The 144179-nt window shown below is 40.5% G+C and overlaps 1 protein-coding gene and 3 long non-coding RNA genes across 4 annotated transcripts; 3 read left to right on the top strand and 1 right to left on the bottom strand.

The window, feature by feature from the left end:
• Positions 1-34338: 34338 nt before the first annotated feature.
• wdr11 (WD repeat domain 11) lies at positions 34339-91731 on the top strand. Its single transcript, XM_042433591.1, has 29 exons — positions 34339-34535; positions 35620-35731; positions 36949-37102; positions 37371-37544; positions 38718-38919; positions 44209-44374; positions 47022-47124; positions 47763-47961; positions 48990-49090; positions 51761-51937; positions 61648-61732; positions 65845-65951; positions 68808-68883; positions 70598-70706; positions 71393-71514; positions 72315-72462; positions 75431-75537; positions 75912-76026; positions 77242-77413; positions 77610-77718; positions 79155-79217; positions 79574-79639; positions 82318-82507; positions 85535-85630; positions 86338-86503; positions 86924-87021; positions 87262-87407; positions 87896-87975; positions 89529-91731. Exons 1-29 carry the CDS (start codon positions 34450-34452, stop codon positions 89729-89731), a joined length of 3732 nt encoding a protein of 1243 aa, XP_042289525.1. The 5' UTR covers positions 34339-34449; the 3' UTR covers positions 89732-91731.
• Positions 91732-108366: 16635 nt separating this feature from the next.
• On the bottom strand, positions 108367-111185 carry LOC121911267. The gene is made up of 3 exons (XR_006099806.1): positions 111099-111185; positions 109329-109370; positions 108367-109187 (listed from the first exon to the last, which is right to left on the bottom strand). It is a non-coding gene; the product is annotated as an uncharacterized LOC121911267 (long non-coding RNA).
• On the top strand, positions 109664-116439 carry LOC121911266. Its single transcript, XR_006099805.1, has 3 exons — positions 109664-111262; positions 111821-111959; positions 115294-116439. It is a non-coding gene; the product is annotated as an uncharacterized LOC121911266 (long non-coding RNA).
• A 19568-nt stretch (positions 116440-136007) lies between these two features.
• Positions 136008-136854, top strand: LOC121912183. The gene is made up of 3 exons (XR_006100020.1): positions 136008-136083; positions 136413-136505; positions 136604-136854. It is a non-coding gene; the product is annotated as an uncharacterized LOC121912183 (long non-coding RNA).
• The last annotated feature ends 7325 nt before the right edge of the window (positions 136855-144179 follow it).

Below are 144179 nucleotides of genomic sequence, written 5' to 3'. Positions count from 1 at the left end.
CAAATTGTTTCATTACAACATCAGCTTTTAATAATGAATACTTTTTTCTCCCCTACTTTCTAATTTGGTATCATTTTTTTGAGGAAATGCGACATTTCTGAATAATGAATGGATCTGGATTCTCAAGCAAGTGGCGAATAAAGGAGTCATCAGATTGGCTCATAATTAATGGATCAGCCAGGGGATGTGAGACTCATCTGTTAGAAGTTTCTTCTTGTGGTTTTGTAACTCATACTGGAAAATCTAAGGAGAAAGAAAGGAGAAGTAGGTTTCTGCTGAGCTCACTTCCTCTCCCCAGAGGTCAAAAGTCATAATTAAAATATAAACGTCTTGTGGATTCACATATTTACATCACTAATGGAACATTATTGACAGCTTCTCAATTTTAGCTTTTGGGTAAAGAAGTGTTCAAATGTTCAGAGGCTGATGACACTGCTCAGATCCAAGTCTTAATTCCTGGCGTATGGGTGTGGCCAACACATTTTTGCAGTTTTCCCGACCATCAGCACTGGTGCACTTTGGGCTCAGCCAGGCGCAACGTGGAGGACAGACTGAATACATTATTAGTGGGAGGAATGTATTATGGAGGTGGAGTCGGGGTGGGCTTCAGTGATGAAGAATCACTCCTCTCATTCCCTTTAAACGCAGCAACAGGTGAAACAGGGGAGAGGGGCTGAGTGAGAGGGAGAAATGAGTTCACCTCTATGAAGCCTGTAATTCCAAAATATAGATTCAGGACACTGACACCCCAAATATTAATATACATCAATACAATGCTGAGAATGATGGAATGGAAATAAAACTGATGTGTTCCCATGTCTGCTGCAGCTGCTATCATACCGGTGCTGCCGCTCATTTTTTGCAAACAACAGATTTGCTGGTTACAGAGTATCTGGTGCGCGCAAATTCTATCACTGTTTCGTCGAAATATTTAAATGATGAATGAAGGTATCCACGTGCCCGGCTGTGCGTAAAGTATGCAGGACTGTGTTTAAACCTGTTTTAAAATGTTTTCACGAACATGTTTTATTTGTTCACGGCATAGAGAATGTTGATGTATGTCTGCTCTGTTTAGGAAGGAGCGCGCACGGCACACCTGTCAGACCTCCGGTTGTCAGAGGGTATTATACTGATTGTATGGATACACGTTCATGCGCAGAATTGACTGCTGAAAATATTTTGAGATTTGACTGTAAGTGGCATAGCTGAAAACTCACTGTAATTATCTTCGCGACATGACAGAAGAACTATTTTGATTCTCTAAACTGAGTTCCAACTTTTATTTAATAAAAATGTCCGGACGGATTTGATGGAGCTCAGGACGCATCCTGAGGACAGCCACGTTACTTCAAATTATTTTATTGTTAAACTTGGAATCTGTGATTAACAGCTTTCCTGTCTGATGTTTAGAAAATGTAGAACATTAATTATATCGTAGATCCTGACCGATCCTGTCGGTTAATGAAATTTCCTCTGCCTCTGCTGTCCGTGCGTAAAGTGATGCACGGCCCCTCTCTCAACTCAGAGACTGCAGATGAAACACACGTATCATCCCTGTTGCTCTGTGATGAATACAGCTGTATATCTGAACTCCGGATGATATTATTGAACAGAATTTTTCTTTAAAATAAAATTGTGTTTTGATTCTCATATCAATCTGCAGTAGATGAAAAACGTGTAACATACTGAGAGGGGCAAAACTTAACATAAATTAAATGTGTTTTATAATTTTGGAGACGTCTTGTGCGTGCGCCTCTGCCAACTGAAGCCACGAAAATTGCCCTGCGTCTGCGCGTGCGATAAAGGGATTTCTGAGCAAATTTTATCGCAAACGTAATTTCACAAAAAGTAAACCCCGGGAAATTGCAGAAAGACTGCGTTTGGACCAGCCTTGCGCCTGCGGGAAAGTAGGACCCTTGGTCTGACTTGGACACACTCTGTAAATAAATAAAAAATCTGATCTTCAGAAGGTTTATCTAATTTGCTATTAAGAAAACCATATGTATTGTATACAATATCATCATGGTTGAAAAGTCTCATTTTGTATAATATTTTACATGATAAAAATTCTATATATGTAAGGTAGCATGCACAATAAACCTTCAACTCAGCATGAATCCCAGCCGAAGTGGAAACTGACATTCATAATAGATCAATAGCAATGAGCAGACAGCTGTAGATGTACCTTTCATGCTCCTGTAAATTCCTCAGGGTACTGTGCTATATCGCAGAACTCAGTGATTTCTGTCATGTCTGCCTCATTAATACACAAACCACAATTCTCTCAAAGTGCAACATTCAGTGTAAACCCTCCAGAAAGGGTCTAGGGATTTGATGGCAAAGTGAGTGGCAGCCTTGCTCTCGTCTCTTAAATGCTAAGTACTGATTGCACTCTCGTTTGGCTCACTCAGAGGGAGAAATTGATCCACATCATTCAGAAACATGGCAAAGTCAAATGCTTGAAAAGGACAAACATTCATGGAATGAATGGAGGCTTTTTCACGAGGGAACTCTGTCTATTCGTTATGAGAAGGGGTTTAAGAAACTTTGTGAACTAAACTTTTTCTGGTGCACAGTCAACTTCAACGCACTTTAAGCAACACTGAAAATGATCTTTCTCACACTGTGTATGGATAGACCTTAACATCTGCTGTGTGGTTTGATCGATCGATACACCATCTAAAAATGTCAATTTAAAACATGTAAATGTCAGTCAAGATCAATTTTCATGTCTATCAACTCAAAGTTGTTGTTCTTTTGCTTCATATTGAAAGCTGGTCAGTAAATTGACTGCTTATCCACTCAAAACTCAAAAACCATGGGAGCTAAAGTACAGTTAAAATGCTGGTTTGTTACATCCATTACTGTGGATATTATCAATATGAAATGCCAGTCTGGAAGGTGGTGGTCCAAGCTGTAGCATCATTGAACAGGGTGGTGCATTTCAGTCTAAAAGAATCCAGACACACATGTGTTTATACCTAACAAAATGTCAAGGTAAGATTTGAACAAAAGCTTGTATAATTCCTACTTCAAATTTCCGTCCTTGCAAATCTGGTGTCTCCTTTGACATTGCTATTTGTTGCCTGTATCTGCGTAAGCTATTATCAAAAGAAACACACTTTTATTCTATTATTTAATTCTATTACTTTCACATTGCTTCGTCCTCGTCTGTTTACTCCCACTGCTTCTGTTGTTGATTTTACTCCCACATATTTCCTTCAGAAGGAACACGGAACTTGCATCTGTTTGTCAATGTGAAAAAAAATCTCTATTTGACATCATTACACAGTGAAAGGGAAATTACAACTACTACATGCTTGAATACAGTCACTGCGTATGTAATTATGTTTAATTTCTGAAAATTACTATGTGGCTTTTAACTGAGAGAACTTCAGCCTGATTAAGGCCATGGCTAAGGTGGTGCATCAGAGAGTAGCAAGATTGCCACAGAAGGAACAAAACCAGATGAAGTAGTGCGAGAAAGTGTTTAGATCCATCTTCCCAGCAGACAGATGCAGAGGCAGAGCCCCCTCAGGGAAGAAACATTGATAAAGTTATAAATTAACAAAAGGGCAAATGTTTTATTAATTAAATGCCAAGGGCAACTCCTCTGAGGGTGATGCAATGCTCTGTGACTGGTGTGGCTGTATGTACAAATATGATCGCTGGACTTCATCAGCCTAGCAAGCTTCCAGATCCATTTGCAAATGTTATTCTGATTATTGCAATAAAGACAAAGACTCAGAGAAATAATTTCTGCAACAATTTGACAACGAGAATGGGTGACCAAACGTGAACCAGTGATGGCTCATCACCAAAGGAAAAACTGTGCACAGGCAGAGGCCGGGGACTCTGGCGAGCTCCAAATACTTCCCCTCCAACAACTGCATTGTAACCGAGGTCTGCTGGGTGAGAAGAGGAGCACCTGAAGGCATCCCCTGAGAGGACAGGAAACAGCAGAATTCACTCGGAGGACTTGTCTGGTAAGAGAAACTATTCTATGATTGTGATTCTGCGAAAAAGACCAGGTATGAGAAACAGACTTGTGAATAAAACAAGAGTAAAAGTTACAGTGCAGTGCAAGTCTTCAGCCTTGACTTTAGAAAACTGAGAGTTGCAGCAGACCTGCAGTTTTCTGGGAGTTTGAGAAAGTGAGAGAACAGTTAGCTTGTTGATATCATAGAATATAATTTAAGAATTCATTATGCATTTTATAATTGTGATACAAAGTTATACATAGTTGTGACAGGATCACTATGGGTACCAAAAATGGTAATAAAAGTGTGAAAAAGCTGCTGATGTGAAGGTGAAAAGGTCCACCCATGGCCCGAGTAGAAAAGAGATTGTGAGTCACAGTCTAGCCAAGTAAAAAGTAAAAGTGGAAAAAATAATAATTTTCTTTGCAGCTCTCTTGGTTTGACAGCTGATGTTTGAGTCGCATCATTTATGTGCTTGATAGTTTGTTAAATTTGGTGGTGATTCTGGTGTAGATCCTGCTGGTGTAGGAGCAGACCAGCCACCCCAGCCTGGGGGTGGAGCTGTGGAAAGGATGGGAGAACACACATACATTCCTTATAGGACACACACATGCTGGATGTGTGTTGGTTGTATATCTGTTTTCCCTGTAATTCATGGAACTGTAAGAGAAAAATACATCCACCCCAGTATATAGTGAGTTCTGGTTCAAGATATCTTTAGTTTTATATAAATAACACAATGGATTTAGATTTTTTGAATTTTTTTATGTATGATTTATGTGTAGTTTCTAATAGTGTTTATGATCTATACTCTTTCAATTTCAACATCATTGTGATTTTAATAGCAGGGGATTGCCAAACACAATGGATTTAGTTTTATGATAATTTATTAATGTCAAACCATTTCTTTGAACTTTTCATTTCTCTTTTGATTACTTCCAAAAGTTGTTTCATTTTTTCCCAGAGCAAAATGTGTTGATGTTGGATTGGCAGAAAGAAACAGAATTCAGGCATAAGTGCAGGCAGAATCCATCCATGCTGAATTGGAGTCCCTCCAACCCATTTGGGACACACCACGAGGCTGCAACACCACTTAAAAAAACATCCTCTGCCCACCCAGCGCCTCCAACACCATCTGAACCTCCTGTGGCTGACACTGGAACGGATTGGAGCATAACAGGCAGGCACATGAGAGCAGCTGGACATTGGTTTAGCCCTCCAGCGGTACAGGGAGGACATCCTCACCACTCCAGAAGCGAGACAGGTGGAAACCTGTCTCTTGCACTCATCTTTCCCATGCTTGAGTCATCACCGGAGCCAAATGAGACTGTAGCAGAGTATCTGGTGAGACTGCTTCGAGAGATCCAAGCTGAGATTAAAGCTGCAGCGATGATTGGGCCCTTGCACCTTTGTGCCCCTCAGGGCTTTACACAACCATCATCAAAACAACAAATGAGGGAATATCTTTTTAAAGAAAGGTGTTCATCCCTCCAGTAGAATTTCATAGGCTTGTAGAATAAATGTCAAGGCGCACCGAATTTTAAGGTGGTGGCTTTTAATTTGAAATTTTCTAGGGGGCGCTCGCAAGCCATTTTGCTACGTCCATGCCCAAGACCCATACAATATTAAATTTTTCACCACTTCTGACACATGTGCAAAGTTTCGTAAGTTTTTAAGCACATTTAGCCCTTCCAAAATGCATTTCTTTTGGAAGAATAATAAAAATTCCTTCAAATACAATAGGGCCTTGACTGTGATACAGGAGGGCAGCAGCTGAAAGATATGTTGCACATACTGAAAGAATGTTCAGAGTAAATGAGAAGAAAAAGACCAACAAGAACGAAGACACAGCTGCCAAACTTCAAATGGCACAGTTGATGGTGTTTAAAATTCAAGCCAAGGGTCGTGACGGTGGCAGAAGACAAGGCTACTGGACAAGGCAGAGGTGGAGCCAACAGAAAGACTGGCCGTGAATGCTTCATCTGTGGACATTCTACTTGAGACTGCTGCCAAAAGCAGACTGAAAGAGACTGGGGTTGGAGGACAAGTCGAGATCAGTGATTAAAAGGTGTGATTTGACTCCAGCTCTGAAAAATGAGCAGGAGAGCACTGGTAACAATATAAGCTAGTGATAATACTGTCCAAGAACAGTACATTGTTCCTTTATCAGTCCAAGACAAGGATGGAAAGAGAATCAAATACTCTTTTCTCCTGTCATCATATTGTCCAGTAAACCTAAATGAGAGGAGATCTGGTGTGTAGTTTGGGCATAGTGGTAAATCTGCACAGATAAGGGAGTGACAGGTAGCAATTTCACAGGAAATGACCCTAGAGCAGTGAGAACAGAGATAATGAAGCAAGCACACACACACATATGCAGAAACAGGAAGCACAATACATGAAGCAGACAAACTTACTCTGCACTACACACATTTATGACTCAGCACCACACATCTCTCTAGAAGGAAAAAAAGAGCAAAACAAAGCAGTGGAAAGACCTAGGACCGTGGGTGAGGTGTAGTACTGAAACACAGTAGTGGGAAAACATAGACGGGATTTTGATGTATTACAACCAACATCTTAAATTGCACAGAACAGGTAAGATTTATAAGTAAAAGAGAAGTAAACCTGCAACTAGAAAGTATGGAAGCAAGAGAAACACAGTTATGTTGCAACTAACAATTGATTCTCTGGAGTTAACAGATTTGTACAAAGACCTGCAGGCGGTGAACGCAGCAGTACATGCGTGTGCACCTTATGTTCCAAATCCACACACTATCTTATCCAGGCTCCATCAGATAGTAAGTGGTTTCCTGTTGTTGAGCGACTAGAATGGATTAGCACAGAGGTATTGTGAAAGTCCGGCAATATTTTCTGCAGCATTAAAAGAAAACCTGGAGGGGTTAACCTTACCGGGGGGGGAGCGCTCTCTTGCAATATGTGGATGATTTGATTATTTGTTCATCAACAAAAGAGGCCTGTGAGAATGATACAAAAAAATTTAGTTTAAGCAAATTACAATGTGTACAGCAACTAGTGACCTTCTTGGGGCACGTGATCACAAGTGAAGGTAAGTCCTTATCCCCAAAACATGAAATGAAATATTCCAAAACCCCACATAAAGAAACAAGTAATGTCATTTCTGGGAATGATGTCGTACTGTAGACAGAGGATCCATGGTGGGAAAATCTTCTGAGGGTGACCGAATGCTCTGTGACGGATGTGGCTGTATGTACAAATATGATCGCTGGACTTCATTGAACATCTCTCTCAGCCTAGCAAGCCTCAGGATCCATTTGCAAATGTTGTTCTGATTATTGCAATTAAAACTCCGAAAGGCAACTCGTGCTCTCTGAATTCATCTTTACTAAGTGAAATAATTTCCATGACAACTGCGAATGTTAAAATAACATTTCATGTAAAATTAATAAATGCTCTGTGAGGGTCATGTTATCTTTTCCAAAGACTGTCATGCGAGGCAGGTTTTAGAAGTTGTTTTGTAATGTGTGATGGTGAAATGTTTACAATGTAAACAGTCCTGCTCAGGTTCAGAAATTAAAATCCTAGCATTAGCGCTTCTGCACAAAGCTGGTTTTCCCTGACGAATCGGCAGGCTTCCTCTCACTCTGGAGGAACTTTTATTTTTATCCTCTTCTTTGCTGTTTTTTGGGCGTTATTGATGGCTGAGGTGTAAGGACAGCTACATAAGTGACACAGAGAGAATAAACCCACTCTGCACTGTCAGCACGGTTGAACACTTGTCTGACAATTCTAACCTTTCACCAAATTTTACAAAGTCTTAAAGGTATAACTTTTCAACTCCTCTACCAAGGTTTAATAAAATTGTACAATTCAGGACATTTTCATCATGTAATAAACATTTTAGTGATGTTAGTATCCAGTACAGCAAACTCATCTAAAATAAGAATATTATAATATTGTTAAAATCTGCATGTATATGTTGATTTAATTCCAGGTAAATGTGATCCTTATTCATGGAATGGCTGTAAAATATCTCAAGATGCAAGAAGACACAGGTTCCTCTACTCAGATGTCAGTATACAGTGGGCTGTTGCAGATGAAAACTAACATTAAAACAGTTAAAATCAATGAATATATGCATTGTGGCACAACTGTGATACACTGCTGCAGTGAACCAACATTGTTAGCACCACAGACAGCCCTCTCTGCCACAGCTGGATCCAGGAGGAAAGCTTAAAGACTACCCAAATTATCAGTTCGGCACCAGGCACATCAGGTGTGCTGCATTATGCTAACAGCTCCTGACCCAGTTGTGAGCACTGACTGAGTGGCTGAGCCTGTTGGGACTCAGCAGACATCACTGCTGTGGCTGCTTCAGCTAGCTGCTCACACATACAATGTATTGCAAATATAGAGTGGTTCTTAGGGCTTGAGGTGGAAAACTGGAAATGATTTTTGGCTTTGATTTCATGTAGTCTATCGAAATCCAACACATTGCACAGTTATTGTCCAATGATTTATTGCCCAAATGTTTTGGCTATCTTGGAAAAGGATATGCAGAGAAAACAATTAGAGAACTCAAAGCATAGCAGCATGTAAAAGTACTATATGATGTAGAGAAATAAAAAAGATTTATGAATGAAGCATTTGAGAAGATATGAGCAATTTGTTTAAAACTCAAACTGGTCTGTGTGTATTCTCAAAGTCAATAGAGTGTTTTCATGTAGAACATAACTATGTTCACTTTTGGAGACCAGACTGACCAGAGGAAAATTGATATTATATGTGAAACAGCTTTTTAGGCTTCACTAATTTCCAATACGGGGACTGAGTGTGTGTGTGTGTCTAAGAGAGAGTGAGAGGAATTTAGTGTTTGTGTGCTATGAACATATTGATCCTAATACAGCACAAACTTCTGTCATATTGACCTAAAATAGCATTTTTCTCAGTAGTAGTAATGCAGTAATTCAACTAAAAAAGTGTTGGGATTTACTTTATTTATTTATTTATTTTATTAACCCTTTGTTTGACCGGGTAAGTCCTGTTGAGCTCTGGCCAAGATAGCAGCAATAAACAAACAACATACAAAAAAACAATTTTAAAAAAGCACATAAAACAAAACATACAATAGCAGCTCACAGAGTCACATGCCTTAAAAACCGACAGGATTGAATATGCCTCTAAACCCTTCACTACACTTTTAAATGCCCTAAACAGGATCATAAACATGATTTGTGGTGAAGTTTTACTTTGCATTACTCTGCATTTTTGCAGAGTAAATCATTAAAATATCTGTCAAGTGTTATGACTGAGCAAATTTTCCACCCTATTCTTCTACATGACACTGAGATCCTCAAAACCCAAACACTACATTTCTAATATTTTGCTGAGAAAATAATTGACATTTTTATAACTGTTCATTTGGCCATCACTGACGATTTATTTCAGCAGCTGCATTTCAGACAGACATATCTGCCAATCAGATACCAGCTCCACTGACAGCACAAAATTGTAAATTATGATTCTGAGAGGAGAAAATGATAGTCTGCAGTTGACTCACACACTGGCTGGATGTATATCTGACACTGAGTGATAAACTTTTTTTTCAGAATGGATTGTAAGATGACTCATTTTTATGGACATGATCTCTTCCAGATCAGTTTCTTTGTGGAGGTTAGAAGTTTAGTCGACATCGTGCTCCCCTGAAATATTGACTTATCTTCTATTGGCAGACCTGTGGGATGGAGCTATCACAGAGAAGAGGAGGAGGTTATCTCAGCTCCACCACCCCCCCATCTTAAACACCATGACTGATGACACTTGGCAGGATTTCTCTTTCTGATGACTCAGTTTGTGGTGTGCGTATTCCTTGTGCTTTCATGCAAATATCAATCTCTATAGTAGATTTTCACAATGATGTGATGTGACAGGTATTTTGATGTCTCCTGCAGCGCTTGTATACACAGTATACATGTGCGTTTGTATATCTGGGTACATTAGAGAATAAAAAGATCTGAGGTGAGCAGAAGAAAAGCCCAATGTGGAATAAATAAATATTTAATAATAACCAAGCGCTATACGAAGTAGGTGGATATACCTGACTGGTAATGCTGAAGTGGAATCGGTCCACACAGGCCTATATACATAGTATAGCACTAAACACCTACTGTGACTGTGGAGATATTGCGTGCTAAATTTAAAATTCAAAATCGTCACAGTAGCATAAAAGATCAGAATTGTTCATCTTTTCCATTCAATACAACAGCTGAGACAAAACCTGCAGTCTTCCATATGCACTGTGGGGAAACTGGAACAAAAATTACATTTCCAGTAACAGCTCGAAATGAAAGAATTGGAGATTTTTATGTGCCGCAAGTTTCTGCTGTAAAATAGGTTGATGGGGTAGATGTTAAACTTGTAAAAAAAATAGGTATTACCTGTTGTCATGCAATAACTTACATATTCATGGAACATTTAAAGCCCACCTGAGGTGTTCAAGTGTTAATATATGACCATTACAATGCAAAGTGAAATTACAGATCCCCTAAAAGCTGTGTGGTAAAAGCCCCGAAATCCAATCTGTTCCAGCTGACTGACTCAGGGAACAGTAGAAACCACAGGATTACCTGTCAACCAATTTACAGACACACTGACTGATGGTCTCCATATGTCTGTGCATGTTCACGCACATGCATATATTTGGGTGTGAGTGTGCAGTCATGCATGTTTGTGTGTCTTTCTGTCCACCTGCCAGTTTGCCAGTGAGCCAGAGAGATTGCAAAAAGATGAGAAAATGAAACTGTGAGGAATAACTGGTTTGTCATGAGTAGCACCACCTGCCTCTTAAAAGCATAGAAACATTAATTATTCAACAGGTGCAATAGCTCATTGCAGGTTACAAACCTGGATGTCAGGTTATATCTCTTCTTTACAACATCCTGCCTCTGTGTTTTCCAATGTCACACTGCACTTGTGAGCTACTAAACCTCCAGCGCTGAGATCTGACAAAACAAGATCGTTTTACCTATTATCTGTTCAGGGCTTTTTCTTTTTTATAACCTGAATCACACCTTATGTGATGGATGCTGTCCACTCATACTGCTTGTAGCCACGTAACACAAGGACTGGGTGTTGGATTTACACTGAAAGATGACCTAAAAACTATCAGTCGAGTGTCATGGGTTAATTTGAGAGTGACAGCCAGGGGTGCCACATAGGGGGGGAAAGTCAGGATAATTCCAAGGGCCTGTGACTGACAGGGACCCTAAAAAAATCATTTTTTTTGAGTATTAAAGTATTAACCTCTCATCATTAATATAATATTTTATTTAAAGTGTACTAGTAAAACTAATGGTTACTTTTTACTTTCTTGTTTTTGGCAAAAAAGTAGACATCCAGAGAGCCTCTGTATTGCCCAACCCCCCACCCCTCTATTTACATGAAATGGTAAGGTCATGCCCCCAAACCAGAAGCAAACGGTACACAATTTTTTTTTTCCTAGAATGGCAAGGTCATGACCCACCCTACTGTATAGAGAAGGGTGGGTCATGACTTCGCCATTCTAGGAAAAAAAAATTGGAGAACAGTACTTGCTAGCAGTGAATAGGGAATGTGAAGTTGACGTCACTCCGTGTTGAATTTTGGGTATGTGCCATGTTGTGAGGATCTCACTGCCTTTCTGTTGGTGAGTTGGAGCTATGAGTTACTTTTAACAACATTCCTGCATCAATCAAAACGTATTCGGCAGCCTATACATGTTTACTCTCCTTAATTTGACCACTGCAGCCAAACACGCTTCAAACCGCGCAACTTCTACTTTGAAGGCTAGCTGTGTCTGTTTCCAGCTCTCGACTTTCTGTTTCAATTTTCATTTTACAAGTTGGATGATGGAACCAACTGATGCTTTGGCACGGTGAATTGCATTGCACATCTTAGAGGAATAAAATCAGGAAATACCCTCACAAATGAGATTTTTCATCATACGACGTGAACAACTGCAGATGAATTATACTACATGCACGGATGCTGTGTCAAGTCTGAGATGAAAAGTTATTTTCACCAAGACTTGTATTAAAGCTTTATAACTTTTTAAGGCCACTGGATACAATAAGCTATGGATCGTTGCATACCATACGGCTTTCATAGATAGAATTTCAAATAACTGTGTCCGAAGCTTATACAGTCCCATGGTCAGTGAGGCAATAAAACAAATATTTCTTTATAACTGAAGAACTTTGTGCATGCTCAAAGTAATTGAATTCTAACACATCTTTGAAACTACAATGATTACTGCAACTTCTTACTCAAAAGTCACACTGTCGCTCACATTTTTTCAAAATTCACTCATTGTCAAATAACTGTCACTGTCTCTTCCTCGTGGATTTCTTCAAGGATAAGAAGCTGGTGGAGAATGAAGTCATATTTCGTACTCACCCACAAAGCATGACTATAAAGTGCCCAAAAAGAGATTGATTTTGATTTGTACTGTATTTGAATAAACCAAAAAACTTTTGCTTCCTACAAAGTCTCATCTTGCTAGAGGCACAAAAATTGTCTCAAAAATATCTGTCCCTGTTTCAGCCTGGCAGCTCCTCCACCCCAAGGCTCCCTGAAGCACTCTATCTCTCAGGAAACATCAGACTTCACAGGTAAAGGTAAATGTCACTGACAAATGCACATGTATTACAGATTTCATCTAGAATTTTAATGTTGAATTTAAATTGTCTTTGTATTTTTTGGTGCTGTCACTGTAGATGCGTGCCTTTTAAATCAAAACAGCTAAAGAGAAAAGCAAAGATGGCATCCAACAAAAAATTTAAGATGGACATCACTTTTGAACAGAGATGTGTGGAGTACATCGACTTGACAGACAGGATAAATATTTAAATTGTCTCCCTTCTTTCCTTATTTATTCATTTTGTCTATTTAATTGGCCTCCAGTCCTTTTGCTTGTTACAGTTGATGAACCACAGATGAATCGCAGCCTGTCAAGTTTTGTTTTTTTTTTCCACAGAAGAGCCTGTGGAGGTAAGTTTATTATTTTCTCTCATCTCAGAATTTATTTTCTTCCACTCACGAGGCTATGGTTTCTTCCATTGCTTGTGTATTGGCATGTTTTCAACGTCATTTGGAGGGCAGATACTGTAGGTCTGTGATTTCCACCACCAGATAACTGTTGTTTTGTAGCAATAACTAAACAAACTTAGAGATTTACTTAAAAAACTTAAAGATGTGAGACAGAAATGATGTCTTGGAGAATTTTTCAGCATTGGCAGAGGTGTCCTCTGGGTGTGTTTGTGTATTTGTATGTAGGGGTACACAGATTAAAATCACCTTCTCACTACAAAGGAAAAGCATCCCTTCAACATTATTCAGGTGGCAGGTTGTATCAGGTTTGTTTGTATTGGGCCTCTTTCACACAAAAAATGATATTCATGAAATCTCTAATTGCCTCTTAGTTAATTTTATGCACTCATACACACACACACAGGCGTACAAGCAGTCGGCCAGCCCTCTGAAGTGGAGATGATGTGTGAATCTGGGGCATGCAGTGACTGATGTTCAGCACTGATGGGCATTGGCACTGCCTCTCCACCAAACCCATGAGGCACCCAGCTGAGGAGAGGGGCTACAGCTGGCCTGGATAAGATTCACCATCAAGAACGACCAGAAACCTGGCTTCAAGGGGAATGGGAACACACAAGCCACCCAGGGACGCTTTGAGGATGCTGATGCTGCTGTTGTACACTAATATGTGAAATATTTTGTGAAAAATGAAAGTGCTTTCTGTAGACTGGGCAAGGACATAGTGAAGGGAAACCCAGCAAGATTAAGTGTGAGTGTAAGGTAGAAAGAAACTTCGATGAACGCTCAACTTCAATTTGATTTGTTCTGGACCAAATGGTTCAGCAAAGATTATCTGGTTAGTGCACGGAGGTTTACAGATTTAAAATGTAGCCTGTCCTGTATACTTGCAGGCTGATCTGAGCCAATCTGATATAAATTTAACATTTGAATTCAAGTCCTGTGATGTGTAGCGATCACAGATTTATGCCAAGAATGGAAAAAAGCCAATGAGAGATGGGTTCACAGTGAGGTGAATCTGGCTGTTTTGTTTGACTAAAGACTGTTGTACTATGCAAAGGATTGGAGAAGGGTAATGTGACAGAACACGACTGGATTTACTCAGTTATCATTGTGTAATCATGAAGTGAGGAAAGATTTACCCCTGATTGAAAATGTGTTGTTAAATGTGTGTGATGCAAGTCAGTTTTTAAAATCCTGACTGAGTTTGAAGGTCTAGTGTGGTAATAATAAGGCAGTCCATGCAGCAATTTTGGATGGCACTGTTGTCCACGTTTAGCCCTACAACAGAACCGTCTACAGCCCTCTGTACTGTCTGTATCCCCAGTATTAATGACACCCTGCTCGAACTTCAGTACAAACAGTAATAAGCAGCTGCCAGCATACGTTGAATGGTCTGTTGCAAGTCTTCTCTGGTCTCCCCCTGAATGGTGATAGATTAAGATAATGGGTCAATTCAAGAAGTCCTTCAAATTGGATACCTTCTTTTCAGACTCCACATCTTGTCTGGCTGCTTCTAAGAGATCATGAACAGGGAATAGCCCAGAGCATACAAGGTTTCAAGGCAGCAGATTTAGTTCCTCCCTGGCTGAAAGCACTTACACCAGTGAAATTATCGTCTTTGCTGTTTGGATGGTTTAAATATGTATACTTCTGGGTCACAGTTTGTAATTTTCAGGTGTGAAATGAGTGGACAAATGGGAAAGTGCTGGAATAGAGCTTGCAGACCATGTTCACTGTGTTTTCCTTGAAAGGTTACAAAGTTTCTTTCCATCCATTGGACTGACTTCACTCTCTCTCTCTCTCCCTGGGGGGAATGAAACATGTTGCCGTTGATTCACAAAGTTAGAGGACTTCAGCCACAGCAGGTCAAAATAAAAAAAAATTCTTAACAAGCTATGCCTCCCACACAGTAAGGTCAATTGCATGGAATCTCATGCTCATAACAAGCTATACTTTCTCAATGTATTTGCCTCCAAGACCAGCGATGTACACAAGACTGCGTTTTTCATCTTATAAAAGAGTTTTTCCAGCTTTTTTAGTTAGTTCATGGAGAAAATTGTTATTGTTCCTGATTAATTGTATATTAATCGTAGAGGACAGCATTGTTGCCTTGGTTACTCAGTGGTAATGAGATGCAGTTCCACTCCATCAGTTTTCTTGTTGCTCTGCTATAATGGTATTTCTTGCGCTAGTGTTCAAAAAGAAGACCATTTACACTTTGCGTAACCTTTAAGAAGGTTACTGCAGAGTAATAAGCTATAAGACATCAAACATGCTCTGAATGAATTCCTCTTAATTTGCTCGCCCCAGTCCGTTTCCTATAATGGAAAGGGCTTTGTTAGCTGTAGCAGGCTGTTTGCTTAGCAAAAGGAAGGATGCGCACAGGAAGCGATAGGTTTGTTTATCCACTCATTTCCATTTAAGTCTGCATGCCTCTCATCCATCTGAGGGGCTCTGTGAAGAACGTGTGAAAAATGATGCCTTCAGGCTGGTCAGTGGGGTGCTGGCTGCTGAGAGCACCTATGTTCATTATCATACAAAGCAGAAAACATATTGGCTCTAGACCCACTTTTTTTTTTTTTTACTGCTTACTGTATGAGGCTTCATTAAATATGCATGAGTCATAACATTGATTTACAGATGATCACCTGTCTATGAATCTTTAATGCTTTTTACCATGTCATCTGGCAACTGATAGACCTCTTCTGCTAATCAGTATGAAAAACGTCTCACTTTTTTCAGCACCCTCACTGTTTGTAGCATCTCCTACAAAAATGTGTCCTCAAAGGTACCTGTTTAAGAATGTACCAGATGTTTTCATAGGCTCAGATGTCAAATTACGGTTTGCCTTGTCTCATTTTGTTTGTCTTACTTTGAAATGATGAATGGGTATTGCATTTGCATTTATTTTAAGATTAAATATCCACTAAAGGAGCTCCAACTCCCAAGTTTCATTATCCCTAATTGAAGCCAATTACATTCCAGGCTGTATGGGCGCATGGATATAAAAACATCTTTGAGGCATCCAAGCACCAATAAACAGGGTGGCCTATAGCAAACTCTGCTAATATAGTTTTGCAACAATCAAAATGCAGCTACTCACATTTTCCTGCAGCACAAATGAGTTTAACAGTGGTAAAAAAAAATAACTGAAAGGAATCTGCCTAATTAATGCACTTTGGGTAAGAGGAACCAGAAAAGGCAATATTTTATTGATGCGTGTCTTTAAATACAACTACATAGCACCCTAAAACTTCAAGGTCAATAAAATGAGTTAGGAAATGTATAAAACCTCGGTCTCCCTAGCTGCCACCTTTCCATCCTGCAGTATTAAGTCCCTGATCTAGCTGCCAGTACAGAACCTGCCCAAGTTCACAGCTAAATTCAGCACAGACTCCTCAGCAATATTTCTTGTGAGTTCACACTCATCAGTGTGTATTGCTAATCTTCTTATTCCACTGCCAGTCGGATTACCTGGCTGCTGATATGTTGAATAAACCTCCATGTGTTTTCCCTCTCCTTCTTCCTTTGAGCTCTCTCATCTCGTGAGTGTGTCCAGGCAGAAGATACAGCTAGTAATCATTTAGTTGCAGCACAGCAAAATTGCACCATATCCAGGGATTCCATCTTATATTCGCCATGAATATTATCTGAAAGCATTCTCAGGCATGTGCTGCTTTTTCTCTTGTCTGCTGGAGAAGCTTAGTTTGTTTAACTATTGAGTGAAACATTGCTGCAAAGACTGATAATGCATACGAATTATACACATTCAGCAGGGTTGGATAATTTCCTACATCATACAGTGCTGTAATTGTTCTTTAAATTAAGCATGCATGCATAATTTGGAATAGGATATTTCTGGCGACTGTAACCTTGTAGTGTTAATTACTGGAAAGCCTTCTAGAGTGTTGTGCTAGAAATGCTCTGCTGCTTTGTCTTTTTGTCTGCTTGGTGAGCAACAGTTGCCAGTAGCTGATTGGAGGACAGTGGTCTCACAGTGTGTTGTATACTGTGACATCCAGGCAAGGACATAATTAGCCTTTCCTCAGTATAGCCTCAGTCAGTGACCCTGGGCTGTGTTTTTATTTCTGCCCGTCTTTCATTTTGTGCCCCTTTGTCTCTCACAGAAACACACACACACACACACAGGGAAGTGCTTGCATCTACTTACACACACGCACATAAACATGCTGGCCTTGCTCTTTCATCTCCCTCCGCATATACTATCAGCCCCCAAAACACAGAGATTTGGCATTCAAGTCAGCAACAGCTAAACAAAATGTTTTTTCGTTAATTTTCTCTGTTCTGCTCTAGTTGGTGCAATGGCTAAATTGCTGCTCATTAAAAGAGACGTGGCCACATAGTGTCCCAGGTCCATCCTGCTCCTCTGCGTATGGGAAACAATTCCACTATTAAGAGGAGAAGCATTAAGAGTGGCCATTAGTGAGTGTACAGTGGAGACACATAAAAAGCAAAATAGCACTGCACATTCTGGCAGAGAGAGACAGAGAGTTTCAGGATTGCATTATTATCTCTAGCATCTGGATAATGGCATTACCATTTGCTTTCCACCGTGGGACGCCAGCTGTATTGCAAACACAAAGTCCTGGCAGAAGCTCTCAAACATAAGGACTTCAACATGTGTGATGTCAGAAAAATATGACTTTGTTTTTAGCAGCAATTGGAGCAACACTCCAACTTAATGACACAAAATGTCATCAAATTTGAGGAGCTACTCCCATTGGATACCCAATATGGCAATTTTTTAATCATTATAACCCATGACATCCACATATTAGGCTACTGTTATGTAATGCTCTGACTGCATGACAAAAGAAAGATTCTAGGTAAGACACTGGCTACTGAAAAACTCTGGTGTAGCATTTTCCCACTAAATATTTAGCTTTTTCTCCGTATAATCAGTTAATAACGTGCAGTCTTTTTTGCCAGCCGTAGCGAGGGGAGATCCATGTCTTGTGTGAACTTTAATGACACCTCTCCCACCCACCGAGCAGCAAAAAGGTCAGTGCTGCTTCTGCCATCAACACCAGTTTAACGTGCAACTAAGCCGAGGTCACTGTGGAACCATGCTGCTGCGAAATTCTTTTTTCCTGCTGCAACCTGGTTCTTAATAAGTTCCTAAGTTTACTTTAATAAGCTTTCTGCTGAGATGAAAGACAAAGACATGTTTGCTGATGTATAAAGTACAGGCAGCGTGGGGAAAAAAATTCTGTTTTCTTTTCTCTGGCTTAAAAGATTATCATCAGTCCTGGTGAGCATGCACATTTAAACAGCACTGCTTCATGTTTGTCCGTCTCAATGTTCAGTTTATTCATCTCACCGTGACAGCTATTTAAAATTGCAAACTTTCCTGAATGGCAGCGGCCGTGCAATAAATTATTCATATAGCAATGCTATTTTGCCATATTTTAGGGCACCATAATGGGTACTAACAGTAGGAGTCAGAGGAAAAATAAGGCTTGTTTGTGTTAATTTCTACTGACAATCTCAGCCCACACACTGTCTTAATGTGTTCTCATACAATCACCATCTTTTGGAAAATTACACAAACTTGGTACACACAACACAAATTCATAAGGGACAAACAATCAAATCAAATCGTTCTTATATGTTCATATTTCATTGGAAGTCTACACAGTTTTCTTTAAAGGAAGCTTTATTTATTCCAGTGATATTTTTTTCATATATAAGTTCCGACTGAGCTCGCAGTGTTGACCTCTTGGGGTGTACACAAGACCAAATTTGAATGTGCTTCAGCACCAATATACAGTAAACTGCATAGAGAGTACATCAGCAGCAACACAGTTGAGTTGGGTCATCATGTTTTATTCAACATCACGCTGAAAAGAAAGACGTTGGAATAAAAACATTTTTATCAGGGGATGGAGGGAGTGAAAGGGAAGAGGAGGAGTCAGCAGAAATTCACCTCTTTTTGACAGCACAAAGTTCAAGGTCAGTGTCCTCAAGCTGTACTCCTCTGTTGTCCAATATCATTCTTTAGGGATATACAATGTGTGTTGAATTGCCAGTCCTTTCCTTCTCTACAGGACTGTTGCTCTTTGCCCTAGCTCACTTATTTTGCTTCAACCTCTTGTACATCAGTTTCTCCTCTGACATTTTGAACATTTTCCAGGTCTTAACAAATGTGAGACCACTTAGCTGCCTAGAGGCACTGATTTATAAAAGACTGTATGCATTATCCACATGTAGATTCATTGCACCATCATACAATCCCCCTGTTGACTATACAATGAAATACCACTTACAGTAAACATATAACCTATAGGTATAATTTTGCATCAATATGTCCTGCCTAATTCCTACCTGATTGCAAAGTCAGATGATGAATAGCTGCAGGGCGCAAATTGCTCCTGAATGGCTGTAACTGACATAAGCTGTAATCAAAGTGTTTGCAAGGCTAAATATATTCATCACCCGTTCAGAGAATAACACACAATCTCATTTCCTTCACTTCTAATGAAAACGCAGCTTTGTTAAGTAGAAAAGATGGAATTCAGTGGTATAATACTGTCTGGTTGCCTGCAACACATTTGGGGATTAACACCACTCCTAAAGTTTGGACAAGAATGTATGTTCATACTTGAGACAGTTTTGAGGTTTAAGGTTTGAGGTTGATGTTTAAGCCGAGATCTCCTGCACTACTAAGTTTCTCTCCCCCCTCAGTGCTCCCTGTCTGTGTGGGTCAAGTCTTGGTCCTGTGCCCAGTAGGGACGTGATCAAACTTCGCCTTTGTCTTTTCCACTCTGTTGCACTTTATCTCGCTAACCTCCTCTCTCCTGCCACCCTGGTGTCTCCCTCCCCTCACCTCCCTCCCCATCACCGCCTCGGGATCACTGCAGTGGAACCTGCTCTCATCTCAGTAGTGAGGATGATTGATTACCCATCAGCACCCAGACTCATCTACCCCCTACCATCATCCCTACACTGTCGCTGCTCATTTTTAAAGGCTAGTGTTGGTCTGAGCAGGTCACCAGAGCCAAAAACAAGGGCATGACAGACTTTGATTTCATCCCAGTGTTGTAAAAATCCTCTTATCTTGGTCGTTACTCTAACCAATTACAAGTGTTGGCTCCTCAAGAGTTGAATGCCCTTCCCACTCCAGTTAGAGGATTAAAGTCAGTTCTCATCTTCCATAACAGGCAGTCAAGTCATCTTTTAGTCATGACAGTACCACATAGTCTTTTGTCATTGAAATTTCACCTTTGTAGTGACTCTTAAGAACTCTCTTCAAAAATTCCTCCCTGTTAAATCAAGTATTCTGTTGCTTTTCTTAAAGTAGCTCTTACTTAATTTACTTTTTATGTCTTTTAAACAGTAAAAATATCAGTAGTAAACAAAATTTAGAACAGATTTCCTTTTTCTGCAAGATATCAAGACAAAATAACAACAAACAACGTGCCCGATAAGCAGAACCACCAGAACCAGAACCAGAAAAGTTAACACAGGTTTGACAACTGGTGAGATGGTCCCATTTTGTTTTATGAATGAGAAAATGGCTGATTTGAATGTGAATGTAAAATTTGATGGCTAAATGGAGGATCAAGGCATTATTCTGTGATAATACCCTATCACAGGATGCAGCAAGGCTAAGGGCTACTCCTGCCGACGACCCTGGCCTGGCTTCACCTTGTCCACCCTCCAGGGAGTCTGTGGTTAAGAGTCGCAGAAAGTTCTCTCTTCCCCTCTATGACCCGTTCAGTATCGGCAGTGACGACATCCCACTCACTAACTTCTCTCCTCTGGCTAAGCTTCCCCCAGAGCGTGTCATCTCCCCTATTCCACCTCCTGCTCACAGAGCAGACCACGTCCGGCCTGCCACCAGAAAGCACCCCACGCTGTCCCCTTCATCAGGCCCCCCGAGTGCAAACGTCCCCATTTGTCACCCCTGCAATTGGAACCTGACAACCTGTTCCCCTCGGTGTCAGCTCCAGTGTCTTCTTCTCCTTCACCACAGCCGTCTGTTACTATGTCAGTGCCTCCCCCCATGCAAGCATCAGACCAGGTAATCAATCACTTAGATCACCTGCACTCAGCCCGCTCGATAACAATCGGCCATAAACTGAGATCAACACTTCCAGTTTACAAAGGCAACCCTGAATGAAGAGCTCTGAATGTCTTTTTTGTCTGCATCTGTGGATGCAAAATTTTACTACTGCCACTGGACTTCGTTTTATTCATTCATAGTCATTTTGATTCCTTGTGGACCAAGCAGGATCTGTTTAAATATGATGGGTTGCATTCCAACAGGAAAGGAACAAGACATTTGATTTGTAATTTTATTAACTTTATTGCTTTTAGCCTTAATTGATGATTTCCCCAGCAAGGCCCTGCTGAGCATCCTGCTCTGTACTTCATAACAATGTCCCAGACAATGCAGATCCTGCTGTTACTGGTTTTGTTTCCATCAGTAATTCTCTCATTCCTGGTAGGATCACTGAAAGGCGGCATGCAATACCAAAGTCTTACAGTCCACACAGAAATAATCTCATCACAGTTAAAACCACTTCTTCAATCCCTGCTGTTGAATCAACTCATTTCTGTTTACTCATTGTAAGATCCCTTGCAAATCTTTTTTTTTATCTGCCAGGATTTTAACATGACCAACAATATTGACATTTTTTATCATCACAGCGTCCTGGATTAGTCCTGATGAATGTGTCCCTCTCATTGAGATATCCCCCCCAGAATATTTATTTTTCCACCAGCCAAGAATGACAGGCCGAGGGGGTTGGCCTTGCAGTAATACATAGAAATGATTTAGTTGTTCTCCAGTCTCACTTGGCTGTTTCTCCACCTTTGAGAGTCTTATCTTTATTTTAAAGAATAAATAACTCATTTTATGTTTTTTAATCTACAGACCCCCTAAACTTACTTTTGGTTTTATTCAGGAATTTTCAGACCCTTTATCAGTGATCCAGTATATGAAGCACCCCAGCCATGACAAATGTCACACACTCAACCTTATGCTCTCCCATTGTTTCTGTGTAGATGATGTGGACTTCGTTGATTTTGCCATCTCTGATCACAACACAGTGCTCTTCCAGGTTCCGCTTCTCTCTCCTGACCCCAAACCCACCACACTGATTTTCTCTCACCCCCTAAATTCACTCTCTGTTCCTCGCCTCTGTCAAGCTTTTACTGCCTCAAACACATTTTTTAATACCAGTGAACCACATGGCCTCACTGTAGAGGAGCTTTCAGTGTTTTTAACAGCTCCTGCACAAATATTTTAGATAGCTTCAGTCAGAAATAAAATATGAAACCTTCCTCTCTGCAATGGTTGAATGAAGATTTAAGGATTTAAAGATACAATGGAAACAGGATAAACTCAGTGTCTCCATTGCTTCTCTAAAAGATCTAACATTCACTTATCACTGTACAATCAAAGAAGCAAGGAACACATATTTTTCTGAACTGGTCGCTAAACATGATCATAATCCCAGAATCCTTTTTAAAACTGTAAATTCTGTGATTGGTCAGTTCCTTAGCCAGCTAATTGAATCTTCCTCAGAGAGATGTGCAGAATTTCTCTGTGACTTTTGTAACAAAGTAGTGGAGATTCAGCAGCGCCTCAACACTTAATTCAGAAAGCTCGATGTTGATTCCTCCCCAGCTTCAACATTAACTCACTTCAGTGAAATCTCTCTGTCAACCCTTGAATACACTGTTGCGCTTTCAAAATCTTCCACCTGCCCCTCAGACTGTATTCCCACTTGGTTTTCAGACCGTTGGTCCAGATATTTTAGACATTATTAACTGCTCTCTGTCTACTGGTATTTTTCCCTCCTATTTTGAGCATGCCACTGTACCCCCTCTTAAAGAAGCCTTCTTTAGATCCCTCTGTTTTAAGTAATTTTAGACCCATCTCCAAGCTGCCATTTTTATCAAAGATTTTAGAAAAAATTGTCTCCTCACAACTGATTTCTTTTATGAACAACAATCAAATTCTTGAAGATTTTCAATCTGAGACTGCTCTGGTCAAGGTCACCAATGACTTACTGCTTGCAGCTGACACTGGCGTGTACTCCATTTTAATTTTCCTTGACCTCAGCTCAGCCGTTGACACAGTGGACAATAATGTCTTAATCAGCCGTCTGAAGAACTCTGTTGGCATGAGTGATGTGGCTCTGGATTGGTTCATCTCGAACAGGTCCTTCTCTGTAATGTTTGGAGATGCCTCCACCTCTTGTGCTCCTTTCTTTTGTGGGGTCCCCCAAGGGTCTATTTTGGGTCCCCTCTTATTCTCTATATACATGCTACCCCTGGGGCAAATCATGCTTAGGCATAAGTAGTAAATCTCTTCTTAAGACTCACTTTTATCTTATGGCTTTTTCTTAACTGATGGTATTTGTTATAACTATTTAAATTATTGTATCTTCTTTATATCTTAAGTTTTGGATCTTATTTACTTGTATTATCTGTTTTCATTATAAAGCACTTTGTTTTTATTGTAAAGCACTTGTTTTTGAAAGGTGCTATATCAATAAAGTTATAATTATTTTTATTACAACACAATGGTGGGCAGAAGGAGGAGGCTTGACATTAATCTTGACGCTGTGTTGTAAAGCTTTACTACTGGTTCAGCGATTCACATGGTAAAAGCTGAATTAGAGGGGAAAAGGGAGATTGTAGAGAGTGAGATTGTGTGAAGACACATTTGCAGTATGTGCGAGACAGTTAAAGCAGATATGGTCTAATGACCTTGCAGTTTGTTCTTTCATTTACTTTTTTATTTGTGAATTCGTGAATACAGGCTTGATAGGTAGGTAAGACTCAAGATGAATACCAGGATATTCTTACAAACAATAATTATCTAAATGATGATTCTGGCAAGGCAAGGAGAGGCAAATTTCTTTATACACAATACAAGCTTTACAAGGCAGGCAGTGCTTTAAAAACATTTAAACTTTAAAAGAAACTGAAAAAAAACTTAAAAAATAAGAATTTAATTGCAGCCAGCCATGCAGAGTGTTAGATGTTTGACCCGCACTGTGCAGAATGACGTATATGAGTTTAACACTAGAAGGCTGTCTGCTGAAGGGGGAAATTTCTCTGTGCTCACCTTAAATCTGATTTTAACATGTTTTTTGGTGTCACCAAATAAGTCATCTGTGGTCCAGTGTGCAACTCTGGAGTGCACACCAAAGACTAGGTGCTGGTCATGGCAATGATATATTGAAGAGAAGATGACCACACACTACGCTAAGATGATTTTAAGTTATATTAAATGTCATTTTATATTATATGGCTGAAGAAGTATAGTATCATCAGTATCCGGGCTGATGGAACATTTGGGTCAAAATCATCTTCATTGACTGCCCATACTGCAGTATATTAGCAATGAAGCGCTTCTCCTCTAGATTTGACCTGAACAAAGGAACAGTACTGCTCTGACAGTGGAGAGCCCAAGACAAATGTGTCACATAAACAGCCTAATGTGAAGATTTACCATCATGTAAGGATTTTAAACTGACTAACTCATTTATTGCTTCTGTCTATTTCTAGTAGTTCCTCTTTGCACATACAAAACTTCCTCTCACTCACATACACATACACACACAAACCTGCAGACAATCACACATGCACCCTGGCTTTGGTCAATTAATATTGAGCTGTCATGCATCCTTGCTTTTGGAAAGTAATCTGGCTTAATTGAAACTGGGGTAATTAGCACATAACTCGTCCCTAGTCCAAGATGGAGTGCCTCTAATTCAAACCCATTCACACGCCGGTGAACATGTGGGTGTACACGTGCACATACAAAGATAGACATACAATTAAGAGCTGCACAAGTGAGTTCACTTGTAATTCTTTATGGTATAGGTTGGGTAAATTTACACTAGGAAAGGAGGAGAGTGGAGTGTAGAGAGTGCAGTGTCTTGCTGTGAGTCCCTGAGCTTACTGTGCATTCCTGCCATTTCTTCCTCCCTTAAAGGCATCAACCTTGAGCTTCTTTCACTCTCTGTCTGCTTCTCTTTGACTTTCTCCCTTCCTTGTCACTTTCACCCTCTCCGTTATATTCAATCTCGATTCAATTTCGCTTCAAATCGATATTCTTTATTATTATATAGCCAATGTGATCAATACTTCCAAAGTGTCCGAATGCAATGGGATGTCACTGAGATAAAGAAAACCATTATTTCTCTCTCTTCCTTTCTTTCTGCCTCTTTCTCGTCACTCTGCTTGTCTTTCTATTCCACCGTATTTGACCATGATTAAAGTGTATCCTTGGCAACAGGGTCTATAATGTTTCCATTACCAACAACTGTATGGTTGCTGGGGATGAACTTATTCACTTATTCTCTTTTAAGAGAAACTAACTCCACACAATGTCACTATCCACTGAGTTCAGACCACAGAGCCAAATAACACTGTCAAGAGGTCAGTGTTTATATGTGTGTGTGTGTGTGTGTGTGTGTGTGTGTGTGTGTGTGTGTATGTGTGTGTTATGCCCAAGGCTGTAAATTAATGCATCACAGCTGCACTCTCTGCTTTAGGGAACCAACTATGGATCACAGAAACATATGCTTGTGATTAATAAAAAATAATTTGCATGACTGTACAACATCGTGTTGTATAGGCTGCATCATCACGGTAAGCTGTTAAAATACTTTCAAAGCCGCTCTTGTGGCCTTTATACCAATCCCACGCTACTCTTCCTTAGTGTAACTAATAAGTAGGTTGTGAAGCCTCGTCTGCCCTGCATGGTGAATATAGTCTTACTGTTTTATTGAAACATCACACACCCAAGCTTTAATTCATTTTGTTTATACGCCTCTCAGAAGAGGCTTGTTTTTTTTTCTTTTTAACTGCATTTCATGTCTGACCATCTGCCACCTTGTTATTTATTAGACGTTAATAAAAGAGGTAGGCCATAGCAAGACTGGTAATAAATTATGCTGACAGCCACATCAGCATAAGCATTTGTGTTAATGAGGCATTGAGTGTTTCCAGGAGACCAAAAGCACCATTGATGGTTCTCTCAGGGTCAGGTTTATGTGACATGCTGTTGCACCTGGCACACTAGTGATTAACCCCATGACATTAAATGATGAATGAAAAATGAAGCTGACAAATATTTGTTCAAAGTAAATATAAGTGCAATATGTAGACGTCATTTGTCTGTTTTTCTCGAAACAGATAAAAAAAACAGCACTGTGGTCAGTGTATGTGAATTCATTTTCATCATTCAGCTTCTCATCTCTGTCTTTGCTGAGTGCTTAGTGGTTTATTGACTAACTCCGTCTGATGTTTAAATGGTTTGAGTAGGTAGACAGTGGTCCACAGAGGGCTTAATTATTATTATACATAGCTTAACTGAGCTCCATCCCACACATATCTCAACCCTAACGAAAGAAAATGTATGTACGAGCAAAAAAACATGAAGGCTTCTCAAATTTCTATCGTTCTTTATTCTTACTATACTTATTCACAAACACACATGTGAGCTATACGGTAGATAGAGATAAGTGACAAGTAAAGGAAATACCAACCATTTACCTCAGTAAGGTGTTGGGCCGCCAGAAGTGCCTCAGTGCATCTTGGGGATGAACACCATTCCTCCAAACATGTTCCCTCTTTTTGTGTTTTGATGATGGTGGTGGAGAGCACTGTCTAACACATCAGTCCAAAAATCTTCCATAGATGTTCAATTGGGTTGGTTTTTGGTGACAGGCAGTAACTTATTTGGTAAAAGTAGAGGAGGTTGCAGGAGGAGGCTAGCTTCCCGTAAAAAAGAGGTGAATACGCATTTGTGTAACTCAAAAGTTGTCTTATTTACATGTTGAGTCTTCTTAGCTGGCTTGCTAATGTTAGCCACTGATAAGGCCTTCTTCTCAGCAGACATTTTGACTTGTCTTAGCAAGAAAGGTAGAAGTGTTACTGATGATATGTCCTATTGAATAAAAAAAAAAAAACCCTATTTAGGAATCACTTGGTTTTGTTCAGAGCTGGATAGTATAAACCAGCAGCTTCACTGTAAGGACAGGATTAGTGGTGTGCTGCTCACAGTCACTGGGGCTAAGCTAGTTGTTGATGGTCAGTAAATACCTCTGAACAACAGACTGTCTGCTTTTTCTCATTTTCTCTTTCTCATTGTTTTAAATACACAAGTATAAACATAAATGTGTTAATGCACTATCACACAAAGCTTTCTCACTCTCAACTCCTACTTTGCACTCAGATGAAGCTCAGTCAGACGTTACTGTGCAAATACATGGCCTTCATTCGCACTCAACTGATGAGAATTACCTTGCTGTATGGGTCATTTTGGACTATGCTGTGATGGAAAATATCTATGCATGTGCAATGCAGGAGCATTATCCTCTCTTGATGATGTCCAACAACAATCATTACACATGTAAATTATCAGCTAATGCCAAGCCTGTTTCCCTCTGAGGGTAAAATGGATGTTGAGTATTCTTTGATGTTATTCCCTCCCCTTCTATATGTACACATGGTCACAGCCTTTCATAAGCCTTATTGTTTATGTCATTTATGTCCTCTCTGTCATTCCTGATTCCACTGTATTAATGATAAATAAAATGTGTCCGTAATGTATCATTTTCCCAGTGTGAAGAAATTATGCAGCTTGAGCATAAAATCATGACTCATTTTGCTGTTACAAGCCAGCAATTTAGAGTCATTTTCATACCAGCATAAGTAATAGAGAGAGTGCCAATTACACAGATGACAATGCTTTTACAATACGACTTATTCAGGCAGTCATTAATATTCATATGGCAGATGTTCAATTGCCTGGATGATAAAAATAAATCAGGGTTATCTTGTGGGGATCTCTCCTCTGAAAGTGTGACATCATAACTCATTGTGACATCCAGCGCTGTAACCATCAAGCGAGAATGTTTGAAATATGGGATAGAGCTGTTAACACATTCTGGAGGCATGATTCAAAGGGCTGGTCCATTTATGTGGATCTGACATGCTTCATGAGTACCAGACGGACTAATCTGGTGATGAGAACTTTGAAGGAAAATATATTTTTTCAACTATACCTCAAACTTTTCAAGTGAACTAAGACATGACAAAGTGAAATATTAATTTGCTATGGTTTTAGAGATATCAATGAGAATTGTACGGCCCTGTTGCCTCTGTTTTATCTTTCTCCTTCCCTATGCCCACTGTGCTAGCAGAGGGTCCCTAATTCTCGCACATGATGGAGCTGGATTTGTTGAGTGTCAGTTAAAGGTTTGGAGGACCGATAATGATGATTAGGGGAGCCATACTACAAGCTCCTTGTTTTTTTGGCTCTGAGAGCACATCCTATGATTCTTTTCCTACCTGTGTGATTCTTTCCTTGTGTTTTAACCCACCGTAATTTTGCCATGAATTTTTGTGTTCCCTGTTTTTAATTCCTGCATTTTTATTCTGAAATTGAGTAATATTCTGTAGGTATTTAGCAAGAAATTTGTTACCATCCAGTGAAATAAAATCTCCAAAACTAAGAACATCAGCCTTGTTTTCAACTTGATGTGTAACATATGTAGCCACTGGATTTGTTGGATTTTGAAATTGTTATAGCCACCAAGGACACTTGAGATTTCTCAGCCCTTAAAGTGAACCTATAATTTTGATGGACAGCCAGTGAGAATGAAAGATAGTTAGTGCTAAAACTTAGAAACAGTAACACAAGTAAAACCCATCAAGTCAGTAACTGACAGTGATGTCCATTATAATGTACAGTACAGCAATATCTATCCAAAGTTTGCCAATGCCATTGCTAATGCTAGTGCCACTAAAATTAGCCCGTTTAAGCTAGTGGTCATATCAGACCAAGTAAGCCTGTAGCAGTAAAACCCCTGAATGTACTGAAATAAACACTGTGCATTACTGCATTTGTAACAGCAAGAATAAGTTATTTCTTCTTCCAAACATTGCATGATTAATGAAAAAAGAGTGGAGCACACTGATTGATTTGCAGCCTTTAATAGTGCAAACAGACCAACATTTCGACACTACTGTGTCTTCATCAGACTTAAAGGAGGACAAAGGAAAAATGTAATCACAAAGTCAACCAAAGATAGGTGTGCATTTGTCAATGGATAGAAAGTGGAACAAGAATTCAGCCCTATTGGATAATAGATACAGGGGTGGGGATTGGGGAAGTCCAGGTGCCACACCCATACCTTAAAAACAAGACAGGAAAACAAGAATACACATATCTTTGACTTATTTGAAATCAAGCACAAAAGCACAAAAGTTCTGCAGCAAAGATATCATGAATTAGAGGAAGCATGACAAATTTAGCTCTTCATTGAGGGCAGAGGGTTCAGCTGTGTTGAGAGTATGAATCCAATATGCCTCTCTGAAAAGCAGTGAGTTAACTATACCACCACCTTCAGAGGCCTTTTTGTTTGTCCAATAAACACCAAAAAAACAACAACAAAAAAACAAATTGCATGATCTGCCTTTAAAGTCATTATTATTTAACTGAAACTAAAGCATGGGAATCCCCAAAATTGGCACAACCTTTTATACCTTTGCATTTTATTCCCCGTGTAAGGCACATCAAAATGCCAGAGGGAAAGTGTTTGTGTATATACATATACAATACATGCTGGATATCAATAAAACATACCAGCTTGCGCATAAGCACATCTAAAATACGAGTAACGGAAATAGAGGGGATACTTCACATGACTGATGGCCAGAAGTCAAGCGTACTCAAAGCACTTTAAACCCTAATTGGGTTTTTACGTGCCCCAAAGTGTGATTATCCCTAGACTCCATTTTCATTACAGAACCTTCATTACACTCTGCTGCCCAGGCCAATATAGCTACGGAAAATTTAAGGCTATAGGAAGAAAAACAAGCGAGTGAAATAAAGGACTGATTTATTACCTTTCACTCTGTCAAATAATGCCTGTCCTGTGAGGATAGCCTGGCTAAACACTACCTCTTCAGCACAAAGCAGGACAGAGCTAAGGTAAACCAGCAACTGGTGAAGAAAGCTGCACAGCTAGCAGACCCAGATATTTTTCTCCAGAGATCAAACCAGACTTGAAAGGAACATTGATTATTAGACATTCAGGTGGCCAGAGGAGACTATCCTCCCCAGAAAAAACAACAGCCTCAGTTGTTTCAGCAAATGCCCCAAAACAACTTGTTATTTTCACTCTTTGGTTTTTTGTACACATTAAATAAATGTGTTAATTGGTAACCTTTTGTGATGCTGGTACCTTAGGCAGATTTTGGACAGAGCCAAGACACCTGTTACCTCCTGCTTCCAGTCCTCATGCTTAATTAAGCTTATTCGCTGCTGGCTGTAACCTCATGTTTATACACACATGAAAGTGGTGCTGATATTTCTGTCTCTCGGTAAGAAAGATAATAATGGGTAATAAAGATAAATATGGTAACTATTCCTTTAACCAAGTAATTATTTTATCCCAAACCCACAATCTTTCCATAATCCTAATAGCAATTGTCATTTTTGTTCCTAAACCTAACCAAACATTACTTATGGAGGTGTCGGATATGAAAACAGTTTTGTTTTTGCGACAGTGATTTATAATGTTTTGAAAGGTGCTGACAACTGATGCCGTTCTTCCAAATTCGATGTGTCAGATCAGAACATGTGCTCTGGAGGACGAGTACAAACAATGTATTTGGAAGACTCGCTGGGCCAGAAACACAACTCTAATGGGATGCTCATATTGCTCTGTAGTCTTGCCTTAATGGCATGTCAGGTATTTCTGTAGGATTTTTTTTAGCAGTCTTTCTACCTTCTACTGGTCACAAATCATCCAGTGTAGCAGGAATTTAATGTAAAAGGAACTTTGCACACAACTGTGGAACTATGCAGCATGCAAATAAATGTATGTTTGATGTCAAGTTGTGATAGACTACTCACCATGTCAGAATAAATAGTTAAATGACTATAATCAACTGGAAATCAGACTCAGAGTCTTAATGAGGCAGTGAAAACACAGCTGCAAACTTGTGCCCAAGTGGGCTGCACTGATGAAGGCAGATGGATGTGATCTGTATAACGCTCTGCTATAGAAGCACATCAACAATTTCAAGAGATAGTTTGACAGTAGAAAATAGATAGTAAAAAGTAAAAAGTGACAGAAAACATGATCCAACCAGTGGGTACATGTTTTTAGATCACCGGGTAACCAGGACAACCCAGACCCATCATTCTTAAAGAGACTTTGACATTGTGGGAAATATGTTTAGTGCTGGTCTCATGCATTCAGATGAGGAGATCAACATAAATTTTAATTTCTGGGCATCCGCTGGATACTGTTCCTCTTTCTCTTTTCAAAGAAAGAATAGGCACTCATAAAATATACTCATATAGTGCTGGTTTTCTACATCTCACCATCGTAAATGTGTCAGTGCCATGGGGGAAACATCAAACCTCTTAACTGAGATACATTAGATATTGTTCCCCCTATGGTTAAAAAACAAGGTATGTTCTAACATGCACGAACCTCATACAAAGTAGACTTCTACCTCCTTTAAAAGTGTCGATTTTATTGAAATGACTCTACTTCATTTCATATACCTAAAGTAAAAATGCAAGCTGTGGCTTCAGTAGCATACTTGATGAGAGCTTCCTTTCTCATGAACTGTCTGCAGCAACCACAAGGTCACTGCAGAGACCTTGTGGTTGCTGCAGAGTTTTGATACTTTCAGAAATTCTTGAAAGAAACTGCAAGTTGCTTATGTATTTTAGTCATAACTTGTCAAAATTACATTGCAATCTCATTAATCTTGGTATGGATACCAGCTATACATCTGACTTAAATGTACAGCTGTGTGCTTCAGGGAAGGGTTAGAAATAGGATAATATTTCAATATCAGTTCAGCAGGGTTCCTAAAGGCAGCAAGCCTGAAATAATTATGACGAATGTGACAGGTTCTTGGTGTGTACGTCGAATGTGCAGAAAACTGTGACCATGGGATGATTTTGACAGACAGTCAAACATCCAGGATGTGAAGTGAGATGCAATCTTCCGTCAACTAGCTGACAATTAACATGCAAATCAGATAATAGCTGTGAGGGATTGTTATCAAAATCCAATAACCAAATGACAAAGAAAGCTATGAAACATGTTCACTTAGTCTGTCACATAGGACATGGAGGTGAAAAGGTGTTGTTTTGTTTCACTATTCCTGGAATTGTGTATTGAATTTACTGTGCAATCTATGTAAAGTTTGATATGTCAGATTAAACATTCAAGTTTAATGCTGTGATTGTGCCACATGATGCAGGTTGTCAATGCATTATGTGGTGCAATCCCAATGCAGAGTGCTAATATTTTTTTGACAATCTCCTGAAGAAATAAAATATAAAATTTGGATTATCACCATTGACAGTGCAGAAACTGTTAACCTGAACATTTTCTGATTATAAAAGTATTTGACTTTACAAGATAAAAACATCCCATGTCAGTGTATCTGTGTATCTATAAATGGGAGAAATGTGCTGCATTGTTACAATCTTATCTTGTTCAATATGTCATAGTCAGTGGGGCAAAAAAAGATATATCTTTCTCAAAGGCCAAATCTAGCTTTCATGAGAATCAATCAAATGCTGTCATCTACCAGTTAATGAAAAATCTTCATGGTTACTAAACTGTAAAAGATAAACTGTCTTTCTATGCCCCAATTTATATTTTTTCTGCACTTTCAGTTCCTCATTTTAATGTGTTTTGTTTGACTTTGATATTTTATTTGTGTTGCACTGCATGTGTTGCTTCAATTAACCTTCTCCATTTCTGCCAAAATGTCAAAGTCAGCCATTATCTTGGAACGAAAGGTTCAATGTAGATGTTTTTCTTAAGTGCTCCACATCAAAATTCAGCCTATTTTTTACTGTTAAATGGGGGAGTTACTCCTCTTATCCCTGACATGTGGATATAATATGTAGAAATAAGGACAGAATTCAAAGAAAACTGTCTGCCACAGAAAATTTTAATATATATGATACAGGCTGTGTAGGAAGGTTTTCAAAACAGGTGCCTGACCTTAAACAAAAACCAGAGGGAATAGAGTATGGTATAGTAATACATTGAAAACAAACTGTATTGGATCACAAATCCGTCAAACCTGCATAGGGTCTATCCCTAAGTAATCATCCAGGACAGGTGTTCTTCCTTCAGGGTTGTATTTATATTGATTTACTCACATGCTCAACCAGTGCACTAGTTTGTGTAACTGCATGATGGTTAAATGCCACCAAATAAAAGAGAGAAAGACTTTGAGACTCTGAAATGCCAGCAGTTATTTGAGGTATAGTTTATATTCAAGTTGCACAGCTGTGGTGGCAAAAAACCATTCACTGCCCTCCCTTGTGTATTGCCTTCAAGCCCATCAGACTGGAATCCGATGTTACCACCTTCCTCTGGGACACTGCTCTGAGCAGTATGCTCACCCTGAACAGCAGGGGGTTTCTCAAGAATCTTTAGAGATCTTGTGACCCATAAGATCATCAGTGTCAGATGAAAAATCACAGGGGTTTAAATTATAATGAAGGCTGAGAGGTGGAATAATTTTCCTCATTGGATGTTATTAACATTTAATAAGATACTATACAGTGTTAAATTGCAGGATGAACCCCACAGTTTAAGAAAATAACTAATTTCTGGTGATAGAAAAGGGGGGCTCCTGAGGTTCTAGATTTTAGGTTCAATCAGTGACATTCATTTTCAACTAAAATGTCACTGAGAAAAAGTCTCTGATAAAATACCACATTTCTATAGGTAAGCACTCTCAGTTTGTCTACATGTTTATAATTACACATTTTCACCCCATAAATACCTTATACGGGCAGTAAATTATCACTTCCACAACCTTTTTAAATTAAACATTGATCAAAGATGGAACTATAACAGCTCCCTAAGAATAGATATATAGTCTTAACCCAAATAATGTTTTATATCAGTTTGTGCATACTTGTAAAGTAATTGCTTTCAAAAAGCTATCATAACGTTTTCGTTGATTTTAAAATTGCTGTGTGACACCACCTAACAATAAAAAATATTTTAAAAAGTTTCAAACATATAAAACCATATTGTGATGGGAAAATGTTATTGTTCGATTCAGAGTCAGTGTTGGTACTTTTTACCCGTATTTTCTAACAAAAACATTTTGATTTGTACGAGAATTTGTTAATTTCAATTGCATTTTGCTTCTGCATTGAGAAAAATGAGTAATCAGATGTGGAACCTTTGTTACGCTGGGATTTGTTCCTATACGGCGTTCCATTTAAAATACACTGTTTCACTTCCTGTTAGGATTCACAACAGAGCCGAACCGCAGAAGCTAATTCACTGTAGCAGCATTTGGTCAACAAACGTGAATGTAGCATAAATACTGGCCAACAATAATGATTCCTTACACTGTCAACATCAAACTCGCGGCTCGGACGTTGACTGGCACTCTCAATTTGCAGAATAAAACCGCAGTAGATTGGTGAGTACTGCTGCTTCTGCCGTTAGCATCATTTGATAGCTGCTTGATTTTGATCGATTGACAGATGATGTTCCCGAACTGCTTTTTGAATTGAATGTGTTTCATTATATTGTTGCCTTTTGTTGTTGATTAGAAAGATGTCAGTGTTCATTGATGGCGGTAACGTAGATTTTTCTCAACTAAACACAGGAACATACATCCTGGGTCATGTGATGTGACGTTTTGCTGGGCCTGATGAATTTCTGAAGCCTTGTCTGCATAGAAATCTAATAGAGACTGTGACTGTAGTGTGACTCCAGAAAGCCACATTGCCTGGTCTGTGTTAAAACTCCCTTAAATCTTCCTGAAATGTTAAAACTAACAGAAATATTACAATTTTACACAAGGGTTGCACTATCACCAGGTTTTATTTTACATATATATACAACTGGTAATGGTTCATATGTTTAAATTTAATCACCTTTGACTTAAATTGTCAAATTATTTACTTCATGTAACTAGACAGAATTGTTTGATGATTTTTGTGTTAATGGTGTGGTCTTCACCTGCAGCTACTCTTTATTAGTTCCTGTTATTATTTCTTATCTTGGCTTAGAGTCACACACGATTCATCTGTGAGTTTTGTGAGCCTGCTGCACCAGGACTCATTCATTTAAAGTCTGTTTGCACAAAAATCAACTTCAGCTTACATCATATTTTCAAAATATGGGGTTGATTTAAAATTTTTGTTCAGTCTGGATGTGGTCCAGCTACATATGCATGCAGGCGCTGAATGCACGCTGAAATGTAATGTAGACAGAACTTTCAATTAGCCTCATACTATATTCATAGGGAGGGAATACAAACCAGTACCAGGTCAAATGGCCACGTTCACTGATGTATTCATCTAATAAAATAAATTATTTAGATTCATATTTGCCAATTTACGTAAAATGGACTTGTGCATCCCTTGGCACAATCTCCCACTTACAAACCATCCCTTTTCCTCTGCGTTGGAAATAACATTCAGTTCCCTCACACTTGCCTCATTATTCTTCAACTTTGAACATCCTCTCCCCTCTTCCATTCTCCGCTTTTTATATAGGGGCTGGCAGGGGCTGATAGCTCAGGGATGTCACTCCAGCATTCTTATCATCGATCCAAAGACGTCCCAGACCATCCAGGTGTTGGAGAGGCACAAAGCCAATGTGGTTAAGGTGAGCCAGCCACCTAAGTAGCTTTTCTTTCATCTGTGTAAATGTTTAATACTGTAGGCCTCAAAAAAGAATTTGATGTCTGTCATAAAATACATTTTCTGTGGGAAAAACAAACATAAAGGCTTCAGACAAAATGACTGATAAAGGTTAGATTAAGTTCTTTGTAGAACAGGTTATGTTTAGTCAATGTGTTTCACTGTTCTCTTCTCTCAATTATAAAAAGAATTTATTCATTGAATATTCAGTCCTTGACTGCAAAAACATAAATCTTACCTGTTGTACATTAAGCCAGCATATATTGTAGAAGTGTGTTTTGTAAGCTTTCAGACAGATACCTCACTTTTATCTGTGGTGCGTATTTTAAAATGTCTTTGACATATATTTCAGTTTTTGGCTGATAGTGAATGTGCTTTCTAGGTGAAACACAAACACACACCCACTGGTGAAGTGGTATTATATCACCCTGTATTAATGTTAGTACTGTGTGACCTTGAGCTAAGTTGTTTTTGTCCATCTCTGGCAGATAAATGCAGCTCTGCTTTACTGTGTAGCCAATGTTTGCTTAGGAATTGATGGAGAGTCCTATTGTGAGTGTGTGTGTGTGTATGTGCGTATATATGTTTGTGTGTTTTTCAGAAGGGTAAATAATGGGCAATAACTTGTGCAGTGATTATTGTCTTGGCTCAATCCGAGGCTATCATTCCTCACTACAAAGTACACTTTAATCTTGTAAAGCACCGCAGCCACAGCAGCAGACCATTTCTCACCGCCCAGCCTGACACAAGAAAGCTTGGTGGATAAAAAAAAAAGTAGCCAATGTAAAGGGCATGCCTGTTCAGGAACAAATACACAGACATGATCAACACCATCATAGAGTCATTTGTCTTGTTCCCACAGGGTCTGTAATTTATTTCTTCAGATTTCTGTAACTTTCTCTCCTTAGCCCACATTTACAGTATATGCACAGTAGTAAAATCTTTAATGATGCTAATACATAATAACACATTTGTTTTAAATCACTCTACGGTTAATTGAGAAGTCCTCAGATCTCAGCATCAGTTGTGTGACCAGTGAAGTTCATCATCTTCTATTTCAGGGAGACGTTGTTGCTATCAGCTTTTGTTGTTTACCTTCTTTAGACAAATGGCAAAATATGGAAGTCTTGCAATGTCTCCATAGCGACTGTCAGATAATCAGCGTTTTCTTTGTGTTGGTAGGTGAAATGGTCCAGAGAAAACTACTACCATAACTTGAGCTCGCCCTATTCTCTCCGGCTGGCTTCAGGAGATGCCGCGGGGAAGATCATAGTGTGGGATGTAGTCAGCGGCACTGCCCACTGTGAGATCCAGGAGCACTCCAAACCTATCCAGGGTAAGGGATCTTTCAGAAACCCCCTTCCCTTTTATGGTGGCGTGAATCGATTCTTTGTCTAGTCTTAGTCTGTCATTGTTGCACAGGAAGAGGGCATTATCCCCTTAGCCCTGCCAAGAAGATAATTTACGCTGTTTCTGTTGTCAGCTATTTGTTTTCATTAAGATGCTCTTACCATCACTCTCTGTCTGTCCTACTGGTGCACACTACGCCTCCATCCTCTTCATTCCTACAATCTCCTCTTTGTCTTCCTCTCTGTCTCTCTCAGACTTGGAGTGGTTATGGAACCAGGATGCGTCTCGTGATCTGCTGTTGGCCGTCCACCCTCCCAACTACATTGTTCTATGGAATGGAGACACAGGCACCAAGCTGTGGAAGAAGAGCTACGCTGAGAACATCCTCTCCTTTTCGTTTGACCCCTTTGACCCCTCCAACATGGCATGTAGGTGAACAACATGGCATTCTGTCTAAGCCTCTGACTCAACCTTAGTACACTCACTCTAACATTTTCTCATTTCCTTGCTTACATATATATTCTCTATGCTGTATTCAGTATCTCTTCTCTCTATATCTCTCTATATAAAGCAAGGAATCTCTGTCTGTCTGTCTGTATGTATGTATGTATGTCCTTTGCATATCTCAAGAACCCTTCATCCGATCTACTTCATACCTGGCAGGTAGATTGCTGGGGAATGAAGGAAGTGCAAAGTTGATGTGTTTAGTTCTCAAGAAATATATAAAAAAAAATACCTCATAAACAATGTCGATTTGCTGCTTCTTCTGCCCGTGGAGTCAACTAACGAAAATATGGACAGCGCCACCCTGCCATTGCAACCTACATTGTGGTCGGAGATTGGATTACATCTGCAGCGTTAATGACTTGAAAAGGTTTTAAAAACTTAAGCTCTACTGCTGACTGTGTACTCTGAACGAAACTTGACATGTACGTTCAAGACTTAGTGCCGGATGTCTCAGGCACGTTCAGAAATATATAAAAATACCCCATAAACAACGTTGCTTCTGCTTCTGCACATGGATTCAGTGAGCGGAAATACGAACAGTGCCACTCTGCCGTTGCAACCCACATTGTGGTCAGAGATGGGATTACACCCGTAGTGATGAGAACTACTATAGAGAATGGATTGAAAAAGTCCAGAGAGTTCAAATCTATTCCCGTTCCTCACGTGCAGGAACTTTGTATGTATGCATGTATGCGTGTGAGGCGTTTAGGGAGCTTCAGTAAATTGTAGTGTCTACCAGTAGTCTGCATGAGAGGCGTTTAGGGGACGGGCATTGTCCTCTCTAGGTATTGAGAAATCGGCCTGTTTTGAACGGGCACTGCACTAGTTCGGTAAAGTTCTGCATGATGTCTGCATATTTCTTAAGTAATATAGAAACAATGCGGCACCTCTAGAGGGATGTGTGGCATTCTATTATGCTAACCGTTGAACCGTTGGTAACATCTCATTTTCAATTCTTCACTCGTTTGGAAAAAAGAGGCAATTGACAAAAGAGATTTTTCCAAGTGACACTTGTTAATAGAATACTGGCAGTGTCTTCAGCTGTGACAAGAATATGCAACTTTTTAATGATTTCTTTCTTTTTTTCTCAACAGTGCTGACAAGCGAAGGAATAGTCTTCATCACAGACTTTTCACACTCCAAACCACCAGGCAGTGCTGGCAAAAAGGTCTACATCGCCAGCCCCCATGCAAGCCCCGCTCACACCAAGCCTGCTCCTGCTGCTACCCCGGCCCCTACTGGAGCCAAGAAGGCCCTCAATAAGGTCAAAGTGCTCATCACCAATGAAAAACCCACGTAAGAGCTAAAGTTACTCATTTTTATAACTATACTTGAGGATGTAATATACAGGATGTTTTAAAGGGGTAGACGGTGAAGTGTTCCTCATGCAAACATACCCAGCTGATGTGAGGGTTGAGCCGTTTGACTGCATCACCTCTTTAATAAGTAGTTTACCTAGTCATGCTCTCACATTAAATGTATGCCCTTAAATCCCAAGCAAAATAAATCTTCAGATTAATCAAACAAATGTGTTAACATCTTATGATGTTAATGTAAGTTGGCAGCAAATCAGTAGTGATGAGCTGCCACTGCAATGATTTTTTTTCCATATTTTAAACCATTTTTTAATTCCATCAAACTAATGTCCATAAATTAGTCTCAGACATCTCCCAAGTCCCTACTCTCTGTAATAAGTGCTCCTGTTGGCTACTGAACAGTTTCATCCCAGCAACTGGCATTGCTCAGGGGCAACTCATTGGAGTTTTATTCAAACAGAATTCTAACAGATAATTTTATTAGACAATTTCTTTTAGACTTGGGGCATCTGCAGCAGCAAAGTGAATGTATGTGCCCTTGACCTGTAATGAATCAGCACCTGTCAGTGTGCATTAATCATGTTTTTTCCTCCGCTGCTGGACAACATATTCATGCACTGGACATATCTGCCTTGATTAATTAAAGCTTCCATCTCATAGATATGACTGCAAACCACAAAGTATAAGATGCAGTATTAGGAGCACATTAACATAATAACATGCCATTTTTGACTGTACGCTCAACAGGTTGAGTCAGCTAGTCTGCAGCAGGGGTTTGATGAGGTGCTGTTGTGAGATGCTGATGCTAACTCGGTGCTGTCTGTTTCCAGTTTTGTTTTTCTGTCACTTGTGCTGCTCTTCCTATTTTTCAGTAAGTGAACTGTCATGTTGGAATTGAATTGTGACATTTTCTTTGTTTGGGAGGAGACAAAACGAAGAAACTAAAAGATTTACCAAGCCTGATGTTCTCTGTAAGAAAGTGAAGTGGCAGGCTTAAATATGTGAGATTAATACTGGATTTAATTTCCTCTATTTTTTTCATTTTGTGCAAAACATCCATTGAAGAGTCTGTCCGTTCAGTTCAGAGCACAGTTTGATGTACAGCTCATACTTTCCATCTAGACGTTAGCTTAATTGATTTGACAAAGATTGGCATTGAAACTGTTCTAGATCAGATAAGATCTGGTTATAAATCATTTATCATAGATGATGTTAGAGAGGAAAATATTACCGATGTCTTTTTAATTCTGAGACACACAAGGCTAACCTAATTTTGACGCCATTAAATGACTAACTTGGGAAATGGTATCAGGCATACTTTTAAAAAGTTTCGACAGATCAGGACCAAAGCATTGTTTGATGTGCTGGCAGCTTCCTGCCTGAGCGGTTGTGACTGTCAAACAGGCTTATTTATAGCAGCAGCACCCTGGCCGCTCTGTCCACCCACCCAACCAGCTCTAATAACAAACACTCCATCAATCTTACTTGTCTTTATTCTCTCTCCTGCCTCTCTCGTTGTGTCCATTTCAGTCTTGTGTCTTCTCTTGGTATGTGACACCTTCTCGCCTCACCTTTCATGCTGTGTCTAATTTCTCTTGGAGCTATAGCTATATGACACCAGTCTGCCTGTGTCTCTGTGTCAGTTTTGGGTGTTTATCATATTCAGCTTTACGGTATCTTTCCTCTTTCGCTCTTATTGCCTCCAGTTGATAGATGGGGGATTTAAACAAGACTGCTCTCCTATACTGTTATCAGAAACTCGTTGAATACAGTGCTATATCATGCACATTACTGTCATCAGGCAGCCATTAATCTGGCTGTTAGCCAGCACAGATTTGCTTCCTTTATCAAGATGACAGGAATTGGCTGCACACTAACACGCCAGCATGTCTGTTCATACACTAAATGCACTGTCGAGGAGATTTGCTTGATCACTCAATAAACACAAAGAGAGCACTGTCAGGTTATGAAATAATGGAATCAAATAATACAATCAGAAGTACAATGCATCATATTTCTGAGAGGCAGAGAATACATATCACCTACTTATCTTTTCTTTGTCTCACATGTTGGCACTCAGCCAGGCCTTAAATACTCTAGTACAGGCTCTGAAAATATCTATAGTTAACCTTACAGGTTAGTGAACAATCCTCAGATAGAAAGAAAGGTCAAGAGTTCAACTAGCCAAGGAATAGTATTGACATTGCTATCACGTTGAATTAAAGAACAAGCAACTCTATCGTCTAAAGGTTTGTCAAATCAACACGTTAAAGAGACTTAGAAATCTACGTAAGGGATAATGTACACAATAATGACCAGCTTGCTGTACATTATTCCACTTATTACATGGTTATTTACTAAAGAAATCTATAATCTGACACAAAATATTGATTTAAAAATGATTTTATTGCTTCCGCTACAAAAATAGTCAGTTAGATTCTACAGTTGGAGCTGCGTGCATAGCAACGTAAATATCTATGAAAACTCTGTCCTTGTTCATCTCTATGTTTCCTTCTTGCTGGGGCTTTGCAGTTGACACTCCTGGAAACACAGTTGTTACTAATGTTACAACTGATAACAATATTACTATTATCACAACTGCTTATCGCTTAAGTTAGTATGTAGCGATAGGCAACTAGGAGAGACGCTCACCAGATCTACTGCTGTTGTCTGGATTGGACGACAGGATCTGTAATAGTAGGAGTCCAGTAGCTCCTCAGGCTGCCGTCACATCTGTGCCTGCAGATGGTAATTTTACCGGACCTCTTTCCACTGATTGATATAATTGGACGTTGTCCTTCAGAGTCTATGATCAGAACTGCGTCCATAGCAACAGTCAATTATTCATAGCAGCGGTCTGCTATTCAGAAATAACAGACCTTATAACGGCATAATTGACCAATCAGAATCGAGTATTCAACAAAGTCGTGTAATAAATAACTATAATTTGTCCTAACTCTGGCTCAGACAACGTAAACTAACTGTTCAACAATCAACTGTGTCATTTTACAAGGAACACGTTTGAAATAGACACAGCATGAAGAGTTGTGGAATAACAAACTACCACTGAGCTTTTAGTTCAAGAACACCATTTGTAACATGTATAATATATACAAGAAATACATCAAATGATAACCACTATTGAAATATCTCTCACAGCCCACACACAAACACACATGGAGAAACTTTACATTTATTTTTAATGTTTTTAATTCTCAGAAATTTAGTAGTTACACTTTTAATATCAATGACAGTAATGAGGTTCAATATAAAAGATGACAATATATTATTCACCAGGGCTTATATAATACTTATTAATACTTAAGTTTGCTTCTAATCTAAAGATATGATGTAAAAAACAGAAAATTCAAAATAAAATAATAATTACTTCAACTATAGACATGAGAAACTAGGAGAGTACCTTTTCAAATTTCAAAATGTGCCAAAAAATTCATAAAACCACAAAAGATTAGATCTAAAGTTCAAGAGGGTCATGAATTTTAGAACCTTGTAACTAAATTGAGGAACAAGTTTTATGTTACGGGAACAGTTTTTCATCTGTTTGTGGTGCTTTTGAAATTTCCATGTCCCTGTTGTGGTGAGCCATCTCCAGCTGCTGGTCCTCTGTCAGCCAAGACTGGGGGGGCCTACATTATAAACATAATTATGCACACATTTGGTGCTCATGTGTAGATATAAGCCAAAGTCATGATTCATGCACCCCTGCCTGTCAGTATGAAGTTGTATTAGTTTATTTTGTATTGTCAAGAAGCTACAGCTGAGGTGACTACATAATGGTTTGATCAGTGTATGTGCACACTCATGTACGCATGTGACAATGTATTACCACTTACTACTGACTGCTGTAGTCTTTATGCCTCAGTCTCAGCAAAGAGAGAGAGAGATGTGAGGAGTGTGTGATGCTTTGAGTCTTGGACTGTGGAATATTTTGGGAAGGGCTTGGGCTTATAGAACTTGTCTTCTCTCTTTGTGTTTTTCCTCCTTCTGTCTGAAGATCTGTTGCTTTCTTTTTTGCATCTCAGAGACAGAAGTCTCTTTCACGTTTTTTTTTTCTGATGTTTTACCTTTGGTAGCTCAGACATTTCAGCCCCTATCTCTGCCTCGTCTGACTCCACTGAGCTGGTAACAGTGTGATTTAACTCAGCAACTCCTAAAGGTTCCTCTGCTGACTCAATTTTATCTGTTATGCCTACCATAGATGATAATAATCTCCATTTTGTTATAAAGTTTGTGCATCTATTATTTGATCTCATCATGACCTAGAGAGGAATGAAGCTGGAGGAATGAGCTATGGCTGTGGATCCGGTCGTAGATTCAATGAAAATCATCCCTTTGTTCTTTTCTTGACTTCATTTCTTGACTGAACTGCTAAGCATTTGTGACTGCTGTGTTGTCATTGGGAGAGAACAGGGCTTGGCTGCTGCCATGACTAATAGAAAATCTAACTAGTTTAAAAACGTGTGAAATAAATTTCAGCAATAAACAGACTTAATTTAACATTGTCAGGGTTCATGGAATGAATAATTTTTGTCTGAGCTGCCAATACCTGCTTAATTCAAAAGCCTCCCATCATTAGACCAAATTCACTTTAAAGTTCTCCCTCATTTGCCTTAGACTCAGAGAGACCACAACAGTAATAACTAATTCATTCAGCCCTGCTGTATGGGAAGACATGAATAAAGATCAAGTGGATCTTAAACATGAGAGTTGTTATTAAACTTGTTTTAGGACCCTCTAATTCATCATCACATTGGTGTGAATAATATTTCCATATTTCATATGCATGTGTTGTTACAGCCATGTCTCATTATATCTTTGGTAATGTGTCTGGAGAATAAGACTGGCAATACGTCAGGCGATCTAGACCTCAATTTCGAGTTATTACAATTTCTTTCTGCCTCCTCCAATATGTCATGTGTACAGTATCTTGAGTTCAGGCAAGTTTAATTTAGTTCACTGTAATTTGGAGTAACAGCTGGGAGCAGAAGGAAAACAAGCATGCAAAATCAAGACAGCGGCGGTGAAAGTAGAAAACGCTGAATCCTGGGAACATTCAGGAAGGGGTGAGGGCATAATTATCCCTGAAACGTGAATTCATTTATCAATAAATACTTTATTTGGTTTTAGACTTTTAGCTCACCGTTTTCAGAGAACATGCCAACGTTTTCCAGTTAAGAAAATAATTTGTCAGTGAAATTGATTTTCTTTTCCTGTTTTCCTGTCGTTCCTCTTCTTCGTGGCCCTGTAGTGCAGAGGCGGTGACGTTGAACGACTGTCTGCAGCTGTCCTACCTCCCTTCCAAGAGGAACCACATGCTGCTGCTTTATCCCAGAGAGATCCTCATCCTGGACCTGGAGCTCAGCCAGACGGTGGGTGTGGTGGCCATCGAGCGCTCCGGGGTGCCTTTCATCCAGGTGAGGCGGTCTATATATGTACAGTAAATTCTGTGTAATAAGGATTTTAATAGAGCTCGATGGAATCAAAGTTTGTGGAAACCATATATATAAAAGGAGTTAGCCTAGTTTTGGTGGGCACGGTGCCAGTAGCATGGATTTCAAGGTCAGCTCTCAGATGTTTTTTAATTAATTGGAATGTGATGGAAAGACACTCCTGGTGAGCGTTTGGAAACTACAAGCAAACACAACTTGCTAAATGTTTGCACTGCTGCCTTAGTTGGTCTATGTACGATAAAGGAAAGGATGGCTGTGCCGTCTCGCTCTAACATGCTTCCTACATCACCGTCTTTCCCTCCCCTCGAATGAACTTTTATTGCATTACTTCAAGAGATTTACCAAATCTGTCTTTTTTTTAATGGATGATTCTTCCAAGAAGCCAATTCCCCCTGCCGTGAATGATCAAGTTCTCTACTTTTCTTCCTCCCCCTCCGTGCTCGCGTCATCACGGTCTGACGACTGCACAGCAGGGCCATGCAGTCCTTAGGTACAGCAAAAACCAGCGCACATACATCCTCTGACTTCTTGTACCTTTCAGCTGTCCCATTCAGCAGCATCGGTGACCTTTAGGTTCCAATTCTTTGCTTTTGGAGCCTGGATTTCTAATTGGAAATTGATGAATGCTGTGGGGGTATTAGAAAGAGGATTTGTCACGGCTACAGAGCCAGTAATGGAACAGAAACTGCCTCTTGGTGTCACTCTGTTAACTGTGCTTTCACTCCTAACTTTCTGTGTCTGCCTGTGAAGGAATGACCACTGTAGTGACTTGTCATTACACTGAGTAGATCTTGTGCTTTTCATTGTGGTGGTTCTGCTCAGTTTGAGCCATAATTTTCCCCTTTTTAAATGTGTAACCTTGAAGTTCATGCCTATATGCACATGCATTGACTAGTTTACTGTTCCTCACTTGATCACAGTGGATAATTGACATTCTATGTGTGTGAAATTGTGTTCTGTTCTAAATTTTATCACGCATCCATAAATCATACTTTCTTTTGCTTATCATTGATCCTGATTTAATAAATGTTTCCAAGGTTAAACGCTACAAAAGGTGGAGAACAAGGCTTTGTAGTCAAAGAGTCCTAAAGTCACAGAGCAGGAGTAGAGGGGTATTACTCAGCCACCCAGGCTCTGTGCAGCCAACGCCTCCTTTCTGTAAGTGTTATAAAGTGCTTGTCACACAGCCAATTTGCATGACTGATGACACGGCTTCAGCAAATGTCCAAGCTGGAGTTTAGAAGCCAAGAAGAGATGGGGAGATACAAACAGCTACACAGCTATACTTTGTATTGTCAGATCTGGCACATACACATGCCCACTAGATTGCCATTTCATCAGGTACATCTACAGTAGCTATGAATCTAATGCAGTTCATTACAACTTCTGTCCCTGTGGAGTTAAAATGTTCAGTTTTTGTTGACGTCATCATTAGGGGTTTAGGTATGTTTGAGGCGTGGCCTTTGGGTCACATAGTGTATGAACGTGAGGGGAGTTAAGGGGAGGATGCAGGAGGTGTTGGATCTAGTTTTACAATGATAAGTTGAAAAAGAGCATTTGACAAAATGACAAAGGGTGCTCAAAATTGAAAAATGATAAATGGAAACTACCAGTAATTACAAAAAATGTAGGCTTACTGATGAAATCTCCTGCTTAGCATCTGTTCCTTACTGTGAAATTTGAAAATGACAATAGGCCATGAAAATATGTTGTTCAGTCGGTCAACCACTGTAGTCTAAACTGAAATATCTTAATAACTATCAGATGGATTTGCCATGGAATTTTGTACAGACATTCATAGACCCCACATCCTACTGACTTTAGTGATCCCTTGACTTCCTCATGTGCCACCAGCAGGTTGACATGGATGAAATGGATCTATGCATTGCCATGACGGTCAGGTGGTTGGTCAGTCAACCACTTTAGTCCAGACTGAAATATCTCAACTATCTGATAGATTTCTATTAAATTTGGTACAGATATCCATGGTGCCCTGAGGATTAACTTTAATAACTTTGTCATCCCCTGACTTTCCCTGTAGCATCATCATTGGGTCAACATTTCAATTTCTGTTATGATGAAATACTTGTTAAACTGATGACATTGTGCCAATTACCAAATGTTAGCATTCTAATATGTTAAACTAATATGGTGAACAGGTGAACTTTATATCTGACCTGCTAAATTTCAACATGTTAGTATTGTCATTGTGAGCATGTTAGCATACTGATTTTTAGCATTTAGCTCAAAGCAAAGCTGTGCTGAAGTACAGCCTCACAGAGCCACTGAAGACTCTTGTTTAAATCTTGTTTAAAAGTGAATACTTTTATCATCACGAAGGTGCAGCTGCTACTGTTGTTTTATTCAATCATTCTGTGATGATCAACAAATAGAAGATTACTACTTAAGTTACTTTTTAAATGACAATAAAACAGACTGACATATGGGCTTATTTGATTGAGCTTAGATTTTGTGTACAGTTGTGTGTGTACTAAGTTTTGATAGAACTACACATGCAAAAGTGCCAGCCTGTCTCCCAAAGACAGCTGGCAAACCTGATCATGAACACACACATCATCATCTAACTGTGTCCCCGACTCTCTGTGTTTAGGTGATCCCCTGTGCTCAGAGGGATGCCCTGTACTGTCTCCATGAGAACGGGTGTATCACCCTTCGAGTGTGTCGCTCCACTACCGCTCCTGAAGAGGTAGCAGGTATGAAACCCCTTCAAGCACACTTGTGCACACATACAGTGTATGTTAATAGTACTGTACTCACTCACAAACCATTCTCATTCTCGTGTCGTCTTCCAGGCATCATCTATTCAGCCACACTGCACTGCAGTCAGAGGCTATAGCCTTTCTCTATGCTCCAGTGGGCATTTAGCCTCTTACTGTCTCATTTATCTTTGGCTTAGTGTTATAGTCTATTGTCTTGCCAAATCTCTCTCTCTCCCTGTTACTTACTCTTCTTGCTATCTCTTCCACACTATTCTCTGTCTACCCATCTCTCTCTCTCTCTCTCTCTGCCAGTTCTTTGAGTCTCTCACATACTCATTTATTCTCTTATTTCCTGTCCTCCTTTCTTATCTCCTTAAATCCTTCCCTCTATTTCTACCCTCCTACTCTACTTTCCTCTCACAATTACTCAAAATTCGTCTTCACTTGTCTGGCCACCGCTCTTTCATCCACTCTTATCTACTCCTTTCTTTATTAACATTTACTAAATGTCTTATCCCACATTTGTGTCTCCCTCCATTCACATCGCTCTCCCACCGTCTCAGACGATCTCTGTCGACCTTTCTACTGCACTTATCTCCTTCTATTTTCTCTCTCCCCTCTCTCTCTCCCAGATCCCGAACAGAGTAGCCAGGAGCTTGTGTATGACCTTCGCTCTCAGTGCGATGCTATCCGAGTCACTAAGACAGTCCGGCCATATCGCATGGTTATCTGCCCTGTCAACGAGAACAATGCTGCGCTCACAGTCAGCGACGGCAGAGTCATGTTGTGGGAGCTCAAAGCCCACACCGGCAGGGCTCCTGCCAATCCTAGGTATACACACATACAGAAAGCTTTGCAGGTGGTGGCCTAAAGGGGGAAGGTAACAGTTAAAAGTCTGAACACTTTGTGAGGTGCCTTAAATAAACTGACTTTAAACTACGTAATCCTCTGACCTAAATTTAGTCTTCTTAGTGACTGTCACAGGTAGGGTGTGCAGTGACTTTAACTATCGTTGATGAGCCCTGCTTTCCTTTGATGGAGCACTCCCTTGCTGCTGTTGAGGAGACAGTTTTGTATTTCTCTCTTAAGTTGGCTTCCTGTGTGAGGCAGAGAGAGGTTTGTCAGCTAGTGAGAAACACCGGAATTTAATTCAGGCAAACAAGACAAATCCGCAACCTTGCATTAAAGAGAGAGATTGCATGTTCTTGACTTTTGTAGCACTGCTTTGTGATGTATTGCCGTATTATAATCTCGTCTAGTTTGAATTAATCTGCTTGAAGTACTTAGGTTTTCTATTTCAGGGACTATTCAGATGCAAGCACTTGGCTTTCACGCTTCACTAAATTGATATTCTTCCCTGCGATTGTCTGATGCTCAATGTGTCTATCTGAAAGCCAAAACAAATCCTAAAAAGAAGTTAGGTTAGACATGAATTAGATTTCTGTTAAAACTCTCTTAGTGAGATGTGTTGTCACAGTGTGCTGAGCACATAGAGATAAATTAAGACGAGTTATTTAGGTTGAGACACTTCACTGCGCTGCACCTGTTCGATTTACAGATTAAAGCCTGGTTGTAACAAGTTGTATCACAGTTTGCAGCCCACATAAAAACATTTTTTTTTCTAGAAGTCCTCTCTTTTTTTAATTGAGCAGCATCCAATCAATATGAGGAATCATTACTCATTTCATCATGTACAAGTGCTGCTGTCTCCCTCTGGGTCAGTAAATTTTTAAAGAGCGGATCACATTCATCATTCTCACAAGCATTTATCACTCCCTATTCACTTGGTTCTAATAATGAATGTGCACCATGCTTTCCAAATGTATTTGATTAATATTCTCTCTCTTCCTCTGTGTCAGTTCGGGGCTGTCGCCACTCTACTCCCCTGTGTCATTTTGTGGAGCTCTGCTGGGTCCAAACCAGAAAAGGATTCAGGATCTCTCTCTCAACAGCATGATCGGTATGACTGTACACATCAGCACCTACAAGCACCAGATATGTTGCCGTGTACAGCGTCAGTACAGCGAAGTTTGGTGTTTCAGAGTCAGCATGTCACATATATTTTTTGTTGCAATAAAAGCTTTCTCTCCATAGGACAACTTTCAGTTTCGAAAACAAAAAAAACAAAGAAAAGTGAGAACTCAAAAGAATGAAGGAGATGGAGCTGTAGGTGTGTGTGTGTGCATCAGGCCCTCTCATATATTTTATTATACCTGTGTGAGTTGTATGGGCCTCAGGGCAGCACTTCACTTTCTGCTTTCATGTGTGACTGCTGGTTTCTCCTCTATGCACTACACAGGCCGGCATTATTCCCCAGACTGACTGGCTCTGCACAAAGAGTCTCATGGGTGCTTGGCCCTTCCTTTCTTTCACTTTTGACTCTTTACCATCATATCCTCCTGCTTAAGATGCGTTTCCCCCTCTGTAGTCTTCTCCACTCGCCCCCTCCCTCTCTCTCTCTCATCTCTGTTGATTTAGAACAGAGCTGCCTATCAAAAGACGAATGTGGGTATGAAATAGTAATAAGATGCAGAATTTTTTTTTTCCTTTGTCAGTTGTATTCAGTGATAGTCAAACTGCCTGCCAGCTGAGGGCCTTGGGGAGGTAGAGCAGTAGTGGTGATGCTGGCATGAGAGGGGAGGATTTTGTTGTCTCTCCTCTCTCACACACACTCACACATGCACGGATTTGAGCCAGCAACTGCCTGGAGCTCTGACTGACAGTTGCTAACTAAAGCTCTTGTTATGAAGAAATGTCACTGGCCTGCAGGTTGCTAAAATTCTACACTGATACAGCTAGTTTGTTGCTAAAATTTGATGCTAAAGTTGTTGGAGACTGACACAAGAAGGGCATCAGATGGACAGAAAGACAAACAAATCGTTGCTTTAGGCATTAGCTGCCACCTGCAAAACCATATTTGCATCCTTTTCATATTTTGATTTGCTATGCATGGCAATCTGTTGTATCTGTGGTGTATTGATCCACTGGTTTGTTTGTTGTCCTCATTTCATTTTATTATATCTACTAGTTGCAATGCTGCTCATTTAGACATTAAATTTCTAGTGTAAAGAAGGCTATTATGATGCATGAAATGAAAACCAAATGGATTTTTCAACCAGTGCCAAATATAACTTCAAGGTTGTTGCACCTTCAGAGGATGTCCTCTAGCTCTGCAGCACATACACAAAAGGAGATGATTGCCCGTTTAAAACATATAAAATATAGTCATTAACTGTCTGACTGTGAGGAGCATGGCCATCAAAATCCATGCATCAGTAAAGTAGGGTGTGTTTAGGCCCTTGAAGATATTAAAGGGCCCGGGGCTTACATTTATGGTGAAAACTGGTGTTAAATTCTGTGACTGTGTGGGATTAGAAATTCGATGAAATCAGCAAATTAGGTTTAACTAGATGAAGCCTATAGATACTCCTGTGTAAAACATGGGTCAGTGGCTTAATTGTCTTAACTCCCCACTATATCCTTGAGATCATTAAATCGGGACAACTTGAGGCCAGAGCTTAATGAAACAAACAGTATTTGTTCTTTTTTGCTGGCTCCAGCTGCAGTCAAATTGTGCTTTTCTTAGTTAGCCAAAGAACATCTTTGACTTATATCAGTAAGGACAGGTTCACACTTTTATTCGTAAGAGTGCTAATGAGCTCTATTACAAATACCTATCTAGAAATGTGGGAAAAAAGGTAAAGAGAGATAACTGCACACATCTTCTCTCCATGCTAAAAGAGATTAGGTTTATTCCAACATGCTTTGGCTTATGGCTTCATCAGGGTACAAATGACATTGTGTCACAGGACTAAGTAGGATGAGTCATACCTGCACAAAATTAGGACACTGTCTCATGTATTACTGTATACAGCCTCATCTGAAAGGAGCTACTTTGGGATGCTGTTCAATAGTTGATACTGTCGCTGTATGTTTGTTAGGTATGTGCAGTAGGTGGGCTTGTTACAAGCTCCAAACACTATACTTTGTGTCTTGAGCTTTCTTCCAGTTGCTTGTGTTTGATTATGTCTGATATTGTTTATTACTTTTGTTCATGTTGTCAATGAAGAGAGGCTGTCTAAATCCTGCCCATATTTTCTTGCCCCTTTACACATATATTATACAAAGAAGTTCAAAAAGTTATAGGGAACCAAAGAAGGAAAGTTGTGATGCAGTTATTTTGCTGCCAAACATGTCATCTAAATTGGATCTGCTTGACTAATTTTAATGTACGCCTATAATCATATTGGGCACAGTGAGATCAACATATATGCAGTATGAAAGGACTCGTATAAGGGGCAAAAAAACCTAATCAGTAAAGCCTAATTGTGGCTTCAATTACAGTGATTGTTTCTATGTCATTTAGTAAACAGGCGTCAACTTGTAATATTGATTTATGGCGGACTGCACACTCTAGGAGAAAACAGTCTTCACTCTTTTCTTCAAATTACAGGAAAAGTAAATAAATAACATAGAAATAGAAAAAGGGATATTTAATGGACATTTAATGTTCTTGTAGCATTGCTGAACATTTACTGTTTACTGTATTTTTTAATTTAAAAATTCCTCCATTGATATGTAAGTTTTGTGAATGCCCCCTTAAACCTTTCTTTGTTGTTTTTATCTCTAGGTCAGACCTTGATAGCTGGTGAGGTTCCTCCTCCATCGTCCAACCAGCAAGAAGTCCAGTTGAAGTTCTTGCTCACTGGCCTACTGTCTGGTCTGCCGCTGCCACCATTTGCCATCCGCATGTGTCCACCTCTTACCACCAAAAACATCAACCATTACCAACCCCTGCTGGCTGTTGGTACGTAATAATGCAAAATACAATCACATGCACACACATACGCATGTGCATGTATGCACACACACACACACAAACAATACAAAGCTCACTTAACAGCAAGGCACTACTACTGGCACTACATGTTTCAAGTTCTGTTCTGTGTAAAGAACGGTGATGAATCCCAAAGAGAAAGTACTGTGGCCTGAAGTGTATATAGTAGTATATGGAACACTTATGTAGCATATGTATTATGGTATAGATCAGAGCTTCTCAAAGTCCAGACCAACCACCAACCAATTTTTTGGGGGTGTTTTGTTCAAATATCTTTCTCCGGAATCGCTAACTACACTTTTAAAAGGCCCATCACAGTCACATAATCACATCAAACAAGTGGTGCTACACACAGGCCCATTCAGTTTACTTACTTACGAACAGTAGTTAAATTTAGTTTTTGTCTTTTCACAAAAACCTAGAGCTGATTTGTACACTTTGTCCATTGCTAAGTTTATTTTTTTCATCACAATTGCTGTTTTAGGAATCCAGTTGCATCAATGCAGCAGTTCATAGATAAAACCAAATATAAACAGACTGTGATGAATAGTCCTAGCAACACACCAAACCATACATAATCAATAGGCGAACTCTGGTCCGGATCTGGACCGAGCAACAATTTAATCCGGACCGGGACAAAAATTGAACTTCAACCTGACCCACACTGTTTTTGAATGACACATTGCTATCACATCACCTCACCTGTCATCATTCAGCCATCCACTACCTGCCACAGTTAGCAAGGTTGTTGTGGAATGTAGGAGCTCCTATTGATAAAGTAAAATGGCTTTTTCACAACTAACTGATACAAAAAAGAAAGGTTGACAGTGAAAAGCATGAGGGATGACTGGACTGAGGGATATGCGTTCATTTTGCCTGAGGGAAGTTGGAGACCATTTTGCTTGGTATGCAGTGAAACAGTGGCAACATAATGAAGAGTGGGAACACAAAACGCCACTACAGGACCAAACATGCCTGTTTTAGACAAACATATCCTAAAGTGCAGAGGTAAGAACCACAAAACTGAACCAGTTGAAGTCGTGATATCAAGGCTCCAGCAGAATAATTATAAAATCAAACATTTTCAACAATGAATGCACTGAAGAACTCATTAATGAACACTTACACCAGTGTCTCTACCTGGCCATTGTACCTTTTTATGCTCAGGTTTAAGGACTTTGCGCTGAAAGATCATCGTATAATGCAGTTACAAAGTTACAAAGTTTTGCTCAGCGTGCAGTTTAAGTGCATGGAGTGCTTCATGATATTGGTGTGTTTATTTTTAAAATGGTTTTTGAATTGGATTCATCCGCGGTTACCATGGAAACCACCAATGCATCTATCAAACCTCCCTGACTCTGACCTACATGAAGACACCCATTTCCTTGCAGAGGTTAATTAAACTTCATTCACACGTAAACGGTAAGAAAAATACTTCTTCTTTTAGCTGTTTGTCACTTGTAGTTGATGTTCTACAGTTTAGAGGAGTTTATCATCAAGAAAACCTATCAAGACAAGTAAAACTTTGTTTGGCCTCTAGAGCTTTACTGGCAGATAGAGAACTCAGGAAGCAACCACTTAGTTTACTTGGAGTTTGGTTATCAGTGTTATCCTGTAAAACTTATTTTGGTATTGGTATTTGGAGTCGATCGTAAGTTAAAATTTTTTTGTCAATCTAATGTTTTCAAAGTCAAAAATGAACCTTCATGCTCAAAATAAAAATATATGTTTATGTATGAAAAATTTGTAGCACCTTCAAGCAATCAACAGTGTAAACAGGAAGTCAGTATCATTCCTTTTTAAATGTAGATATTACTTTGTTTTAATAGAGAAATATCTGTATTTCATGAATAATGGTCATCGTGTAGTTTATAGTTACAGTACAGTACAACAGTTACAACTGGCAGTTAGGTGTAAATACAAATAACTGCATGAGAGCAAGTTTGTGCGCTGCAACCTGTTTTCTAATTTAGTTATATGTAAATCTTCACTTAAAAACTTATATTGTGATATTGTTTCTTCACAAGGAATAGCAAAGATTAATCTCTTTAAAAATAATAAGAAAATGGGGCAAATTCCATATATTTTTTTTTTCAGAAAAGCTGTAAATTCATACAGTCAACATGTATCAGTCAAAAATATTTATACACATAATAATTTAAAACATAGGTCTGGTTTATAGTTTAACCACCATTCTGAATTTGTACTCAAGGTATAGTTCACCACCAAACACTACCAGCTACTACCTACTATAAGGAAGAACACACTTTAAAACATAGAGGAGGATTTTGAACACAGTGATTATGTCCAAAATTATGGGGGACACAATTATTGTGTCTTGATAATTGGGCGTCATCTTCCTGTGCCAGAGCCAGAAAGTCAGAAAAATCGCTGTTAAAATGGCAACAACTTTGGATGAGATTGATGGAGCTGCACAGGTTGTTGTAAAGAAATGTACAGAAATCACAGCTCTTAAATTGGCATGGATAAATCAGTTACTGCTGATTGGTTAGGGCAAAATAAAACCCCTCCTTCTAACATTAACACAACACTAGTCTGAATAATGAACTGATATGAAAAGGGCAGTTCATTGTGATTCGTGGGCAACCACATTATAAGAGGCATTTTTAGGTTGTAGAAAAAGGTAGTCACAATAAAATAAACCTCTCTCCATTATTCAGGTCTGCAATGTCAATTTTTTACTTTTATAAGGACTCCTCTTCCTGTATTATCAGGGAACTCCACCATTTAATATCCCCTGAACTCTTGTGTCTCTCTCTTCTTTTGTCCGCCTGTTTTTGCTTCACAGAAAGAGACTTGCAAAAGTCTAGCTAGACCTCATGATGAGGGTCAAGGGAGTTTCAATGGAGGACAGGTAGATCAACATCAGCCTTCCCATACTATAGAGAAACCACATGACTGTAACCAGTGTGGTAAGATGTTCAGTGAACCAAGATATTTAAGGCGACATAAGAGAATTCACACTGGAGAAAAGCCTTACTTCTGTGACCAGTGTGGCACAAGTTTTCGTCAATCAGCGCATTTGAAGACTCATCAACGTATTCACACCAGAGAAAAGCTTTACCTCTGTGACCAGTGTGGCACTAGTTTTCATCAGTTAATGCATTTGAAAGCTCATCAGCATATTCACACCACAGAAAAGCTTTACCCATGTGATCAATGTGGGAAGATGTTCTGTCTCAGCAAACTTGAAGGTTCATCAGCACAACCACAGTGAAGAAAAGCGTCATCAGTGCAGTAATACAGTTTAGAACATCTATTTAAACTGTATGACAACTGGCTGTAAAAAGATTATATGTGGTTTGCAAAAGTGTCATGAAATTGTCTCAATTATATTCATATACATGCAAGTTAAGCTGTCAAATTGTATTGTTTACTTCCACTATCAAAGCTACAGCAGCAAACACACACACTTGCACACACACTCATGATCACAAAGCTCACTGAAGCAAGGCACTACCTTAATACAGCAATGCGTGAGCATGCTTAAATTGAAGGATTCTACAACAGTGTGCTGCCTTGTTAATTTTATCAACATGCTAAAGCCTAGTAATTGCAGTGTGTGTGTATATAAAAAGCCTAAAGGTGCTTCCAGACAGCGAGCAGTTTCCCATTGTGGCAGCATCGGTGTTCTGTGCTTTGAATCAGTCTTAACAGGGTGCATTGCCACCGTCGCAGTTCCTAGATCTAAGATCCTATCAGCCTATACATGCAACAAATAGGTATTATAAAAATGATTGGTTTACAATAAAGGTTGAACTTGTATAAATTATTAATCATTATTACAGCACTTGATTAATGTACTGGCTTATTTTACCTTTCTGATAATAGCAAAATATATATTTAACATTTGAATAGTGGAAGCATAAAATAATTATTTTGTATGAAGTATCCATCCCAGTAATTTGCACAGGGATGTTACTGGTGGTGTGTGTGTGGCCTGAGCTGGTTTGAGTGATATCTCAGTCATGGTTTTGGAGTGTCTGTTTTAAACACTGTAGTTTTGAAAATATAAACTGTCTCAGTGCTCGTCATTCACCTTACCATCTCTGTAACTACCACAGATTTGGCCGTTGAGAAGAAGAAGCTTGTCTGGTTTGAAATTTTGAAAGTTGCTGCCCAGTGATGAGAGCACAAAACATCCAGTGAGTGAGGAGTGCTTTGAAAGGGCACAGGGCTGAACGATTATGCAGCTGCAGCTACACATTTTAATCGCTTGCACGTCTAAGCCCTTTATCAAAGTGCGCCTGTGGTTTGCTTCTGAAAAATAAGACATAATAAGCACTGGAAATGGATAGCAGCAGAGCAAGACCTCAAACATCAGTCTGTCACAAAGCAGGAAATGAACAGCCATTGATGTGAAGGCAAGCACTAAGTCAAGCAGGTCTTTACCTCAGAACAGCAACACAGTAATTAGATATTCATTCATATGCTCAGCCTAAAGGACATGTCAAAGTGAATGAATATCCAGGTCAGCAATTCCCAGTATTACACAAGGTAGGATTTTATTTACTCTTTAATTTAAATATTGTCTTCATTATGTGCTTTGTAGTCCAATTAATATAAACTATTTAGGTTGCCGCAAAATATTCCTGAAATTACAAAGTGATCCTAAACCTCCAAAACCTGTCGACTCTTTTATTAAACCTCTTGACATCTTGCAAATTCTCAACTATTTGCTTTAAAAAGCTATGATTTATGAAGTGAAGTGCACACATCAGCATGTCTGAATATAGAAATAATCGCTGTGAATTTGACTTTTTGAGGCATTAAGTGAATAAGTAGCAGTCCATCGAATCTGTGTCGTCTCAGTAAATGATGCAAAAGGCGTAGATGTGATCTGAAATATCAACCTCTGTTATTACTCCCCTGAGAGCTACTAGGCGTGAGAGAGAGAGAGAGATGGACAGTGAAAGTTTGGGTTTATTTGTTTTAGATCAGCATAGCAGTTCCCTTATCCCCCCCCCCCCATTAATGATGCATAGAGTTGTAAAAGTCCCAATTTGAACAGGAAATTAAGGCCTGAATTGTGTATGTAATGTGTCTATCTGGTGCTCTATGTGTGTAAACGTGTGCGCACACACACTGCCTGTGCACCAAATTCGATTTAAGGCCCAGAAGTACTCTCTAGGCTGTTCTGTCCCCAAAGTAGCAAACCTTCAGTTTAGTTGTCAAGCTGAAAAATAGGCTATGCTCAATCCCCTGACATATCCCACATAAATTAATCACACCTCAGAGATACATTGCCTTCCTCAGACCCACAGACAAGCAGATGAATAATACCACCTTAAACCTACACATCTTACAACCGTTTTCTCAGGGTCTCTTTGTCTCTCTGATATGTGCATCACGTCCACAATGGTGGAACACAGAGATCTCTTAAGTGCATTGCACATTATTACTTAATGACTGCAATAGTTCTAAATAGCCTAAAGGTTTGACAACTGCTGTTCTCCATCTGTTATTTACAGGTTTGTTGAAGGTGAAAGGGCATCTTTACCTGGAAAAACAACAACAACAACAACCACCACCATTCTCTCAAAGCCATTTCAAAAACACTTTTCAGTCAGAGACCTGTCATTTTTTTTCTTCCAATCACTGTGTGAGTTCTGGAGCGGGTGCAGTAGAGCCCTTCACACTGCAGATGGTCTGAGGTTGACTTGGCACAGCTGGTTCCCAGTGGTGTTCTGAATCTAAAACTAGAACAGGGCGATTGAGTTTTCTATGCACATCATTTTCTCTAGTCCCCATAGTCATCTTGCGGAGTCAAGTAGTTAACAGTCTCTAGTTGCATTATTGAAATGTGTCTTTTGTTCCACTTCCTGTGAGGTAGCTTCTGAATAGTAAGTTTGGGGGACTTGATGATTACATTGAAGATTATGATGGAGGGCATGATCTCTGCTGAAAGATGGAGGCGGTGTCCAGGGGATTCAGAAACTGCAGTATGTTTAATTAAAATGGTATCTTGAGGCTAGTATATATAATTTATCGACAATTTATTCCATTAGCACACTTGAGGGATGATGCTTATTATTATTGCAAAAAGGTATAATTTAGAATAATTCAAAAGTGCCATATTTAAAGTCTCTGAATCAGCTACTTGGCCTGACTGTCATGCTTCATGAATTCAGTTGATTCCTGGATTACAGTTGCAATTGTCACTTCCTCAGTAATGACGTCGAGGTTGGTATTGTGTCAAGTATTCTGGTGGGCGTTTGCATCTGTTGCCTCTCCTGTCTATCAAGAATACACCTGATCAGTAAATCCAGAGCGATTCATGGATGAGTGCTTGGTAGCTACAGCTCACTCTCTTTCTTGGCCTCTGTTCCAGTCTGCATTTGGTTTCTCCCTAATGTGTAGCAGAGTTAAAAGGAGGACTCATTGATTGACTCAGTGATGCGAGTCCTGCAGTCAGAGGAACAGCCAAGGGAAACCAAGTTTTTCCACCTTCTACTAGGTGCAAATAAAGTAAGAGATGAGCACACTGCTGATGGTGTGAAAGCACTGATGGTTGAAATTGCCATCCACAGTTTCATTACAGTTCGACAGAAGTCAGGGATTCCCGTCTCTATTTTTTCCTGTCTGTCAGTCTTTCTTCCTCCTTGCCTCCAAAGCGAAAGTTACAGAAGCTGTGCAGCCAACCTAGCTACCCAGAAGCACCGTTGTTTGGTTGCCTGTCTAAAAAGCTCTAATCTGTGTGAGGCCTGACAGCTCCTTTACAGATAGGTACAAGGCCCAGAGGCTTCCTTTTCGGTGACATGTACACAAACACTGACAAACTGACATCCATTCCTAATCATCTGATTGTGGCACGCCTAATTTATTTATCCGTGCTTGCCTGACAGCTATACTTTGCTGCTTTGTTTGGATCAGCAAAATGAAACTGCATTACAACTTCAATAAAGTAGCAGAGGAAAGACATAAATTTGTCAACTGCAAAATGTGGGAAAGAAATGCCTACATACTAATATGAAGGCAGCTACTGAGGCATGAACCTCAAAAAGCAAAACAATTATCAGATGGACTGACTCTCATTCTCAGCTCCAGTGGTCTGTCAAAGGGAATATCAGTTATGTTTGCAGTTCACTAAATAATCTATTAAAGCCTCCAGTTTAGAATACACATTATCTCCTGCTATCTCACACTTATTCATAGAGTTGGGTTCAACTGAGGGTAGATCAGCTCTGTCATCAGCTTGGATGATTGTTGAAACACATTAGATTTTGCATTGGTTCTTGTGATTTTGAGAAGGATTTCCTTTACGTTTACTAAGTAATTTATTTTTATGGGGAAATCAATCGCAAAGGTCCAGTAAGGATGCACTACATGATGATATTTCAGTACAAAAACTCCAGAACTATGTACATGAACAGCATTTCTGTATGAATGGGAGACATGACGCCTTTGTTGTGCAATCAAGTCCTTAAACTTGGGCACAAAAGGTGCTATAGCCAGATGGAGACCCTGGTATAAGTGCTACCATATGAGTTTTTCACTGTATTTGTTGAAAATGTCGTTGATCTTACAAATATTCTGATGGTGGCTTGATTTGATGACATCAACTGGTACAGTTTTGTGGTTCTTACCTCAATGTTCTGGGGTAGTTAAATAAATGGTATAAAATGGGCATGTTTGGTGTCGTAGTGGCGTTTTATGTCCCTACTCTTAATTATGGCCACTGTTTTATTGCAAATCAAGCACAATGATCTCGTGTTTCCCTCGGGCAAAATAAACAAATATTTCTCAGTCCACTTATAGGTGCACAGTTTTCACTCTGAGCCTTTCTTTTTTAGTATCAGCTCATTTTGAACAAGCCATTTTACTTTTTAACCAGAGCACCAACATATGGCAGCAACCTTGCTAACTGCAGCGACTAGTGGGTGGCTGAATGAAGACAGGTAAGGTGACGTGATTGCGATGTGTCACTCATAAGTGGTCTGGACCAGCCATGAATTTTTTGAGCAGCTTGCACAATGCTACACAGACCATAAATTACATCTTTTGATTGGTCTATTTGCTGACTGACCTGACAACTAATTTGCGCATTCCATATTGTGGGTTAAGAGGCCATGTTTTATTTTTTGTCAAATTTGAAGTATCTGTCCCACAATCAAAGTGAATCTATTCAACCACACTCACCTCACTCTACATATTGGGCTGCATCATATTGGTCATTTTAATCAACGTAAACAAACGGTGGCAGTGGGGCAACTCAGGGAAACCACAGGAACAGGAGTATCTGTGTTTATCTCCCCCCGTCCACTTCCTGTTTGCCAGACTTCCAGCTGAAACATCCCACAGTTACTCACTACATGCCATCTATCAGCTACACAGCGAGCAGGAGGGGATGGCGCGCAGACACACACACACACACAGACACACACACACGGATGCCTGTGCGGCACTGCCTATCACCACCTCCAGATGTTGTGTCAGCATGTGGTCGTCTCGCTGAAGCCCAGTGCAGATTGAACAGTCCTTTGCAGAGGGACTTGGCACCTCAGCCCAGCTCCATCACATTTGGGATAATTATAGAACTAAATGTGCTACTGCACATTAAAATAGAAATAAATCCCCAGAACCTTTTGATTTGCTTTCACATCTACTGCAGAGTTTTTGCCATGCTCCTGATTTGAGTAATTATTATAATTGCAATGTCTTTCAGCTTCCTTGCTTAGGTTATAACCTCAATTGTTTTGTCTTTTTACAACTACTTGTTTTCCCCACTAATGGAAAGTTAGCCCATGGCATTTTATAAAACCATGAAAAAGCTGTTGCAATAATTAGAAAAATGTATAGTAAATGGAATGTCAGCTTTTTATGGTTCAAAGCTGAAACAATAAATAAAAGCTTTTATTACTTATTTTTCTAAACGGAAAAATAAAGGTGACACATAAAATAATCATCTAATGAATAAAAAGGGTCTCCCATGGCTAAGAGTAGAGGAGCTAAAATGTGACATCACTTGTTAAAATGAAACCAGAAGCTACACAATCAAGATTGGTAAAATGAATAAGAGAGTCACTGCTCCCTCTGGAAAGGCTACACTTGAGTACGGCACAGTGAAGAAGATTTTTCTTCACTGTGAATTTGAATGAAGCCATTGCTAAAACAAAAACCATCAACTCTCCCTGCATGTGAAAAAGTTGCAAGTAGATATAAGGTGAATTTAAAGTTTTTATAGTTTGAAACTTTCCCTGGATATGTAAGCATAAAAAGGAAACTTAAAAGTAGATTTTGGTTTGCTTTTCACTGTTACAGTATGAACACTCATGAAAAAAAGTTTTTTGACACTTTGTCAAACCTGCTCAGAGTTTCTGATCAGAGTGTCAAATGTCACCTGCAGTATTTAATCAGGTGGAGTTTAGGGAGGGATTGAGCTGTTGTGCTATTTTCTCAGTAGCAGATGAAACAGTGCAATATTTGCAGGCTGTGAGCTGAGTGACACAAGGTATGATGTGCTGCCTCTATCCACACCTACTGCAGTGACAGGGAATACACAGCAGTGTCACACTGACACACTGTGTCTCTGATCCTGCCAGGGGGTAGGTGCTGCTAAGATAACTGTATGGCTTGTGACCTCTTGTTTTTCCATGTCAGTCTGTCTCATATTTTTCTTTTCTTATGCCCTCCTCTCTGCCTCTGTCTCTTCTCCTCAGGAACCAGTAATGGGTCTGTGCTGGTCTATAATCTCACTAGTGGTCTTCTCCACAAAGAACTCAGTGTCCATTCTTGTGAAGTCAGGTAAGATTTTTACTTGTTTGTAGTCTAGTGTGTACAAAATTACACACACACCTTAGTGAACATGTGTATGCACTCACAGTACGCTTCAGATGAAAAATCTGTAAAATAGCAGGTCAGATGAACCCCAGTGGCTAGTCAGTCAGCTCGAGGTGGATTGATTTTCTGCTGATTGTCTTCAGGCTCATTAGAGTTTGCAGAGGCAATCGGCAATCACATAATTAGAGTGCTTCAGCTGAGTATGGTACTCTTGACTCAAAGAAATAAAGATGACAACCACAAGAGCAAAATAGAAAGAATTCACACAGGCACTGAGATAGTGGTGAAAAATACAATATACATGATCTAGATTTTTTGGTAAACATATCGTATAATTCACTGTACAAAGCAAATGAACCTAAAAAAAAATTAGTCATATTTTAGTCCAAATGCTAAGAAGGTAGTAGCATTGCTATTATATACAAATGAAATCATGAAGGCCACAAATAAAACTGCTTGATGTTGCTAAGTGATAACATGGTTACCTATGATACACAGCAGTGAAGGTAACAGAAAAATCCTTTAGGGCTGCAACTAATTATTTTCATTACTGATTAATCTGCCAATTACTTTCTCAATTAATTAATCAGTTGTTTGGTCTATTAAAATTCAGAAAGCAGTGAAAAATGTCCATTCCATTATTCCAGAGTCCAAGATGACATCTTCAAATGTCTTATTTTGTCCAACCAACTGTTCAAAACCCAATAATATTCCATTTACAATACGTATATAAAACAGACGAAAGTAGCAAATCCTCTCAAAGGAGAAGCTGAAACCAGAGAATTGTCATTTTTGCTTAGAAAATGACGATTATTCGATTAGTCAAAATTTAATCACAACTATTTTGATAATCGAATAATCGACTTATTGTTGTAGCTCTAGCATCCTTGCACCATATACTAAATGTTTGAACCAGAGCACATTTAAGAACCTAAACAGTCTGGAGTAGCTGATAAAAATACTGCAGAACTGCTTCGGTACGTTTATTCCAACAAGTAACTGAATGTTGAGGGCTGTTTTCCTGAAGTGCGGATGAATGCAGAGGGAGCTTAGATGCACTTGAGAAATGGGACCAGCTTAGTGTACCGTGCAAATGAATTCATCACAACAACCTAATAAACTGAATTACAAGGCCTGCATTTTACTGTGCGTGTGCGTGTATGCGTGTGTCCAAGGGTGTGTGTGATACAAGATGTGTTAAATTAGTGATATGTAATGTTACACTTCTACCCATCGTTGCAAATACAATATGTGTAGTGTTGTATTTGTTTAGTTAATTTAACAGTAACAAAATATACTATTCATCTGAACTAAAAACACCTGTTGCTGAGCTCAACAGAACGTCTAGATCTTGTTTACACCTTTCTCACAGTGGACATTTTGACTTGTGAGTAATGTTACTTATAAGATTAATGGAGGGCTCTGGTATTCTGTGTGCTGCCTCACTAGCACCTGAGCAGAACACAGCCATTATTAATGTTATTCGTTACACCTGTGTGTTTCCTGCCAGGACAAGTCAAAATGTCTGCTGTAAAAAAAAGATCTATTGATTTCTGGGTCCAATGCATGCTTCCTATAAACACCTTTTGGATTGTCACAATAAATGACTTTGAATGTTCCTTTTACCTTTTCAGTACTACACTATTCCCTCAAGTCCAAGAAGCTTATTAATGAACCTGTCAATCACACGTCAAAGGGGACATTCAAGGAAGAGCAGCATTTCATATGAGGAAGCTTTACCCCTCTGTTTAGACCCAACCAGGAAATACAAAAGAAAACAGGAATAATTGGAAAACAGTTGTTGATGACATTTCAAGGAATCGATGACAAGACCATCAACACAATTATTGGCTTTAGTCATAAATCAATGAGCTTGAATCTGTTCTGATACAGGTTTATTCTGTCAGAAATATAAATTGTAGAGATTATGAAGCTTTTGGTTACCCTCTGTGCTCTAAATGTAATCCATTCCTATAAATTCCTTCTGTTTAATACCTGTTGTAATGCGTAGTATGAAAACCTCAGTGCCATGACCTTCTGCTTAAACACACTGTTCTAAGTTGACTATTAATTTTTAAAGGGCGGGTCCATTATTTTTGGGGGGAAGTTTTTTTTTTTTTTTTGAGGTTTTTACATGATTCCATAGCTTCCCAGTAGTGTTACATATGTATTCAAATCTGAAAATTTTAGTCAAAGTACGTATGTTTTAGCGTCAAAATCAGTGCACTAACCCATGTCACTGTTTTTTTTGCTAATGGCTGAGTGGGTGTTTCCATTTGAACAACCTGGAAAAAAAATCCAGATGGAGTTGTCCTTTAAATATTCGTCTCTCTTGTTAACCTTGATGTTGACTGGAAACTGTGATTGTGATTGTGAGAAGAATCTTTATTCTCCAGGATCATGAAAAATAATTTTTCAGAAGACTTACCACAGGAATAATTGAGGAATCTATGGTGGACAAAACATAACATTTTCTGCACTCTCCTGTCTATACTCTATGTGTGCTAACAGTTAATTTAATCTGCTTTTTGTCTTCCATAATTTTGGATCAATTTGGTTTTCAGAACTTAACGATTGGACACACGTTACTAATAACACTTGTTGTCGTACTGAACATCGCATATCAAGTTGTATATTCATGTAAAAAAAACACTTTTCAGCATGTTGTATTATCATAAATGTTCACGCTATTTACTCTAATTAGGACAAAATGTGTTCTTTCAAGATAAATTGTAGCGATGTGCTTGACTCAAGCTTTGCATTGTTTCAGTGCAGCCGTGTTATACATTAAACCCTTTTGTCCTGCTGGGCTTCAGCACAATGGTTGGTTAATTATGAAACAGGACACACTGAAAAGGGATAAAGTCGGAGTGCCTCAACACCTTCTGAGTGCCCCACAATGCAACAGCCAAACACCAACAAAGAGCAGGCTGTACTTCATTAGTTAGTATTCTCTAATGAGCAGCAAAACTATTTCAATAGGATTAATTAAGCACGAGATTGAATCAATTAATGCTGTTAAGAGATTGATTGGGAGCAAACACCATCCGTTCAAGCATAGCAAGGCTTTCTTTAATGAGAGAAGTTGGTATCCACAAATGAAAACTCCAGCAAACTTTAATGAGCCACGCAACACAAGCAGAAGTTGCTTGAAATCTTTGCAGCTTCCTCTCTACATGTATGTTTAGATGTGTGTGTGTGTGTGTGTGTGTGTATTAATGTTAGGGATTAGTGTTTAGGCAATGTCAGGTTTTCTGGTGTCAGTTTTATCACTCAACAGCTGCCTTCTTCATCTGCGTGTCATACCTCACTCACACTACTCTAACTTGTGCTGACACACCGCATATAATATTCAACACATGCAAGCACTTACTGTACACACTGTTTAGTTGCTTAATATTGCACAGTGCTTTCATGTATTTCACACATGACCGAAAGTAGAGCACAAAACATTTTAAAAGCAAACGTCACAAAATCACACAGTCATAAACGAACCCACTTAATCAGACATAAACATCAAAGTAGTGCTGTCAGACCGTAGCTTTCTCTTAAAAACCTCTCCATTAGATTCTCTCTCTTTCTCTGTAGTTTCATATAGAGCACTGCTGTTATTTCCAGCGCTGTGACGTACAGCATAAAGTTCAAAGAAGAATTTTTTTTTCTGTGGTGGGGAGAGCAGAGGTGCTTAATGGAAATGAGCCCAGCAGCCATGGCCCCAGCACAACCATGCCAAAAGAGGCCTGACTACTTAGCATCCCATTTACATTTAGTGGGGAAATTGACTAATTAATCATGTGGCTATTTACCATCTCATTACGGTGGAGTTTGTGCTCCCTGAGCTCAGCCCACACCTCAAAAATATTCATATCTTACACTTGCTGGCTTGATTTGCCGTGCATTTTTTTTTTTTACAGCCTCGTAATGGATTTTATTGAAGTTTTAGGTTTACCATTTACCTTTCTGCTTGTCAGACTGTAGTGGAGGACCATTTCGACAGCTGCACTGCAAGCGTTAGATAGCGATATTCCTCATTTAACTGAAGTGTGTTTGTGTGTGTGTGTGTGTTTATTCCACAGGGGTATTGAATGGGTGAGTCTTACCAGTTTCCTGTCTTTTGCCACTTCTGCTCCCAACAACATGGGCCTAGTGCGAAACGAGCTGCAGCATGTCGACCTGCCAACTGGTGAGAGGCTTACACACACGCGCTCACACACACACACACACACACACAGTACGTTATCACTTGTACCTGAGGGTACCAACCAGCACTTTTATATTGGCTTTTGTTCTTGAGATTTCTGTTGCTCAGCCTTAACAACAGAGAAAATAGTCCCCTCAGTCTCTCTCACTCTCTGCTTTTCTGTTTTTTTATCTGTCTTTCTATTTCTATGTGCTTCTCCAAGAGGCTCTTTTTGTTCTCCTCCAGGGAATGCTCACAATCTCCAAATTAAGGTCCAATCTAATCAGTGTTAGGGTACGACCAAAGGGATGCCTAGCTTTGAAAATGAGATCCTATCATGAGTCTTTGCAGAGGAACTTATATCCCTGCCTGAACCCATGGAAGACGAGCCTATAGAATTACTGCACCACTAGTGGCCATTGTGTGTTCTCTCTTGTCCAGAGGGTGAAAAATACAGTGCTGCATTTTCTTTGCCAAAGACTGAACAGAGTTGGAATGTAACCTGAGGATGGAGTAGTGAACAGTCAGAAAGAGATAGTTTTAGCGGAAAAGAATATACAATATAAATTATGGATGACCAATTTTATTATTTTCACAAATCTTCCGAATCTGTGTTTGTCGTGTGTGTCTGCTTTTTACACTTTACCCCCATAGTGTGTTGTTAAGTTAGCAGAGGCACACTAAAAAGATATGGTTGCTATAATGGTTCGGTCACAGAGCCTTTAACTCCAATTCTTACAGAGCAATGGCCAGGGTAAGTCACTACTTTTAGGACTTTCTCTTAAGCACCAGAGTTGTTAACAGTTAACAGTCCATGGGATTAGCTTTGGTTACAGACCTGCACACTTTCTAACACACATACATTTAATTGTTTTTTCTTTCAAGTTCAAGAGACTGAGGTCTGAGATTTAAACCTATAGCAGCTCATCTCACTTAGAATATATTTGGCATACTTTTTTGTTGTAGGTTTCTTTTTTCCATATTATATAGTATTACTTAAATTTATGTATATTCTGACTGTTATGCACCACAACACCAAGGTATATTCCTTGTATGTGCAAACCTACTTGGCAATAAACCTGGTTCTGATTCTGGATCTCAGTGTCGGGCCTCACAGCTCTGATGTGTGTGTGTGTTGGCTTCGGTCACAACATTTTGGGAAATACTTATTTACTGTCTTACCAAGAGTTAGATGAAGGATCAATATCAATTTCATCTGTGTGTGTTCAGTACAAAGACACAAAAAGGTCTGGGACGTGTTTAATCTAGCATAGCACCAAGATGACAAGGGAAGCAGCTCGCTAAGCTCCATCAAAACTGAAAAAAATAAGCATTTCAGCAACTCCCAAGATGTCTTATTTACAGGTTACAAGCTGTATATTTATCACATGTTGAAATATGAAAAAAACATTGTGGATTTACATGCATGTGATGATTTGGGAGGGTTTTTTTACAAATGGAATCTCATTCTGACCTTTTTATAGTGGTTTAGCTCATACTTGAACATCTTGGACCAGATTCACTAAGGCTGCAGGCAAATCTTCACATTTTTGTTTGTGTTACTTGAGCTTATGTGCTTTCATCCTGTTTATTCAAAGAAAGTGAGCAGATTTTTGCATAAACGAGTCCTCAAATAGAACAGCACAAAAGTAAATTCTACACTTAAAGATTCTCTACTTCACCTGTAAGACTAATCCACTAAGGCAGGCACCTTGTGCCCTTTACAGATGGAGCCTTTTCTGATAAGATTTGAGAATCCAGGCTGGAAAACCATTTCCCTTGCTTGCCTTACTCAATTGTGGTGATACCTGGGTTCTGCAGCAATTATAGAAGCTGTTCTGAAAGGACACATTCCTTATCTCTGAAATGATTTTCTTGTGTACTGCAGTATTTGTGAAGACGTGGTGTTGAGAAGCGGTAATGAACCCAGTCTCAGTTTGCATCGCCTCACTTACTGTATAAATATTTATTATGTATACAAATAATAATTCCAAATTATTTATACATTCATGATCATGACAGGTATCATCAGTTCAGCACTATGAGGCATCTTTCTGATTATCATCCACAGCACATGCTCCTCCCTTTGCATACAGCAAATGTAAAAAAAAAATCCTCTACTGTATGTTCCTGTGTTGCTAATTTTGCTGCACCATGACCTCTATTCAGGATCTTGAGCTGTATTTGTGCGTGTTTTTGTGAATGATTAGACATGCAGGCTGATGATCTGTAGAGTTAGATACCACAATTGACACTCTGTAATCAAGACATGCGACCCCTCCCACTGTGTCTGACTGAGGAAACAAAAGAGGAGAAGGTGAAGAGGGCTTCATTAGCTTCTAGTGCACCACAGGCCTCCAAAACTTTCTCTACACCATATGCTTAGCCATTTTATCCCCTCTGGTAAAGTCCCACCACCATTTCCACACAACCGTTGGAGGTCACACGCCACCTAACCCCAAAGCACCACAGGCTGCTCTGTCACTTGAACATTTTAAACAGGCCACCTTCCTAAGTGTCATCCACAAAATCAGATCAGGGTCTCCTTATGCAAATGCGATATGATTCACCTGAAGGGCATTTTTGTTTTGTTTAAAGGGGCACCTTGATGCCCTGCATGTCTACTCCAGTGGGTGGACAGTTGTGAAAGAAAAGCAGGGATTAGTGCAGACGGTCAGAATAAGTTGTCGGCAGTTTGCTCTCTCCACTCTGAGATTAGAGAAGAGAAGAAACTAGGCCGCCCTAGCAGTAAAGTGAAATGTAGGAATAAGGAAAGACACCGTCTCTTGCTTTCCATCATCACCTCTCTCCCTCGCATTCTCACTCTCTCCCCCTGTCTGTGTCTGTTGTGTTTTCCAGGCAGATGCTTTGCATTCAGAGGCGAACGAGGAAACGATGAGCCACCCATAGAGATGATTAAAGTGTCTCATCTCAAGTGAGTTGCCTGCTCTCCCCACCACCACCACCAAAACCAACTTCCAACGACATCGCACAGTCTCTAATGCACACATATATATGCACAAACTGTACATTTATATATACACTATTTACACCAACACACATCCTTTCACATTATCTGCTCAGAGCCATCTGCCTCTGTCTCCAAATGTTTAATTTCATTTTTTTTTTTTCCTTTGCTTGCTTTTTTCCTGAGGTGTTTTTAATACCCAGACTTAAATCCCAGGAAAAGTCTACTTAAAGACCTGAAAGGCACAAATTAATTCTGTTGTTTGTTTAGTATTGTCTCCAAAAATCTTACATATTCATGTTGTGCAGTGTTTTGGAACAGCAGTTTTCTGTTCAAACGTTTATCATTGCTTGATCTTTTAACATGACTTTCATATTCAGAGAAATAAAAGAGCATACATTTACAGTCAACATGCATATTACGAGAAATGAAAATATACACACTGTTATCAGACAGCAACTCATTTGCCTGTTTGTACACTCAACCGCCAATTATATGATAGTAAATTCTGTTTGCTTTCCAAGGTCAACATTTTTTTATGAATTGACAATGCTAAGCCAGTCCAAGCCTTATGTTTACATTAAGAAAAGGTGGATAATGTATGATACTGAAAGCTGCCACCTCAGATTTTTCCACCTACATGAGGTGACTTCTATCACTAGTACTTTGCTGCATTGCCAACAGCAACAAGTGTTCCCTCCTCCAGAGGGAGAAGAGTGGGCTGCTGTGAAAACAATGAATGCAAGGGTCAGTGGCCATGAAAATACCATCATGTCAGCTCTTTACAGAACGTTTAATGGGGATATCGTTAAATTGATCGTGGTATAAGGACACCAAACAAAAGGTGTGCAGCATTAACACCTAGGTAGACTTGTAAGAATGTACATTTTTATTAAAGTAAAATGTATGATGCACAACTGAGGTGCCACACTCCACACATCATATCACAGGGTAAATGGAAGTGGAAAGCTGTGTAATTACTGGACAGTCTTTCTGTTCCGGCTGTCTTTGTATTTCACCCAGGCAAGTTGCCAAAGATCACAATCTTATAATAACCAAGGCCTGGAGGTTGTAGTTACAATGAGAAAAAGGCTAGCATGCTATCATACACCGAAACTCAGTGACGAGCTGCCCAATACTACAGTGTTCTTGCACTGCTTGATACAGTGTTACTCCTGTAGAGCAGCTGAAGGTTAGATATTTGCTCTCTCAGTTGGGAGAGCAGCCTGTTAGTTTGTCAGATTTTTTGGCCAAATTCTTTTCCCAGGTTAGTTGACTGGCCAACTGCAGCTCACGAATATGAATACAGAATTCAAATGTGCAAAGCTTGTTCATGCTGCTAGTTTGTTTCTTGCTGTAAACAGCTATGGGTGGTTTTGAAAAGTCATCCTTGTTGCATTTAGTTTCTTTAGGGATGGTTAAAACATTGTTAATCTAAAACCTTATCGTAACATACACACAAAATAACCATCTTTGTGAAACACTTCAATTGACAATTAAAATTCATGCTGGTATTCTGACACTGTGCTAACTAGGTGGCTGACTTACCATCAACTGTTGAGACATCTAGGCTACATGGTAACCAGAGTGTGAGACCCACTTTGAATTCAAGAAGCCTTCTTGTGCATGCTTTGAGATTGAGCGTCTGTGTCTGTCTGTCTTTGTCCATGTCCGTCCTCAGACAGTACCTGGTGGTGGTGTTCAGAGACAAACCCCTGGAGCTGTGGGACATCAGGACGGGGACACTTCTCCGAGAGATGGCTAAGAACTTCCCCACCGTTACCGCTCTGGTACCTAGAAATGAACTCGCCTATAAAAACTTTTGGTCTATTTTAAGATGTTTCCCCTCGGGTGTTCAGATATTCTCATGTACGTTCACAGCTGCATATCTGAACACCTGCAGTTAACAAAACACACTGTCAGTGCTGGAGTAACATCTGTTGTTGACTTTTCCCTGTGGTAAATAGTCTCTTATACTTTGTGACCCTTTCCCTCGTCTTTTGTTTGTGTGGGCCATTTTAAAGATTAGTCTGAAAAATTTTGCCCAAGCTCAGCAAAGAACAGTGGCTTCATTAGGCCAGAGAAATGCTCATAAAAAAAAGAGTTATGTTGGACAAACTTTACTGTGGGGCTGTAAAATCTTCCACAGTGCAAATAAAACCGCCAGTAACCTTAATAATGCATGCCGGCCTCCCCCAGCCCCATATTGCTGTCTCATTTCCATATTGATTACAACCCCAAGACTCAGACTGCAGCCACACTACTCCAGCAGTAAGACAGGAAGGTCGGGGGAAAATAGCTCTCATGTGTGTTTTAGTATCATTTATGTGAGCAAGTCACTTCCTCTTCTTCCTGTCTCTGTCTGTCTGCTTTATGCACTGTAATGGTTTCCTGTTACGTCAGCAAATGTGTTTGTGTCTGGGTCTTTGTCTGGGTTTGTCACTGTAACTACTTCTGTTTGTGTGTGTGTAAACAGGAGTGGTCCCCGTCACACAACCTGAAGAGTCTGAAGAAGAAGCAGATGGCGGCGAGGGAGGCCATCGCGCGGCAGACGGTGTCAGACGCCGAGCAAAGTAGCGTTGAATCCTCAGTCATCAGGTCAACACTATAATCCTTCAGAAATTTGTTCCTGAAAGCCTTTAATCAGGATTTTTTTAAAAAAAACCCTCTTTTAGATAGGTGAGGAGATCCCTAAGGCAGGGTTAGACAAGTTTTCCAGACTGACACCAATGACTAAAATCCTCTCACACCAGCCGATATTGTTTTTCTTTCATTTCGAATTAAGAGGATTACAATAAAATGCTCAGTGAAACTAGCCATGGTCAGGGAAGAAATTTTATCTGACATGCTGGTGTGCCCACAGTGTTATTTTGCAGGCAAATAGAGATCCTGTGTATTAGCAAAACAATATAATATTTGAAACCAGTTTTAACGCACATTTTGAAGCCACACCCCATGAGTCGGTGGCTCAAAGCAGTGGCTTGTTTGTTCAGAAAATACACTGTGATTGACAGCAATGGAACACACAAAAAATTGAGACTTACTGTATTTTTAAATTCTGTTATTAGTATATTTTGTAATTCAACAGTGAATCATTCCTGTGTCAAAACAATTTCTTGATTTCTTGACCCGAATTCTTTCAAAAGTCAATAATCAAGTCAAAACGTTTTCCTCCATATTTGAACTCATGAAAAATAAAATATTCTCCATCCACAAACACACATTGGCAGTGTGTGACAGTGGTAATGCCCCGCCACTGTCAGCAGCGTGCAAACTTAATTATGTCCAAGTCCAAGCCAAAATATTTCACACTGGAACAAATGCAAAAAAAAAAAAAAACCCTGACATGTTGTGAATATCTGAGAAAATTGTGTGTTTGTTTGATTTCTCCGCCACAGTCTCCTGCAGGACGCAGAGAGCAAGTCAGAGACGAGTCAGGCTATCTCAGCCAGGGAGCATTTTGTATTCACTGACACAGACGGGCAGGTCTACCACATCACTGTGGAAGGCAACACAGTCAAAGACGGAGCACGAATCCCTCCTGATGTGAGTCCAGAGACCACGGTTCTCTCTTTTCCCTTCATATCCTTCTGAACTATACTTCAAGGTCATGGAAGCAGACCTACACACAAAGCTATTCCAACCTTCATCATATCTCTCTCTCTCTCATATTAATTCAATATTTTGTTAATCCTCTATGTACACAGAGATCTAAATCTGTCTTTTCTTCTTTTCCGTTTACCCTGCAGTGATGTAGTGATATCTCCCATCACTGCTGCCACCTCTGACTTTCCTCTTTTCTCCCTCTATAAATATATCTATCTATCTAGCAAAAAAATGTATCGATACATTCTCTCAGTATCGATCCTGTCACTGTACTTCACCTGAACGCACCACACACCCATCCATCATTGTTTTTTTTAGATAAAAAACCGACTAGTCCCCATTTTTCATTTGTTCTTTCTCATCTTCTTTTGTTCTCGCTCTGGTATCTTCTCTCACCAAGTTAGATGTTTTATGCAGTGTGTACTATTCTTTCTCCATGTCAAAGAGAATGGAAAGATTATAGCGAAGTGTTTCACATCAGCTGCTTCCTTGTTTTTGTAATCAAACATCTGCATTCTGTCAACATTTTACATCCTTTCGGAGCTCAAAAGAAACACCACTTTCTGGTTATAAACCAGTGTCTGCGTTATTTTTTCCTCTATAAAGTTAAAGCTGTCATTCTTGCTCTATAACCAGTGTCCCTCAGGATTTTTTTGTTGTTTTGTTTTTACTGTGTGGGGGACATAGTTGTTGGATCCTCAACAAAACACAGCCAACCTAAATTGCTACACCGCATGCAATCAAGGTGAAGGTTTTCAAATAAATTCTACAGCTTATGTTTTTCTCCAAATTGAAACCTTTTTTTTTTTTTTTTTCTCCAGAGAACAAACAGCCAACCGAGTGTGGGTGATTTTGAGTGTGTCATCAGTGTGTCATCAGTTTGTCCCAGATAGTGTTTTTGCACGTGTTCTCTCCAGTGGTTGAGAGCGTGACTCAGTCTCAGGGTAGGAGAGACCGTTTCTGTATTTACCTGTAAAACATTTAACAGTAACCTAGCTGTTAATTCGCTTTGACAGAAAAATGGCCGGGACGGCAAACAGAAATAAGCTATTACAGGAGAAAGAGTTCCTTTTCACCTGGATGACTATAAGATGCAGGGGTAATATGGCAGCACTGGATGCTTTGATTACAAGTCAGTTTGTCACCAGTAAGAAAGAACCCCTTGGTAGTTAATTAAAGAAAAGTGTTACGTTGCCCAAGCATTCATTTCCCTCCCTGAGCACCATAAAATTGAAGCTATTATAAGTCTTTATAAGACTTTGACTTCAGGAACTTTTTTGGTTTTTTCATTATCACGTCGTGACTTGTACAGTAATTGTGTCTAGCTGAGTCATGATAAAGAGTAGGCACTGGTGGTGCCTTCTGTTGTTTTGTTGTTGATGCCCACTACTTCTGTCAATGAAAAACAGGACACTTTCATACCTTAACACGCATATTTATCTATCCTTATTCCACGCTTTATTTTGAGATGCTTCAGCATCGTGTGGCATAATATTGATCGGTACAGTATTTGTAAAGGAAAGCCTCTATAGCATATGAAATTCTGAAGTCCATTTCCGAGCAGCAGATTGGATTGTTTGGCAGTGTTTCGCTCGCTCCATACAGAGAGACACTAGAGCTTTACCTGGGGATTTAAAGCCTTATCTTCATGACGGCTGCAAATTCATTGCTCAAAGATTTGCATACCCCAAAGGTTTCACAGTCCTTTCAGGATGATAGAAGATGTTCATATCTCTGTCAGGAAACCAACGGAAACTCTCCTAAAAAGTTTTATCCTATCATCCATTGCATACACACTGAAGGTGAGCTGACACTTTATGTCTTCACATCAGCACTCTTGTCTGGTGGCGCAGCCTTACTTACACCCAGCGGTGTCATGCTTGTTTATCACTCGGCTGCCACAGATATTTTCGATTCATTGTCCTGTTTTCCTTTACACTCAAACATGAAATGCCTGAGAGTATGAGGTTTTATAGTAGAAGGAAAAGGTGTATTTAATGCTGTTGGGATCGCACTTTTTTAACTCCCTGTTGAGTTGCTACATTGAAGATGTGACTTGTGAACCTCACAGCATCATTTTTCTTGAAGTCTGTCCTTTAATTATATGGAGGATGATCATGGACTTCTGATGAATTTTTAAACGTTCACACAGGTGGTCTCATTACTTAGAGGGTACAACTACAATGATTCACTGATGAGGGTAGAGGACTGTAGGGCTTCCCCCTCAAAGTCGATGAGTTGAATCATCTGTTGGAGAACCTCAGTCGACTGAGATTCTTCATGTTGAGCAGTTGTTTTTTTTTTGTCAGTCAAATCTTCAATTGCAAGTGTTTAATTTATTCATTTATTCATTTATACTTAAGATTTATTTATTTTATGTTTAAAGAAAAATTGTTTTCATCTAAAAATAATTCCAATCTTAAATAATTTTGTTTGTTAATTTATTCTTGTTTCGATGTATTTATTAGTTTTTATGTTTATTTTTAAATGCTCAGATACGGTCCCATGACTCTGTTGCATTTGACTATGTTAATGTGGTCGAAATCATCACTGAAGCTCATGCCAGTGGATTTTCTGATACAGACTATCTGCCAGATAGTCTTTAGGAAAAAAAAGGAACGAATAGTCGAATCTTCATATTGAACAGCCAAATTCAATTCAATTGATGCAATTGTGAGTCGGGCACAGCCCTAGAGGACAGTAATTCTTACAATTTGTGTATGTAAATAGTAGAAAATAACCCAAACAGGCAGGTTGCCTAAAATAAAGACATGCTGTGAAAACTGTTAAATAGATGTTAAGTTTTACTTCAATAGCAGTTTTCAAATACATCACTTCACATGAGGACAAATGTACAGCTCTCACTTCTTCTTTTTCTTCTCACTGCCTCTCATTAAATATGTTGCAGGGTAGTATGGGTAGTATCGCCTGCATCGCCTGGAAAGGTGACACCCTGGTGCTTGGAGACGTGGATGGCAATCTCAACTTCTGGGACCTCAAAGCTCGTTTGTCCAGGTAATGGCTTAGCTTTAAGATTTTATGCAAGTTTTTAGACCCTGTAGCTACAGTATTGTATACTACATTACTGCTGACCATTCTTCAAAACACTTTACACCTGCATGGGAACACAGAAGATGATAAACAGACTGTATTACCTTGTAATAATAAAGTAACTTCAACAAAAATAAACCTGGCTAGAATGTTCATAGACTAATTAGCTAGTTTCTTACTGTACAAAAAGAATGAAAAAATGTACCTTAAGGAGAAAAAATAATCAGAAATCTTAAAATATACAGTAAAGTTTACATCAGATAATGGCTGGTACTGATATAAAACAAGTGCGCAGTGTCATAAATGATCTAAGATGTACTTGTTGTTGATGTTTTCAGGGGAATACCAACACACCGTGGCTGGGTGAAGAAAATTCGCTTTGCACCAGGGAAGGGCAACCAGAAGCTTCTGGTCATGTACACAGATGGAGCAGAAGTCTGGGACACCAAAGAAGTGAGGCTCCACACATTATGAATTCCCAGCATGCGTCACCTGATGGCACTGCATAACTCAAATAAAATGAAAGAATCTGCTACGGTCTGCAGGGTTCATAGCGGTGGTTTACGGTTTAACAGATTTACTGTGGCAGAAATAATGTGTTCCTGTAGCACTCTAATCACTAAAGCACCACAATATTGTGGTGGGGTATATTTTCCTAATGTCCTCTCTCAAACTAACGCTGTAGTATATTCACTGTAATAGTCCTGTTGTGTTAAAGAATCATTACAGTGTGCTGTACAAACACACATACACGAGCCCTAAAAGCTTTCCGCTGACATATATAAGCTCAACCATAGCAGGATGGATGATCCTGATTCGTCTAAGCGGCGTGCATCCACGCTTCTTCTCTAACTTTGTTTACAGAAGTTGCCGTCGTGCAGAAAGTCTTCTCTCTGCACAGTCTTCATTACACCTCGTCTATGAATCCTTCCAGCTATTTCCTGACCCTGTTCATCATTCGATCTAATGTCATTGACTGGATTTTATTTGTTTGTTATCTGTATCCACGCCAGCATATTTGTTAGGTAACCCAGCGGCAATGAGTGTAGAGAATTGAAGAGAGGATGAATGTGGACACGGATAAATACTCCGGTGTATTGAACAGTGTAGGGTGGAAGGAGGTGGTCCCACTGGAGCTCTATTGTCTGGGTGGAGGGATGGGTTTTCTTTAGGGGAGCTGCGATAAGACACAGTTTTCAGTCCCCGGTCGTAAAAGCCAGACAACAGATGGATCAAGCTGCAGAGGGAAACAAGCAACAGCTATTGAGCGGGAAAGAGAGGGAGGAGCAGGAGAGAATGAAGGGGGAGAGGACGTGCAGGAGAAATCTCTAAAATGCTTCAACGCTCTGCTGACAGCTGGGTTGCACTAACTCTCATACAGCCCCATAAAAAGCCAGAGAGTGGTTTTTAGAACACCTCCTGAAAAGGCTGTTTGTCCACTGAGTCTTCCCTTCTGCGTCCTGCTGTACTCAACATAAATTAGTTTAGCGTGCTGTGTGGGCCATCCTCTGCTTTCAATCCAGCAGGCTGTTATTGAATCCAATCATCCCATGTTGTGTCTTCTTTGTGCAGAATACTGGTTCATTTCTCACCACATCCTCCTAGAGTTGTCGAAGATGCTTTTAAAGAAACTTTTAGGTGACAGTTTGAATTGAACTACCTCGGCAGGTCCAAATGGTCAGCAGCATGCGGATTGGTCGCAACGTGAACTACCGCATCCTAGACATCGACTGGTGCACATCAGACAAAGTCGTGCTAGCCTCAGATGACGGCTGTATCCGCGTGCTGGAGATGGCCATGAAGTCTGCAAGCTACCGTATGGATGAACAAGATCTGACCGGTGAGCCAGGGATGGAGGGATGAGTGTCATGTTTGTTTTTTTAATTCTACGTAGGGAGCTAGACATTGAAATGAAGGTGTAGTGCATAACAAGGTTCTGCTTTTTAAATGATTATTCAGTTACATAATGACACATGATGTAACTCTTCTCATGGTCTAATACTTTGCTCTGTTTGGTTTGTGGGGAATATGTCCAGATTCAGTGTGGTGTCCTTACCTGCTGATGCCCCGAGCTTCCCTCACCCTCAAAGCTTTCCTCTTGCTGCAGCCCTGGTCAGGAACCTTCACCATGGACATCACTCAAGTGTAAGTCTCACCGCTGAATAACTGACCCCAAAATATGTTCACTTGAGTCCCTTGAGTGTAACAGTAAGACAAACACATTCATTCAATTCAGAGTTTCTCTTTCACTTGACCTGCATGTGTTTGGAGTGTGGCATCCGGGAGGAGTAAAAACATGTTATCAGCTTTATTTTTCATTTTCTTCTACTATGTGTGCACAAAGACATACTGTGAGAGAATATAGAAGAATAAAACAGCATGGTATGAATAGATGCTCATATTTTTTGTGCTATGAGTGCCCTGAGCCAGTCTGAAAGATCAGTATCGGGGCTGACCAATGCATTTTATAATGAATTCTTTCAGCTGCGTAAATCTCAATCCAATTCCAAACTGTTGTTTATTTCTAGCTCATTGCAGTTTGGTACACCAGCAGTAAAAAATTACCCATTATGCTCCATTGAAACACTGGCAGAATTCCCTAAAGCAAAGCATTGAGAGTGAACAGAATTGAAGTGAACAGAGCAGCACATTGATAGTAGCTAGTAGTTTCAATTATTGATATCCACATAGCCTGCACCAGCGATTGAGCAGAGCTGCTTCAGGTTAAACTGTAGTTGAACCTGTGGACTGTACATTGTTGAACCTGGAGCTATAGACATGCAGTCTATCTTCAATTAAACCTTCCTGCCAGAGCTGTTACAGACTGACCTTTCATCACAAATGTCACATAATGTCACATTAAACACTACAAATTCAGCTATGAAACATATCTAAAATTGTTTAGCTTCATCATAATTTCATAAGAAAAATTTCAAAACTGTTCCACTTTGCATTTGAAGCTTGTTTTAGTTCAGTTTTAAGTTACAAACTTATAATTAGTTGGGAGCAGGAATGGTCAAATAGTTTAAGCTAACCGTGTAGCGATATATGAAATACAAGTTAAATTGTTAATGGATCTAGAACAACTAATTGTTCTTTGGAATCAGGATGGATAAATTATTGCCAAACCACCCAAGCATTCAGTTTAACTTAATAAAAGAAAAAGCGCAATTTGCTAGTTTAAGCAACACCCCCATGTAAACAAGTCAACATGGGAGTCAACAGAGGCCATCCTGAGAGAGAGGGATTCTGTTTTTGTTTTTCAGACTGCTACATCTGTGTTTAACTATAGCCTGGTATAATTATGCCCTATTTAACTGAGCCCTAATTGCAGCACTGCTTTCTTCCATTAAACACACACAGCTGCCTTATCATAAGTCAGGCAGCGATATGAGCAGCACTCACAGGGTACTACCTGACCTCAGCATAAATGTTAAAATAGAGTTATCTATTATTGCATGACACCACAGATCGACTTCTCTTAACAAGCAGGTTCTCAGCTTCTCATTTAATATCAGGTCAGGTTTTATTTCAGGGAGACGTGGTGAGCCGTTTGACAGAGTTTGATCCCTCTGTTTCAGAGACTACAATGAGAAAGTTGAGATAAAAGGCCTGATCCAGGAGCAGCTCAACTCCTTGTCTAAGTGAGTTATTACGCTATTTCTCTTTAAAGTCAATGATTACATGCTGTAGCTCAACCTACAATATTTAATATTAATGTTATGATGCAAGCACCAACAATCAGATTTTGATGCATGTGAGTGTATGTGTGTTCGCTAGTATATCTGTCCCAAGTGTCAGTTTGTGTTTATGTACTTTTGTCTTGCAGTCAGAGACTCAAGGGTCCTTTGTATTTAGACAGCAGGCCCAAAGAGCATGTAGTCTGTGGGTTGACAGATAAGAGGAATCTTCAGTAACAGCCACACTGGGCCTGCTGTGTTTGAGAAATGGAATTGGCTCTTACTGCGTTTTTATTGTCTGTCTCTGATTGGCTCCCCAGTGATATGAAGAGTGTGCTACAGGACCCAGAGCTCAGCCTGCTGCAGCGCTGCCTCCTGGTGTCACGGTGAGTTACAACTCAGCATGGAGTTACAGTAAGACTGTTTGCTGTCTGCACAGACCTAACTGTTGTCTTGAGGGTTTGCTGGTACCTCAGCACCATTATTTTAACATTCACACAGTGCAGCTGTGTCAAAGACTCACGAAAGACGAAGTTACTGAGTTCTAACAAAAGTTAGGGGAAAAAAGCTGCTATGCTAGAGGTGGGCTGGAACCACAGACACTACAGAGTAATGTACTATTAATGAAGAAACTCAGAAGGCATCGTAAACTTCTCTTTGACTTGGACTTAATATATTTGCTTCCAGTAATGTCTTCCTGTCTGTTCTTATGAATATTTTGTTCAGGCAATGGAGTGGGTCTATTTGTTACAATGAACTAAAGCCAATCTGTGTTGGAAGTTGAGCATATTCTTAGCCTTGTTGTTCACTGATTGATCAGGTCATCATTAAACTGAGCAAGACATCATTAGATGGAGGAGGACTATTCTCTCTGCAAGAGTCTGTGTCTTAATGGTACACTTATAGGATAGATTCACAATTTTTCAAATCTGTCCTCAAACAACAGTTGGATGCTCAAATGAGCAATGACACATGTTTTTCTTGCTGTAATCATTCCTTCTGTTAATACTGACCATTAAGAGATCCCTTCATGATTGACTTACAATGTAAGTGATGGGGGCCAAAATCCACAGCCCTTCTTATGTGCAAAAATGTATTTAAAAGTTTATCTGATGCTAATATGAAGCTTCAGATGTCCAAATTAGTCAAATCAAGTAGATATTTTTCAAAGTTAAAGTCTTTTTAGTGCCAAAGTCCCTCTTTTTGTTGTGATCCTCCCACTGCAGCTGAACAGGGAAACACTGTCCGTCGGGACACAAAGAGGGAATTTTATACTAAGATACTGTAACTGTGGCAGATATCCACTTTTATCCACTATTTGACTCAGACTGCTGAAGCTTCGTATTAACTTCAGATAAACTTTTAAATGCATTTTTGCTCAAAATGAGGATTGTGGATTTTGGCACCCATCACTTGTATGAACAGGAGGAATGATAACAGTCAGCAAAACCTGCTTCAATGTTCACATAGGCAACTAACCTTTAAAATTCCTCATTAAATTTTTTACAACTGTTATTTGGTAAATATTAATGTAGAAAAATAGATTTAATTTTGAATATGTAATGTATTTAGAGTGAAAGATAAGCATGATGGATATAAGATTATGAGTCCAAAGTGCAGTACAATAATCTTATTTTTAAAATTGTCTGCCAGAACAATAGGGTTTATTTTTGGTGTAACTGTACAGCTGTGTATTCTCTATCTCCGCAAAAAAGCATGACATGAGAGTCGATGTCAGCAACTCTGATCTTGTCTGTGCTCCGGCTCTCATTTCCCTTGAGTATCTGACAAATCTAGAACAGCCAGTATGAGCAGAAATGCAATATTGCCTGTGTGTTTGCATCTTGTTATTAAAGCTATGATTTACCTGGAAAGTCTAAAGGAGCCTATTTGCACCACCGTGAATACTGAGACTGTGCTCACACAGAGAGCTCGTGATTATGCAACGTCTCTCTGCATCCGGCCATCCAAGTTTTCACGCTATTGTTAATGTGGTAAGGTAACCTAGCAACAGCTGTGTGCCTGTGCAGATATGTTAAAAGGAGGGTGAAGGAAGTAAAAGACAGAAGAAAAGGCAGAAGGATGTGATGAGGGGGTGGAGGAGAGCTTGCTGAGACAGCGAGGTGTGGGCTGGGAGATACAGGAACTATGGTCATTAGTGAGCAAACTACTAGGAGAAGGGAGCATGTCGATGATGACCTGCTGCTGTCTGCTGACGCTAAGGACTGCGCAATATTATTGTTGTTAGTTCTCACATTCTGCTAGAGCGCCTAGAGCACTGGGTATGGATCTCAGGCACCGCGCTCAAATGGTTTGCCTCTTTCCTAGAAAGAGAACCTTTTCAGTTTCTTTTAGTGGATCGTTGTCTGCCTCTTGTATGGTGTACCACAAGGAACGCTGCTTAGCTGTATTTTATTTTCATTATATATTACTCTTAAGCCTCATTGTGAAAAAGTGTCCTGTCCCTTTTATGCTGACAACACACAGTTGTACCTCCCTTTAAGTCCTGGTGTACCCAGCATGCTGAATCACCTGTTCGACTGCCTAAATGACATCAAACAATGGATGGCTAGCAACTTCTTAAAACTAAAGGAGAACAAGACTGATGTTATTGAAAATATAATTTGCAACCTACGGTCACTCGCCAGTTATATCAAACCTTATGCTAAAAACAGGCATTTTATTTGACCCTCATCATAAATTTAATAAACAAATAAATGCTGTTGTTAAGTCGTCTTTTTACCATCTTAGAGATTTAAGCAAACAATCAAGAACAGTCGTTTGAGGTGTAAAGGTGCTTTTTCCGTGGCCAGGCCCAAATTGTGGAATAACCTCCCTCTCCATGTTCGATCAACTCCCACCACTCAATGTTTTAAATCAAGGCTAAAGACCCATATGTGTTTTTGTCATTGTCTGTGTGTCATTAGTAACTGCTCTTTACATTTTATTTTTCTCTATGTAAAGCACTTTGGTCAACCGCTGGTTGTTTTTAAACTGTGCTGTATAAATAAACTGATTTAACTTGACTTGATTCAGACTGATGCAATGTTGTGGCAAACCGCAGGCTGTTTGGGGACGAGTCGGACCTTCACTTCTGGACAGTAGCGTCCCACTACCTCCAGTCCTTCGCCCAGGCTCGCCAACTCAGCGTGTCCACAGCAGAAGGTCAGGCTCAAAATGAAGGAACCCAGCAGTCACTTCACAACCATCTGGACATCTGCCATGACGTCCTGTGTGAGAGCTCTTACTTCCAGGTCAGTGAAATGAGGGAAGCAGAGAAAGTATTGGCATGTATTTTGTTGAATTTTCTCTCCTTAATAAACAGTAACAACACAGACAAGCACATGATCCCAGCAGTAAACGTTTTAAAAAATCCCCTTAGGAGTCTTGCAGACAGTTAGTATATTCAAGTCCAGCCATGCATCAGCCTGTCCCTTGTCATCCACAGTGTCAACAACATCGCCCCGGTCACACAGTACATTCCAATATTAATGTAATGTCATTGCGTATCTCCTCTGATGTCTCACTAAGCCCCGGTCTCTAAGGAAGCATTTCACAGTCTTAAGCTTTTGAGGTCAAATTTATCTTTCCAACATTTCCTCACAATGAATCTAGCTCACATAGGTTTAATTAAATAAAAATCCCTCTCTTGTTTGTGCCGTGTTGTTGCTCATATCAATACATCTCGCTGATGACGTGAAGCTTAAGCAGCGTACGAGGCCCTTGTAAACAATACCCTGAAAAAAAACTTTAATTATCAACCCAGTTTGCAGAAGAGTGTTAGAAAAGTTTCTTCAAAAGATGCACATTAATTGGTCATCCTCTGCTGTGTCTGCCAGTATCACTCTGTTGGTTGGCATGGCAGCCACGCATCCCATTGAACAGAGACTCTGCGTTGTGTTGCCAAAGGGAATGTGAAGATTTAAATTTTTTAGGTTTAGATTATTGTTTTGTCATTGTAATGTACCACACATTCTTTTTTTGTGTGCTGACTGAATTTCCATGCAGCTGTGGGCTTTACATAAAAAGAATAAAGGAAAAAAAGTATGGGTAGTAATTAAAAAGTTTGCCCACTATGAGAGTGAAGAAAGGCATTATCTGGTACTTGGTAGGTCTGGTCTTTTCCCCCCCACAAGGCTGCACCAGAATACCAAAAGAAGTAGAGGAGAGAACATGTACCCTTTTTTGATAAAAGAAGATTTTCTAGTGAAGAAAAATGTCAAGTAGCTTTTAGCTAGCATTGAAGTTCGAAGAAGCAGAATGTAAATGGACTGTCTAATTTCAGTCAGTAGTGGTCTTATTGAAAAGTTTCAAATGAGCCTGTATTTTTTTTTTTTTCTTCTTTGAGTGTTTTTCATAGGTTTTTTATGGATTATGCTCCATTCTGTTTTTGTGAAAGTTCTACACCCCGTTAATGAGGGGCCACGCAGTGATCACAGAGTTAGGAGTTTTTCAAAGAGCTATCCCGACAGTATGCAGCCACATGTGACTCCTGTTGTCATAAAGCAGCTTCGGTGGCAGCAGCCTGACTGTAATTACTAATATCCAAGACTCCAATACAGAGCACACTGCTCTGAAGTTACTAAACTCATTTTGTATCTCTGCAAGGATTTATACCCACGGCTCTGACTCAGAAGAACTCATCATCATAACGTACAAAAAAAAAATCAAGCTTTTGTATTCAATATAGATATATTATGTAGTAATGTAAGTGTGCACACACACACAGACACTCATACTATGCTATTATCTCTCACCTTATTGTTTCTTGTTCTCTCTCGAGTCCTCTTATAAAACTGATGAGCTCTTACACTTTGAAATATCTGTTGCTGTGTTCATGATTCATACCTATCATTTGCTCACTGGAAAAAAAATCTGAGCCCCATCAGAGAACAAGTAATCAGACAGTTGGGAGAAAGCCAATGAAAGTCCCAGTGAAATGAAAAATTAATTTTCCTAGTTTTAATCCTGTGTCCCTGTGTTAATTGTTCATATATCTCTTGTTATATGCCAAATATATGTCAAAAAGTCAATATTATAGTATTTTTACATTAAAATCCCTGTCTTTTCTCTTCCTGTAAAAAGGTTTCAACTGTTTTATGACTCATCCCTCAATCGGGCATTTATAAAAGTTAATACAATCAAATGTGACTTTGGGCGAGTAGCTAGCCACACCGGTCATATAAAACAAGAGTTACAAATGTAACTAAGGTTCTATGAATCTGGATGACCGCCAGAGACTGTATGTAATACCTGGATATGCATTGCATGCATGTGCAGGAGTTCAAGACTAGGGATGGTAATGGTTAACCGTTAATCAGTTAACCGCCAAGAATATTTTTCACTGGTTACGCATGTCGGTCTATAGGTTAACTTGCATACTAGGGTTTGTTAGGAATTAGTTCAGTCGGTGCCAAATTTCAGTACCTTGTGGGTCTAAGAGTGAGCACAGCCCTGAAATAAGTGTGGGTGGGGCATGGGGGTCTGTGCATTAATGTTAACAGAGCTTGGTGCACGAACAATGCCATTATTGAGAAGCACTACTCTGCTAACCTTGAATATCTCAATTAAGTGTAGACCTTTCTATCTGCCCAGAGAGTTTAGATCTACTGTCGTGACTGCACATACATCCCCCCAGATGCTAATGCTAAGCCATTAGCAAACAACAGACTGCACACTCAGCGGATGCCAAGGTGCTCTAGGTCTTGTATATTGTTAGGGGAGGGGTCATGCTAGTCACCCATTTCAGGCCAGACCAAAAATCCTGAACACAGAAATGGTGAAAACAGTTTAACACTCTAACTCTTCAGTTCATTTTAACTAACACTCCACAATTCAGTACTACATAGTTCAGTCTTTTCACATTATCAGCAGTTTTTTTCTAACAAGTATAATGTGTTTGAACAGAAATCTCTCATTTTCCTTTACACAGACTTTTATCTATATGTACCAAGCATACACTGCATCTCACTTAATCTCTTTCTCTCCCACACTCATGTACAAGGATTTTATATATATATATACATATATATACATACACACACACACACACGCACACACATATATCTATCTATCTATCTATCTATCTATCTATCTATCTATCTATCTATCTATCTCTATATATATATATATATATATATATATATATATATATATATATACACACACACACATACATATATGTTTGTGTGTGTGTGTGTGTATAATATACATATATGTTTATATAAAATTGTATTTTGTGTTTCTTTAACTTATCACTACTTCACCTTACTGCTCAACAGAAGTTCCAGTTGGATCGAGTTCACCTGCAGGAGGTGAAGCGCTCCAGTTATGAACACACTAAGAAATGTGCTGACCAGCTCCTCCTGCTGGGTCAGGTAAGTACTACACTACCCATACTGCCCACACAATCATGGCTTTAAGGAGGGAGGCTGCAGATACATGTTGCATTCATATCATAAAGGAGTGACATTACATAAAGGTTCCTGCTCAAATGTTCAGTTTTCTCATAGTAAATATTTGTGATTAAGTGTTAATATCAGATAGACAAAATGTGTTTTGTTTTTAGCTGTCACATCCTTCTGATAGTTTAAAAGATATGCAATCTCTCTCCCTCAGGTGGTCTCTGTCAGACCATCTACTATCACACAAACACCTTCACACCCTTTAGCGGTGCACACATGCATATTGTCATAATGGTAAATAGGACCTATCCGTGCTGTTAAACCTAATGAAGCAAGATGGATGATAAGTGCTCCCTCTGTCCACTCTAACATCTCAGCCTGTGGGCATTGGAGTCACCTCTCTTCCCTCTCAATGTCACCACTCTCCCTCTAATCACAGGCTGCAGTGTGCAGGCTGTGTTGAAGGTGCAGTCTTTCAGTAAGCAGACAGGCAGAGGCCAGCCTGCACTGACCCCAGCATTGACTCGAGCCTTAATCTTCACCAGATGAAAAAGCATGATAATAAACATAATTTCCCCTTGCAATTCTGTCTTCTGTTCCTTCCTGCCTGAGATGCTAATGCCTTGTTTCTCTCTGTTACCTCAGTCATTACATTCTCATCTCTTTGTTCTTGCTCTCAGACGGACCGGGCAGTGCAGTTACTATTGGAGACTAGTGCAGACAATTCCAGCTACTACTGTGATTCACTCAAGGCCTGCTTAGTGACCACCATCACCTCCTCGGGCCCGTCCCAGTCTACCATCAAGCTAGTGGCCACCAATATGATCGCCAACGGCAAGCTAGCGGGTAGATTTTTATAGCCTTTAGCAACTTTTCTACTTTTATTTTAATGAGTACAAGCAGCAGTTAATGTGTGTGTCTGTAGCCTTGAAAGAATCTTAGAATATCTTTAAATCAGCAAAACTCTAGGCATTTCAAATGCACTAGATGTCTTTTGAATATATATTTTATCATAGTTGTCCTTAAAAAAAGGTTACAGTGATTTCTGTTAAACATTATTTATTATGCCTTTTTTTTCACAATCATTTAAAATTCTAAATGTGGATTTCTTTCACATATTGCATTATAAATGTGGCTACTGCCAGCAGATTTGCAGTGTATAAAGAAATCATCACACTGGTGTCACACTGGCAGAGTCGGATAGTGATGGGCCATCATTTCTCTATCTCGCTTACACAACTCTACTCCCCTTTCTGCATCTATCAGAGGGAGTACAGCTGTTGTGTTTGATTGACAAGGCGGCGGATGCCTGCCGCTACTTGCAGACCTACGGGGAGTGGAACCGTGCCGCCTGGCTGGCTAAGGTAACTCAGCATGACAGCGTCCATCAACAGGAAACATCAGATACTGTGTCATGTTTGGATAGTGTGTGAGTGGTGGGTGAATAAGTGGCTGTTCGGTGTGCTATGCTTCAATTCTCATATTTTCTGTAAATACAATTAAAAATAACAACAAAGCATTTATGACACTTACTGCCACAAAGCAGCATCCATTAAAGCAATTGGAGTTTCATTGCCTTGAATGTGGCTGTGTTTTTTTTCCAGGTGCGTCTGAACCCAGCAGAGAGCTCAGACGTGCTGAAGCGATGGGCAGAACATCTGTGCTCCCCACAGGTCAACCAGAAGTCCAAAGCCATCCTGGTGCTGCTTTCTCTGGGCTGCTTTTACAAAGTAGGAGAGATGCTCCACAGGTAAGAAGTAGCTGTTATTGAAGACCGGTGCTCTTATGAGCTTAATGTGTATTTGTTGACATTAGAAATTGAGTGATACGGTCTTGAAAGTTATTGAATTTTAAAATTAAAAACACAATCCTTATAACTTACTTTGCCCGAGATAAATTCCACCCTGACAAATATATACATGCAAATACCAAGTTTCAGTCTTTCAAATTCTATCTTTACAGTACCATTTTTTTTTTCTGTTGACTTCCTCTTCCTTTCCTCTCCTCTTCTTTCATCCACAATCATAACCACATGGGGCTTTCTCCATGGTCTGACCCTGTATCTTTTACCTCCATATTGACCTGCTGTTGGTCTACCTGTTCTCCCCCTTGACAGCTCAGCTTCTGAAATGCCTTTATCAGCAAGAGCTCTCAGAGAGAATTAGACAGGCATCAGGACGACGGGGTTGATGTATGCATTACATGTGTCTTTTTCTTCCTCCCTCATCTCCTGAGCAGTATGAGGCACTTTGATCGCGCCGCCCTCTTCATTGAAGCCTGTCTGAAGTATGGGTTGATGGAGGCCAATGACTCTTCCAATATCCTTTTTGAAAATTCATTACTGTACGCTGAGGGCCATTGATAACCAGAGATGTAGCTCCACTGCTAACTCTGTCTGTCTCTGCTATAGATGTGCACTCAACAGCATAGAGCTTTTTCATAATGAAGTTCAATTTAGTTCCTCCACAGAGCACATCGAGCTACGTCTCACATGTTCCCAATTGCCAATATCACACTCTCGTCACAGAGCTCGGTTAAGCTGCAGACTCATGACGGGACTTTTAAAATCTAGACTTTGAATCATTTTGTATCACACTTCTGTGAACCAGATCTCAGTTTGAGTTTGACCCATTTATAATAAATCCAACTTTGATTTTAATTTTTTTTTAAACAAAGGTATGTAATATTTTATTTTGTAATAACTTAATTCTTAACTTTGTCCATCCTCTACAATGTAGATATTAGTTCACAGTTTAACCAGTTTGTATTTTGTTTCTATTTCTAAATATGTTAAGTTTATACATAAAGGAAAAACATGGTGTCACACTGTTAATGTTACATAATTGAAATGATATTGTTGGTAGATATTAACTTTAGAGTGAACTATAGTCTTTTTTATCAGCCACATTTCTTAATGCTAATATCCTATAGTTTTATATTAGCAATGAATAATACACAAAAACAGAACAGAAAAAACAAAAATACCTAATACATTCAAAATGGGAGATACCCTAAAACAATATTTTATCTAGAATGTATAATTAATGTTCCTACACTGAACTAGAAGACCTCTCTTTTGGCTTGTTCATTTGTAAAAATTGGTTTGTAGCCACTGAAGTGAGTTATGATTTTTGGGGACCAGACCAGGAGCAGTTTGCGCCAGGCTCTCTTGTAAGAGAGAATTGTTAGGGTGTGATTTATGAACAACAGTATTTCAGCAGAAATATTGTTTTTTGGTTTTTTTTGGAGATAATATCTGCTTTTGTTCCATTTTTGTTGTAGAAGTACTTTTTAGAAATATAGGCTGGTGACACATTAATGGAAAAACCAAATGAAGATCCCTATTTTCCTGACAGTGGGCTCAAGCAAAAATGCAAGCTCAGTCTCCAGGAACAAGCACTAGTGTTGACCAACTAATGTTTGCCGTTTTGGTTACCATCAGCAGTAGTGCAAACAATGTGCAGGCTGAATACACTCAGTTTCCTTAAGTTAAAGCTAATGTAGCCTTATATAATTCACATAAACTGCTCGGTGACCCCTTGTAGCCTCTAAGGAAGCATCTGCATTCATTATGTTCCTTTTACTTTAAGTTGTCACCTGTTTGCATGTGGACATTTTGATGGAAATCATGTTGTTAAAAGCACTACTTGCAGACCTCCAATCAACTTCAGTGGATCAAAACTGGTTAGTTTTGAAACAAACCTTTTTGGGATGTAAATCTTGACAACATTCATCTAGTGATGCTCTGCTTTGGTAGTTAAAGAGTGTGAAATGAAATAGAAGAATATTTTGGAGAGATAGCTTTCATTGGCATACTGTGTGTTTTATCTCCCGTGAAATATCATGAGTTCTCCTTGACCTGTGTTTTCACATAAGCTTATTGAAGCTGCATTTTTGGACTATGCACGGCTGCTCCGCACGCTGGGACTGCGGGAGGGAGCTGCTCTGTGGGCATCGCGTGCTGGCAGCGCTGGGGAGCAGCTGATGGAGGAGCTGTTCCAGGGAGAGGGAGGTGTGGCAGAAGCCATTCTTGGCGAAGAGGAAGTTGAGCTGGGCCAAGAGAGCACGGAGTGACCCTCGAGGTTGGGAGGTTCGGGGGAGAACGGATGACATGCTCTTCGTTCAAATCAAGAGTTGGGCATTCAATTTAACTTCAGTAACTTTACTATAGTGTAGGGAATCCAGGAGGAATCATGATCATCAAGACATGAGAGATGAGGAGCATCCTCCATGTGAAGTTGTCAGTCTGTCACTGGAGTATGCCCGTGTCTGTGGCTGTAATGAGTTTGACATTTCCTAATGTTTGGTATGACCAGTATGTGTTTGTGTGCATTTATGTATGCATGTAACAGCCCCAAAAGAAACACATGTTTATCCTCATTCCCCCAACAAGGGAAGTAATATACATCGTCATCCACCTTGATATAAATCTGTGTTTTTTCGTTAGTTAATGAATTTAACTCATTTGATTTTTTTTAATGGTTGCTTGTTAAGCTTTATTTCACGTGCCTGTATTAACTTCAAAGTACTGTTGTAGCTTTACAGGTTTAGATTTAATTTGCCTTTTTTGCGGAATGTGGCACATTGAAAATATCCCCAAATATCCCTACTTCATTTTGAGAATGCACTGGCATCGTAGAAGGCTTCACTTACCAGCAGCCTACTCCATGACTGAATTCCAAAATTTTGCACTTTTGATTTAACCAAAAACACCACTTTATTTGAATGATAATTTATGTGACCTTCCATGTTACTGAGACACAATATTTCTCTAGACAGACTCATAACAGACCGGATGTTTTTGTCCTCAGCAGGTGGTGCTGTATAAGTGAGTGACCAAAGCCTGCTTCAGCACAAGCCTCTGCAGCTGCAACTGTGGGATGGCAGTAAGATTTGTTAGCTAGGCCACCATGCACTTATTAGTTACTTATTGGTATACTGCCTCCCTGAACACAGAGGGGGGAGGCTGACCGCTGCCATCTTAGTGATCCCATTTAATTAGCTTGTGTAGAGTTTGGTGCAGTTAAATAGATGTGTTTTTCATTGATTCATTCCACTCATCCAAATGGAATTTTTAATTTTCTACTTTTATGAAGACTTGACAGGATATTTGCTCCGTGTATTTCCTTGATGTTTGTATAATGAGGCTGTTCTCTGGCGTGTGTATTAACAAGAAGAGCTGTCAAAATGTGTTGTAACTCATTTTAATCAGACCTCTGATGGATCATTTACGCACAAATAATAATCCCTGCTGCTCCCGCTGTTGCTCGTCAAAATTGCAAACCTGACACGCAGTTTGGGAAATGGTTTGTACTCGGCGCCATGGCTCCTCCGCCTTGCTGTTGCCTCATTTTCACTTATTAAATGTCTACTGATCATCAAAATCATCTGTATGACAATGCAAAGACTTTGTATGCGCGGTGGTTGTTTGTTTAATTGCCTTGTAATGTGTTTTAGTTGTCCTGAAACGAGACAGTAACTCCATCCGCGGGACCTTTAGTGTGTTATTGTGTTTCATAAACACGTCAGTGCTGTTTCTCTTCTGTGTAACAGTGAACCCCAGGCAGTGTCACTATGGCAACCCAGGCCTATTTTAGGGGACAACATATTGTTCCTTTATATCCATTTCACATAGTCCCACTAACATACTGTATCTCATCCAGAGCTAGCATAGATTCACACAACTCAACGGATAATCAGCTGTAGTTTCCCTGATGCTGTGTGTCCTCCTCCAATCACATCATGCAGTATTGTGAAGCAACATGTATTGTACTGCCTCCTTATGATTAGGCATTAGTTTGATTAACACTCGCTGCTTTCTTTATACTTAGATGAACTTTACAAATAACGCTCTGTTCAAAATTCAGGCATGTAGCCAAGAGAGAAGACATGCCTTAAACGGTGTATTTTCATTGTAATCAATCATTGTAATGGTGTCAAAGTTCAGCCTTTTTTTCCATTGTTCTCTGTTCATGGTTTACACAGTGATCCTAATGCTTTAAGCTATATATATATTACAAGAGAAAAAAAAAAAGATTTATGTACATATAGATGGCAATAAAAAATCAATATTATTATCATTTATATTTTACGTGTGTTTCATGTGTGGAGAATGTTGACACAAGAGGGCACTCTTACCTCTCTAAAGGAGACAGCAGGCTCAGTGGCTGTGTTTTTGCTTTTTAATGGCAGGCACTCTGTTTGAAAAGACCTGTTATATCAAGTGCCCTTTGCAATTATCCTCTTTTATTTCAAGCCAGGTAGATAGAATTTGAATGTTGGTTCATTTATCAAACTGTCTTAAAAGTGAATCCGTTCCTGCATGCACTGCTTCCGCAATTAATTACTTCTTTTCTGCTCAGAAGGAGGGCTAACAGCTGGCTTCAGCTCGCTGCCCAGGTCTAACCGTCTCGCTCTTTTCTTCGCCTCAGATTTATTCATTGACGTGTATTCTGTTTCTTCTCTCTCTCTCTATCTTGCAAAAAACCAGAGCACAAAGAGAAGAAAACCAGTCTGAAACAGAAGGCCACACAAATGACTTGATTGTGCTCCTTTAATGGCTTAATGAATAACTGCCGGGGAGCTGATCCAGCCGTTACAGCCAGGTCATCAGTATGCAGGGCCTTACGGGACTTCTTTTCTGTTCCACTGCTTATACATTACGCTACCACCCAGCTAGCCAAATGGCTCTGATAACAACTCCCATCCAACCATTCTTCCTTGTCAGTTCCACCTTCCACCATACATGTGCTTCAAACCCCTTTTTCTGTCCATCTCTGCTTTTCCTCCGCCTAAAGAAAACAGGCAGAGAAAGGAAACGCCGTGCCAACTCATGTTCTTGCTGCACCCCACCTCCACTAATTTCCTGGAAGGCTTGTTTCCATCTGCTGCTTGGCTTTCACCTCTTCAGTACCCCTCCTGAAATAAGATTTAAAGCGGTGTCAGAAGCCCAAGATTGAGTGTGTTTGGATCCAGAGCTGTGAGGAGCAATTTAACAGATGGAAATCACTGGCCCTCACTGTTTCACACTGCATACAACGAGAATTAACAGCAAATCAATCGCATACAGTAGTCTGACTGTCACGCATTCTCAATCATCTGTATAAGCAGCCATCGAACCGGGCCCTCTATGAGCAGCAGGCGGAGGCAGGGCCAACACTTCCCCAGTCTGTGTGGTAAAGAACGTGAAGAACAGCAGGTCATCCAGTTCCCATGAGCATGTTCTCATCCAGTGCTGACAGATAGCTCTATCCAGGATGGGCAGGTCTAAGCTTGCTCGAACAACTTACTGAAAGCCCACTGTCTCTTCCTCTGTGTGACATGTTTTCCCGTTTGTTTTTCCCCTCCTCGCTGAGGGTTACCGCTGAGTTCATTCCTCATTTTCTCTGTAATTATCCCACCTTCCATTGGACCATTCTTTATGCAGTTCACACCCCAGGTAGTGGAATTATTTTGGGTTGAGCGGCTGCGCATTTATGAGGATAATTATTTGTCTAGGTATGTTGATTTCTGTTTCATTTTTTTGTCCTTTTGACCTACAGAATATCATCACATTTACATCTGAATTCACCTGCATCATATTTGATAGGTTTTTTTTAAAAATTCTTTTTAACGTCTTCATATCACTGTAATGGTGACACTCTTCTCACCTTCCTCCACACTGTTATCACTCCGCCGAGAACCTGATCTACACATGTAAAGGTCATATCCGTTTCTCTCACACAGTCACTCTCACCTCTACATCACCTCCCCTCGCCCATATCTGGGGGTATCGCCAGGCATGGAAGGAACCCACAGGCCTGATCTCATCTGATACCTGCAGCCAGCCACTCCTTACACTGGTTAGAACTGATTTCCTTCCGTCCTTTCAGCTTCTGCTATTGGTTGAGCTCTCTGTTCCCCCTGATGTTTGTACATTCTGGTTGGTTGCAGAGTGCTGCCGGGGCCCTTGCTGGGGGCTCCAGGTGATGTTTATGTTGAAGGTATTCAGGCCCCCAGCTTTATCTGATTCCATTTAGATGAATGTCACAGTGTTCAGCAGACCATGGCCTCACCTCACCACAACACTACACTCCTCCCCCATTTAAGAAAGCCATGAGCAAGAGAGAGTTAAGGGGGGACGAGTGCTAGACGGGGGGCAGCATAGGGGAACAACAGGATCTGTGGAACATTACCACTTGATGACAAACTCTTATCAGCTCCCGGTAATGACTTGTGGACAGGATAATCTTTTTAAAAAGCTCTTGCTATCTCTAAAACAGCTCTTTTGTGGCTTCCACGTGTGCATGTTGCGGTCAAGGCTGTTATTTACAAAAGCAAAGACAAAATCAATGAGTGCATTGTGTCAGGAGCGTGGAGCGGCCTCTGTCGACCACTGCAGTGTGGTCTGCAAATCCTGGGCAGGCTTTTACACAATGCTAAGCTCCTAATTCCCAGAGAATGATCACTGTTTTGTGTGTGAGAGAGAGACAAACAATTAGCTAACAAGGTTAAGACTCTCGCAGACAATGGAATGTGCTGACTTCATTGGATTGACACACCTATTGCACCAGGGGAAATTTCCAAAATGGGAGTATAGGAGGTTTATCTGATGAAATTAATGCCATGTATAATAGAAAATCCTCACTGCTCTGTCTACAAGCCAGACAGGCACGGCTGAAAGATCCCCGCCGCGACTGCTGTCGACAAAGCTAAAACCACATCCAGACCCTCTGGTGACTACATATGTGTTTATGTGTAAATAATAAATAGATGCCGCAGACAGATCCGATTAAGGACTGTGAAGTGAATTAATAGCAACTACATAATAAGGTGGCGAGAGATGAAGAGAGAAGAGGCCTAATGAACACTTAACCAAACATTACACCTATTAGGGAGGAGAAAAAGTTAAGCCAGGCCTGTTGTGTGCAGACACGACGCCAAGGACCTAGAAATCCAAGCTATGCCTCTGGTTGACCCCAAAATGTGTGTGTGTGTGTGTGTGTGTGTGTTTTAATGGCTAGCCATGAGCTAATAGAGATGCCACAGATGCCCCTGCTACAGTAAGGCCCTCCCCAGGCTAATTGCCACTGTCCTTTGGGAGATTAGCACAGGGGAAGGCAGGGATGATTATGAAGGAAATGGCCTCTTATAAGCTGCTGTACACTCAGCCAGCCGGGCCCAGGACTGCAGAGACGGGGGTATTCCCTTTCATCGGCGGACAGTGGGAGCCAGGAGAGGATGTAAAGGATACCTGTGTTGCAGCTGACCCATTTCCTGTATTGCTGGTTGTGTATATGTGCATGCATGCATGTTTTCTGGAGTTGTATATGATCCTGTGTACCCACGAATATGAGCTGGGTGTATGAACATACACAGCTATCCCAGTTTAACTGCCCTGGCCTCTTTCCTGTGAGTGCAGAGAGACTATCCTGCTGTGCTCGGATCTCTCGTGGAGCGGCGTGTTTTTGTTTCTAGTCAAGCAGAGTATGTGAGTTTCCTCTCTGTGTAGTCCAACCGGACACACTGGGCCTGTGTGTGAGAGCGGGGCCATAGGGGACACTGGAGGCTCAGGAGTGGTGGGCTGTTTTGCTGCGGCCCGTGCAGGCCTTCACTCCTGGGGATAAGCACGTGCTACACTGCCAAGAGAGAAGCAGGTCCAGGCCCGGGCCTTTCTCCTGTGGTTTTCAAAGGAAAACATCCGCCATGCAGTTAGAATCACAGTAGAGTCATATCTACAGTATGAAACTATAAGCTTTGTCTTATGTCTCCGTTCAGTTCAGACAACTTCCCTGTACCAGCTGTATACAATACCATGCCTTGATAGAGTATGTTCTCACCGGATGAATAACAACATTAAAGTCGAGCTCCGGTCAAAAATTTGTTTTTCTGGCTTTTCTTCTTGTTTCTTCACTTGGATGTCTGAGCTTCACTGTGCAGAATGACTTTTTTTACATTCATCTGCTGAAGGAGGAAAGTTTCTCTGTTCTCACCTTAAATCTGAGTTAAAGGTGTGTACGTATTAGCATGATTTGTGACGTCACAACTAATTTGGAGCCAATCGAGGGCCAGTATGCAACTTACACAAGTGTGATGTTTAAACTTGAAGCCTCCAGTGCACATACACTGAGAATAGACTTTACAGTGAAGTAGGAGACATCTTGTGTCCAGCAGTTAAACTTTTGAAATGAACAATATTCATAGATTCTGGATTTTTCAATGAGGGAGACAGAGTACATGTCAATTTAAAGATTTTTTGCAAGGTAACTGAACATTTTTTTATGGAAAAAACACACCAGTCACAATTTACTATTCTAAGCAGAGGATTTTATATGTCCTAAAACATGTCTGGAGAGGATCTATTAGTACTTAGAAAAGCTACTGTGCATGCTAAAATCATTTGATTTTTGAGAGTTGGATTGATGGGTATCGCTGTCCCACAATGCAACACACCACAATAATAGAGGGGCTACTTACAACTGGAAAAAAGTGAAAAAAATGTGTATGGTTATGTTACAGCGCATGTGCAAATGAACATATCAATGATCAATCATTTTTTTTTGAAGTTTTCCAAAGTTGCCCTTTGATTGATGTCATTGAGGGCACACCTTGTGTCTTCTCTATTAGCCAAAAAATGTAATGTTCATTCATATTTTATACACAAACTAAGAAAATAGTGCACTGTCAAAATTAGTTCATACAGTATTGTATACTGTACTTTACTATTAGCGAGGGACTGATGTCTATTATGATTCCACTAGGGGGCGGCAGAGACCTGGGGAAAAGGTGTGAAATGTGTGACATTGAGTTGCTTCCTTCTGCAGCACATCTCTTAATTTAGTTTGCTGAATTAAGATTCTCCAGACCAGTTTCCATATGTGTCATTAGAAATTAGAAAATAGTTTGTATTGTAGATGTGAGCAATTAAGATAATGAAAATTATTGATTTAATGATTCTATTCAGATTACTTACCAGCAGTTTACAGCATCATTCTTTTTAATAAAATGCTTTATGCTTTCCAGTAAACTATTTTAATTTATCTCATTGACTCATTCCGTCAAGTCAGGTCAACATGTGATTATATTTTCCCAGGACACTAACTAGGCTGCACAATCTTTGTTTGAATCCCATTGAAAAGAATCACATTCCAGTGTGTCTGCGGTGTGTTAGTGGGTCATGCAGTGAGAGAGCCAACCAGAAGTTGCAGGTCCATTTCATAACAGCTTGCTGTGTTTGTGCATGGCGGCGCCATGTTCCCCGTATCACCGAGACAATCTGACACCAGCACTACTGCATGTTGCCTAATCTGGGAATCAGTGTAGCAGCTATTCCTTATAGACACGGCTCACAGAGCTCTCTGCGCAGGGAAGCCTTCTCTCAGGTATTCCAAGTTAACACTTATAAATATTTGGAGGTCACCGCTCGCTGACACTCTTGCTTGATCTCTTTGAGTGGACTGTGATGGACTTTGATTTGATGCAGCACAGCTGTGAGAAATGCTGGCACACTGGAAAGGCATTACATCAGACTAGACACAAGTCTAATAGACAGAGAAGCAAGAGAGGCAGGAGGAAAGGATTGAAAGGTTAAAGTGATGAGGAGAAAGAGTGAAGAGAAAAGCGGAATGACAGAAGAGAAGAAATGGAAGGAAGGGTTGATGAGGGAGGGGCGGGTGCTGACAGTGTTTTGTTGGAGTTATGTAGATGTAATCCCTTCTGATGGGCAGGTCAAGCTGCCTGCTAAACGCTGAGGTACTGGCCAGCCATGAGTGTGCACATGCAGGCGCACATCACACACACAAGTATGTGCAAGAGGCATGCTGCGTGTGTTTGTGCAGGTCTGTGTGCATGTGTGTCCGTTGAGCCCCTTGTTGCAATCTGGCAAGGCTCATGAAAGGGGGAACAAAGAGTAGATTTTCTTTTTCTTTAAGCGACGAGGGCCGGCCTGCAGAGGAAAGAGAGATGGATCTTCTCCAAATGCCACCGTGGGCGCACTAATGCCTGCTTTGTTCGCCGTGCTAATTCTATTATGGTAATGGAGGATGAATCCCAGCTTTCTTCCCCTTCTTGCTCCATCCCAGTTCCAAGTCTCCTGGCCCCTCACCCCCACCGGAGAGCTTCCGGCACAAGAACACAACAGTTAAATGGCCCCTAGAGGCCCCCACGAGATTAGATGCAAAGTCCTGACTGCTGTATAGACGTACTGAGTGGTGAAATAGCTCATTTTTTTCATCTTTCACTGATATTCATCTACGTCTTAAGCAGTTTAAATTTATCAAGACAGCTTTGTGAGTTCTCATTCTTTGCATTTATCAATAGGTCATTGTTTGCAAATCAGCAGCAGATGAGATAATGATAAAATAATGATGTTCTGCCTCAGTAAGGTAAACAATAAGGGGAAAATAGCATGCAAGATTTGAAAAGATTTGGAAATTATCCATGACACTAGTTGGCCATTGTGTCATCCTCTGGGACTTTCTCTGCCTTGCCATGCCGGGAGGAGGGTGTGGGTGGCTGTCAGGCCAGACCCTTAGGCCACGCAATGACTCGGTACATATCCAGTAATGTTCACTCCACTGGGACTGGCCTCTCTCTCCTTTGGGCAACACTCCATCGCTTTACCCAGCGGCCCCTGGAGAGCCTCTAATCCCTCCACCCTGGAACAACTCCAACTTGCAGTCCTTTAAAATGTCTTGGTTTGTGCATTATGAGATGCTATGAATTACACTTATGGAGATATGTAAGGAAAACATGGCAACTGGCAAACATGGCAGTGATAAATCTAAAATAATGAAACAGGGCTCTAAGTGGAACCAGGAGGGCTTCACTGACCCAAAATCAGGGTAACTTGATAGGCCTGCAGTGCTGCTAGAGGCAGGACTGCTAGTAAAGCCCAGCTGGGCTTACGGGTACCTAACCTCAGCGCAATGTGGAGCTCATTGGAGCCCTGGGAGATCTGCGGCAGGTCACATTCCTGGCCTTCAGAGCGACCCTGGGAGAGATGGAGCTACAGTGGTAGCACTGCGTGTTAGACAAGGTGTTACTGAAAGTGAAAATCTTGGTGTGGCTCTTGCTAGCCAAACTATCTCTTTATTTTTATTCTTCAGACTTCCATGAAGAGTTATAGTCCTATTAAGAATGTGATTGATGGCAAGTAGAGGTACAGCTAACTAATGACAGGCTGTTTAGCTTTGAACTCTGAGAAGTTATTACTCCAGACGGGATGAATAAATTGCTTAACCAAGACAAATGTCTTGCTGTCTTCATGCTCAGAATCCTCATTCTGCTGTCTGTTCATTCATTAACATACAGGAAAGCTAGATAAAGAGGTATTTTTTCCACGTGTACAGATGGTGTGTGATAACTCAAGACTGCCCCGTTGTAATTCTTTGCTTTGAGTGTATTCTGAGCTCAGAGTGTATGAGGGGCCTCACTACTGTGCAGCCATAAAGGGCAGCCTTTGCACATGAGCGATGGAGCCCTGAGCCCAGACTGAGGCGTTGTTGCTTTTTCACTCTGAAAGTGATATAAATTCCCAGCCGGTAATATAACATGTTTGGGTTGGTCGGTGTGTGAGAGGGAAAGAGGGCATGTGCGTAGTGTGTGTCAGAGAGAAAGGGTAGCGCAGGGCAGTGAATGAATAGCTCTGTCACAGAGAGGCTAGCTAATAAACTAGGTAGTTGAGGGAAGGGGGTAAAAAGAATGTATCTCATCTTTCGCCCCCTCCGTGAGTTGTCATCGAGGGTGAATTAGTTTTATGCCGAGGCGAATGCAACCAATAAAGCTCCATCCACTGGTCAGACCCTTCCCACCGTAGCCCCCCCTGCCTGCCGGTGGAAATTGCATTGGCCATGGTTTAGGAGACGCATGCGGGTCAAGTTTCAAACCTTTTGAAGTTTTCATCGTCAATAAATTGCAAGATCAAGCAGATTAGTTAAGTGTATTTTGGCTTCTTTTCACAGCCTGGCGACCTCTGTGTGTGTGTGTGCGTGTGTGTGTGTGTGTGAGAGTGTGTGAGAACACGAAGAGGTGGTTGTTCTTGGACTTCACTTTTGCTTTTCCAGAGTACAGCCCTGACCTCTATGTGTTGAGCGATTTGACCAAAAAAAGCAGATTATTCAGAAATGAGTTTTTAAACACTGAATTGTTGTTCTTTTCATCTTTTTCCCAACAGAACACAAAATCCTGTCAATTTACCCGTTAGTGAAGTTGTATTTCACTTTTTCACTGAGGTCGCTAGAATTCCATTACTCGCTATTTGTCTTATTTTACGCTCCAGAGACAAGTCTTGCATCAGAATCTGTATGAAAAAATATTTTATCTTGAAATGCTTTAATCCCAACATTTGTCACAGAGAGTTTGAGAGATGTAACTGTCATCAGATGGATGAGTGTGCGTTAAAGCTACTGTTAAAGTCTACTAATACCATATTGAACAAGCACTATACATCACTATAAAAGGGCCTCTCCGAGAACATCATCGCACGGTACTCACTTGACTGATATCAATGTTCGACCCTTTCTCAGTCCAACACTTTGACAGACGCGTTTGCAGAGAAACAGCCCGTTCTCCATCAGGCTAACAGCTCTGCTTTATTCAAACCATCGTAACAGCTCAGTCCCTCCGGTCTGACTTCTTTCCCAGGCCTTTCTCTGGAGGAGGGGAAGAAAAGGGAGGTGTTTGGACTGATAACCCCTCTCCATCACCCTGACACTGGGAGCAGAGCTGTGTCGAAGCAGGGCCCCTGGATAGGGCAGCGGCCCATCGGAGTGGTTCCCCCCGCCCCGGCTAGGAGTTAAGAAGAGCAAAGCGGAGGAGGGAGGTGAAGTGAGGAAGAGATAGAGAGGAGGGGCAGCGAAAGGAGGGCAACAGGCACCAGGGGGGAGAGTGATAAACAGTCAGAGTGAATGATGGAGGTCTAGCTGAAAGGTGGAGTTATCTGTTTGGTCATATGTTTGACAGACTCTTTCTTTCTCTCACAATCACTCACTGTGTCAGGTGATATCAGTTCTGCTGTGGCGCCAACTTGTTATCAGGCTCATGGAGGCCAATAGGTTTGTGCAGATTTGAGTTATCATAAATGTACATTACAACATACCCACTGTATGACTCCTCTGAGCTCCACAGATAAGGTTGAGCTATATACTGACGTCTTTTTAATGTATTTGATCAGCATTTCACTCACATTTGAACTCAGCGTTGATAGATATGACATACAGTGCAAACATAGGAATGGATGCCTTCACGTATGAGGGAATTTGGGTCACTTAGTTATAGATACACACATGCAAATACTCTTATATATGGGGGGGGGGGGTGCTAACAGGGAAAAGGCAGACTCCCGTTGAGCCCGCCGCTGCATAAATAAACATCGGTCCAGATTCGTAAACGTGGGGAGAAACACCATCTGTCACCATCCTGCATCAACCCCATCAGAGAAGGAGGTAAGAGAGGAAGGGAAAGGAGGAAGGATGGAGGGAAGTGTGAGCCTTAATGGAACCCAGGCAGTCACATGATAGATAACAAATTTCACAATGGGGAATGAGGGAATACCATAATGCGAAGCAGCCATGAGGGGGCCGGTGTGCGGTATGCAGCTGCACTGGCCACCGCAGCCACAGCATTACACACACACCCAGCCACTGCTGCCTGCTCTGACTCTGCAGCATCAGGAACTATACCTAATGTAACAATGTGTTGCAGGCTTTTACTCTTTAACCCAGCATGTTGAAGCAAGGTACACCCTACAGTATCAACTCTACCTGCCAATTAATTTTACTGTATGCTTCTGTAACTACTTGCTTAAAGCCATAGTAACACAGTGTATTGGTAACATATCTGTAGCAACCTCAAAAGTGGCACATCCTTTACTGCCATATGCTGTTCTCAGCACAATTCATGCTGGGACAGGTGAGCCCAGTCATCATGGTGCAACATAATTGTGGGAATGCTGGGTTTACATAAGGGATTGAGCAAGGCTTCTGTACAGGAGATGCTCTTGTTGAAATGGGCTGTTGTGATTTCACACTTTTCCTGGTGATGCCAATAATATCATGTCTTGCAGATGTCTTTCTGTTTTCCTCTTAAGCCTTATTCATCATATATATGTGTGTGTATATATATATATATATATATATATATAACATACTTTGTAAATGTTTATTTGTTCTTACAACAGATGTTGGAGGTTTTTTCCATTGCAGTGAAAGATGAGTCTTCTCAATGCATCATTTCAAACATTTCAAATTTACAGTGTGCTCAAACCAACGAGAGACCTGTATTTTTCTCCAGTTATGGAAAAAAAAACATCATCCCCCCCATCTTGGAAACCAGCTCTCAAAAATGCATGTCTAATATGTTTCCATGTAAATTTTGACAAATGAACAGAGACGTGAGGGTTTAAAGAGTCTTAGGATCTATACACTACACAGCTGGTTGGGCTTGTTTGCAGATGTAGCATGCAGGCTGCACTCCTTGGCCTCCTCTCTTTTTCGTGTGGTGCACGACTGAAAAGTCACAAGAGGAGTGGGAATGGATTAAGCTCCTTTTCAAATTAAACAAGTCATATTTTTTTTCTTTTTCAATCAGTGTGTGCGTCTCATTGTGAATGTACAGGCTATTAATCAAAGCTAACATAAACAAGTTGTGACGGGGGGCTGTAATGGTTTCCGTGACTGCTGTCAGTGGGTTCTGAGAACCAGATAAACAGAAGATCAGCAGGGGAACCAGACTAACACCATAGCCAAAGATGTGACCACTTCTCCATGGGTGCAGAAGAACCAACTATTTGGACACTCTTGTTGGTGCTTTGTGCCATGTGAAATCCCCATCATGTCAAGGCAGTGCTGACACACAAAGATTGATGTATTTTTACACTCATACACCACCCCCACAACCTCCCTTAAATGTTTTGTTAGAGGTAAACTAGTCAGCATGTGTGCTTTTGAAATCCACACCAGTGAGAAAAGCCACACCAAAAGCATGGTGAAAGATCACAATGAAACAAAAAACGCATGCAAAGTCTAAATAAAGAAAAAAATATATAAATTTATTTTATTAAAGTCATGATTTTTTCCCTCAATTTGTTTCTTTTGTCTGGATTCGTCAGTTGTCAGCTTCAAAGCCTTGGCATCCCAGCAAACCACTTGGAGAACAAAAGAGTCTGCATGTTGTCATTTTGCAGCTGAACTTGCTGCCCAGCTCTCGTGTTTGACGAGATATTATTCTATTTGAGGGCCTGTGCAGTGTATATTTTCTCTTTGGGTTCGAACTTTGCTGTTCTTTCTGGATCTCAAGCCCTTCATCAGCTCTATGCTTCTGTTTGCTTTGCCCTGGCTCGCTCCAGTTGCTCATGTCATGGGCCAGTGATGCTCTTACATGGGACACACACACACACACACACACACCCACACACACCTATCCTCTTCTTAACTCCTCTCTTGATTCTCAAGAGTGTGTTTGTTATCACTGACTAACTTCCCAAACAGAAGGATATGCTCCTCCCTGAAAAATCAGTCTGTAAAAGAAGAACATGGAGGTCTGAACTTATGCATTTCATAGGTTGTTATTCTAAATTGTCGGTTCAGTGTGAACATTGTGGAGGTATAGTATCAAAATTTTAAGACCTCACTTGTGAATGTGCAACACCACCCCCTATATTATTTCCAAATGTGTTTCAGCAAGCATATGCATATATGTCCTCTCAAATGTGTGCATCTATTATATGTCCATGTTCATACGTGGAGGTCTTTACTTCTTTGTTCATGTCTGTGTATCTGCTGCGGTCTGTCTGTCATAGTTTGGGAATCGGGGTTCAGCACATGCTTTTAATCAGGCGATCTCTGACTTTGCCAGACGACTGTACACTGCTCCCCCTCCTCTCTTTACTCCTCAGTCCTCCTTCCCTCCCCTTCTCTATTAAAAAACATTTTCTCTCACTGTTCAAGGGAAAAAAGCTCTCTGGCTCCACGCAGTGGTAGAGAGGTAGCCTGCCTCATACAAGCCATAGAACCTATCTTCATATGCACTGGTGGAATGTAACTAAGTACATTTACTTAAAGGCACACTATGCAGGATTTGTCGGTTGGTGTTTGTAAACACAGCAATCAAAGTTGGCCCTTCCTCCCCGGCTCAACGACACCAGAGTGAGCTGAGAGCGAGAGAGAGAGAAAGAGAGAGAGCAGCAGTGGTTGAGCAAGCTAGAAAGTGAATGTAGAGAGTGAGCAGGGATAGCAAGAACGAAGCCGTGAATCAGATAAATAAAACTAAAATTATTTTCGGATTGTTTCATGGCAGTTATGTTCTAAAGCTCAAGTAAACACACCCACACCTTCATGCAACCCTGCGGGAAGGTGCTGCATTGCTGGATTTTGTGTCAATGCAGCTGAAGTACACACTTATCCTGTCCACTGTGGCCTCTCTGCTCTGCGTGTGTGTGTGTGTGTGTGTGTGTGTGTGTGTGTGTGTGTGTGTAGTTCAGTCCTGACCTTGGTCAAACAGACATAGACAGCAAAGGAGCAGCACTCTGCTCGCAGCAGAGGAGAGACACAGAGAAGCAGAGGAAACACTGAAGCACACCCACTGTGCAAAGGTTGATGCCCAGAAATGTCCCAAACACATCAAAATAATAAGAAAATAAGAAAACAAAGGCAGAGGGCAGGGTTTCTGAACACTGCCACACGCTTTTACTGGGTCATAAGTGATGATAGAGAGGGATTATTTTTGTGTCTATACATTGTTTTTTTTAGGAAAATCCGACATATTATGCCTTTAAGGTACTTTTACTTTACTTGAATATTTCTATTTTATGCTACTTTATACTTTACAAGTACTATTGTACTTTTTCCTCTGCTACGTTTACTCAACAAGTGAAGTTAATAGTTATTTTTCAGATTACGATTTTAAATGAAAAAACATATAAGTTTATAAAATACAATGCATTGTTTAAGATTAAACCAGTGGTTCCCAAACTTTTCGGCTTTTTGGCCTTTACAAAGAACCATTACTAGTTGGCAGCTCTTGTCAATTTTCAGAGGTCCATGTCCAAATTTGTGTCCAGATTTTTTTTTCTTTCCTGCCCTATTAATCATCTTACAGCCCCTCAGATTTACAGTATCTTTAGAGGGGGGCCAACCCCGGTTGGGAACCACTGGACTAAACTACCTAACTGTTTATAAAGTATAATTTAGAATGCAGCTCCACCTCCACCAGCTACATTAGCAAAATGCTACTTATGCAATGATGCATTAGTATTAACAATCTACTAATGTGATATGTCATTCACAGGGGCCATTTCTCAGGAGAATGGGTATTTTTATTTTTTATACTTTAAGTACTTTTACCTTAGTGGGATTTTAAATGCAGGATTTTTACTTAGAGTGTTTTTTAAATTTTGGTATTAATACTTTCACTAAAATAAATGATCTAAGTACTTCTCCCACCACTGCTCATATTCATACGTAATGGATGTCTTGTTATGTATTGTCTGTGCATTTCTTTCTTTCTTTCTTGTGTCTTTCTCTTTATTTATTTATTTACATAACTAATTGTAGTTATGCATGCGGGCTTGTTAATGTTTTTCATCTTGGAAAACATTTCAAGAGGGTGAAGAGTTTAAGCCATTTACTGTAGACAAAAGTAATGGAAAATCATCTTTTACTGCAACAAGTGTGCAGAGTAAAATGTAATTAGTATTTATGTAAATTATCCATTTGTAATAAAGCATGCTTTTCTTTTATATTACAAATTTCACCTGTAACCCATTTGGCTCTTTCTACAATATTAACTTTATCATTTTTTTGTCTTCACTTTAATTCTTACATTTGCTTTACACTTGATGAATTTCTCTTTTTTTAATCTCCTGCCATGCACTTTCAGCCTGTCTCACCTCCTTGCCCTGTTTTTCACCGTCTATTGCTGTGTCTTTCAGGTGAGAATAAGTGACAGTTGGAGTGACAGGCTCATTAGGGCTTCATTACATGGCTGCTTGGACAGGAGGAGGAGAGAGGCCCAGTAGATGAGCTATAAAGCAGGACTGGCTGGCTGGGCGACCCCAGCAGCCCCAGAGCCTCGGAGCTTCTCCACAAAGGTTCACTAAAGGCCCCTGAAGGGGAAGAGCACACCTGGGACAGGTGAGGTTTGCCGTGGAGAAGGGCACTGGGTGCACATTTACCGAGAAAGCGGGGGTGGATTCCTCACATTCAGCCCAGGAGGTAACCCCAAGGCACTGCACTACGCACACAATACACTGACATGCACATACATATCCACACATACACACACAGACTGTCTGCCAAGGGTATTACAAGTTTAGACTTTTCAACAGGTCTACTCAACTAAAAGAAAACAGATCAAACAGTGAAATTACTTTTCCAAGCCTGAATAATGAGAATTAAGACAAGACACAAGTCGTGACAAGAACTTTTCACATTAGATATTTCAGGCTGCTCCTCCTTGAACTGTACCACACCTCCGAATCCTGAGAATTGACAAGGCTTGAAAAGCCAGACCCAGTTGTTCTGCAGTTGGATTTGGGTTTAATGCCTGCCAACAAATGTCAGTCAGAGGTTTGTTTTCTCGGGGAGCAACTGAGTAACATATCTCGAGCTGCGGTGATTAAGGCATTCAAGAACCATTAAGTAGTTAAATTAAGTGTCTAAATGGAAACCAGGTTGCTCCTCGATTTTTAAGGATTTGAGTGAGGGATCGGGTAACAGATCTAAGATGAAAAAAGACCTTGGTCAAATAATGTTTACACATAATTCATAATGTTTAGAGTACTTTTGCAGACTCTAATGCAGCAACATAATTAAAACAGAGTCATGTAGGACACTTGGACCTGATGTTAAAATATTTTCCAGTGACTGGGGTACGTATGCAATTTAAATGCATGTAACAAACTGAAACTGGCTAAGCTGTAAATACTTCAACCACCTTGCAAAATACTGATAGTGATGGTGTTTTGTGTCAAAATACAGGGAATTTTCTATGAGCAGGTTTCAGCACCTGTCCCAGGCTCCTTGTACTTCCTTAATGGTGATAAATGAACCCGGTTGAGTCATAGAACTCTGTGCCAGTGAAATATATCTTAATGAAGGAAATGTGGCTTCACTGGGACTTACAGCTGCCACAAGTATGCAAGAGTACACTGTTAAATGTACTGTGAGTCTGAATGAGTGGAAGTGTTTGGAATGGGAGAGGGTAGTGAGAGTGACGTTAGATTTGTGTTAACGTTGAATCACATATTTGTGTATATAAATCTTCTTTGACTGTGCTTTTCCTCTGCACTTTTTATCTTCTCAAAGAGGTTTAGACCAAATCTATGACATCACCCAGTGGAATGTAAACAGAGTAAACATGTCACAAATGAAAAACATTTATTTTGTGAATGTGATATCTAAGCCATGTAAAGTTGGTCTGCTAAGTTATACTGTCACAACATGCAGGCAATGAGAATTAATCTGGTGCAGGTTTCTCACTTTAATACAGTTAAACCACCATCACTGCCATAAAAACCTGTACAGCCTGTTAATAATGTGTTTCCTGCAGGCTCTAAATTACATAAACATTTGTTTACAGAAACAGGAAAGACGCTGACACTAGCTAACTACTAACAATTAAATATAGCAGATAAGGATAGTGCACATCCACTGTAATAATGTGAGAAACAAAGTAAATATTTAATATTTGAAATCAGTGCTTACCAGTGAAGTGGTTTTAAAGGAAACATTGGGCAATGCTGCTCCATTTGTTGAGTAATGTTAGCTTGCATTAGCAATTTTTAGCTAGGATAAAAGAGTACAGTTCTTCAGGTTAGAGCATTAGCAACACTACTGGCAGCCCCTGGTCGGATAGAAAGTTGTGAAAACCTAGATAACCCTGTTTCTGTTTGTTGTTAGAGCAGTTACAGTGAAAGTCATTTTACACAGCTTTGTCCGACTTCCTCCACAGGCATGCCCAGCGTGAGAGGGGTCTATCAGCTGTCAATCACTTGCTAGGTGGCCTATGGACACTAAGTCCACCCCTATGTCAGAACAGGCTAAGCAGTGAGAATGAAAAGATTAAAAGGAAAAAAAACTAAGATCTGAGAGCAAAGGTGGAAAACTACAGCAGCGTTTTGCTTCCATCAGGACAAAAAATTAGCTCAGTTTCTCAATATAACAAGAAAACTTTCTCATTATAATGAGAAAGTTAACTCTATATAACAAGGTAGTATCTCGTAACAAGAGCGTTTTCTCATTATAACAAGATCATTTTTCTCATTATAACATGAAAAACAACTTGTTTTGTGCAAGTTATGCAGCACATTGCTGCTCTTTATGTGCTGAAGAGTTCATGGGGAAATTATGATATTAACTGCAGCTGGACCTCATGTTACGGAAAATGACAGACAGGTAGAAACAGGTTTTATTGTAATATTCCAGGGGATAATGACTGTGTGCTCACTACATTTCACTCACTGTTAATGAGAAGCTGCTAAAGGACTGACAAAAGCACAGCCAAGCACTGTTTTAACTGCTTTTCACTTTCTCATTGTTTGGGGAAAATCCATGTAATTTACGTGCTGGTGCGCATGCATGTTACCATGGTTACACATATACGCCATGACAGTTCATGTCCAGAAGGTGGATTTAATAGTAGTTTAGATACATTTCAAGCATTTGTTTCACACCAGCCTAACCTAGATGGGTTGCTCATGTTTGTCACAATAAAAGCACCTACTCTTATAAGAAAACTTTAGAACTTATGGATTTATTTTATGGTATAAATTTTCCTGCTTACAGTTTTGGGTTCATATTCATGGTTTAGATATTTCATTACATCGTATTTGTCTTTATTTATGTGTTTTTATGTTTGCATTCCAGTGAGTTCAGTTTGACTCCATACACAGCTCCTACGTTGTACCCCATGACTTAGATTGCTGTCACATTTTCAACTACTCATAGAGAAATTCCATAAAAAGTGAATGAGGTTGTGGAATTTGGATCTAAACAAGAGGGTGGATTTCTCCAAAGAATTAACTGTGATTTGACTCAGACAGCAGGCCAAATTCATAGAGGAAATATGAACATACACAAAGCCTAAACCTCCACTTAGAATCCCCCTCTCTGTGCCCTTAACCACTGCTTCTCATTTTATGTTGCCAGTGAATACTTAACCACCCTGCATTGGTCTTTTCTTTATCCCCCTTCCTTTCGCTGGAGCGGTTTCCCATCCCTATGCTCAGATGTGACCTTTCACCCCTGGCGGCATGTTGACTCTCGATGGCAGACATGCTGGTGTCTAATGCTCACCGCTCCACAGATCGGTTAAGTTACGGTCAGTTCCGACAGTCACTGTGGCTGAAGAAAAGAGAAGCTGGATGGAGATGGAGGATGGATGCTAATATTGCCTTGGCTGAATATAAACTATTATTGACTTCACTTTTTCCCTGTCCTTCCTCTGTTTGGGAGACTGGCGGACGCCTCATCTCTTCCTGCTCTCTTCTCCTGCTCTTTATTCTCCTGCTCTTTATTTTTCTCTTTACATGGAATGGCTTTGGTCAGCCTGTGCACTGCCAGATGCGTAAAGGGAAAGAAGAAAAAAGGATTGGACAGCTCAAATGCATTGGTTTTTGTATTTATATATTTCATAATGTTTTTCTGTATATCACCTAGTATGGTTGGTTCATAAATTCCTTACAGTGGTGACTCACCCAGTTCCTCACTGTGAACAACTGTGTCACTACTTCCCACGACTGAAAACACAGAAAAAACAAAATTAAAGACAGATTGCAAAATAGAAACATATCAGGTGAATCAAGCTGACATTCAAAACCCCATGGCAGCCGCACCACTGGATATCATTGCGCTATTTGGTGAAATGATAATTATGATAATTGTTCCGTGAACTGTAGCAGTGTGGGGTTGTAATAGTCGCTCTTTCCACAACAGGAACTACTGGGTTCTCTTCACCGGCATGCCAAAACCACAGAGCTTACACAGCCCTGAGGATGACAAGACAGGGAGGATGGAGGAAAGGGGTAAATGAAACAAAGAATGAGGCACACTATAGGGTCCTATAAAGACTTTCATATGTACCGTGCCCTGCATGTTTGATTTTCAGTGACTGCGGCACGGCTTGGCTGCCTCTCAAGGCGATCCAAGAATAATTTCCATGAGTAGAGGAATGGATCTGTGACTCTACAGATCATAGCACTCTGTTAGTCATATGTATTTCATTGATTCTGACTTTTCTTCCCTGTCATTTGAGTGTTTCAGTGAAAGGTGTAATGGCATGGCTGCAACTGACCTAGATATAAAACTTTGAGTACTCAGTGTTGTACCATTTTTGTTGAAATCTCTAATATGACCATTGAAAATACCCTGAAATGATTTATTTTATTGAAACTTAGCTTTTATACCATATACTTTAGACTCTATATTAGTCTTGCCATTATTGCTAATGCTATCTGTATTTGTTTTAATTTAATTTCTTGAGAAAATAATGTTTGATTCCTAAGAAAAATAGTTTTTCTTTTCTTTGTGATGAGCAGACATTTTTTACCATGATGACTGTCATACGGTGGTCCAAGTTATAAATCTTTGTATTTTACGCCCTGTCAATGGGACTTAATTAGTGCTTATTAAAGGCAGGTGTGCTGCTGAGGTCAACCAGCTCAGTCGCATTGGTTTAAATATACAGCGTGTTAGCATCAGTTAAACCAAACTGCTACAGATGGATACATAGACTGGTGAAAATTCATGTTTATTTCCCATAAAATAAAAAGCAGTAAACTTTTATCATTCACTTATCACTCACACCCACTTTATCATTCTCTCTAATTTCAAGGTATTTACAATGAAAATATAATGAGCTATAAAGAAATAGTTCAACATTTTGGGAAATATGCTTATGTGGTTTCTTTGTGAGAGTTAGCTGAGAAGATTGATACCAATCTTATGTTTGTGTTAAGTTTGAAGCTAGAGCCAGGAAGCAATTAGCTTAGCATAGCATGAAGACTGGAAGCAGGGGGAAACCGCTAGCTTGGCTCTCTCAAAAGTTTAAAAAAAAAAAACACCCTCACTGCATCAACAAGACTCCAGGAGGTCACTGGCTTTAGTACATCAAGAAACAGTTACAGCATGTAACCCTGACGCCATAAATTGTCATTTTAACATTTCTGTTTGTGCAGATTAAAAAAACAAAGTACAACATCTGAGTTTGAAAGGTAGGCAAATTTATGAACTTTGAACAGAGACAGGCTAACTGTTTCTCCCTGCGTCTAGTCTTTATGGTTAGCTAGGCTAATCGCTTCTGAGACGAAAGACTCCTATAAAAAGCTCCTTTTTAAGAGTTGTTGCACGTTGAAAATGATATGACACAAATGTTCTGAAAACAACCAGCATCACGCAGGATTTCCTGTCTGTTGACTTGAAAGATTTGCTCTGCTGTGCATGTTATCACATAGACATACAATACTTACAGACATTATTAGGAGTTAGATGTAGTTCTGTCTCCTTTCTCTCTAAATCCCCTCTTCATATCAAGTGTCTTTGCTGTCTCTGGCTTGTGTCTTGTTTTTTCTGAGCTCTCCGTTAGCACTCGGAGCTGTCAAGGAATGATGCTGCACAGTGCTGCCAGGCAGAGGTGAGGCGCAGGGTGACACACTGAGAAGTGAGATGAATCTTCTTCATCAAAACCACAGTGATATATATGCTGCTACATCTCCATCCTGTGTATAGGCACTGTCCTTTTTCCATTGTTGTATTCTCCTGCTTAGATCTTACTGACACTTTATCTTGTATACCCTATAACATTTTTTTGAGCATCATCCTTTATATTCATTTTTGTTTTCCTTTTCCACAGTTTACTCTGTTTCACACTATACATGCAGAACTAGTAAATCTTTGTGTTTTGGGTTAGCCAACTAGTATATTGGATGCATCAGGTAACAGAATAGAGCGAGTTCCAAAGGCTATTTGACAAAAATAATTAATAACTTGATTACTTTAAACATGTCAACTTGGCAGTCCAAGCAGAATATTTTCTGCTCGATACTGGTCTGTTTCACACATTCCCACCTTCATACATAAACTCACAATCACAGTGAGCAGGCATGATGCTAGCGTCACACACTTGCACAGTCTGAGCTCTCAGGCATGAAAAGATCGATTCTATCTTCTATGTCTAATTCTGGGTTTTCAGACGGGATATGTGCGTGGACTATATGCGTATGTTGCCAGGTTTGTGTCAAGATTTCCAGTGCTCCCGCTGTGTTAATGGCTAGGCTGTGAATCGTCACCACGGCAATGGTCAAATGGGGCCAGGCTGATGACGTACACCGGTAAGTCCATCCAAGGGAAATAGCAAATGTGTGTGCGTGTATTCTGAGGTGTGTTCAAAGTCCTTGCTCCCCTGCCTTCTTTCTGGGCCCTACGAAGTAGGCAGCAGTGTGAACAAAGGGTCAATGCCAGGCTTTCTTCATCCATACTGGAGGGCTTTGGCACCTCACAGCTCTTGTAGACTCCAGCACCTGCCTTCTCTCAATCTCACTGGGACAGCGTCATTTAGCCAGACTGATCTTCTCCAGGCCAATAGGGAAACTTAATTTAATCATTCTGCAACTGGTGCTGTGTGGGTAGAACACAGATTTCACAGACGGCATAATGTCGTCGAGACAGGGTGGCCTGTTGGACAATTTTGTGACTGGGAGGTTGCAAGTTCACTCCAAGCAAGAGCCAGAATCCCTTTTTTCCCTCTGAGCCTGACACTGAACTGAAACCAGCCATCCATGAAAAAGTGCAAACCACTCAGCAAGAACTTTGTTTTTGTGAAAACAGTTTTACTTAATTGCTGTGACAAGATTTGCGCTGTCGCAACAGCCACTGCTCCACCTTCTTGTTCCTTTCTGCAAACACATCCATATGTGGGAATTGACGTCCCGTGATGTTTGCTTAAATCTTTATTCCCTCAGTGCCCCGGCTGGCTCGGCCCAGTCCAGGAACTGCAGCAGCCGTGCAGCGGGGCCTCACTGCTGGAGGGCAGGAACTCACTGAACAGGAGGGAGCGCTCCTAATTGGCCTGAATGGCTGCAATCTGAGCCAATAAGAGATAAGTGCTGGATTGCTCTCCAGATCGGCAGCGATAGCATTGTGCTGTGTGACCGGGCCACGATTGCGCTGTTGACCAAACAGAGAACAGGTGTGCAAGCTCTCTCCAGCTCAGGTGGCCTTCCCAGCAACCCCGAACAAGCTCTGCCGTGGCGGGCCTCACACACCCTGAGCAAACACACTGAACGCTCGGATTGCTGTGCACTGTATGCTTTTATACTTTGAGGAAAAAATCCATCTCTGTGTGACAAGCTTGTTCCTGTGTTATAGCTGGATAATCTACAGTATGGAGGAATGTATTCATAAATGTTGGAACAAAGGCACTCTTAACCTACTTCCTTCATGGCTAATCAAGCAGCATTGACTTTAGTGATAGGGGGCTGGTTAGACGGATGTTGGCGGTTTGAACGGCGTGCAATGCAAGCTATTAATACTTCATTTTTTATGAATCACAAAGTGGCAGCAAGTGAATAGTATTTTCGTCTTTCCTGCAACTGCTTTGAATATTAATTACAAATCCTTTCAACTTGCCTCTGAAGCGACCATTTCTATATTTCACAAACAATAGATACTGTAAATGTTTGGCTCAGATGGCCAATCTTTGTTTTGATTAGGACCCATAAGTGTATAAATATGCCTATAACCTTCTTGGCAAGCAAACTCTTGACATTTATGGCTTCCAGATGGCAAACGACCAATGGAAGAATTCACATTTAGTATTGTAAACAAAAGAGGAGAAATAGGAAAAAGAATAAGCAGTAATATCAAAACAAACAATTCTTTACCAGTTTCCCTTTTAGGCTTTATTTTTCTGTTTGCTTAAGCACATAACATCTTCTCTGTAATTCATTGTGTTTGGTATTAGTCATTTTAATGCTGTGTGTATTTATGATTAATTTCTAGAAAAGAAATAGATGTTGCTCATAAAATGTGTGCAAATAGCACACAGAGATAAACTGTTAACCAGCTGTTAAACACACTGTGTTGTGTATGCATGTTAGTTCACTGAAATACTCAAGTGTTTGCCTGTGCTGTTTACATCTGAATTTGACTGAGTGAGTGTAACTTTTTCAATGAGAGAGGAAGGGGGTCTTTAAGAGGGGAATCACATCCTGTGCCAGAGCCCTGAACTCTGTTTCCAAAGCCAGCAGAAGTGATGGGTGTGCTGGGATAATGAGGGGGGTCAGTATCAGAGGGTGAAAGCATTTGGGGATAAGCCATGGCTAATGACGAGGAAGTCCGAGGCGGCTTTGATCTACACAGGTCCTTTGGCACATCGAGGGAAAGCTGTGTGCTATACAAGGAGACCCCTAATCTTCTTAGGGATATGCTTAACATTCCTCTACTTTTGGGGACCAAGAAGAGTACTCCATCTCTCCGTCTGTCCTCTTTATGGGTGCAATTCAAAACAGTCTGCAAGTCTGCATCCTATTTTGCTGTTGGTTTTTCGGGAAACCAGAGCATATATGAGGGGAAAGACAAAGCTGTGGGTTGGTGGGTTGGCTGCTCGATGGAAGGAAGGCCTCTTCTGGTCACACTGTGGGATGGTCTCTGCTAAGCTGGAACAGGTTTTTGGTGGGTTTTGGGAAGATTTCCGCATCAACCACTGGCATCGTGTAGCTGAAGCTAATCCTGCAGAGGAAATTTTGATTTCATTTTGGATGTAGAAGTTGTTCCCAAAGTGGCATCATCATCACTTCAAAATGATTGATTTCTCCCCATGTCTACTGGGATTATTTTCTAGAAAACCATTCTTGTTTTCTTTCTACTGCGGTTGGAAGGTATTTATAGATGTGATGTTTGAAATTATATATTATATATATAAAGTCTGAATTGGCCTAAGAATGACATTAAGCACTATTCTCTGAGGCGTTTTGAGAAAGGACAGAGCTGGAAATTACAGTGGCTATGCCAGCCTGCTGCCTCCCTGCGTGCCAGTCAAGGAGAAAAGCCCAAAAAGCAGCAACGAGGATGGAAAGTATGGAACAGTCCTTTCCATGCCTTTGTGAAAACTGAAAAAAGGGCAAATTCACTCCTTTTTTCCCATCCAGACCACATTAGACAGATTAGAAAATTTACTCTATAAAGATATTTAGTAATTGAACTTGAAAAGATAAAAATAACTTTTCTACCTTGGTTTTTCAATGAGAAAGAGGAGCTCTACATGACGAAATGGAGAAACATGGTGTGAATTTCTAGCAGCAAGATTAGTGAAATCACTCTTTTTTGTGTTTTCACAAATAGAATAAAGGTTTCACAAATCTGAAACTGTGATTTAACGACTCTCTAGAGTCTCCTTTGGTAATCTAGACCAGAAGTCCAAGAGTACTGGTTTTTTATCTGGATCTGGTCTAATGTGGTCTGGATGGAAAAATATCAGTGAAATCAACCTTTTTTCTGTTTTCATAAGCAAAATAAAGGTTACACAAATCTGAAAGTGGGTTTAAAAAGGGTTAAGGCTTTTGCTACAATGTCTAACACTTTTGTCTAAGTGTAAATGGTAAAAAAAAAAAGGACAATCAGCTGCTAAATATTAATAATTATTTATGTTTCCCTTTGTTCTCTCAGGAAACTGCTTCATCTTCAAATCTTCGAATCTTCAACTGTCCAGCCTCTGGACTAGTGGACTGAGCCCTCAAGGATTTCAGTCATAGTACTGTGACATGTTCACCATCATCACATCAAGTCTGTGCGGGCGCTGGGTCGCAAGGGGATAAAATGTGCTCAGAGACGGACTTAAGACCTCCACTGTTTCCATGGAGATAAAATGAAATTCCTGACCATGTAACTCATTTCAAAGTGTTTTTCTGAACAGCTCCTAATGGTTTTGAAATATGCTGGTCTGCGGCTTTACTCTCACCAAACTTGGTCAGAATGCTCAGAGAGATTTTCCCTTTACATGAACTGCTACACTGCTATTAAATCCTCACTGAGGATCTTCACATTGTAGACTGACAAAAAACAACCATTACCCCACTTAGTTTAGCAGATTATAATAAACAAATCCAAGTCATTAAGCCTATTATTTTGTGTGGACATTATAGGTTATCTCACTTCAGTTCATTTATACAACAAAAGTGAAAAAAGCAAATATCATCAAAAGTAAATCTTTTACACATCCTATTATCATTAATATTATAATGATAATTATTGTTTTTTTATTATTGATAATAATAATTAGTATTTCATTTTACATCTTCACTTTAAACCCTATTGCTGCAGGATTATGGGTAATTTTCTAAGCAAAGTCTGGTGAAGTCTGCACCCCAAGCAGACTCTCTGGAAGTCTACAGAAAATCCACTTGAGGATTCTTGTGGGCTTGATGAACTGTGGGTTTGGACAGCCCTCAGCACTCACAGACTTCTCAGGAACGCACCCGCAAAGTCCGCAAGTCTGCAAGTGCGGTTAAGTCCGGACATTTGGATTCAGCCTCAATTTGACGAGCAAGTGTTGAGCAGTTGTGGGCACGTAGGGAGGGTCGTCACGGCTCTGTGCTCGCAGGACCGCATTTGTGCATGTAGAGCAGAAATGCTCCCTCATGAGGATGCATGGTTTTCCACTCGCGGATATTGTTCTGAAACTAATTAAAGCCATAGTTTTCCATCAACACTTGTTCCTTGTTGTTTTCTTGGTTTTCTTACAATAACGCTTTTATTCTTACAAACAGATTGGTTTTGTGCAATACTTCCATGCATAATAAGAGATGGACCAGAGAGCCCTGCTAGTCAATCAGATCCTTGGTGTGGGGATAGTGATGGACCCAGAGACCCCTCAGTCTTGCTTACTGCTAGGCCAACAGAGTATTAGCCAGCCGAGGCCTGCGTGTCTGCAGGGGCTTAGACCTGCCTTCGTTCCCCGTTCTGCAGCCAAAGCCGACACCCCTCCAGGGCATGAGGAGAGAGGAATGCACTCCGACCCTCCACCCTCCTCTCTTCTTTCCCTCCAGAGGAGCAGGGATGGAGGCCCCTTTATGGAAACCAACCAAGACCCCAGGCATCAGATCCCTCTGTTTTTCATCCTTCTCTTTACCTCCTCACCCTTTGCTCTTTTTTCTCCCCTTTGTGCGAGGGTTGTTTGCAGTGGTAGAGTACACAGTGCGGTGTAGCCGCAGCCTTCCAGAGGGCCACGGCGAGCTTGGACGGGGCCCCTGATAAGGGCTGCGCTCGGCTGCTATGAGGGCCATGAGAGCACAAACATTACGCCACTGAGTAAACGGATCCTGGGGCCCACTGCTGAGCGCCTTTGTTATTGCGGCTCACATGCAGCCGGGTCAGAGCAGATAGAGAATGCAGCTCATATGGCTGGCTTATCACAAAATCCAATCCCGGACCTTGTGGTACAGCCTATTCTTGGAACTGGGAGCATGTTAACTCACTGGTTGTTTTTCCTTGCTTTTTTTGAGGGGTGGGGGTGTGGGGGTCTTTCAGGGATTTCAGTCAAATCTATTTATAAGTGCAGTTATGAAAGAGCATTTTAGGATAGTGTCTGTTCCAGATGGCTATCTGTGCTGTTTGTTTGACTGTGATAAACAAGATCAATCCTTTATGTTGGATATTTGCCTGCGATATTAATGTTTAATTAAAAAGGAAATGGCTCTCCTCAAATCTCTGTTAATCTCACCGAAACTAATGTTATCTTGCATGGCTGTGGGAAAAAACACATCTCTGCCTCTGCTCAGATCAGCTAATCTGTAGATGCCCTTGACTTGGGCAGGATTTTCTCTTTTAAAAGCATATGAAGTGATAGTTAACTTAACTCTCAGTCAGTTTAAATAATATTTACAGATTACATTTCCTGACACATATTCACTAATTCATTGGAGATTCCAGCCTCATCTGGTGACAGAATAAAATCTGTATACGTGTCTATTTTATGTGTTTACTGCTTCCTCTGTGTCCGTCTCTGGCCCTCATCTCAGCATCTTCCTTCCGAGTTCCTGGAGGTGCAGGATGGAGGAGAAAAGAGGAGGCAGGGTGAGTTATAGCGGGAAACAGAGACTTAAGCAGTTGTCTAAACACTGTCAGCAGTGTTCCTGGGCTTTGGAGAAAGATCTCCCCCTGTTGCTGTGTGTTCTGTCTGAGGTGACACACTGGAGGCTCTGGTTCCTGTCCTGGACTCAGATTCTGGCTCTTCACCATCCCTCCTGACGTACCACAGGCAGTGAGACAGTTTCTAATATGAATTTAACAAATGAGCGGCTCATTTGGGAAAGTAAATATGTTCCTTCATTTTCAGTTTTTCATCACGGTGTTATGGTTTGGTACACACACAACTTAGTTTCCTGCTGATTGGACAAGCACATGATTGCCCAAGCAACACATCTTGTAGACTACTCGGGAATTCATGAGGCATGTTATTTTTCTTCCAAATGATGACTTTGCTGGAATTTGCCTTTAAGGACACAGGGCCAGCGACCCGAGTCACAGGCTCTGTATGCACATGCCAAACACCAGCCAGTCCTCACAAGAAAAACGACAGTGTAGATGTAAAATTCAGCCGACAAAAACGACCTATAGTTACGTTTACGCCATCTAGCGATGGTAGTAATTATGACTCGGGGAAGTGACGCAGTTCAGATGACGTTAATATGAGGAGGCAGGTTGGGTGGATGGCTAGATAGTTAGATGGCAAAAAGTGGACTTAGCTGCAGGAGAATGCATTTCACTTCCCATTTCCAACCACAAGTGTCATGTTTCCAACCCAGACGGGACATTTTTTAAAAAAATGATGTCGTGTTGCCATGATGACGAAAGTTGTGTAACCTTAAGGAAGTAAAAACCACGTTTCAAGTGATCATTTTAACCCAAACCATGATTTTTCCCTAACCCTAACCAAGTGGTGTTTGTGCCTAAACCTAACCAGACCTTAACCACAGCGTTGTCACACCATAAAACATAATTATTTTTTAACAGTGATTTGTAATGGTTTCGGAAAGCAGTATATTCAGATCCTATGGGTCGTTCTGGAGTGCAAGTACAATCATGTGGTCGTTTAATTATATAGATGTGTTGCAAACACGTAACACCAGTTTCTTTCCTGCTCCAACATTTTACTGGAAATTAAGGTCACTCTGCTGTTCCGAGCTTCTCTCCGTTCTCTTTCACGATCCATAACTCGGCATCTGAATCCAGACTGTGCGGACAGAACGGTCTCACCTTGGTAAACCCAGGGCACTTAATGAAAACTGATGACAGACCAGTCATTAGAGCTACACACAGCAGCCATTTATACTCTTAATCTGTCATACACAGGTGACCTTGGGATCTGTGTGTTTGTGTGTACATGCAGGATTGTGCCCTTTCAGGTGGGTTTGCATGTTAGAGCTATATATGTATAAATGTGAATATGTGCATTTATATTTTTCTGTTAAAGAAAACAATCTCAACCTTCATTTCACTTTGAAAGACACGGAGGAGGGAACCTTATTCACGATGGTGACTTGTTACAAAATAAAAATCCATCCTTCCCTGGTCATGGTGTGTTGCATGTCTGGGCCCATTTTGTTTTTTTATACCACGTTGTTCTTATTCCTATGGATGACTGTCATCTAGTTAAAATCTTTTGAAAGCAGATAAAACTTCAGGGGACTTATTAAAATATTTTTATATTTTTTTATTAACATATGGATCGTATGACTACTTGTATGTAAAAGGCATCACTGAACCAGAGAATTAGTTCCCTACTCTGCAGTTTCCCTTAGCTCTATGGAGCTTTATGGCATCTTTCAGCTCGTTGTTTTCATTTTCAGCTCTACTGTTTTGGTTCAGTCTCACAGCTCTCATAGTGTCGTTTTCAGCCACAGGCAGCTGTTTTCAGCAAAAAAAGCAAGCCACAAGCCCTCTGAACTTTATCAGCCCAGCACTAAATGGCTGAAACACAAAGTTAGCAACTAGCTTGTGAATATAGCAGAATATCAAGAAGCTAATGAGACAATATTTCCCTCAGACGTTAGCAGAGACCAAAACAGAGCTAAAAGGAGAGTGAATATTTGACTTACACTCACCAGGTGGCCAGATATATAACTCCAAATGAATGCTAATGTTGCTTCATATCTGGTGAATGTGTAAATAAGCAATTCTTTGCTAGCATATGCACCATATCAACTTTATAAAGTGATAATATGTCATTGCTGTTGTTACAGCTTGCTTCCACTGTCGCCGTGGCCATAAAATCTGCTAATACAGATATAAAGGTGATGTATCATGCACATTTCCAAGTCTATATTTATATTCTGGGGCTCTACTGGAATAAATTTGCATTATTTACAGTTAAAAAAAAGCCTCCTTATTTATCTTACATTGGCCCTTTATACCTCTCAGTTCAGCCTCTGTTTCAAACAGGCTGTTTTAGCTCCTGTCTCTTTAAGGCCCCCCTCCCAGTGAACCCAGTCTTCTGACTGGTTAACTGGAAGTTGCGTCTTGGCAGACGTTTGGCAGTTCCGGAGACTACATAATAAACAGTTGTAATAGGATTTCACTTCTTCACTTTTTCTCATTCTTTACTCGAAATGGAAACTTCTACACCCATACATGTTCAAGCCCGAATCCGATCTAAAATATTTCCATTGTCGACATTGTCCACCCATTTGTGGGCTTGCATGAACAATCTAACGCCATCACAAGGAGGAAGTACAGGTAACATTGCAAACACAGCGTTCAGAGCAGATTGAAGCCTGGGCCTTTGACTCGCAGGGAGCATTTTACATGCATTCACCTTAAGTTTTTTGACCATGTTTAACAAAGACATCTGACATCATAACAGTATGCAAATAACAGAAAATTACAAAAAGCACAATAGATCTCCTTTAAAGAAGTATTTTTTGAAACTCATGTTTTTGCACAAATGCTACCCAACCACAGTAGCCTAAACAGAGTGCAAGACAACCTCATGTTTTGATTTAAAATAGTTTCTTTCAACTGGGAAAGCTCACCCTCTTACTGCTGCCATGGTATTGCTATCACTACTGCTCTCTCTGCGTACACTTTCTGAAATCAGCTTATTCAGACACATTCTGGGTTTGTCAAAGGTCTTCTTGGAAATGTTGGAGGCAGCAACTGTGTATGCAGCAGCGTGAAGGAAAATTGGAACACTTGAAAAGAAAATTGCCACACTGTCGTATTGCGCTGAGCAAGAGATTGATTACTTACAACACTTCAAGAGAGTCCATGAAGATGGAATTTTCCTTTTAGCTGTGCGTCTCTATGCATGTCTGTGTACATATTCATACATCCAGGAATATAGAAGATGAAAGCCTTCGTGTCTCAACAAGCATATATGAGCAAAAGAAAGGATGTATATCAAGACAATCATTGAATCCAGTTGAGCATCCGGGGGGCTTGAGCAACTTCTGCCTTGTGAAAAATGACTTTTAAGTTAGAACAGTTTTATTTGTCATAAATAACACTCAAACAAGACATTTACATTGGGAAGAAATCCAATATACTTTCACTTGTAGTCTGTCGAAATTGCCTCAACACAGTTTGCAGTGTCAACATGATACAAATTGAGTCAACTAGATACACTTGTTATTGTTTCCTGGTTAGAACAGAGCTGGAGACGAGCCAGTGGTCTTTACAGCCCGCACCAACATTTGCAAAACAATGTCTCAGTGATCTCTTGTTTTTGTCACAGGCTCCTTCAGGCTCATTAAAGTGATTAATGGATATCTGAAAAGCTAATGGAAATGCAGTCGGATCCAAGCATAGCATTGGATTTCCACAGCTTTTTAATTTCTCATCACTCATTAAGAGAAAGTCATTCAAGTCTCTTGCTGAGATATTAGCCTGTGTCTAATGGCTGTGACTCTCCGAGAGGGAGAGCAAGTTATGAGTTTAATGAGTCTTTTATCCCTCTCATCAAAGAACCACATCTGCTTTTATCCAGAGAAAACATTTTTCTATAATTTCACTTTTTAAGGATTTTTATAAAAAATTCCTAACACTTGATCTGAGATGTTTGCATCAATGCATCTGCATGGCTTTATTTCTGGGAACTGGGTGGCTGGGCTCGCATTGTGCTCTCTCATGTCTCATACCAGAAAAAGTATTACTAACCTTATCTCCTCCCCCCTTGTTGCTCTTCCTAATGGGGAATTTCATTTATAGTACTGGTGAAGTGATCCGTTTTGTCTGAGCATAAATTGCAGATAATTGTGCCATTTGGACGCCGGACAGCGGGGTCGCTAGACGAGCAGTCAGGCTGGGTGAAAGTGGATGCCTGGGAGTTCACGGTTGGCTGAAGCTAAACGCACGGATACACGTGTGTGTATGTGTGGCCGTGTGTTTTGACTTGGTGTGTACTGTGTGTGTGTGTGTGTGTGAGAGAGAGAGAGAGAGAGAGAGTGAGCGCTCCTCCCAGTGTTTGTTCTTCTATTCACAGTGGGTTTTAAAACAGGCCAGCGCTGGCTGAGGAGTATACTTTTTAACTGTACGTAATTGTCCTCTACAATAACAGTCACCATGTTTGCTCTGGCAGCATTCAGCCTACAGGCTGTGTGAGAGGGGCTCAAGTCCAGTGCTGAGGGGCCCATGTTTTATTTTCATACGGTATCTCACTTCACCACGGTCTGCCAAGATCTATGAGGGCAGTGGGAGTGCATGGAGATATCTGCGAGGCGTTGCTGTATCGAAACACTTTCCCACTCTGACATCCAACTTTTTCTCTCACAAATCATCAAGAATGTCACAAAGCAAATTCAGTTCTCTCTTGTTTCAACCTCTCTCTCTTTGACAGCGGCTGGCACATATGCCAGCACTTACAGGGTGAGCCGGTGCTGTGTTGTTCCGCCCGAGGTGAGGTGACATCCCAGCACAAGCTCAGTCAGGTGCAGTTGTTGGAGGGGGTTAAGTGGTGCCCCAAGCCAGCACACAGAAGCTTAAGCTTTGGATTGACAGCTCTTTAAAGCACGGGCCCTGGAGCTGGTCCAGGTGTGAGAGAGAGGCTGAGCTTCAGCACACAGAGCCTGATTAGGAGCCTCTTCTTTAAGGAGCCCAGTCAGGCTCATGACTTATGATTTATGACATAGGTGTCTGTGGAAAGACAGGTTGATTTATCAGCTTACAGTGATAGCTCTCTGTGCTCTGGGAATGCATTTGCCAAGTTTCTATAGATGAGATTAATAGCAATAAAGAGAGTTATAAGAACTATCTTAAACATTATTTAAAGGTCTGGTGATATTGTGTATTTTTTTTAAACCAACAAAGAATTTATCCTATGAAAAAGTACTATCTGTGTACCCAAAGCCTGATGTACAGTACGTATGAAGCTTATTCCTCTGTGCCATAAAGCTCCATTGGTGTCCAAGAACTATTAAAACCACATCAGTCAGGCACACTGTTGCACTGGGTGACATGTTCCTTCATTAAAATGAACATGGGCACTGATTTGTTTTAAGTCGATCCCAAATACATTGTACTGCTGCCATAAATACTCAATGGAACACCAAATGTGTATTAATCCGCTGAAAATAGTCCTCAACAAATGCACTATTTAATCCTGTCTGAGAAACATTTGCTAAAAACCACAGTGCCCAGCCATTTTAGGAAATTATTTTCATTTTATTTTTAATCACAAGCCAAGATCTTTGTCTTACAAAAAAACCCACTCATGATGTAGTAAATTGGAATTTTGTTTTTTTGCCCTGTTTGCGTCTATAGTCAAAGTTGATTGTCTCCAAACTGAGAGCCAAAACCATCCCTCTTCCAGAATATGTCTGAATGAGTTAGAGGCTCCGCAGTCTATCCTAGGCCAGCATCACCAGATCACTTCCTGTCAGCGTTGGCAACGGGAAATCATTCAAGGTACAAAGGCATGCATCAGCCCAGGCAGCCATCTGCTTAGCCACCACAGCTGAGTGTGTTTTGGCCAACTCAGAAGCCCTGAGAAACATTCCCCAAGAGGCAAAACTACATACCCTCTGTCTCCTCCGCTCATGTCAACCTTTGTGCGTCTGAGCTGCCGCCACCAGGACCCCCGTGATGTAGCGCTGATTCATGGGTAAGGTAGTTTTCATTGACACTTTTGATGCTGCATATCAAGTGAGACATCAGAGGCAAGTTATTTCTTCTCTCGCCTCTCTGTTTCATAACATGTGAGCCCTTTTATCAAGGCAAAGCTCTTAGCTCTACATGCTCCACCACATCTCGCTTTGAACAAATCCGGCAATCAGAATCCATGCACCACAGGGGAACATGTGAGGCAAAATCTTGGTAGAAGGTCCAAGGTCAACCTTCTACCAATATTAAGAGTTCAATGAAGCAATTTAGCCCCGGAGAGATACATTCCCAGCAAGTCTGAGGAGCATTCATCCAGATAAATAACTGATTAAACCAAAGCCGCGAGCATGTCTTCACCTGCGGGACTCCAGTAAAGTCAAGAATTTACACCTGCGTCTATTTTGACTCATGAACTAAATAAAATCTTTCTTTGTTTACTATGATCAAATCTCAAAACACAGAGAGCTGTGAAGGAGTTTAGGTTTTTAAATTTTCCGTCTTCACCATCCAGCTAACTAAGTACATCATGATCCCCCCCCCCCCATGGTGGTGGTTGTTTCTGACTCTTGCGGATGGAAGTCTTGTCCTTACATGCATGTATGTAATTACTGTAAATATTTATGGCCGTCTTTGCTCAGTGGAGGCCTACTATATCAGAAGAAGGGAGACAAGAGGCAGGGGGAAGGGGAGGAGGAGGAGGAGGAGCCCCATAAATGGAGCACTATTTGGGTTGTTGTAGTCTTTGGATAATGTTCCATTAATCTCACCTCTCATGTATGTTTCCCATCACAAAGCATTCTCTCTGGATTCTCATGAGAGAATCAGATAGTTAATCTTTATGGGTTAGCGGAGCTCCATATGGAAAATTGTCTGGCAGAGAAAGGGCTCAGCCTGTCCTGACAAGCATAGTTAGAGAACATTTCAACTTGACACCTGCCTCACACTCTGCTGTGGTTTATCCTGTGTTTTGTTTGTTTGTTTAGTTGGCCAATACCATTTGCTGGACGCCTCTCTTCTTTGGTGTATGACTCTAGCCATAATGTTTGGATTTTGAGCCTCGCTTTGGTGTGGTTTCTGGAGGGGGCTCTGTTCTGAACAACAATGCCGCTAAAACAACACAGCTATAGGGATTCTGACACTGATGGTTCTATAGCGAAAAACCCCCCAAAAAACAACAAGCAGCTGGCGACAAATGGATTTTTTCCACTGGATTCCTCTTTTTTTTCCCCCTTACAATTTTCTCCTAAAAATGTTTGTTTAGGGCTTCAGGTTTTTATTAGCGTTAGGCAGCACTGTGGGGTAGCAGATTTGGCAAGAAGCAAAGAAGTTAGCATGGAGTGCCAACCAGCTTGTCAGATGGTGCATGCTCTGCAGGGGGTAAAGAGTACAGTTTCTTGTATAAACCGTCAGCGCTCCACAGACACACAAATACACAAATGCACGCCAGAGTCTATAAACACACACTTTTTCAGCCGTCTCTCTCTCTCTCTCGCACAGACATACACAGTCTCAGTGTCTCTTCAGCCTGTTGGGGGTAGATGTCATAAGTGCTCTTCTTGCCAAAGGAAATCGCTGTTGTATTTATGTATGTGAGCACAACTATTATTACAGGGGATGTCTTAAACAGGAGAAATGGGGGTAATGAATGAGACTCATACATTCCACAGTTCCAGTGGTTTTTCCCCGCTCACCCCTCCTCTGAAAAACAATGAGAGATTGTCGCTAGAGAGAAGAAATCCCTATTCAACAGGCTGCTGCTGCTGTCGCTGCATTTTTCCACTCTTTCCCTCTCATGTCTTTTCTCCTCTTTGCACTTTTTTTTTCTGTACTCACTTTTTCCTTATTTGTCGTGTTATTTATATGAGCTCACTCTGCTCACGCTGGGCAAATTCGGAATGGAAGGTTCCCTGGGGAGGTAGTGGTGTCGGGCTGAGAAAGGTGTGTGTGTGCGTGCGCGTGCGTGTGTGTGTGTGTGTGCCCCGCCGGCCACCCCTGCACAGAGGGCCTTTTGTGTACGTCCCTGGTTTATAACACCTCCACTCTTCCCTACTCCGTTCTCCCTTTCTCTGCAGCCGATGCCAATCCTGCCCACTGACACTTTCATGTACACACACACACACACTCACATATATAAACACACATCACGCTGCTGCCCGGTTTTTATTGTAGGCAGGGATCAGTCATTCTTTCCAGGGAGGGAAGCGTGTCGTGAACTCTGCGGCTCTAAGCCCAGGGCTCTGGCAGTGGCAGCCTGTGATGCAGCCACAAATTCAGACCGGGTCCCCCGGTCTGGAACATCCTGCCGCTGTGTCTCTTGCTTAGATGGGAATAGCACCCAGATGTTCAGATGTATTATAATGCTTTGGTGTATTTGCAAGTCATGGTATCGATTTTCTCCCTTTCTCTGCTGATATATTCATCTCAAAGGTAACCTAAATGCACCTTCAGGCCCCACCAACCAAGCATCACTTCCTGTATTTCCTGCTACTTTTTTCATACTTCTGTTTCTCTTTTTCCATTCAGCACAATTCAAAGATGTTTCACTGGTGTGAATAATGTTGGCAAAGAGGTATTAAGTTACTGTAATGCAAAATTATTTCTGTGCCTATTTTATATCTGTTGTACTTTTTCTATATTTTCCTCCATACACAAAGACATACAGTACCTTCATATTTGCACGTTTCCTCACACTTTCCCAAAATTTGTTATTGTAACAAGCCTACAGTACAGTTAAAGCTCATTGTTTTTAATCATTATTTTAAAAATACTCTGACTTAAGAATTAGCAGATTAGTTTAAAATGATTTTTTTTTAAATCGTTTTTTATTTTCATGTCTCTACACATCCAAACAGTCTCTGCTGCAAGAAGGCACTGTAAATAAGGTCCTCCTAAAACAAAGCACAAGTAAAAGAGAAAAAAAAAGTTTATATATATATATATATATATATATATATATATATATATATATATATATATATATATGGAAAAAATGGGAAGACGTCTCATGTTACAGAGTCAGAGTGTTAAAGGGTCCTCAGTGTAATTAAAAAATAAAGTACAAACTGTATAAAGTTATATAACAAACTGTATAAATGTCCTTGAACCTGAATTTTAATATATATATATATATATATATATAGTTGTAGTTTTTTTTTTTTACAACTATTTTGTGAGAATTGAACTAACAGGGTACAAAATCTACAGTACTTTTGGTGTAATTCCCCTTTATCCTCAAATTTCTTTAATCTGTTGTCACTACAGTAAGTTAACAGTTCACACATTCCTTTAACGTGAATAGTTTCATATTTTCTCCATATGCAAGGCATCATGACATCTGTCCCTTCCAGTTTTAATAAACACTGATTCGGTTTCACAGCAGTATCAATATTTATGCATTTTCCTGTCTCTCTGAATGTGCTTCGTTTGTTCAGCAGGCCTGTAAAGTTTAGATATTTTGTCAACAGCAGAGGTGCAAATGTTTTCATTTTGGAACAACATTCTGTTGGATATATAAGGAATGTTTGAAGAGAGAGGAAAGAGAGAAGCAAAAAGATTTATGAAGCTCCCCCTAAAAGTCAATATGGGTTTCAAGTTACATCTATGGCGCAGTGGAGATTTATGTTTAATAAGCTTCAGGTGTTGGCTGGCTTGGGTTTGGGCTGGGGAGGGTAGACTGCTTGCAGGGAGTGGAGTGGGTAACTGTTACACACACACACACACACACTCACACATACACACACACACACATCCTGCACTCAGTCCATTTTAGCTGTCACAGCCTATACCGATGCTTCAAATGCACGGCTGCCTTGCGTCTGGAAAAACAGAGCTGCCTTTGTGCCCACCTCTCAAATGATTTCATGTGGCCGTCCACAACGCCTGTATGACAACACACAGCCTGTCAGGGGTGAGCAGAGACAAATGGAAAAGCTAATATACGACTAATAAGCAAAGAAGGGGAGGAATGTGCAGCAGAGGTCAGAGGGGAGATTGACAGCAGCTATTAACAGCACCCCCTCCTTCTCCTAACATCTTTCGCTTTCTGCTGTGTGTTTATGTGAGTGACAGGCACTCTGCCCAGGTAGAAGCGTGAAACAAAGGTCACTCTGTATATAGAAGGCGTGCCCCCCTCCAAAAAAACCTCTAACCTGTAGCTGTAGAAGCAGGCAAGATGAAGCAGAGATGATCTCAAGAGCACTGAGATGTGTGAGGTGTGTGATGGTTTTGTAGATGGGGTATTTGTCAACTATGAAAGGTGTATTTTACGAAGACTCCTTTTCCACCTCCACCCACATCTGTCTGGTCTTGCCCTCAAAAGCCCCCCCCCCCCCCCCCCCCCCCCCCCCCCTCCCCCCTCCTCACACACACACCCCTTTACTCTCCCCCAAACCCCTCATACATCCTACCTGTCATTTATAAGCCGATTGTAAATCATCACAGCGAGCATTCCTCCTGACACCTGAAAGTGTCTCGACAAGATGGACCAAAAATGCAGCTGTGGCACTTCTGTAGAGTACTCATGAATGTGAAATGGAAACATGTGAAATTCAATAAGAGAGAATGTGCTCGCCTATGGCTGTACAGCCTGGCTCCCTCCTTCTCTCATGCATTTTTATTTCCCACCATGAGAAGAACCAGCTGTAGATACATTGAAATTCTCTACCTTGAGCAACACGTCTCTCATGCTCTTTTTCTTACTTAATCTCGCACTCTTGTCTTTTGTGTTTCCGTGAAGGTAAACGTTAGTTTAATTAAAGCCATTGTGAGGAATGAACTGGGCCACCCACAGCAACAGGTCATTACGTTTGCAAAGCTGAAAATGAGACAAATTAAAAGTACTCTCTATGATAAAGTAAATTGAAGAAAACAACTTAATTGCATCTCTTGTGGTTTCTTCACCCTCAACTGAGATAGCAGCATCATCTCACTATAGCTTTATGTTTTATAAAAGGCACAAGAATCTTTTGTGTTTGTCCACAATAGAAATAAACAGTATCAGTTACTTTGCACCACAAAATGTATACTGAGCTATAATATAGCCTTTCACGGCCACATGTTTTCAGGGAGAGGAACGGTGGTATGTGGTGTTCATATGCTATCTTGGTATTGTCTAACAGTGGGGTTAAGGTGGGTTGGGAAGTGATAATTGCAGGTATTTGTATACAAGGTCACAGCACAGGAGGAAAGAATAGCCTGTTGATTCAATTGGTTCATCCTGTGGTGGTGTTATTGTATGTTGTGTAAAATGGCACAAGTGGCTTTTATTCAGCAGACACACGCTGGAGGGCCCTGCCTTTCTCCTCGTCACAATGGCCCACAATTCCCTGGGCAGTTCTCAGGTGGATCGCCTTACCCATATTGCCTGGATGGCTCACCTGAGGACTGGCCCGTCAGCTTAAACCTGCTCCAGTCACACAGAGAGGGTTACAGTAACATACATAGACCCCGAGGCATAGATGCATGTTCATAAACACAAGCAAAGACACATTCATAGAAACACCTGAGAGTGACTGCACACTGTTAATAAAATGGTGTTTAAGCTGCTGTAACAACTGGAAAACCCCATTCTTGAATACATGCGCACACATGCTAGCAATTATGAGACATTAGCAATACTCTTTCAGTGCATGGAAGCAGTGCATTCAAGTGTGTCAAAGGAGAACTGTACACTGTCACCTAAGCTACTGCTGTAGGTTTCCTTTTCATTCTCCAAGCCAATCGCAGGCTTTCCCTCCTGGCTAACTGTCCACGTGCTCACTGAACTGAGCTCTCAGATTCCTGGGGAAGACTGAAACACAACGCTTTCACAAGAGAACAGGGCAACCTAATACCACACACACCACACACATACACTCATTATCAAGTTACAGCACTGGTTTCTGCAAACGGTTGCACCAGAAAACACGTATATGTGTACACACAAACACACACATGTACACAAAAACATTGTGTTTCTTGACAATTAGCATGGTATGTGGCCTATTCACCCAGCTGCACTGGGATATACTTGATGCAAGAAGTGCTGCTTTTCATCACATTAACCGAGAAAATGTTTGGAGTTAATTAGTCTTGACTCTGACAGTCAGCATGCCCATTCAAGCACTTAGCCTTCCCTTCACCTTTATTAGTTTAACATCAAGATCTGGCAAGAAACTAGGACTTGTACCCAGAACACATTATAACCATGATTTAAATGGGTTTTTTTTTAGGCTGGACTGTCAGACTGTATCACCTCAGTCATTTATAGAGAGGTCTTCCTCATGTTCACACACAGATCCACGTGAGCTACACTGTCAGGATCTCTGCCAGCCTGGGATTTACTGCTCACTGGCTCCAGAAACATAGATGGATAGAAATGAAAGGAAGAAAGGAAAAAAAGTGTCACTGTGGAGGGTCTGAGTATGTTTTAATCATCAAATGTAATCCTGCCATAATAATTTTTATCACTCTTCTATTTAGTCTCATATTTGTCCTTCAAGACAGTATACTGTCATTTCATTAGTTTGTGATATACTTTCCCTTGTTTCAGGAATTTTCAAGAATTAAAAAAAGACATGGCAAACTGCTGCACTAGAAACAACAAAATTACATGATTATAGAAAATGCTACTTCTAATACTCACAACTTTTTATAACTTCTCTATACTATCTATACTACTATTACCTTACCCAGAACTTTACCATAAATAAAGGCATGATCAGGAAGCATTAGAAATAAAGTAATTATGATAAAAAAAGAAAACCTCTATATAAAAGTGAACTTTAAGAGGTGATTTAAAAGATGTCACTTTACTCCTCAGGTAGGGATCTCTTGGCGCCCCTACCACTTGCCCTCTTACAAAGGGGTGAGGGGGATCTTTTCGGTTCAGGCCCCTCAGCTGTGGAACTTCCTGCCTGGACAGACACATTCTCAAGAACACTTGCACAAATATCCTGCTGATAAAACGGAGTTTGAGCCGCTAAGACGTAACTGAAAAAGCACATTCTTGAATACATTCATACACATGCAAGCAATTATGAGACATTAGCAGCACACTTTTGGTTTATGGAAGCAGTGCGTTCAACTGTATCCAGGAGGCAACTGTATACTGTCACCCTCGCTGCTGCTGCAGAGTTGCTTTTCATTCTCAGATGGCGCTCTCGAAACAAGCTGTTTTGTTTTGTCATAAACAATCTTGCCACATCAGTATATTTTAGAGAACAAGATTTAGGGATTCAATCAAAATTAATATGTTTTGATTTCCCTGGTTAAATTTTACATTTTTAGTCAGAGTTAGCCAAATTTAAAGCCACAGGTTATCTTATTGCTTATTATCTGACAGTAAAATCACCCTGTAGTCAGTTACAAATTTATAGACACAATCCTACCGTTATCTTTTTAATGTAGAACTGAAGAAAGAGGCTAAGTATGTAAAAATGGATCCAACTGCTAAAACATACCAACAGAAAGACAGGGATCAGGGGTATTACAGCCCAGATACCCCACCATGTGGACCAGTTTAAAGAAAACGAGAGGATTTATTTCAAAGTCCTACACAGAGAGTCCAACAGAGCTGATTTACAGGCAGTCTGAACTGGCATAAAAAAACTAAAAAGACAGTGTGATGAATCAAATTTCTGCTGATATGATATCTGTTGCCTGACCCATCTCAGCAAAAGTGCTTGTGTATATCTCCACATGTTCTTATGAGAAACAGTTTGAGCTTGTAGATCTTCAGAGATTGGTTGTTTTTGAATGGTGATGTCATTTTGGAAGAAATTTATGATTGAATTTAGAATTAGAATAATTGGGTGCGGTAAGGACTCGCATTTAAGTCATATTCACATGTACAAGGATAACTATTAAAATAACCATAAACTATAACCATAAATTGTGGCCTGTAAGCTTTCACACTTCTACTATGATAAGTTTCCTGGCAGAAAAACCTGCAGTGGAGAACTGAATGTTCCTGCCTCTTAGTTTGCGGTCCTATTAATCCCCAATGTCTGTCTATGTTTGTTTTCAATTATTTTTTAAAAAATTGAACTGAGTTGTTGTGTCCGTCTCTGCCAACTTTGTCTGTTCACAGACTGATCACAGATGTGTGAAGTGTTGTCATCATCACAAAAAAAAGGAATCAAAATCATAGCTTTATTCTTAATATTGTGTGTGTGTGTGTGTATACTGGTATTATTCTCATTCTTGTGTGTGTGTGGAGGAGACAAAATTGAAGAGAGAAGAGAAAAGAGATATCAGAAAAAGTCAGAAAGATTTACTATTCCTAAACATTTTGGACGTCTCCAGACAGTTGAGTTGACGGATCTGAACAAGCAGGGATTTGGACTGATATTTGATTCTGTGTGGAGTCTGTTTCAGCACTCCAGTTCACCTCATCACTCCATCCCACAGCGTAAAGATCTCATTCACCTTTGAACTCCAAAAATACCCCCCTCAGTAACTCCTGAGAGCCTTACAGTCGCCCATTGCCAACCAGGTGCAAAAAGCTCTGCTTACGTCCATCTGTAAGTGTGACATTCTGGCCGATGATGTTCAAAGTTTGGTGTCTGAATGAAAGATAAGGAAGACTGCTCCACAAGACAGAGATGGAACGTTGAAGGAGGTGAGAATCCAAGCAAAAGGAAGATTAAATGAGCACAAAAATAGATGAGATGAGAGGAAGTGAAAGAGGTTGAAGAAGGTGTAGGAAACGAGAGGAACAGTGCATTAGTCACAGGGTAACTTAAGCTTCTTTTGTGGCTGGAGTGGAGGGAGATTTCTCATCAGCAGCTGACTGATTTGGCCGCAGCAGACTACAGAAACACTATACATGCCAGACGTGCCATTTGTTCATCTCCCTTCCTTTATGTCTCTGTCTGTGTTTTTCTATAAGCTGTCTCCACCCAAGAGATCAGTGCAGGGCAACAGACATTTTTCTGCCTAAAGTGGACTGAGTGAATTAACTGAGACTGGTGATCATGTGTTTGATTAATGTAACCACACTACATCTCCTTATTTTGCTCAGTATCCTCTGGGCTGTACATTCTCTTTTTCCCTTTGGGCTGAAAGTTTATTATTACAGGTTGTATTTAAAGCTTTGATTGCATGTACATTATTATAAAGTTTCATGGTCATGGTATTGTAATGCAGTTGCCAACAGGTCCTGAGAGTGTGCTCCCTGCTTGATGTTACAGCAACTTTTTTAATGCAAAAAAATACAACAAAACCAATATAATCCTGTTCAATATTTGTTTATCAGTTGTCTTTTGGATTTAGATTTTCCAAAAACATAACTTGACAGATGCAGGGGTCTTCAGCTGCTGACTATGATACGCAACTAAAGGTTTCAAAAAGCCTTCTGCTTGCACTGCTAAAAATAATAAAATGTCATTTTGCGTGGAAATTAATGAAAAGCAAGCAGGAAATCAACCTAAAAAAACACTGAATGCTTTGAAAAATGGTCAGCTGTAGTTTAAATGAGTTAAAAACACACAACACGCACTTCACACAACAACCGGTTTGAGCTTTCAACTGCAGCAGACATTCACTGGTGGAGCTGGTATATTTTCATGTTTGTGTATTGATATACTGTTACTGTTATGTCTGCAGACTGGGGCTGCTGGGGTTTCTCTCATCCTCTGTTATTGCAGTGTGGGACTGCAGTTGGGTGAATGTAATGCAAGTGTGCGTGCAGTCTGTACGTGTGGGTAGTGTAGTGTATGTGTGACCCATGATGTATTGCCTGTTGTGAGTGTTTTGAGGTGTTTGAAGTGACCTTCTTAACTGAAGGACTTTGAAAATCAAAGTGTCTGTCTCTTTCTTTCCCTCACTCACTCTCTGTCCTCTTTACCTCTTTTTCTCTCTGCCTGAAACCTCTCGCAATCTCAGGGTGTGAGATTGGTGTTAAATGTGTTTCTTTGAGTGGAAATGTAGTATTTGTTCGTGTGGATGCATGTGCACTTACACAGTGTCTGAGTGTGTGTATCCTTGTGTTGCGTGTGTTGTTTTTCCTTGTTGTTTTTACCTGTCATCACCCAGCCATAAAGGAAATGCCTGTCGCCCCCATGTGACCCAAACAGACCCACGGAGGTGATTATCTTCACCACCATCACCATCCATACAGATCAACACGCAGTCATGCATTGACGTCACATCCTAAATTTCAAGATTGTCTTGTTACCCCATCTAGTAAACATGTAGAATGAGATTGCTTTCAAAATTTTATACCCTATAAATTTGGGAACTTGCAATAGGGCATGTGCCTACAGTTTTTCTTGAAGCAGTTATGTGATTCTCGTGATATTAATTTCCCAAAAATAATTGTCAGTTATTTCTCCCCATCACTTGTTTGTTCCTCTCAGAACGCAAAAGGAAGTGTGTGAAGAGAGGTTTTAAAACAAGGTTAGACAAGATTAAACAAGATTAGGTTGAAACCTAGTATATGGCTGGACTGTGTATGGTCAATGTGAGGAAACATGGCCAACGTGTTGTACAGGAATAGTCAGTGGTAGTGTTTATAATGTGAATTCCTGGGTATAAATGTTCATCTGCAATTTGTAGTGGTACCAGTAATATTTGCTGGTTAAGTATACTGAAGTAGCATACCACATGGCATGGTTAAACTATGTTTGAGTCAAAAAAAAGGTTATAAATGCAGTTTCAAGACCAATACTTTCCACTCATATCTTGGGATGTTTGATTTGAAACTTATTTTAACTCTAATTATAACTATTCTAATTGTCTGTTAACTCCCCTTGCTCTTTCATCTGTTTCTACCGGAGCTAAGAGCATCAGAGCTCGAAGCAGGAAACACAGTCACTCTGCGTCGCACTACTGTCCTCCACTTCCATCATCTCGCATTGATTCATTTTGAAAGAGCAGTGGCCAATGGGGAAACTCCAACACTCGGCCGGTCGACCAATGGTATAACTTCATCACTCAGCTACTCAGTCAGTCACGGACAACTGCGGTTATAGGGCTGGTCCAGCCAAAGACTAGTCTTTGAAGTGGTAATAGCTTTGCAGCGCACAGATTGTTAGACACAGTGTATTATTTAATGTAGCATAGCAATTCATTCTGTGGTGTGTCTGATATATCGTCAAATAGGCTCAAGAGACACACAACAACTTCCCTGTGACACGTTATGACCTGCATATAAAAAATCTACTAAAATCATAAAACCTGCACATGGACTAAGATACTGAATATGTCTACAGTATACTCACTACCCGAGTCAAATAACATTTTGGAGGGAAAAAAACTCCATGAGCAACCTATTTGGAATTTGCTTGGTACTATTTGAGACTTTGATAAAAATGTAATTGTGTTTATTTTTCTATTTTGTATTTAAATGTAATTATTTAATAACGCAAAACAGCAGAAATCTCAAAGGCACATATCCTAGAAGAATAGTTTGACATTTTGGGAAATACACTTGTTCACTTGTTTCTTACCAAGAGTTCAATGAGAAGATTAATATCACTCTCAACAAGATCTAATTTGTTAATTAGTGAGCTTTAGGGGTGCAGGTAGGATTATTTGTTAACTTCAGACAGACCCAGGCTAGCTGTTCCCCCCTGTTTCCAGTCTTTATGTTAAGCTAAGATACTAAGCATTTTAGCTAAGATGTAGCTTCATATTTACTGTAAAGACCTGACAGTGGTATCAGTCTTCATATCTAATTCATGGTAAGAAAGTAAATAAGCAGATTTCCCAAAATATTTAACTATTCCTTTAAAACCAGGGCACATAAATCTGAAAATATATAGCCAGGATAGTTCTGAGATTAACTTCTGGGAAAATATGTTTTCATGATTTTGGTGAAAGGTCCCTTCAACATAGTAAACACAAGAATTCAGTGACAATTCAATACAATGGCAATTCTCCCGCCAATTCTTCAAAGTCTTTCTCTTCCCCTCAAGCATTTTTAATCAGTGGGAAAGAGAAAGTATTGCTTTTCTCTAGGCGAGTGTTTGTTGGTGAGGCTGCATGTGTAGTCTTGTAGGATGACTTCATGCCATTACTGGGTGTTCTCATTATGCCTGGGTGCTGGTGAGCCTGGCGGGCTTCTCAGATTGTCTCTGCTCTAGAACTTGTTGGCAGGTTCCAAACAACCAAGAGAGAACAGGAGAGACACACTCGCTGCAGGGCAGAATTAAAGATCATAAATAAACCACTTGGGGGAGCTTCACTCAAGTTGTTCTTTTTTTAGCAGTGTCGGTCCCAACCTGGCAGGGTTATTATCCCACCCTGCAGTGGATGTGCGCATCAACTATTCAGTGTTAATACTTTCTGTTTGTCCTCTAACAAGTTGGAACACCTCAACCTGCTCTGTGTGTGTGTGTGGTCCAGGTCTTTCTCATGTTGTGGGTGTCGGGGGGTGACAAGGTCCGTGGGATGGCTTCCATAAGGCTGCTATGGTTCTATGTTTTTTGTGTGTGTTGTTTTTATTAAATTCCTTTTAATGTGTGTGTTTAGTTCTCATACAAAGTGCTAGATCAAATTGCTGTGGATGATACAAATTTTTCTTGCAGTGTTATCAGAGTGGGCTTTTTGCATGGACTTAAGCTTAAATCATTGTATGCATTATGGACATTCCCCCTTGCACTCCCCTCTGCTCTAATGCCTCTGCTTCCAAACTACTGGCCCACAGTCAGTCTGCCCTGCTATAAAGACAGGTGGAACTTACCTGCTGCTGTTTTTTCCTTCTTCCACAGGCATGTCAATCACAACCTGAGCTGGTCAGTTTGTAACTCTTTGCCGACTTAAGAAGTGGCCAGAGATCCCTGATGGGCCGTAAATCACAATAAGTAAAGGAACATGAATCGGCTGCTTATTGTGTGTTTGAGTGCGACCCCCGACTGTAGGCAAGCCCACCAGTGATTGTTTGTTTGCTGCTTGTTCCCAGCTGCTTCAACTTTGGGTTGACAGGGAGTGGAGTGTCGGGAGTCAGCACGAGCTGAGCCACAGACGGGGCTCCTGGACCATCACTGAGACAACACCCCCACTATAGGACGGACTCAGGATTGGACTGAGTATTACACTCATGTTGAAAGTTTAGTACTGGAAAACTGGACTGAGTTGTAGGGGAAGAAATTGGATTATTGTTTAATCTTCTTGTTTTTACTGCCTATTTTATTTTATTGTTTTATTGTTTTATTGCTGGCCAGTAGCTACTTTATTTTAGTTTATTAATATCTATTCTTGTATTATTATTTTTTGTATTAAACTAATTTGCATTTGGACACACCTGTGCCCTCTTATGTCTTTGTTGGTATGGCCCAGGGATTTTAATACTTGAGCAAAACCTTGTGACGTAAAAGCATGGAGATTGGGTGGAACAAATGGAGTCTATGCTTAGGGCCCAGGGCTGTGATGCTCAGCAAAAAGTGAATTTTGTGCTTCGGGGGTTAGATGGGGTGGCTGCTAAAGTGATGCTGCTAAATGAAAGAGCTATTTTAAATGAGTTAAAAAGATTTTATGGCCAGCCATGTTCCCTTGCTCATATCAGGGTTCAGTTTTTCTAATGCAGACAGAGAGAGGAAGAAAGTGTCGAGATGTATGTGCAGCACTGTGGAGAACTGTTCAATCGGTTGAAGGAAAGTGAGCCTCAGGTAGTAGCACAGGTGGCACCCACAGCTAGAGACCAGTTTGTCAAGGGGCTAAAGCCAGGTAAAGTGCAGAGGAAGATAGAATGCCTGATCAGACAGAGGCCAGAGCTCAACTTTTCTGAGGCAGAGAGGCAGACATACATGAACTGAACTGGTGGAAGGAGGAGGTTAAAACTGAACTGAGACAGGAATATATGACCAGCTAGCTACAATTAGCAAAACATTAGTGGATGAAGTACGAAGACCCCCTGACGGGAAGGTAGGTGTGGCAAGGCTGACTAGACAAGACCCTGTTGAGGTACCGGCATACAGTAAGATCCTCTGGGCTCAGGTCCTGGAAACTTCAAAATCCACCCACTCCTGTGTTCTGGTAGAGGGAATAAGTGATGAGGAGCAGTACAATAATGGAAACCCCCTGCAACAGTCCAGGAATACAGGTCTTTCTTGAGGTTTGCTGGCTACTACAGATTCCCAGATTCCCCCGTGTAGCAGCCCCCCTAAATGTGCTGTTAGCAGACACAGCCACTCAGAAGGATTGACCAGTGCAGTAGACTATCAGGCTGCTTTCAACAAGCTGGAACGAGTCCTCGTCAGTGTCCAAGTCCTTGCTGACTTTTCTAAGCCCTTCCAACTCTACAAGGATGCAAGTTTAGACAGCTTAGGAGCAGTCCTGTCACAGGTGCAAGATGGGAAAGAACTGGTTATTCCTATGCCAGCAAGGGCCTGCTGCCAACAGAAAAGAACAAACAAAACTACAGCTTTTTCAAACTTGAGCTGCTCGCTCTGAAATGGGTGATCACTGAGAAGTTCAAGAATTACCTTTGCAGAGCCAAGTTCACTGCCTTCACAGATAACCCTCTGGTTCACCTCAATACAGCCACGCTTGGTGCTATGGAACAAAGGTGGGTGGCACAGTTGGCCAATTTTGATTTTTCAAATATAGACCTGGTGTTACATAAATGTAGATGCTAACATAAATGCAGATGTGCTGTCCAGGTTCCCACAGGAAGGTGGAGGCCCACCAAGTTACTGCTAAGGGTCCCCAGGTTACACAGGCTCCACCAAGCAAATGGCTTGACACACAGCAAGAAGATCCTGCTCTACAAGAGGTGAGTGAGTGGCTTCAGAGGGGTAGGCCACCAGCAGCACTGCCAGTATCCAAATGACTCCTGAGGGATTGAGGTCGTCTGTGGCTGGACGCAAGAGTCTTGCAGAGGAAGGTGAGGACTTGTACTGTTTGGAAACAGTACCACCAAGCCATGGGGCATGTGAGTGCCACACGTACTGAGGCTGCCTTGAGGTGAGGGTTCTTCTGGCTGAGGCTGGGACAGGTTGTCAGGGATTAGTATTCAGACTGCCCCCAGTGTATCCAAAGGAAAGGCCGACCTGAGGTAAGAGCTCCACTCCTCCCTATTGAAAGTTCGTACCCCCTAGAAACTGTTTTCATGGACTACTTGTCATTGGGGAGGCCGGGGGATTATTAACACATATTGGTGATAACTGATTTGTTTTCTCGGTACAGTTGGGCGGTGCCCACCCAGCATCAGTCAGCAGTAACCACAGCAAAGGTTCTGGTTCAGGTTCAGGTCTGTATAAGGTTGAGCCTTACACAGAGGCCTGGGGCTGTTCTGAGAAAATACTGTCCAACAGAGGAGCCGCATTCACGTCTGCAGTCATGGATGAACATTTCCAGCTTTATGGTTGCAGTAAAGTACATACGACATCCTACCAACCCCAAGGTAACAGAGCATGTAAGTGTTTCAACCAAACCCTTACCTCCCACCTTAGGTCACTGGAAGAGGCCAACCAGTCACAGTTGCCAGACAAGTTGCCCACTTTACTGCAAGCCTATAACAACACTGAGCACAGTTGTACTGGACTAACCCCTCACTTTGTTTTACATGGTCGCCATGCAAGGCTGCCAGTAGAGATGGCCACTGGAGCTCCCCACACCAGATCCCGGTACAACCTGGATGGCTGGGTGCAATCACACCACCAGACACTACTGAAAGCCTTCCAACATGTAGCTACGCAGACACGGCTAGGCAGCAACAGGATAAAGCCAGGTAGAATTTGAGAATTAAACATGTCCCTCTGCTCCTAGGCGAAAGGGTTTTCTTGCATAATTTTTGCGGCATGACCAAGGAAAACTCGCCCTGCACTGGCAATCAACCCCCTATGTTGTGGTCTGCTAAATAAGACCCCATCAGCCAGTTTACAAGATTCGCCCGGAAGGGAAAGAGGGACCTAAGAGGACTATTAGTGCAACAACGTTCCACCATGCCCATTTAGACCCCAGCTGCCCCCTGCCCAAACAACCATTGGGTGAGAGACTAGGGACAGACTCTCTGTTGCACCCCTCTGCTTTGTACCTGTAACCCCAGCATTAGTGCTAGCAGTTTCAGGGCGAGGACAACAACCAACACATAAACGAGCTGGGGATGCATCATCACAGCAAGTCATAGTAGCAGGTCCAGAAGTGCAGCAGTCACCAGAATTGGAGCCAGGTGAGCAAGAACCCCTTTTAAGAGGGTCCACTAGGGAGACAAGAGGGAGGACCCCCTTCAGGTATAGGCAGTAAGAGCAGCATTGGCTGTTGGAATGACAACCCAAAAAAAGGATGCAGGTACGTGTCACGGGGTGGCAAGGGCCGTGGGATGGCTTACATAAGGCTGTTATGGTTTTACATTTTTATTGTGTGCTGTTTTTATTCAATTCCTTTTAATGTGTGTGTTAAGTTTTCATACAAAGTGCTAAATCTAGTTGCTGTGGATTTTCTTGCAGTGTTATCAGAGTGGACTTTTTGCATGGACTTAAGCTTAAATCATTGTATGCATTATGGACAATTGTACACGGCACATTCCCCTTTGCACTCCCCTCTGCTCTAATGCCTCTGCTTCCAAACTACTGGCCCACAGTCAGTCTGCCCTGCTATAAAGACAGGTGGAACTTACCTGCTGCCTGTTTGTTTCTTCTTCTCTGGGCATGTCAATCATAACCTGAGCCGGTCAGTTTGAAGCTCTTACTGTGCGGCAGCCTTAAGAGCGCATCCAACCGAGACGAGTCTACAAATGGCCAGAGATCCCTGATGGGCCATTAATCACGATAAGTAAAGGAACATGAATCGGCTGCTTATTGTGTGTGTGAGTGCGGCCCCCAATTGTAGTTGAGCCCACCAGTGATTGTTTGTTTGCTGTGTGTTTCTAGCAGGCGCATCCCTCCTCCGCTAAAGTGTTCCTGTGCAGCAGCCTCAAAGAGTGACTGACCAGACCGAGACGAGTCAGCGAGTGATCAGAGATCCCTGATGGGCCATAAATCATAATAAGTAAAGGAACGTGTTTTTGGCTGCTTATTGTGTATGTGAGTGCGGCCCCCAATTGTAGGCGAGCCCACCAGTGATTGTTTGTTTGCTGCATGTTCCCAGCTGCTTCTGCTTTGGGTCGACAGGGAGTGGAGTGTCGGGAGCAGCATGAGCTGAGCACCAGACGGGGCTATGCGACCGCGACTGAGACAACACCACCACTATAGGACGGACTCCAGATTGAACTGAGTATTACACTCATATTGAGATTTTAGTGCTGGAAAACTGGACTGAGTTGTAGGGGAAGAAATTGAATTATGGCTTAATCTTATTGTTTTCACTGCCTATTTTATTCTATTGTTTTATTGCTGGCCAGTAGCTACTTTCCTTTAATTTATTATTGCAAAACATAAGTCCCCTTAATATAAATCATTAATTTTAGGGTGAAGTTAAGGTAAGTTTGGGGTTATGTTATGTTATGGTTAGGGTAAGGGTTAGGTTTGGGTTAGGCAAGTAGTGGTTGTGGTTAAGGTTAGGCTAAAGGCTTATTTATAGTAAGTCGCTTGACACTTTTCGTAAGCGTCGCTCAACAGAATTATGTATTTTTGAAGAAAAAAGTGTCACTCGACACTTTCCTTTCATGTCGTGCACCTGGAGAATTTTGTTACCTTGCAGACACCATCATATTTTGTCACGCAATGTGATTGGGTAGTGTTACTAATGTCGCCATGGAGATTGTAGTTTTCACTGAATTTACTTATTGATATTTTGGTCTGTAACTTTAGATAACTTGTAACATCCTTATTTAATTGGTTTAATTAGTTAAGCTGGCTCGCCAAAACATAAATTGAAAATGTCATGTGACTTTAATTTCTGTTGAGCAACCTACCATAAAGTGGCCTTTAGTCTCCAGGAAAAGAATTTAAGTCAATGTAATGTCCTCTGAAGTGATGGAAACATGGCTGTGTGTGTGTGTGTGTGTGTGTGTGTGTGTGTGTGGGTGGGTGGGTGTGGGTGTCTTTTGGGTGCTAACAAGGGTTGTTCCAAGGAGTTGAGTAACTAAGAATATCTCTCCAGATGCAGCAGTAAACAAGTGTGGAGTTGAATACTTCACACTGACCCTTTGTCTAATTTTCCTCTCTTCCCAGGGGCTGCAGAAGCCTTTTTTACTGTCACAAATAAATCATATAGTTTTGAAACACCCTAATCTTTGAGCTAAAGGTGGTAAAAATGTCCTGACTCATGCTCAAAACTAGGCTGTAGGTTCCCCTTTTATTAGTTTTCCAGTATTCAAAATGAAGAATTTGCAGCTTCTTGCTACATTTTTGTTTTGTACCAGTTTTTTTATTGCTGCTGCTGTTACTGATGGGAAGGTGAGCCATCATGTGCCTACTTGTTGAGAAACAATATGAAAGGTGTTAGGTAATGTGAGAGGAAAAAGCAATAAAATGACAGTAAAGCAACCCTTTTTCTTTTTCTTCTTCTTCTTCTTCTTCTTCTTCTTCTTGTAACTTTTCACAAATACACCTGTTATGCAATGACTTTGAAAGCATATGCAGGCTGCAGCAGGGTAATATTGCATAATAAACATTCCAGTGTTAATATTGTGACATGCAACATAGTCAGTTTCATGCATAGTCATATGAGTACACTGCTGGTTTTGTATGCCGTAAACCATTTACTGCAAATTATTTCTTTATATCACTGCTAACTATTTTCCAGCCATTAGTTTTGGTTAAATAGGTCCACTATCAGTATGGAAATCAATTTGCAGACTTGAAATGTCCTTGAGATGATTATTGTAACACAATAAACATTTCTTTGACTTAATTTATTTTGTCATAGTCACAGAATGTAATTGTCGCTTAGTAATACAAACTCTTCTCTCACCCACTACTTGTTGGTGCATTCAAGGATGACCTGACAATAGAAACTTGAAAGTCATCAAACTTCTTAATGCAAGATATCCATTGTAGGATGTTTATACGGTGTTTGTCATGTTCTTGCTCATGAATTCAGCACTCAGTTTAAAAATTTCAGATGCTGAATCTTCCACAAATGCACCAACAAAGTTTTCAGTACCATTCAATGATAATGTAACCATGACAAAAAACAAACAATGCAACAAAATGTTCAAAGTGATGGATTATCTTTCTCAAACCAACTTTCAACCATTTGATTTTCATAGTGTGCTGACATGAATAATCTGATGCTATAGTTTACAATCTCTGACTCACAGTAATCACTCAAATTGAAATTCACCTGCCGCTTGTGCTTATAAAGCCAACGGGGGCAGTAACTCTTGCTGGATTATAACTGTTTCAGGTGAGAGGATGAGCCCATCTTCCATCCCTCCCCTCCGCTGTTCTCACAGCAAGCTGCCAAGCAGTCAATAAAGCAGCCCAGCCTTTCCTGACTACACCCCCGGGTGAGAGTGATCTACTGTGCAGGCTAGTAAAAATGTTTTTCTGTCCCTCTCACTCTCCACTTTTCTCCCTCTCCATCCCTATCCTCCTCTTGTCTGTTATTATCATCAGCCAGGTATCTTTGACTCATACAGGGACATGCCTTTCATTAAGAGCACTTGGCATAAGCATTGTGTCAGAGGCAGTGCTTTTTATCTTGATGGCTGGTGTCAGAGGTGCATAGATGTTGACATCTGGGTGTAAGCACCTTTTGGCTATGCCCCGCATATAACCTCTCTGCCTGACAAGTCCAGTTCTGGTTTTTGTCCTAATACTGCTGAATATCGACACCGGACTCAGGTCTGTCCAAATAGAGTTACCCACCACTGTAGTAGTCCAGAACAATGCAGCGTCTAATCATTTAGCAACATATTCATCAATGTGTTCTTGGCTCTTGGCTGTCCTCTAGGCTCTGTGTTCCTCTCATTTGCTTTTTGGCTTCATGTGCAACTCACATCACCTGCTTTCTGATCTCACACTATAGCATCCTGAGAGGAAACTATATTTCATACATCTTCCATTGTGATATGACGTGGTGATTTAGAGGGATACTAAAAATTTAAACAGTCACAGTACTGGGGAAAGGGCTTTCTGACCTCAGTTACCCTCAGACCAGAGGGTTTGAATTTGATGGATTCCAAAATGAAACAACACAAACCTGTATAATATCAAGCAATGGGGAAACATACAGGCCTGCGCGTTCAAGCACACAATCCTGCTGAGAGTTGCTAAACCACTTGCAGAAGTACAGGTGATAATCCACACTCATAAACTACACTGTTATCATTTAGTGCAGCTGGTTTGGAGCATCTTGACAACACAGGCGGGCGTAAATCACAAGTCCTGTATGTGAGAGTGTGTGTGTGTTTTGTGGGATCAGTAAAAGTTCGTTTGCCAACATCGCATTACCATTCTTGGTATACCAAAGCTCCAGAGGAAAAACCGCTGTTTGTCAAATGAGAGACTTCCACTGTTGGTTAACTGGAAACATCGGGGTTCTGGTCAAAGCTAGGAGAGGCGGCCTTCTGAGAGACAAAATAAAAACATGTCCTGAGAATGAAAGGGCATTCATTGAAGCAACACTGGAAGAATACATGCAGGAACGTC

This window comes from Thunnus maccoyii, chromosome 14 (genome assembly GCF_910596095.1).
Source record: "Thunnus maccoyii chromosome 14, fThuMac1.1, whole genome shotgun sequence".
Taxonomy (NCBI): domain Eukaryota; kingdom Metazoa; phylum Chordata; class Actinopteri; order Scombriformes; family Scombridae; genus Thunnus; species Thunnus maccoyii.
This window is presented reverse-complemented; position numbering and strand designations above follow the sequence as displayed.

Bases quoted from the DNA above. Each gene is read 5' to 3' on its own strand.
- wdr11 (XM_042433591.1), top strand. From the start codon at position 34,450: ATGATTCCTTACACTGTCAACATCAAACTCGCGGCTCGGACGTTGACT. The intron at 70,707-71,392 runs GTACCTAGAAAT...GTGTGTAAACAG, and splicing joins TCCCCACCGTTACCGCTCTG to GAGTGGTCCCCGTCACACAA. The intron at 77,414-77,609 runs GTGAGCCAGGGA...GAATATGTCCAG, and splicing joins GGATGAACAAGATCTGACCG to ATTCAGTGTGGTGTCCTTAC.